Raw genomic sequence first — 144,179 nt, forward strand, 5'->3', positions numbered from 1 at the left:
CTAAATAATTCTCTAAACTTTCACCAATCTTAGTTTAAATGATTACAAGAGGAATTGATTCACGTGTAAAGTCTTCTGCCCAAGCCCTAACCCCGCACAAGCACACACCTTCAATGACATTCCCACTCTAACCTAATTGGTTTGTATTTATATTTGCTTTAACGTCTCCCACCTTCTGATTCGTCTCCTTTCGCTCCCTTTCTGTCGTTTAGCTGATTAGGAGGTTGGTTCCTCCTCCTTTGGTTCCTTCAATCTAAAATAGATGATTAGAATCATTCTGCAAGACAAATGTAACTTTTCCGTACTCTCTAAATCTGTTTAGGCACATTTAATAGTGTCAATTATTGTGGGGCCAGACGGGGGACTCGGGTCTTTCTGTAGTCAGGGCCCTTAATAACATTGCTTACAATGAGAAGCAGATGCTGACCCGCTCGGTCCCTTTGAAAAAAGACATTTGAGTAGCTCTGCTTCTAATTTATGAGCCCCCCCTCCACATCTGGAATTCTTTATAATTAAAACATAAACCCCAAAGTTCTGCTTCCACCTGTCAAATGTTGAGAAGATGAACATCGTAATGGGCTCCTCCTGCACTGGTGGAAGGATGGAAAGGCTGGTTTTGCGCATTCTTGTTTTAAAGAGGGTGAATATAAGAACACATATGGGTGTAAAAAGAGACTTTTTGTGTGTGTGACTGCTGTACGTCCAGGTTTTGTGCGCTTCGTGGTTCTTCGACACTGAGAGTGTAACCTGAAGCCGGTGTCTTATTGGGACATGACTGTTGGTGAGTACTGAGAGATGCAAAATAGCAACAAAAAAACAAAAAACAAACAAACATAGAATTTCATATGGAATCACCCTGAAACTAGACACTTTGAATGACACTTTGCAGCTTTTTGCATTTTTTTTTATTAGCCTTAAAATCTAGACAAACCATAGCAGAAGCAAAAGATTTTGCTCTGAAGGTCAGTCGAGCCACGCTCCATTGTAGCCTCAGCAGATCTAACGTTGGCTTGGCCAATCACAGCGTTCTGTTTGTAGAGAGACATTGGACAGGCTTAGCACCAGCTCCACGATGGAGAAAAACTACAAAGATGGTGTCAGCTCAGGATTGACACTCATTTGAAACAGCTTTGGCATCAACTTTGGTCTATTTAGACTTTTCTTTGAGACATGAGCAGAAGGAGGTAAGTTATTTGTTTCAAAGATGCACATTTGCTTCTTCTTCTTTGACGGTATATGGTTGACTGCACCATTGACTGATAGTAGTAGCAATGAATATGTTACGTTGTCTTTTGTTCTGATTGGTCCTATTGCTGTCTAATTGCGTACAAAGACAGTTTGAAAGACAACCAGATTCTGCCTCACAACTGATTTCTTTCTATGAGTTGTGGCCAGACATTTACATATATGTAGGATGGCTTGCTAGGGTACCAGCATACAGTTATGGAAGTGGAATGCAGCCTTCGTTTACATGCTTACAATTAAATATGAAAGTGTATTAACTATGTCTAAATCTGTTTGCACCACAGAGTGTCTGGGCTCTCCCTTAGAGATAGGGCAAGAAGCTCTGTTTTCCGGGTGGGGCTCGGAGTAGATCCGCTGCTCCTCATCGAGAGGAGTCAGGTGAGGTGGCTTGGGCATCTGGTTAGGATGCCTCCTGGATGCCTCCCTGGAGACCTAAAGGAAGACCCAGGACATTCTGGGGAGGACTATGTGTCTCTCGGCTGGTCTGGCAGCACCTCGGGATTCCCCTGGAGGAGTTGGCCCAAGTGGCTAGGACGAGGGAAGTCTGGGCCTCCCTGCTTAGGCTACTGCGTCCGTGACCTGACTCCTGATAAGCGGCCGAATATGGATGGATACATTTGTTTGCAGTTCACTTTTGTTTGATTTGTAGTTTGGTTTCTGACAAGTTTTGTTCACAATTTTGGCACTTTCTGACAGCATCTAAACAGAAGTAGGTTTGAGAATATTTCTAAACACTCATGATGGCCCTGTGACAAGTCTGAGGAGAAATTTGCCCCTTGTGCCCAATCATGAGGCAATTATACTCTTGCAAAATTTTTGAGACAATTTGTGAATGCCCATCATGAATACTGGTCGCAGTTTGTCGCCAACAGTCACAGCCCAGTGAGCGATTGGCTTAATGGGGCCCACTATAAACAAGAATAAACTACAATAAATGTCAAGACATTTTTTCCTCGAGCATTTGGATCAAAGGGAAGTGAGCCAAAAGCGTTTTGGCAAAATGGAAACACCGATTTCTGATCTTACACCAAACAGGAACAGGAAGCATCACGTTCCAGCTTAATAGATTTCCTTTCCACATATTAGCAAGAAATGAAAGCAAAGGAACGGATTTGGCATGGCTAGTGAATAACATAATTACCTTTAATAGGGTTGATTCCAACAGATCAATAAGGGTTACATGAGCGAGCCTTGAGTGTGTGTGAATGTGGAGGTGTGTGAGCTTAAAGCCTCTCAGACTTCCAGCTCCCTTCATTAAATCGAATTAAGATCCTGCACTGCGCAGATTAATTTTCCTTTGTCTTTTTTCTTCTCTTTTCTTCCTCTCCTCCCTCCTCCTCCACTTCTTGCCTTCTTTCTCTGGAGAGCAAAACAAAGGCAGCTGCGAGAGGGGGCCATCAAGCCCGCAGAGCTTGGAAGGAGCAGCTCGTGCAGCTAATCCTGCTGTGAGTGCGGCCATGAGGACAGCATTCCTTCCATTTTCTACGCCACTGCCAGATCACCATAATTAAGTCTTCAGTGTTGCAGGGGCAACCGGGCCCAAACAGGGAGCTGATCCACACTAGCTGCATGTGGCTACTGCAAGAATAGTGAAAAAGGGGGGGGGGGGGGGGGGGGTGCATAGATCAACAAGGCCGTTTGAAATGGACGAGCATAGGTTTTTATTTCCAAAGGTCAGTATCTATGCTTCACACTCCTAAAGGGATCTCTACAAATCTTCCCCTCCCTCCTGAAGGCTCGGTTGCTATACTATTAACTCATACTGTCAGCTGTGATGAAGAGTCAACAACGTTTGCAGGTGTGAGGCAGTTAAAACCAGACCAAAGCACTTCCCAACAACAGCATAAAACACACAACCTCAAAGGAGAGGGAGATGGTGGGTGTTTTTAAAAGGAAGGAGGCTACACTGCTGTCCCAAGGAAATGAAACGGGCACAGTGGGTGACAGGTTTGGGAAAAGAGCAGAGCAGTGGGGAGGCGAAAATGAGCTAAGCAGGGCAAAAGGAGAAAAAAAAACGATGAGTTGCGGACATGAAAAAAAGGGGGGGAGGCAGAAAAATGGGGTGAGAGCAAGAGAGGGCGAGTGGCTACACAGGAGAAAAAGAGGGAGCGAGTGAGAGGGGGGCCTCTTTGTGGATCATTGGCAGATAATGGGCTCATTAGGCCAAATGTAGCTTTAAAAGGCTCTGGCTCTCTAAACAAACAAAACAGGCGCTGAGGAGATGGACTTAAGGGCCCGACATGGAGAGAGATATAATGAGGCTCTCTGCCCCAATCCTGCAGGGAAAATGAAAGGCTACCAACAGGCTGCCCACTCAAACTCCCCAATGATCAGTCAGCCTGCTTCAACCTCAGTTGCCCTCACCTCCCTAACAACTAAGCCGCTTTCAGACCGCTAACACACTGTTTTTTTCCTTGTCTTTCCCTGCATCCTGGTGGAGTTAAGGTCTTTAATGAAAGTACGGTTCATGACTCAATAACCGGTCAGGGTTGAGTATTTGCCGTGGTGTGCGTGCGTCAGCTGAGTGTGATGGGTGTGGTTGATTATGAACCAGTTTCCGGAAACTGCTGGATGTTGGTCCGAAGCAACGCCAGGAGTTCTGATAAATATTCTCTATTATCGTCGTCTTTTCCGATTAACCAAAAATCAACTCCAGTGGATTTGAACAAACCGTGGAACATGGGTAGAACTCTGTAATAAATAAATCAAAGGTAATATTTTACAATAAAGGTCCCTTTATTAACATCGCTGATATTGTAAACTATTAAGTGTCCTTAGGGTTAGGGCAAAGGGCTGGGGGGGGGGGGGGGGGGATCTGGGTCTGGTTGTCTGCTTAATAATGCATTACATAATATTAACATTAATATAAGCAGTTGGTAATACTTTATTTAATCATTCACTAAGCTTAATAATGCACTAAGCAACTTTAGTAAGGGACCTGATAGTGTTACCAAATAAATTAATAACAATGATAACAACAATTAATAATTATTATTATTATTATCATTATTATAAATGTTGTAGTTGTAGTGACAAAATTGTGTATTCGTGTTGTCATCTTCTGAGTTAAAAGTGTCAGTTTTAAAAAAGTTTGATGGATCAGTTTTATGGTCGTGTTCAGCACCGTGGTCTGCTGATAAGGTCGTTGAAGGTGCTTTATAAATAAACGAAATGAAAACACAGTCATGCATTTCTCACCTTTTACTCAGTTTGTTGTATTGTTTTTTTATTTTGCTTGGATTTTTTTAATGCAAGTAAAAAAGAAAGTGAATCTTTAAATGTGCTCAGCATTGATGTGGTTTTGACTTTAGACGGGGGGGTGGGGGGGTGGAACGACAACCGGCATGACGACTGGGGGGCGCACAAAAACTACGTTTAAAACTATAGCCCAGAGGCTCTTTTATGCAGTATCAGGAATGCAGAGCTGTCAAGTACACAGGTGGCAGGAACGGCCAATCACACATCAGCAAGTATCAGCAGAGCTAATAGATGAGCTTACGGACGGTTCTGATGGGAAACAGGCTTAAACACAAGCGGTTGTTTTCTGCTTGGTCCCAGTGTCTATTATTTATAGTGTAATGTTGTTTTGGATGCTAAAAAGTGCAGGGGACAATAATTGACTGTGGAAAAGTGGGGGACCCCCCCATCCCCTTAAATGTATATATATATATATATATATATATATATATATATATATATATATATATATATATATATATGTCCATGGTACTCAGCATTTTCTTGCAGTTTGGGCCCTGTCCACACGTAGCCGGGTAAATCCCAAAATGGAGATATTTTTCTATGATTTGGCCTGTAATCCACACAGATTTATGCAACAAAGGCAAATCTTTGTAAAAAAAAAAAAACTCCGGCCAAATTGAAGATTTGCGTTTTCTCCATTTTGAGCATTTCTGTGTGGACAGAAATAACCTGAGTTTTAGGTTTCACAACATCACTGCCAATGACGAAATTGCTGATGGCCCAATGTGCGACCTGTGTTTGCACTACAGCACGGATGCCCTCAGGGCTGTGCTCGTGTTATCAAACTTCATTTACGAGCAATTCCACCTCCTTATCGGTCCACATAAATGAGCTCGGTGCCATGTTTCATGTTTTGTTGAAGTTTAGCAGGACAACAAAATGGATAGGATTCGGGGGAACTACCGCCCTCTACAGGTCAGACGTGCCTCTGAATGTGCTTAACAATGCGCTTGTGTAGTTTCGTGTGGATGGAGTTTTTTCTTAAAACAAGGTGATGTGGACGCTATTTTTTGGGAGGGCAGATATTCGTTTAAAAAGAAAATGGCTATGTGTGGACAAGGCCTGAGTTTCATTTGCTTCTCCCGACCCTAACCCTAACCGTTGCTCTCAACAACTAACATGTATAGCTGAACTATTGAATATATCCTAATTTATGTTTATGTTTATGTATTTAGCAGACGCTTTTGTCCAAAGCGACTTACAAGTGATGATCGGCATATTGCCCTTGAGGCTAACAACAACAACTTGACATGAATCATGGAGAGGAGGGAACAAGGAGTGGACGGTAGAGAGAGGGGGACGGGTGCAGGGAGGGTGCTAGTTTAGAAGATGCTCTCTGAAGAGCAGGGTCTTCAGGAGTTTCTTGAAAATTGAAAAGGAAGCCCCTGTTCTGGTAGTGCTTGGTAGGTCATTCCACATTTGTGGAACGATGCATGAGAAGAGTCTGGATTGTCCTGAGCGTGGTGTAGGCACTGCTAGCCGACGATCCTGTGATGAGCGGAGCGGCCGGGCCGAGACGTAAGCCACTGTTTACGACAGAGTAATTGAGTAAATGTGGTCCGTCTATAAATAACAAATGTAGCAAATCTGTAGAATTAACTTGAGATGAATGAGAAATAAAAGACATGAATAAACTGTAATAACACTTAAAAGCACACAAGACACTTTGACTCACCAGTCAACAACCAGTCATGCTGTTGATGAGCAGGAAACACATATTGACTACGTTTACATGCAGCCATCATCCGGGTTATGATCGGGTTAAGGTCGGTATTCGGGTTTCTGAGTTGATCAGAATAACCCGTTTACAAGCATAAATAGAAAGAGTTACCCCTAACTTGCATAACCCGATTTAAATGCGGACGTTGGGGTAGTGTCAGGACGTATGGACTACGTCAAGACGCAATATGCGGTTACCTTCTTGTATATTTCGCTGTCTCTGTACTTTCTTTGGCCGTCAACAAAAGACATAATGTTCATACTTTTCACCAGACCGATGAAGACAGCGGTTTCCTCGTCACTCCAAAAGTGTGGTGCTGTGTCGCGACTCGCCGTGTTGCTCCCAACTTGTTGTTTACTTCCGGTGTTCTGGCGCATACAAGACGTCTCGCTACTCAAAAGACCAAGATTCCTTGCGAACAGAGCATGCACAGAACACACGCATTGATGGGAATATCCCGATATGCGTTTACACGACCAAACATTTGGGTTAGAAAAGGGTTACCCCAGGTGTAGTAACCGGGTTTTTAAAAACCCGGTTATGAGCATATCCGGGTTTTTGGCAGTGTTTACATGGCCATGTGGAACCGGGTTATTGTGAATATTCGGGTTTTAAAAGGGTTACTGGCTGCATGTAAACGCACTCATAGACTCATGCATCAGATTGCTTCTCTCCTACAAAACACCTGGGATCGGTCACCTACTAAAGCACTGCTAACCCTTCACTGTATGCAATTACTCTGCATTATTCACTCTTTAGGCTGAATAACCCAGCTCTGTCCTCATCCCAGAGGAGCAATGGTACAACATAAAACCCTCAAGTGTTTCAAATTAAAAGTTACTGAGACCTCGGTGGAAATGTGAGCCTGAGTGTTTAATGCTTGTGGTAAAAGGATGCTGTTCCAACAAAGACGTTTGTGGGGGAAACTCAAATTCCTATTAGGCAAGTGGGATGGTTGTTGCTGGAAGAGTAGTGTTCTCTCAGATGTCAGAACCATCTGTTGTTTAGCAAGTGCTTCGGTGAATGTTTTTTTTTATTATTCAGAAAAAGAAACTTTTAATGTATGAAAACACGTGGGATTGGAAAAAAAAAACGACCATAAGCAATAACATCCTCAAACATTACTCCTCTGTAATCAACTCAGAGAAACTTTTGACAGAGTTCAGCGATTGAAGCTGCCGCGAGATTTATTGTGAGGCGAAGCAAAGAGGCTGCTGTTCTCAGGGAAACCAAAAGATCTTCCTCTCCTATTAAAGAATGCTGGCCTTTGTTTGCCTTTATTAATATCAATATATTACACTGGGAAAAACAGGAAAGCAGGAACAGAAGTGGGGATAAAAAATGGAGTTATTGTACGGGGGCCATGGCAGTTTCTGTTCATCCCCAGCTGCTACACTGCTCATCATGCTGAGAACTAACATGAAACACACTCACGCTACGACCTCCTCTCACATACATCTGACATCCATTAAGGACGCTCATGGAGGACCGAACCTCTGCGGGGACTTGTAGTCCCATCTCTCACTTCTCGCTCAGACAAGAAAGGAAAGAAGTAAAGGGAAGGGAGTCATCTGATCACAAAAAAATTAGTCTAAACTTGGACTACAAGGTGTGCTTTGTTCTGCTGCAGACGAAAACCCAACAACTTCAACATATGTGCATGGTTTTGAGCACACCAGTGCCAGAAAACCAGAACGTTCTGTGTTTGATCGCATTTTCCCAATTTTTAATGTAGAAATGCCGATGACTGATGCGTTTCAACATCACGGGATGAAGTGTAAGCAAGAATAGATGGGTCACAAGTCTCACCCATAGTACCACAGTGGCTGTTCTGCTCATTGTGTGGAGCACAGACCTATTTGAGGGTTCCCAAGCCAGACTGTGAAAACATTCCAAAGCTGTCTGTGGGATAAGTCTATTCCCTGGGTATGTTTTCCCACTCAGATAAGTCAACCTTGACAGTGTGAAACATCATCCCATAACAGTGAGAACTGGCCAAACACATGTAGGTCTCTGTGTAGGCCTGCAGAGGTCTGAAGGCCAGAGCACTCATCTTAATAAGTGACAGCAAGAGAAATCGCACATATGGACTAATTATTATTATTAGGCATTCCTCTATACATATATATATATATATATATATATATATATATATATATATATATATATATATATATATATATATATATATATATATATATATACATATATATATATATATATATATGTATGTATATATACAGCCAGAAGTCCCCTCAATGTGAAAATGTCCACATGTTACAGATTAAAAATCATAATGTGTCCACTTAAACATATAAAGACAAGTGCACACACACACACACACACACACACACGCACACACACACACAAGTTCATATTTATACCCATATTGGGATCTTGTGTTGACTTCCATTAATTTTAGTAACTGCATTTATGCCTAACCCTGACCAGTGTAGTCATAAACAAATGTAACGAAAACTTAATTCCCATCTTACCTCTAAACCTAGATACCAAGCCTAAAAAAGAAGTCCACTGTATTACGACCGGGTTTTGAACCCCTTAAGGCCCATCGGTCTTCAGTAGGTTAGTGAATATGCCAGAAAAGGTCCAACATAGAATAGTTAAACAAGTACACACACACACACACACACACATGCAGGGATAAAGAGGACAGAAAGACAGAAGAAAGTCACACCTCATTAATCTTCCTGGCACTTCTCTCTCTTTGGCTGTCTGTTTTCACCACCAGGTTCACTTTCACGTGGAGGTGAAAGTGACAGCCACTCAATCGGATGCCTTTCAAACATTCCGTTTCACCAGCATGTAATAGGCTACAAATTGTAATTCATTATCTAGTTTGTTACTGTGAATACTTCCATGCAAATGGACAACAGACTCTTTACTGCTGAGTCCAAGCTTGGCCTTTGTGTGGAGCTGACTCAATCACATTGATACCATCGAGCCATATGATGATCTGCAAACCAAAACACCCTGGATGGTATCTTGTAAGGTAAAGAGCATGGTGCGTTTGCTTGCATTTAAACATGTCATTTAATTTTCAGAATGAACTTTTAATTTTGAATTTTATTAAAGGGGACAAAGAATCTAAACCAACATATTGTTTGTGAATAAAGAAAGCTTGGGTGGTCAAAAGTATCATGTCAGAAAGTCTAGCCGTGTGTGACCTACTTTTTGTGTAAATTAGAATGTTTAAAAATGCAAAAAATGAACTTCTTTTCAGAGAAACCTCTCATAAAAACGTCACAATGTGGAGCCCTTCCTCCTCCAATCTGCAGTCGCCAGTGTCTGAGGCTTTCTGGTTTAAACCAACCAATCAGCAAGCAGCTCATCAGCATATTCATGTCCTGGCCAAGTGGGAGGGGTAAAAAGGCAGATTTAGGGGGTTTAAGCCTGCCGCACACGAGAGCAAACTGCCGAGCAAACTGCCTAAAAGGACCGTTTGCTCGGCAGATACCTCGCTGTGTGCGCCTGATTTTCACCGAGTTTTTCGCCTCACAGAACGCTGAGGCGAATACCTGACTGGTTTGATATTTTTCGCCTCAAAGGGGGTAAAAACTCGTCCTGTGCTCACTACATGAGCTGCTGGCTGAGCTGAAACATTCTAGTGGCCAATCAAAGCGTGTTCTCTGCTCACATGATTCCAATATGTATTCAGATGCAGTCCCCTGCCCTGTCTGCATGTCAGAAAAATAAACAAAACAGTACCTTGTGGATCAATGGACCCACTGTTTCTACTACCCTCTCTAAGGATTCAGGATCCAGGCGGCGGTACTGTTGGAGGTATTCTGGGTTTCCATGGCGCATCTCTTGGAGTAGATTGGTATAAACTCCTTGCCTGGCCCTTCTTTCCAGCCACCGTACCCATACTGCCCTAACTTTGAAATGATGGTGGCGGCGACGCTTCATCAACAGAAAAAGTAGATGCATTTCCTCCGTTTCCAGCTCTGTCAGTTTTGTTTATTTTCTGACATGCAGACATGGGGGCTGCCATCTTGGGGTCATGTGAGTGGAGAACGAGCTTTGATTGGCCACTAGAATGTTTCAGCTCAGCCAGCAGCTCACGTAGTGCACACACGGCGAGTTTTTACCCCCCGTGAGGCGGAAAATATCAAACCAGTCAGATGTTCGCCTCAGCTGTGAAAATCAGGCACACACAGCGAGGTATCCGCTAGCACTTTGCTCTCGTGTGCTGCAGGCATTAAGCTTGGTTTATGCTTGACGCATTCACTTTCCGCTTGGTGATGCAGCTCGCGGATGGAACGAGCTTCACAACTCGTAGCGTTTATGGTTCATGCGGCTTGTCTCTGCAGTGAGCCAATATTCTCCCAAACTGAACGGGGCAGCATGGAGCTCTACAGCATGCATCCAGCACTACACCATAGTAGAAGTAAAAATTACTGTTGTTTACAACATGGCATTCCAGCATTTTTAACAGCGTCCTCGTCTTTTCCGACAGTGCGAGTTATTTCTCACCAAGAATTATTAACAACATGTTGATCACGGTGATCTTTGAGAGCTGAATCGTACAAATGCCTGTATTTATGAACCTCTGCCATACTAGTTCTTGCCAGTCCGCCATGTTTTTCTGCGTCCGACCGTCCGCGTGGTTAGCAAACTTCCTAGGTGTGCTGTGCGGAAATTTTGGGCAGTGTTAAAATGACGCAACTTCGCCGCGCGGAGCCGTGCCGACCTCGCGGACGCGTCAAGCATAAACCAACCTTTAGAATGGCCTGTATCAGGGCTCCTGGGACAGATGAAAGCCAAAAGAAAATTTCTTATGCTCCTCAGAGATTCAAAGCTCTGTTTTAGATTGCTGATAAACTGCATTTTTGTCTGTTTTTTCGTAAACATATGTCAACTTTGACACCATTGACTTTCTGAGTTGCAATTTTCTACCCAAGGCTAAAGCTAAACTGGTGGAATGTTATTAGATAGATTATAAAGCAAGAAGATTTAGAGCTGAAACCATTGGTTGTACTGGATTTAAAGACACACTGAAACCAATCTCTCTTATTATGTTATGTTCTTTATTACAGTGGTTTTTATCATTGCTTGTTTTTGTCTTTTTTTCAAAGTAAAGACATTATCCAAACAAGAGTATAATAATAATAATATAATAATAATAATAATAATAATTATTATTATTATTATTATTATTATTATTGTTATTATTATTATTATTATTATTATTATTATTATTATTATTGTAGTTATTATCTTTATTAATATTATTATTGTTGTTGTTGTTGTTATTATCTTTATTATTATTATTATTATTGTAGTTATTATCTTTATTAATATTATTATTGTTGTTGTTGTTGTTGTTGTTATTATTATTATTATTATTATTATCATCATCATTATTAAGAATTAATTTTCCTGGCAAGCATACTTATGTTTATGCATACTAACAGCAATAGCATGTAAAACCCCAGACTCTGAACGACTGTGTCCGTTAGCCCTGGAGATCGTAAGCAGGGCAAAGGAGCGACCGCCATGGGGTGGAGTCTCCCACCTGAAACCCGGATCCCAGCTGGAAGAGGTGGAGCCACAGCAGGGATGGTGGAGTTTCAATCCAGACTCGTCAACTATTCTCTCTGCTTGAAGAGAGGTGACCCACATCCCTCCTGTTTGCTCAAACTCAGCCCGACTTGGTTCCTTGTCTAGTTCAGGCTCCTCCTCTTCAGGACCCTGTTGACTACCCCACCCTGAAACTCCTGGTCTCCAGTTGAAATCACCTCGTGTGCACGGAGGAGGGTGGGAGTTGGATGCAAAAACCACACATTGCATCATGTATTTACTTATCCAGGCTAGCCGGTGAGTGACATGGAGAGTGGAGCTGGGGGTGAAAGGTGAAGGATTCAGGAGTAAATGAGTCATGACCAAAACCAAAGGGGTGGATTCTGGAGACAAGGTTGCTTAAACACCAAAAGGTGCACAATGCTAAGAAGACATCGAACCAGAAAAGCCTTCAAACTGTTCACCTGAGGTGCACGTGATTGCTCGAGACAAAGTCTAAACTAATCCTCAGAGTCTTCCCAGATGTCATGAACAGCACACCATAATGTTACCCAGACTACAGAGTAAGTACTTTGAGATTAGTCGCTATTAATGACAACAATTAGGGGATCAGGCTTTTGGTGGCCTGCCAACTTCTGTTTCAAACATTTTCCTTCCTTGCTAGTGGAATTTGAGCTTTCGAAATTGCTTCCCGTTGGTAAAAATGCCGTAAACACCGTCCAACCCGCTCCCAATCACCTGTGCATGGTCAATATCACCCCGGTAACTGCTCGTGACAAGTGCCACAGATTGGCCTTGTAGAGCGTCCGTGCAGCACCCCACCTTGGTGAGGGAGGTGGTGCTGCTCACGGAGACCAAACAGACTCCGAGGGGGAAATGTGGAGAAGGTTCCATTTACTGGGGTGGTCATCTTGCTAAGGGAGGGTGAATCAGAGGTAAGAAAAAAAAAAGCAAAGAAGTGGAAAAAGATAAACAGCAGAAGAAGTGGAAGGGCGGGTGGGTTTCCTCTCAATTCATCCACCATGTTCCTGCATGGAGACATCAAGCACATTCCAAGAGCCAGCCCAATTACGGTAGATGAAGGGGCAGCTCTCTTTGTTTAAGAACAAAGCAAGAAGTGACACAGAACTGGTCTTAAAAGGGGAAGCTCTCTCGCAGCCGTGGTTTGGGAGACGTGGGGGAGGCCCAGTGGGTGGGGAGGTGACCAGCTGGTTAAAAATATCTACTTGGTCAGTTACTGGAAGGAAAAATGTGCAGTTCGTTTGTCATCCACTCGTCCAGGTGGCGGGCCCGGCGGTTGCAAAACATCAGAGCACAGGGAGCGAAGAGAGTGCCAGGAAAAAGGGAATTCTTACATAAAAACCACATGTTGTCCTGTGGTGTAAATGTGTGATAAGGAAAGCACAATCAACTCCACATTTAACACAGTAATGATGTCGCTGTTGTAACAACTAAAAATGCAGCAGTAAACTTGTGTCAGCTCGTTGGTTCCAAATAACAAAGAGGCTGTGAATTAAAACTCCTCTCAATTGGCAGAAAACGTGCTTCTGTGTGGTTTCCTTGTTGACAGTAATAACTTTTGACCTTGTAGAACACATTTGTTTGTGATGAAAGACTTTCTGGGTAAACAATATTAGATTTTTGCCATCTTTAAATGCAGCTTTGAGTGCTCTTTCTGCGTGATTCCCTCTGAAAATCCAAAGCTCCGGTAGAAACTGCGTCTTTGAGAAAAATGGCCTTTTTTTTTACAACCCCCATTGCAAAGCCTACAGGGGGTGTGAATTTGATACTAAAAAGACAGAGTTTGGGTGGAGTAGCACTTTAATAACGCACATTGTGCAAGTAGTTGTTGATGGCCAGAAGCATAGAAGCGTTGGACTGCAGAGGGGTGGGACGGGCTTAAAGTTTAATTCCCACTCTGCAGTAAATTAGAGCACAGCAGGGTAATGTCTGTTTATTCCAAATACAGCTGCCTGGGCCTCTCTGCTATTCCTCTCTGTCTCTCTCCCCCGACCCCACCACGGCTCCAGAATCACCTGGACCTGCAGTGTATACACAAAGACTGCTACACTAAATGTGTTTTGGGCAAATACACGCACTTGCATAAATAGGCACATGTGCACAGATTTAGAGACGCAAACACAAACTTATACTGGGCTGCAGGCCCCTTATAAGCAAAGATGTAAACAGGCCGGTTTGCACCATTACAAGTATAAATAGATGTTGTTTCTTCTGTTCTTTCTGTAATAAGATCTGAAAATTAAAACATCAAAATAAAATGATGCTTGCTGAAATTTACTTTGCTTTGCTGAATCAATTTTTCTCCATTTTTTAAACATATCAGTTACATAAGTCTGGTTTTCATTCAGTAGGGAAGTTGTCTGTTTTAAATGTTATGACGTTTTGTGTCAAAAGAAGTGGTTTAAAGGAAGTTTGGTTTTAGCCTCTCTTCCTAAAGCAACAAGCCAGCTGTAGTTCTCACTTGTTTAAAACTGGCACTTGCTGCCCTCTTGTGGGAGAGTAACTCGTTGCACTTTGCAAAAGATCAAGGTCAGGAACAAGCCCCCACAATGCCGCTCAGAAAATGGTCCCAACCCGGAAGTAAGAAAAATTGCAGTTCCACCCTCATCCGCTGGGGGCTGGTACCAGAAGCGAGCAAATCCTCATTGACTCCCATGTTAAAAATGCCATTTTCACAGCAGAAATAAACATGTTTACAGCCTGGTTCAAAAAATGGTTTTTTGTCTAAATTATCTAGTTTATACTCATGACAACTCTGAGGGGGGTGAATTTTTTTCTCACTCTTCTGTTTAAGTGTATTGAAAGCCTAAAATTCTGTATAATTAATGAGCATCCAACACACGTGACCGCCGCCTCAGACCCACGTGACCACAGAGCTAGCTCCGTGGAAAGGCCTCAGTACAGCCTCGGTCTCTCCTGGAAACTGTGTCGGGATTTTGAGTCTCTGTGCTTGTGAATTCTGTTTTGGATAATATTGGTGCAATTGTTGGACAAAATGACTTGCAGTGGTATTAATTGCACTAATAGAGCGTCCAAGGAGTCTCCACTTCATTTTTTTCGGTAAGTTAAAATCTATATTTGTATTTTATGTCACTGCTGCCTTTAAACTAGCTGAGTTTACCGAAGTAGCTAGCTAACTATCAGTTTAACATGTAGCATGTACTGTTTAACCATGAAATTTAAATGTAAAATACGGTAAAATAATTAATAGGGCATATTTAAATGGGTAATAGGGTAAAACCCAGTGCATTTAAGATAAAAATGGGTTGAAATATGACGGGGCGCGCCGCTTGGGGGGACACTTCTGTGCTCTATTCTTTCATCCGGTAATCCCCAGCGGTCAGGCCGGGCAGGCTGATCGATGCGGCGCCTCGCTGCTGCGGGCTGACCGCTCGTGGAACTCGGAGACAGATCTGACCGGAGAAATACTGCAGCTCGTTGAGAAGTCTATAGGGCATACAGCGTTTCCCTTAAATCCCACTGCCACGCCGACAAGATCCCAAGTTTCTTTGTTTTTGTTGGCGCTGTTTACCGAAGAAGCAGCGGGAATACCAGCAACTTTCATCAGACTCATAAAGTTAGTTTTTGCAGGGGACCCCCTGTATTTTACTGCTCCCTCCTGCAGTCTTCCCCTATTAAAATTTAAAATGTGTAACTTCATGTATTGGGATGAATGACTAATATTCATGTTAACTAAAACGTTAGGTATTTAGGGGGAAAAAACAAAATAATAAACATTATACAGATGTCAAATAAATCAAACTGTAATTAAACTATATATTTTCAAAGTCTAGATTCTGGATAAAATCCAACAACATATGCTTTATAAATAAACACTACGCATGGCTTTTACACACACACACACACGTTACATTGTGATTTCTTAGTAAATATTCTATTTGGCGAGAGATAAACTTTATTGTATTTATCCTAGTGAATCTATAATTAAACGGGTAAACTAGCAGTAGTACATCCAACATCAAAGAAAGTAAAATGTTATTATCAGGAGAGGGAGAATGATTAAGTGGTTAGCAGCAGTGTGCTAGACGATGGCCCCCTCCATGAGGCCACCACAGCTCAGCAAAGCATCATTGTTGCTTCTTCTGGGGAGAAAAACACTTACAGAAAAAATAAAGTTAACAGCTGAAATAGCAGGAAATAATACAGTTAAAGAGCAGATTGTAGAAGAAAGAAACCCCTAGGTTAAACTGGTCTGTCTACTGCATAATGCTGAACTCTAACATGTGTCCTCAGGGAAGGACCTGATTGGTGTCCAGAACCTGCTGAAGAAGCACGAGGCTCTGCAGGCTGAGATCACAGGTCATGAACCTCGCATCAAGGCTGTCACCCAGAAAGGAGAGACCATAATGGAGGAAGGTAGAGCAGGTCTGGTCCTGACATGTTTCTGAGGTGTCTGCAGGTTCTGGCTCACTTTGTTTGGGTCCAGGTCACTTCGCTGGTTCAGAACCCTCGGCCCGTCAGAACATTCTTATCCACCACGTTCTAACACCAGACCTGTTAACCCGACAGCAACAAGTGGCTCCAACTGACGATGAGACCGGGAAGGAGCTGGTTCTGGCTCTGTACGACTACCAGGAGAAGAGTCCTGGAGAGGTCACCATGAAGAAGGGCGACATCCTCACGCTGCTCAACAGCACCAACAAGGTTCGTGTGCCCTTCACAGCCGAGGAACGACCTCCAGCTCAGAGCGAACATCTCCACACCTGCTTTGTGTTTGTGTGACTTTAGGTTGTTTTACTTGAACTCGCGTCTTTAGCTGAATGAGGATGGAGAGACGGGTCGGACCTGGAGCAGGTCGAGGTCTTGCAGAAGAAGTTTGACGACTTCCAGAAGGTCGGACTTTTCCTCCTCTCTGTCTTCCAGCAGCAGCTGTCAGATCAGCTCAGGTGATAATCAGCAGGTGCTTTTGTCCTGCAGGACCTGAAGGCCAACGAGTCCCGCCTGAGGGACATCAACAAGGTGGCATCTGAACTGGAGTCAGAAGGTCTGATGGCTGAGGAGGCTCCTATGGTTCAGGCTCAGGTGAGCGTCACCTGTCTGCAGCAGCTGGTCCCTCTCACTTCCTGGTTTGTTAACTCTGCTCGTCTCTGTTTGTAGCAACAAGAACATCTGGGTTCTGCTCCTGGAAAGGTGCGTGTTGTCCTCCGCCTCCACCAGAACCAGACGTGGTGTTTTTGTTACCACTCATTTGTTTGTTTACAGGATGAAGCCGACTCTAACCCCGGCTTTCCACAGGAGTCGTCAGCAGCACGTTTACTGCAGCAGCACGTCATAGCTGCTGATAGGAACCGCTGTGGTCAACAGAACCTTTTCCACCGGAGCCGTCAGCAGCGCGAGTCGGCCGCGTCTCAGGAGCAGCATGTCGCGGCCTTTACGCGCCGGTTCTATTTTCTACGCGCGACGCCTCTGAAACGGGTCAAGTTCGACATTTTTGGGGAAGGAAAGACAGGAAATCGGACGCGGAAATTGAGAGAAGCTACCGAGATTTTCAGAATAAAGAACGTACTGCCTTCCGGTTGCTTTACTTTTAAAAAAGGTTACTAACTGAGCTGCCCCGTGAGAAGTTATCACCTAGCTAGCGGTCTCCTTTGTTTTTCAGGTCCGTATTGGCGATTATAAAACGGACAGAACATAAAACACAAACCATGTTGTAGTTTTCTCCTGCTTGTTGTTGTGTTTACTGACGAAGTCACTCGAGTGACTTCGTGCTCGGTCGGTGACAGCTGCTCCCCTGCTGCTTCGCGTCTCGTGGGAAGGGCCAAGCAGCAGCTTACGCGAGCAAGACGTGCTGCTGCAGTAACGTGCTGCTGACGGCTCCCGTGGAAACCCGGGGTAACACGGCGTCACCCTAGAAGGTGAGTTCATTCAGCTGATCAGAGGTCACCTCTGATGGCCGCAGTCACGGCCGACCGTGCTGACATCACATAGGAATTCAGGTGACCCGGCAGGCACCAGGTGCTGGTGAAAGTGGGGACATGTCAGCTGGTTGCCATGGCTACAGTTATCTTTATGCATCTGTATGACTGCTGACTGGTGTGTGTTTCCTGTGACCTTTGACCTCAGACCGTACGGTTGGGCGTTCAGACGACGGCTAACTTTTAATTCCATCAAGGTAAGAGGAAGCTCTTCCCTTCCTGTCTGAGCGATCCGTCTCCAGGTTTCCTCGTCCGGCGTCCAGCCCGCTGGCGTCCACCTTCATCTCACTGGGTTTGGTTTCTCTCCAGGAGCTGAACAACCGCTGGCGCTCGCTGCAACATGCTGGGCAGCGCCCATGAGGTGCAGCGCTTCCACAGGTACCCCACACACTTATGCGCCGCTTACGGGTCAGTAGAGTTTGGACCCACACTCAGACGGAGTTCTGATGTCTTCTCAGAGACGCTGATGAGACCAAAGAGTGGATCGAGGAGAAGAACCAGGCCCTGAACACAGACAACTACGGCCACCACCTGGCCAGCGTTCAGGCTCTGCAGCGTGAACATGAAGGCTTTGAGCGTGACCTGGCAGCTCTGGGTGATAAGGTCCGCATTCCTGATCGGTACCAGGACCCGAGTTGTCTCTGGAGACACGTTCTTCATGGTTCTGGTGACTCCACCCCAGCCGTTCCTGATCAGCGGGGTGCTTTCCTATTTAAGGTGGATGGAGGACACAATTTGACGCCAGAAGATTGCCTCAGTTTTGGTAGTAACCAGCCACTCGTGTTACCTCTAGTGTTCCTAGGATTAATGTTATTTCGTAGTGTTTTTGCTCTTATATTGGATTTACCATTCTTCAGGATTCCTGTCGACCTCATTGGATACTGACCTCTACTCCAGGATTTGGATATTCAACACACGGACCTTATCACCACCCTCCATAACCCACCTCTCATCTCACCCAGTGCCCCATCCACCAGGACGCCCCGCTTCTCTCCACCTCTGCTCCCTCTCCTGCGCTTCCCCCGGCTCTCTACCTCTCTCTCCTCCAGCCAACACGTACACCCACCACAGTAAGTCTGCTGAACACCTCTGCCTGCCTACAATGGATTTTGAAACCAGAACCTAAGCTCACCTGTGTTCTCCCTCCTCCAGATGCTGAGCTGTTGTTGCAGTTCCAACCACAGACTTATCTGTGCACCTTAAGTTCCTCCTTATAAATAAATCATTTTTTTCCATCAGTTTTTGGTCAGTGTTGTATTCTGCATGTCTTGGGTTAAGTACCTTCCTCCAAACATGACACTCCTCCTCAAAGAGCAAATCTGTTCAGCACATTCTGACAGACAGACCACCATTCTTCTGTCATGATGCTGTACAGGACATTTTTAGAGTTTTCCTTTTTAAAGATAAATAGGATTACATTTAAATAGCAATACTTTCACATTATCATTTTCCCACACTTCTGTATAACTGTATTTTGTTGTTTTTCAATAAAGAATGACAAACTATTTAAGTTTGGTTTTTGTTGCACACAAATATATATCTGTAAAAAATATCTACAAAGCTAATGTTTACATAACAAGTATGATTGGGTTTTGCAATACGGCACTCAAGTTTATTTTAGTAAGATTTTTAAACCAAGTAAAGTTAGTAAAGAACACATTTCTATTGTCTGCTAAGAAACTGTTGGGATTTAAAATGGGCCTGTTGTACAAATAACTTGTAAATGATTATTCCTCACTTTTGTCTTAACCAAAGAAATTCCAGTAATTGAGCAAAAACATTTATTTTTAACACTACATTTTATAAAACAGGGCGCAAAGTGTCGGCACATGTATGTATGTCGATGGTCCACCCCAACCGAACCAGGAGACACAGACGTCAGGGAGGCCAAGGTTGTCTCTGCAGCTCTCTGGGCACCACGCCTCACTCAGCTGTCTCCAATGATCCAAATGGCTATGGAGAAAAAATAACAGGTTTGTCATAATTGTTTAAAGTACAAAACCATACATGAAGTGGTGAGACAGGTATGTGGAACTTACACTTGCTTTGTGTAGCTGATGTTGGAGACACACAGGCTGCCATGGTGACATTTAAACAGATCTAACAAAAAAATAAAAATGAAAATTAAAAACTCCCAGACCTCATGTCATATTTACTAATCAGCTATGGCTGATTAATTGTTTGGATCACAGTGAGTTACACTAATTCTAATATGTTTTTATTTCTATTATACATACATACTTTTTAACTGTTATTTTCACGACTGTTATCAGGCTCTCTTGTTCTGGTTCTGATGATAATTCCGTGTCTTCCAGTAAGTTATCTTGTGCTTACTTCATCTGTATAATGTCTCTTTACTTTTGGTAAATTGTACTGAGTCCAGAATAAAGACTAGTTGGCTGTACAAGATACAAACAAGTATCACATTTTGGAAATATATGAAATGTATTTAGGCTGCTAATTTAGCTCGAATACTAATAACTGCAATATTTTCCGGACTATAACTCGCACTTTTTTACATATTCTGGCTGGTCCTGCTACTTATACTCCAGAGCAACTTATATAACAAAATATGTAGGCTACACCGCGCTGCTGCGGGCCGACTCCGACCCACACAAGAATGAGTTCCCCTGTCCCGCTGGGAGGGTTTCAAACACCGCCAGCATCTGTTAGAGCCTGTGGCGGGGTGCTGAGGGCCGGCTCCAGCCCAGGAATGAGCTGTCCTCGCCGGCCGGGAGGGTTTGAAACACCGCCATCCTCTCCTCTGCTGGCTGTTGTTCATTCGGTTATGGTTACCGGTGCTTGTGTTGCTATGTGAAACGCTTGGTCTCAGATTTTGTAAGAAAGATAATAAAATGTCCCCCCAAAATACGACTTAAATATATTTTCTCTTATTCATGATACATTTAATGGCTGGTGCGACTCAGGAGTGATAGCGCCGAAAAAAACTGTACTGAAAACTTGCTCAAAGCAAAATGTTTTCATTACGGAAATAAATTATAAACTTACCGATTTAAAACTTTTTTAATACTGGTACTTCTCACGAACAGGCGCAGAAAACCTCCACCTAAACTCCGTGTAAGGTTCAGGTCGATGGGTGTTCCAGTTAGCTCCGGTTGGGTTGAAGCTAGGTGGCTACATCCGTTAGCTCGGCTCCCACCTCCGCTTTAGCTTTGGGTTAGCCAGGGTTAGCTTCAGGTTAGCTCGTAGCTAGTTCGCCTGGGTGTCGTCACTCGAGCCCAGCCTTACAGCCACACCCTCAGCGCCTCCTCTCTTCCCTTTTATGGAATTGTCTGGGCTGGACGGAATCTGTGACACGGTCAAAATGGCGGTGGTGGCCACCTCCCATTATAGACAACAAACGTGTTATTGAAGCCAATGGAAACCGTTTGTCCAGTATTTACAGTCTATGGTCAGGAATCAGAAATGAACATTGTGAAGTAATTCACGTTTAAGTACATTTTTTGTTCAGGAAATGCATGAAAATAACATTTCGATCAATAAAATAAGAGTTAGGGATCCAATCTGTCGTACAGAACATGGTTACCGAAGATAGTTTTGTCTTCATGACCTACTCACCTGGAATGCTTAATTACGGTGAAGGAATAGAAATGCAAGTATAGCTTTTTGTCGCCATCTAGTGTCAAAAAATAAAACGTCAGGGCTTCTTTATTTGGCAAGCCATTATAAAATATAAGAAGCAACCTTCAACATTTCATGACTTGTTTTGAGTGTAGCATCCCTCCTTGAAAACATTACTGATCATCTAATAACTATTAATTTTCAGTTTCCCACAGTGTTAAGAGAGAGAGAGAGAGAGAGAGAGAGAGAGAGAGAGAGAGAGAGAGAGAGAGAGAGAGAGAGAGAGAGAGAGAGATAGATAGATAGATAGATAGATAGATAGATAGATAGATAGATAGATAGATAGATAGATAGATAGATAGATAGATAGATGGATGGATGATAGACTTATCTTGAGAGGCACCATAGAAATTATATTTTCTGCTTTAGATAGATGGATAGATGGATTGATACATATACATGGAAGGAATTTTATTTGCGGAATTAGTCATGGTAAAGGTCTGTTCCTTAAATAAAAAATGGAATTTGTCATTTTTATGTAAAGAAAATACTTTCGTTTTTTATATGATAAATGGGCTTGCCATATTTATTCTTCTGATTTGTGCGTAAACTGTTACGCCGAACATACATACGTACACTACTCTGTCTCTATGCGAGATTTGTTTGTCAACGAATGAGTCTGGGATTCAGTAGGGGCCATTAGCAAACTACAGAAACGTGAGTCCCATCCAGCCGGACTGAAGCGACTCGGTAACACAAGACTGGACTGAATTTGACTGTTTTTTGCCACATAAAATGAGAAGTAGTGTCCGTGTTTGACGTTAATCTGGCGTCCAGCCGGCTTCGTTAGCTTAGCAAGCTAACGAGCGAGCGAGCCAACAGCGGCGGTACGTAAACGCAGTAATGCGGTGGGAGCTCGTGAGGAGGTCTTTCGCTTATCCGTTTTTAAAACGTATGTATTGTGCTACTAACTGATATATGGACCAAATGAATTGTTACAGAGCAGTTATAGCTTCCTGAAACTAAAGTGACAGCAAAAGAGGTAGTTGTGGCGATGCTGCTGCTGTCATAATGACTAAAACATCCACACCTATCTTTTTTTACCGATAGTAATAGTTTTGGCTCCGCTGGTCCGCGTTGACACACTGGCAACAACAGGAAGTAGGGTGGGCTCTGGCAGGCGATGTGTATTTTTGTTATCACGAGATGAGTCTCGTGAACGAATCGATGGAGGCAGGGATGTCCTCCGTCCAGCCGGGACTGGACGGACACCTGCCGCTTTTACACGCCCGACACCACGGCTCACAGGACGGGCTAGTGCTGGACCTGGACTCCCCGGAAGCCTACCTGGACAGCAGCCCACTGGAGTACCGAGACAGTGATGGGAACAACGCTAGTCCGTTTTACGAAAAGAGAAAGAGGTCTCGGTCCAACAGCTCGAGGCACAGATTCAACGAGGTTGTCACGGAGCTAGTTCCGGAGGAGGTTCGGTGGTTTTACAAAGAGGACAAGAAAACATGGAAGCCTTTTCTCGGACACGATTCGCTCAAAATTGAGTTGATGTTTCGGAAATACTGCGAGCTAAACCCTGGTGCAGTACGCACCCGGGTTAGCTGCGGAGAGGAGGAGAGCCCCGGGCTGAACGGCTCGGTGCCCGGAGACTCTGGGACCGGCGAAGGCCGCGGATTTATGGACACGTCCAGCGTGTCCTTTGATGAGAGGGACTCTGATGGCATTGAAATCAACTTGGAGCCTGTATGTGTACGAGGAGGACTCTATGAGGTTGATTTGAAGGAGAGGAAATGCTGTCCTGTCTACTGGAAGCGTAAGTTATTTTCCCTCAGCATCATAGCCCATGCCTTCAGAACCTCTCGTTGTTTTTATAGCCCTTATATGTGTACTGACAGCATACAAATGTCTATCCATCGATGCAATATTATTCTGGTGGGATGTCTTGCAGTTTAATTGCCTGTTCTGTTGGCTTACAACATCGGATGTTAATTTATTGAACACAGCCTGATCTACATTTACTAATTCATGGCAGCTTCCTGGAAAAGCCAGAGAACAAAATAAGGGATCCATCATAAAAAAAACATGAGCTCTATGAAAAGGTTCGTGATAGCTGGTTCTTGTAAAGGTGAATGCAGACTGACATTTAGATCAGCTGGTGTTTTTCTTTTTGTTTTGGTTCAGATTAATGACGTCCTCTTTCTGCTTGGCGTGAGCCAGCATTCCCAGTAATGTCTTGTTTCTACCTTACATGTGTGCTTTTGAGAGTTGTTGACTTTGTGTCATGATAGATGAACGTTTGTTTCTTCACTGATCTAAGAACAAACTATTACAATTTTATTAACCAGAGAATAATTCTTGTATATTTCTGATATCATTAGTGTTATTTTACCAACAATGTGATAAAATGGCCTTTTTTCACAACAAGTTTATCTTCTCTGGCCAGCTGCAAACTGCTTCAGTGCATTAGCCAATTGCATTCCGAGTCTTTATCAGTAAGTCGAACCTTTTGGTAAAGTATGATGTATAATTTTAAATACCCTGCCTGATTCATTACAGAGAGACCATGTCTTTTAAACGTGTTTAATTTAAAATCTGCCATTACCCTCTTGCTCATCTCCAGAGAATCAAGGCAGAGTTGTGTTATCAACGCTTCTTTTGACTGTAATAAAACCCGGCCTCGCTCTGTTAAACACAGACTTGTTCCTCATGGATTTGATAGACCTAATTAGTCAAATGAAAACCAGTTCACTCTACATCATCCACAGTACGATGCTCTGTTTGTACAATGAGTCTAATATAAATGCTGGATTAATTTCTGTCCAAGCAGCATTAAAAAAACTATTATCTTTTAAAAACAAAAAAAAAATAAAAATTTCCACCTGTGCAGGTAAACACTTGTTTTTCCAACGTTGACTGCATCAGAGCTGCATCTCTTCCAGAACAAGACCATATTCCTGTGATGAGGGGCCAGTGGTTCATCGATGGTACCTGGCTCCCGTTAGAAGAAGAGGAGAGTGACCAAATAGAGCTGGAGCACCTGAACCATTTTCGAGGACAACAGATGCAGGACACCTTCGAGACAGATTTAGTGGTCAAGACCGTTGACAGCAAAGATGGTGAGCAGGGGGGGGGGGGGGGGGTTCTTGTTTAAGATGTAATGGGAAAATAACCTCAGTAGCAGAAGCAGCAAACACTACTGACACATCTAGTGTTCTAACAAAGTTCTCAATAAATTAACACAACTAATAATGCCTGGGTCGTAAAACATGACTGACACTTTGTTTACAACTGAAGCAACGGGGCGTTTCTTACTGGGTACGGTTAATACAAAATTAGTATCATTATGCTTGTTAAAATATTTAATGGCCGCTTAAAGATGAGAGGCGACCTGATCCTGGTGTTTGCCTGGTTGCATAATTGTCACGCATCATCTGCAAAGTGTGTACACAGCTAATAGCTGCCAAAATAGTGGGTTTGTTTCCTGCGGGAACAGAGCGATGCATCTGTAGTTTTGTCATGGCACTCCACAAAATGTATGCTTCGAGTCATTTAAAAAAAATTATTCTACACTTCCAACACGTCAAGCTCAGCAGTTCATATTAGGAATCAAACACAGTAGTAGTGTAAAGCATTCGGCTCATTTAGAAGGAAGACGCATGCAGATTTCTTATCTCTTAACTAAATTAAAAAATGTGTTTTTACATGTGGCACCTCCGTGTAGAAAGTAAAAAGGACCTAGATGCATACGGCCATCTTTCTCCTTGTGTGATGTCACGTGAACTGGCCAAATTGCGAGTGATCTCATAATTTTCCTGTGATCTTGTGGGACCTGCTGCATGAAGCACATCTTAAACCCTCCTGGTAAGAAGGAACATGCTGCTGAGGTCACAGGGATAATGTTACGCATCAAGCAGAAAGCCCGGGTTAGATTTAATATCATAAACATAAATTTTATTTAAAATGTCTAAACATCATATTCTTAATTAGAAAGAAGCCCTGTGAGTGATGAGGACTGCTGAATGAGTCGTGCCGTTAAAGTGTTACTGCAGAGTCTTAAAAAACGTGACAGGTGTGTAGGTTTTGTCCCATCATCCCGCCAGAGTAAAGCAGCGGCACCACTTTCTGGCAGGGCCCTCTTTGATGTGCTGGCTCAAGGAAAATGCAGCACGCTTGGCTGTGGATGAGAAAGAAAGAAGTTCTTTGTTTCAGCAGTCAGGCAGCCTCATCCACAGGGCACCTTATCGGTGATGGATAAGCGTGTGTCGGTGAATTTGGTAGATAAATAGAAGACAAAGTGGAAATATCTTTAGATGTGAGTAACTACTGCATGATCACTTTTAAATTGCAGTTAAACAATAAAAACAAAAAACATCAAGACTATAAACGTTCTGTTGAAATACATTTGTTTATAGTTCGCAGCCCTGGGCATTTGTTTGCAGCTGTGTAGCACGCTGAACAAAAGCTGACACACAAAGTAATGAAACTGTCCTGTTACTCCAGAAAGATCTGCACAGCCTATAAATAAAGTCTTCACCAGAATGAAGGAAAACTTTGGTCCTGTAGAACCATTGTTGGTGTTATACTCTTGTAGCTCCAACTTCTGGCTGCATCTGAACCTGTTTTTTTTACATTAGGTCACAGAGTCCTGCAGAAAAATAATCACTTGTCAGATTCTTAGAGGTGTGTGAAAAAGCGTATTAAATTATCTAAAGTACTGCTGACATCTAAAACCACTGAGGGATTGTAAATTCTGTGCAAGGTGTGTGAAATGTAATTGGTTTTGTGATATTTCACAGCCCTTTCCCTTTGCTGTCATCTATCACATGATTCTAGCTAATAAGGGAGCTGCAAGAGAAAAAAAAAACTGTAAAATCTACCCCCCACTGTGATGTGAGAAAGGTACGAATACCTCATTTGAAAACCATACCTGCTCCATTTTTATGTTCCTCTGTTATGGAGCAGCAAAACCAAGATCTGCACAACAACCCCTCCTTCTATGTTTTTGTGCAGTTTTTAACTTCTATATTTAGCATATCCTGAAAGCAAATGTGATGATAAATCTGACTAGTTCACAATCTGAGCTGATGTTCCTAGAAGCCGGTTACAGAAAAGTATTTTGCGTTTTAAACTAATAATTTGAAGCACTCAGAGCCTTACAGAAGCTATCCTAAACCGCATTAGAACAGCCAAATGGATCACTGTGCTATTATCTTATTAGTCTTTTCATTGCCTGCTATCCCACCGTCTCACCAACCTTCCATTACTCTCACTTTCCAAGTACTGGCCTTGTACTGCAGTAGCGACCTGAGGCCAAAGGTCAGTGAAACGGAAGACCCGATGCTTCACCCTGATTATACCGTGACATGAGGCTGATGCTAATAGTAGAGTTACACTGATGCTTTTAAAGTGATAAACATGCAAGAAGCCAGAATCTGAAGCATTATGAACAACTGGATGAAGAGAAATCTTCATTAGACAAAATCACCAGTATGTAATTGAGGCTTTCTGCTTTAGTCATTTTACAGAATCATCTGATGAAAGCATGAATGAATTAATTTCTGTCACTGTGCATTGTAATGCTGATTTGGTGCTCAACTCAACTTTATTTGTAAATCGCGCCTTACAGGCAAAAAGATGCCACCAAGGCGCTACACTGATCAAGTAAAAAACATAAAACATTAAGTCCAGAAAATAAAAACATTGTATCTCAAGATACAGATAAAAAACACAGTGAGTACACAGATTGCTATAAGTAAAACAATAAAATTAGTTAGAAAGGTTAAAAGACAGATCATAAAAGTAGGTTTTTCGCCTCGCATTAAAAACAGCAACAGAGGTGGAGGCCCTTATGCTGAGAGGAAGCTCAGGTTCCTAAAGATTTCCTAAAATGCCTTTCTTTGTCCTTTAAATGTTTAATGTGTGCTTTTTATAAATATTATTGGCATTGTTGAATAGAAAGTTGCAAGCAAATGCATAGATCTGAAGAGTTTTCATTTACCTGGGTGTGTACAAAATAGTCCTATTGTATTAGCTGGTAACTATGGGGTGTGGTCTCATCTGTGACGCACAAACTATGTGAAGAAAAAGGCTGCTATGTTGTTCCTGCTGATTTTAATATGTTCTCCATTTAGTCAACAGTTAACCCTTCCACTGTCCTATCAGGTGAGCCCTCCAGGACACGGGGGGGGGGGTTAAACATGGTTGATAGTTTATCCCTGGGCAAGGGTGAAGTGGTGCACTCCTAAAAATAATTAAAATTAAATATAAAAGCACCTGGGGCCCATGTGACCCCATTAACAATGAGGGAGGATTAAACGTGCATTTACGAGATCTAGAGAATAAATAGACATTTGCTCATGTATTCAATGTTTATTTTTAAGACTGTTTTCCATTATCAGCTTGTAAGATTATTTATATCTACTGAAAATTTGATGGTAAAATATGATTATATGGATCTTCAAAGAGACGTTTGAATCTAAACCTCATTGACAATCTTTCAGTAAGACATACCTCACAAACGCAACTTAGGTTCATTAGTCATTGCAATGCACTTGTTTTAAATGGATCCATCAGTGCTGTGTTGTCTAAATGGACTTTATCGATAGCTCTTACAATAAGCAGCGTACACTCAGCACTTCTCTCCTCCCCTGCAGGCCCTCGCCCCGCTGAGGAAACACGGCTGACATTTGCAAGTCTGATGGCTGTGTTTTCCTGCATTTAACGTTTTATTCAAATCTGTAGACTTCCACGTTTTTATTAACAAATTCTGAGCTGGTCTTCTCAGATACCTAAAATATGTGTGCAGATTCATTGCTTATCAGTTGTAAAACATGCTATTGAATTTGTAGGGAATTTGATTAGAAAACAGAAATTCCAAATATCGATAATTGGTTTTATAATCTAATTTAAATGCACTAGCTGCAATGTTAGTCTGATTGATTTTTGTTTGATGAATGGTGGCTCACAAATTTTTGAAGAGCCACTTGTTTGGCTTTTTTTTTTTTTTTTACTTATTGGAATGTAAAGTTTAAGTAGATTTGATATCCAGTCATGTATGATGATAACTGTTATGCTTTCCTTTTAGCAGCTATAAGCAGTTTAGAATTAAATGTCTTTAATCAGCAAGTTTTTTAAGCTTCAGAATAATAATTACTAAAAAAAAAAAAAACAGGGTTGTGGGCTGTAGATTACCATTTATCTGATCTAATTTTTTACTTCCAGCCAGCATGTTATTGCAGTAACAAAGACAAACCTGTTTGTCTGTCTTGTTTTAACTAATGACCCGACTGCTGGGATTTTAGATGGATTGGCAGCTTTAAAATAATTGACAGGAGGTCTTGACTTGACTGAAATTGGACATGACTCACCATTTTGTTGGTTGTTAGTTCTCTCCCACCTGCCGCCTTTCTACCTCCCTTTTCTGTTCAAATGGAGTGGATATCAGACGAGCGCTAAAACTACATGTCACAAGCGCAAACGCTGCCAAGGTATTGTAAAGTACTCCGTATTCTGTTTGTTGTGTTAGCTCTTTTAGCCTCACCCCCTCTTAGTAGATCCTGGGCCTCTGTTGGACTGGATTTTCTTTGCTTTTGTGTCCTAAACAGTTTGAAATGTTATCTTTAGAACTAGCCCTGGGCTCAGTTAGATGGTATAAATGCTTAAACTGTTAGCTGCTAAATCAGTTTGTCTTTACTGCTTTAACTGAGTCTAGTTGCTAGAATCCTCCTTGTGTGCTGTGATCCAGACTTGTGTCTGTACTACTGTTGCTGCTTTTTGGTGAATCTTGGGTATCTTTTTGCTGGAATCGTAAATGGACATCTTGGCTGGGGAAAAAAATTAAGACATTGGTTACGGTCCTCAAAAAAATCTCTCAATGCTTTTTATTCACTCTTTCATTCCTTCTGGCAATAAACTGTAGCTTTAATGAACCACTGGCTCAATAGAGAGCTCTCTGAACAAAGCTCTCTATTGAGAAACAAGCACAATGGATGAGACGCAGAGAGTAGCCATTGTAGTCCTTCAGTGTTATGGCTCCTGTGCAGTGTACAGTCGCTCTGTTAGAAGGCCATCGCTGTCTTATTTTCAGCCGTGCTGAATAGAGAAGTACGAGTGTGTACATCCTCCCCTCAAGGCAAGTCCAAGTGGTCATTGACCCAAAGATGTTGCTTGAAATGATGCAAAAAGGCTCCACCTTAATTTTTTGTTAGATTACACGTGTCAGTCTGTTCCCGCCATCAGCATCTTTCTTGTTCTAAAACAGGAATAATTTATGTATGAAGTTGTTTTTTTAATCTCACCTTTTCTCATTTTTCTTTGTTCACTCTATAACTTTAAACTCAAAATCTTGTATTTTTCATTACACCCCATCGTGTCATCGCTCACCATCTATACTTTACTTCTGTCCCTCAGTACTTTACTCATCTGTTCTACAGAACTAGGTCACTAAATGTTAGACTCCTTCAGACACTCGATCCCTTTATTTTCCTGTCTTCTCATTGTTCACTGTTTAAACCGAAAATACGGTGTACTTTCTAACATCGTAAAGAAATCTGAAGGGGAAAAGAAGTTCCAGGCACAATAAATCCCACTGAGAAAGTAGTTCAATAATTAATGTTTTATCAGAAAACAAGTTATTTAACCCTGACTGATGGGGTGAGTGGTTTTCTAAACATCTGTGTTCGAAGTCACTTCCTGGGATTGTGGAAAATATCTTTGAGCTCTGTTGTAAAGAGGCCAAATTATTGGTTCACGCCGACCACAAAAGTGAAATAAAACATTGGAGGTTTCTAAAACTACTGACTTTAGGTCAACAGCAGCTTAACACTATATCAAAGCCTGTGAGGGCAGCAGTGAAATATTCTTTAGGGAACTAATGTGTCTGGAAAATCATCGTTAACTATAGTGATTAGAAATGACTTGAATGTTTTGTGAAATTAGCTAGCATCTAATAGTAGAAACAGAACTCTGATCAGATGAAAGACCGTTAACCCACTTGTCGTATTTCATTTAATCGTGCACTGAAAAAAAAAACCCTCTTCATTAAGAACTAAAAAAGTGAAAGATTATTCCGTTACATTGAATATTGTTATTTTGGCATTTTCTTTGCCTAAAACATGAAACGCTTATTGTTCCAAATTAATAGTAAAGGTACAAATATATTTTAAATAAATATATTCATTCATGTGGGAAAATAAAGGGTGGATGTGGTTAAGATTTCCCCCAAGTGAAACCCGCATAATGCTTGGTTTTGTAATACAAGCCCATGAAAGGAAAGGAGGTGTTTTAAGTTAAGGCTGCAGGCGTGTGGATATGTATTTGCTCCCTTTCAACTTTTTTTTCCACTTAAGATAACCCGAGTAAATTAAAATAACGGATTTTAGATTTTATTTATTAAGAGAAAGAAAGATATCCGAACCAAATGGGTATTGTCAAAATAGTAGTGGACCCACCTGTTAAATCATGAATAAACTTCCATGAACCAAATTATTTGGAACGCCAGATTCAGCTTTATTGACTACCTCCAGTGCTGCCCATAATTAGAAGATTTGAAATGACTTGAAGTTACTTTTATTCAACCAGCAAATAATTTTTGACGGAAAATGACGTGGGTGTCTCCCAGCAGATGAGACGATGTACAAGAGGCATTATTGTGCCCAAAAACATTTCTCAGCTTTTCTTTACATTTGAGCTAAATGTGTCATGTCTGCTGTTTTTCACCTGTTGCAGTGATTAAAGCAGCTGTTCCCAATTAATCTGGGTAATTAAGGTGCTTTAGAACAGCTTGGACTATTTGGGATGGTTTAGTACTTTGGATTTTCCCAGAGACTGAAAGTTTTTGAAGGGTATGAATAATCTTGGACATGACACCTTTTGCTCAAATGTAAATAAAAGCTGAACATGTTTTGAGGCACAGTAATGCCACTTGTACATCGTCATATTATCTTTTGGGAGACACCTATGCTGTTTTCCGTCAACAATTAATTTAATGGTTGAATAAAAGTAACTAAGTCAAAATTTGCCTGGCGTGTGAATAATTACGGGCAGCACTGTACACTTAAAAAATCACCAGGTGTTTCCATCTATAGATCTTTGATCTTACCTAATACTACGGCTGTAATTTAGCATGACGATCTTTGAATTTGTCGAGCTCAAAATAAGAGTGGTTCAGCTTAATGCTTAATTCTCAAACATGGATTGGCTACCACAAATCTTAACCCCAGTGTGGGTCATGAACAGCAGTTAAGAGCTCACCTGATCAGTATCATGGTTTTGGTGAAACATTATCGTAATCCTGGAGGAAAATCAGTGTTGCATGGCATAAAATAATCATAATGCTCTAATCAAAACAGAAGGTGGTCAGCCAAGCAATAAATAGCTGCTCAAGCTTGCCTATTTCATCCTCCTTTACCATAGAGTCCTCTAGAGATAAAATTATAGCGTAACAACTTCCTTATTATACAACAGTATGTCCTATGTTTTCTTTGCTGTTGAGTGATTTTATTTGATGATTTGCAAAGAGAAATGGAAACGTGTGACACGAGAACCTGTTTATCAAAATGACCTCGAGTAGGTGCGTGGTGTTTGATTTCTTTATCTCTCACACAGATTGCACCCAGAATAAACTAGGCTTATTTTTAGGATAATGCTGGTTGGTTTAGTATTTAATATCATAATAAGACATTATGTCTGTGAAGGTTCTCAGTCATCCAGGTCATTGTAGTCTAATGAGCTTTGAAAGAAAAGCGTCTGGACTTCTTTGAGTTGCTTGAAGACGTTTCACCTCTCATCCGAGAGGCTTCTTCAGTTCTAAGGTCAAAAGGTGGAGAGTCCCAGATTTAAACCCAGTGGGAGTTTCCCCCCAAAGAGGGAACAAAAGACCCCCTGATGATCTTCTACATAAACACATGAGCCAAGGTGTGAGGGTGGGTGTGGGTCCTATTCAGCCAGAGTTTCGGATGAGCTCATTGTGAAGCCTGGCCCACCTCAGATGAGAGGTGAAACGTCTTCAAGCAACTCAAAGAAGTCCAGACGCTTTTCTTTCAAAGCTCATTAGACATGATAATAAGACATTCTTCACATGTATCTAACTTGCACTGTAAACCTGGCAAGAGCTAAATATGTATTAAAAATTAAATGATAGAAGATTGCGTGAGAGGAAATACAGCTTTAAAAATGTGACATTGCTTGGCAAAAATTATATATATTTTTTAGTTTGATGACACGCGTAGATAATACAGTTTAAATTCTCAGCAGCATCTCAGGATCGCTAGCTATTTCACGTCTTTTATTCTTGCACTAGTTCAGGGTTTTCTTTTGTTTGATGTTGTCAGTTACTGAAACCTAATCTGGAACACATTTTTCCAAGAACTTTATCCTCTTAAAAGTTTTACTTCACTGTTTGGTTCAGAGAAGTACAAAGAGTCGAGACTATCCTGGAACATTCATCCAAATTAACTCTAATGAGCAGGACGTTCACAGGGTCTACAGCCGAGCTGGAACTCTCTTGGGTCAATCACCTCCATTTATTGCTCTTGGTTCCTCTACAGTCATACCTCTGCTCTTACTTGCCTTAATCTCTGCGTACACAGAACTACATGGAAAAAGAGAAGTGAACATTGAGCTAATTTTGTTTAACGGCTTGTGAGAGTATCGATTGGATGGCACGTGAGCAGGATGACAAGCAAGAGCTGAAATATGCAATCTGTGACGTGTTTTTCTTAATGCAGATCAATGCTTCAGCCTGCAGTTGATTGAGCTGTTTGAAGAGATGATTGTAGACCTTTTGTTTTTGTACTACTTTCAAATCTTATCTTGGTCTTATTACTTAATTTTCTCATTTTGAATGATGTTTAAAAATAGAAACATCAATCTCTGTGTTTTTGTTATCATCTTTTTGCCAGATTCCCAATACCCTGTGCCGATGCTTTTCTTCCCCCCTTTAATTAATTTAATCTCTCTTTTCTCTTTCCCCCCCAAGCCATCCACAGTCACAAGCTGAGTCGAACACATGTGGATTGGCACAGTGTGGAGGAGGTCTACCTTTACAGCGATGCCACCACTTCTAAAATAGCACGCACTGTTACCCAGAAACTGGGCTTTTCCAAAGGTCTGTAATCACTTTGACTTATATCTTTCCCAGACTCTGAAGTCAAGGCAAGGCAGTTTTATTAATGTAGCACATTTCATACTTAAGAAAGTAAGCAATAAAATAAAAATACAAAATAAAGGCTGAGCAGTTGCAGTGCAGAAAGTTCAGAATAAGAAACAATCATTCAAAGGCTGATGAATACATGAAAATATTCAATATTGATTTATAATGTAGTATAGTTGTGTCACATTTGAAATCCTGAGGAAACAGATTCCATCTGTGAGCAGCATAGTAACTAAAGCAGCTTCACCCTGTTTGGTTCTGACCCGGAGTTCTACCAGCTGACTGCTTCAGTTGTGAAGCGCGTTCCATGCGCGAGCCGCATCACCAAGCAGAAAGTAAATGCATCAAGCATAAACCAAGCTTTAAGGATCTCAGAGCCCTGCTGGGTGTATATTAGGGCTGGGCGATATGGTCTAAAATCAGTATCGATGTGTTGATGATTTCACCTTGATAACGATAAATGGATGATGACTACAGGTATTTGCAGAAAGAAACGTTGTCCACTAGATGGGGCTGTCACATGTATTACGTTGAGTCACATTTTTACGTGACTAGGTGGTTCAGCTTCTTAAAGGGACACAAATGTTGCCAGCCTACACACATCTTTTCATTTTTTTATTATCCAATTTATTGACATGGGAAAAATTATCTTGATAAATGTCAGAAATTTCGATAATGATAAATTTTGGATTTATTGCCCAGCCCTAGCCTCACTGTAACCAGTGAAGCTCCGCTCTGAATCAGTTATGACATCAATATTTCTAACTGGGATCTTTGTCTTTAATCCTCTGGAGCCAAACTGAGCAATAACCTCCATCCGTCTTATTTCCAGATACAGTAACTTCAGTTTTGTCTTTTTTTAACCGAAGTTTGATTGCATCCAGTTATAAACTTGCTCCAAACACTGACAGAGTGAGTCTGGGGGACCACAGTCACTAGGTGATAGAGCTAGGTAGATCTAGGTGTCATCTGTATACCTATGATGGGTAATGTTATTGTATGTGACTTGACCCAGGTGGAGCATGAAGAGATTGGATATCAGTGGTCCAAGAGTCAAACCTTGTGGTACCCCACATGTCATGGTGATTTGATTTATGATCACCAGTAGGAACAGCAAAACCCCTGTCTTCAAGATGAGAGTAGACCTCAGTATATCTGAGCTTGTTTGTTTATGTTCATTTCAAATCATTGAAACATTTAAATATCCACATCTTTACCCACACGTCCACCTCCTGAAGCTGAACGAGTTCTTTACGACTACGTTTACTGAGTTTGATCATGTTACATAATCGACCATTTGCAGTTTTTATCAACATGTTGGGGTAGAGTTAAAACCTTTAATCAGATTAGTTCTCAGAATGACATCATCCTTCTGCCATTTCCAGAGATTAGTTTTGACCACGTCCCCCTTATGTTTTTGAGAAGATGACACCAGGTTTGTCATTTGAGTATTTTGACTACAGTGAGTCATGCCTGTATTTTTATGGTAGCTCTTTATCTGATTTGCAGATCATAAGAGGAAGTAATAAAGTTCCTTTCATTTCTCATTACGTCCAAAAGCTCTGAAAAGTGGGTCTATTCAGTGTTTTCCTGTCCCCTTTCTGTTTAACACATGACTTGATTAGATTATAGGTTTAAAATAAAGACACTCACCCTGCAGGGCCACAGTCACAAGTACAGCCACGGTCTGGTCACAGGAGGACTCTGTGTCACCTACTGACCTGATTGGACTCAGCACAGCACGTTATTTAAACAAAGTTACTCTGCTATTATTAGTCTCCCAGTAAAAAAGGCTGTGTTACACACAGATGCCTAATTAGAATGACCTATTTTTATGGCCACTACTACAAAATGAGTAAGTCCTTGCACCTGTTGCAGCTTCGAGCAGCGGCACGCGGCTCCATCGGGGGTACGTGGAGGAGGCCTCACCAGAAGACCGACCGCCTCACACGACACATGTTGTCTTTGTGGTACACGGGATTGGGCAGAAGATGGACCAGGGACGCATCATTAAAAACACAGCAATGTGAGTTTGTGACAAAGTCACTTGATTTAGAACAAATTTAAAAGGCTTTGTTTGCTTTTTCCGTTTTTAATTCAGTAGATTCTAAAACTGAGCTAGTTCCTGTTGCATAAGAGCTTCCTTTTTAATTTTAGTCATTTTTTTTAAATATAGATCCAAGGTTTTTTTTATTTAGTTATTTTTTTTCTTGACATTCAGTTTCCCACACCCAATGTGTTCTTCCACAAAACTTCTGCCTTTCCACTTTAGAGTCACAAACACAAATCTTAATGTTCAACTTGTGTTTACATTGGGAGTGGTTTCAGTCATCAAACTGTTGAGCAGGCTGTCATTCCATAAAGCATTTTAATCAATTGCATGTGTGTGTTTATTGTTAATATTAATATATGGCTTATAAAGAAAGACACAGGTCCAGTAATATAGACAAAATAATAATAGGCATATTTAACTACTTTGACAGTAGAGGTGCTGAAAAAAATCGATTCAAGTCTGAATTGGGATTCTTATTTATAAAGATTCTGAATCGATTCCAAGAACTGAAATATTTGGCATGTTACAGGTTTGAGATGCACTTTTTGGATCTTTGTTAGGAGAGTCGGTACTCCGTTTACTTTTGTGGTCCCATAAATTGAGATGATTTATGTTTGAATCTGCTGATAAGAGGGCACTTGAATGTAATTCTTTCCATACTCAGAGATTTGAGATATTCTCATATTTATTTTCTAAGTTGATAAATGAGTACTCAGGATTACTCATGTAACTTGTTTCTGCACATATTTGAAAAGTATTTGACCGTATTACTTTCAAAGCTACTGTTAGGTAACTACAGATGTGTTATATTTTACAAGGTAAGCATAAATAAATGTTGCCTTTTGGTCAAAAGATTGTTTCTGTTTACAGTTTTAGAATCACTTTATTTTACATTGTAAATTTGCATTTTTGGAGCATGACCAGTTTAAAGTCGGATAAAAATGTCCCATAGATTTAACTAACTTGTACAACAAAGCAGTTAATCCTGAGCCGACACTCTTTGTTAATCCTGATTGTAAATCGATTTAAATTGAGAATCGAGAATCGATTCTGAATCGAATCGGCACCCCAAGAATCGGAATCGAATCAAATTGTGAGTTGCTCTAAGATTCACATCCCTACTTGACAGCTTATAATAATTATATTTTATGTTTCTGTTGGGTCAACAAAGGAATAAAACCATGAAAGTTTCCAAGCGTCAAATGAGGAAATTACAACAACTAGGTATTTTATATATTTTCTGATGGATTGCTGTGCAGTAAGTAGCAGCTCATCATGCAGGAGGTGTCTCTGTAACACACAGATCACTGACCCAGCTCAGGCTGAGTAGGCAGGTGAAGTAAACCAAGTCAGGCTGCAGAGTTCATTAAGCCCGTCTCAGATCTTCTGGTGTTACTACGTAGTGAAGAAATAGTTAGAAGTAGTTTTAACTTTGATTAACTCAGAAATATCATCATATCTTTGAGCTCAATCAGGAAGGGATGTCTGTAATGTGTTTACATCAACATTGGATGATGTTGGTGCAACACACAACCCGAATCACTCAACACTCCGAGAATCTCAGTGTGCATTTCTGTAAGTGAACAACCACCTCATCATCCTAACCTGTGTGTGTCTAGTCAAGCTGATCTGCTCAAGCTGAACCGTTTATAGCAGGCAGCAGCGTTGGTCAGTTGTTGCGTGCGTTCTGCATGAGCAGCTAATGAGCGTGGGAAGTGATGTCACTCTTCACGTCTCAGTAGTCGTTTATGTTTAAGAGTGAAAGTGTGCAAACGGACTCTAGTCAGTATGCCAATATTTACCACTTCCTCCCTTGTATGAAGCTTAAACAATGCCCTAATACACGCTCTGTTTATACAGCTTCTACTGTCCTGTCCTCTGTTTGTTTAGGCTGAGGGAGGGGGTCAGGAAGATGGAGGAGAGGCACTTTTCAGAGCACAACGATGAACATGTGGAATTCCTACCAGTGGAGTGGCGCTCTAAACTCACATTGGATGGAGGTTTGTTGGAGTTACAAATGTTTGCAGAACATGCATGGTGTTATCGCTGCTCATGCTGCTTATATAAACAGAAGCTTGCACCAAAGTCTATTCTGTTGATGCTGGTCCGTTTCCTTAGATACCGTCGAAACAATCACGCCAGACAAAGTGAGAGGACTGAGAGACCTTCTCAACAGCAGTGCCATGGACATCATGTACTACAACAGCCCGCTTTATCGAGATGAAGTGAGATTTTATAACTTTCTACAGCTTTAAGACCGTTCTTGTAGCTTCTAGTTCTCTTTAAAGCTGTTCTACTTCTTTTGCCAGATAACCAAGGGCCTTACAGAGGAGCTAAACAGACTCTACTCACTCTTCTGCTCACGGAACCCCGAGTTTGAGGAAAGGGGTGGCGAAGTGTCCATCGTGTCCCACTCCCTCGGCTGTGTCATCACCTATGACATCATGACGGGATGGGATCCCGTACGCTTCTGTCTGCAGGAGCTTTGCGCGGTGGAGGAGGAGCAGGATTTACACTGGACGTCTTACGAGGAAAGACAACTTGTAGACCAGCTGAAGCTCACAAGAAACAGGTGTCTCTTGGAGACTATGTGTAGTTGAGTATCTGAAGGTTTTTTGTTTCTTCTTGTTGAGTGTTTTTGTGTGTGGCAGGTTACGGGAGCTGGAAAATCAACTCGTTAAACTGGAAGCCTCTAAGCCCTCAGCACCCCCAGCTCTCAAATTCAAGGTATACTTGATGTATTTTATGTGAACCACTACAGTAAAACTCAAATAGGAAAATAAAAGGCAACACATATGTAGGATTGACCATGATTATCGTCTTTGTCCTACAGGTGGAAAACTTCTTCTGCATGGGTTCCCCTCTAGCCGTTTTCTTGGCTCTGAGAGGGATTCGGCCGGGTACCAGCTGCCATCAGGACCACATCTTGCCCACTTCCATCTGCAACCGGCTCTTCAATGTCTTCCATCCCACGGACCCTGTGGTCAGTTTATCCTAATCTATTCCATCTGTCACAAACTGAAATGTAAACTCTCTGTTCTGCACTTCCTCTGCTGTGTTTAGGCTTACAGGCTGGAGCCCCTAATTCTCAAACATTATAGCAACGTTGCACCGGTCCAGATACACTGGTGAGCTCTTTAGTCTGAGCACAGCCTTCATTAGAAGGGTATTATTTCAGTATGTACTGAACATGTTTCATTTATCAGGTGCAGTGCCACCAACCCCACACACTATGATGAAATCAGGCCCACGTTCCTCAACCCAGTCAAAGATCCAGCTTCGGACACTGAGAGCATCCCCAGTCCCAGTACGTCTCCAGTCCTCCCTCGCAAACACTACGGGGAGTCCATCACCAGTCTGGGCAAGGCCAGCATACTTGGTAAACTTGTGATGACTTTGTTGTCATTTGGTCAGTGCGCCATTTTCATGCTACAATACTGAGCCGGTGCTGCCATCATGTGGCAGATGGAGGTCTTGTTAACAAAATTAAAACTTTTGTGTTCTTTTTTATAATATTGTCCCACAGGAGCAGCGAGTATAGGAAAGGGGATTGGAGGCATCCTCTTTTCACGCTTTTCCCGATCAAACAGCCAGCCATCAGTGTCTTTGGGACTTGAGGGAGTGGTGAATGCTGAGGAAGAGGAGGAAAAGCGCTCAGAAAGCCAATCATCCTATGGCCTCTCCACCATGACTCGACCCACTTCTCCCACCATAGAGTCGTGTAAGTTTATTCAGCAGCAAGTAACCAAAGATTTAAAACCCAGTCTTAAATGTTGTCGGATCATGAGTGTTGTCCTTTTGCAGTGGAGCTGGAGAGGCGCATCGACTTTGAGCTCCGGGAAGGTCTGGTGGAGAGCCGCTACTGGTCAGCAGTGACTTCCCACACAAGCTACTGGTGCTCACACGACATAGCGCTTTTCTTGTTGACCTTTATTTATAAGCAGAAGTCGACCCCTTCCGCCCCAGCAGACGACACTCAAGAGCCAGACTGAGGCAGCACACGTGTTACAACACACTCCTGAGATGTGTCCTGTAGCGCTGGAGGTCTGTTCCGGACAAGACTCAAAGATAGCTGTGTTTAAAGAACTTCTCAAACACTCCAACAACGACTTCTCTTTTAGTTCTTGATGAACCAGCTATTTGAACGTTTTGAGAATTGTTACTTTAAAAGAAAAATGTAAACTCCTTTGCAAGTTGTCCTTTTTCGTCTCCTCATTTGTGCACATCCATCCACCCCGAGGGCCAGTATGACCACGTACTAAGCATCAACGTGGAAGCAACACCTTCAACCTGTTCATCATGTCTGCTGTTAATCGAGGTTAGCTTAAATCCAGCTGCTCTCATGCACGCACGCACGGGGCCCTGAGAAATGTTTGCCTCAATCAGCTGTAGAGGTTTCAAGCTCCACCTTTTCTCATTTAAGTGAAAAACAAATGCTAGCATAAAAATGCAATGCTGCTTGAAATCAGCTAAAATTTGTAACCAATCATGTTTTTCTCAATGTTTTTTCTCTCTCTCTCTCTCTCTCACACACACACACACACACACACACACACACACACACACACACACACACACACACACACACACACACAATCCCCTAAAGGGCAGAATCCCTTTAATGATGGAATGGCAATATGAGAGAATACTTCATTTTAGTTTCTCCCTTAGATTTGTTTCCAGGCGGATCAAAACCAAATGGCACCAGATGTAGGCATTTCTCATTCTTTATCATTAAATACTTGGCATTGGTTTTTTTCTTAAGTTAAGACCATTTTGGACAAGTGTCATATGCCAGTTACAGCGAAGCCCTCGGTCGAATTCACACCAACGTACGGCAGGATAATCCTGCTGTGGATTACATAGAAACAAACAGATCAGTGCACTTAAATGAGGGCCGGATTATTGTTGTTGTTTTGTATAACTTATTCAATCAAGTCAGTCAAAAGGTTTCACTTAAATCAACCAATCACTCATCCAGCTGAAACCAATGTTTCTTTTTGTTCTTGTACCTTTTTACTGAGGTCTAGATGAAAATAATGCTTCAATATGTATTTTTACTTAAAAAAATATTTTCATAGCAATTTTCAGACTTGGATACAAACCCGAGTCTCGTTGTGGGATTCAAACTTGTGGCCAAATAATGTTTATTTGTCTAGTTTGTGAGGTGCTTTAGTGATGCTGCTGCTTATGAATAGCCCCAGATATATTTAATTGACTGATAGTGATAAAAGTTGATATCTTATTTTTATTGGTTGGTAAAGCATTGCACACCATAATTAATTGTATATTCTTTACCTTTTATTGTGACAGCTTTGCACTTTCCCCCCTTTGATGGAATCGCTTTCTGAGTGTGAAAGATGGGTTTTCCATCCTGCTGTCATCTAGATCATCAGAGTAACACGATCGCTCAAGAGATACGACTCATTCGTTCCAAAAAAGATAGAAATAAGACAATGTGGAGATTATTTTCTTTAAAATTTCTCCAGCGTCTCAGAGCAAATTAATATATATATTAATGTATAAAGAACAAAAATAGCAGCTTTTATTAGTCCCAGTAAAGATTTAGCTGAAAATAGGATTGTTACACGCTTTGCATGGGTTAATGTTGGAACAGTAAAGGTAGTGCAATGTGCCAACACCTCTAGACATCATTACTACAAACCACTCTTTAAAAAAAACTTTGCAAAGAATGAAAACATGAATATGGGTGTCCTCATTATGAGTTACATGCAGCAGATCTGATTAAAACCAGTGTCAAATTAAATTTATCCAGTTAATGATGGGTTAGCTACTGAAGAGCTTAATGCAGTCTGTTGCGGTGTGTGCTGCAGCTCGTGTTTTTCCACCATCAGGTCCACCAGACTGGAATCTGTAGATGTTTACTGTCTATTGTTTGCAAAGGACAATTTACAGAAACCAGGCTGCCTTCAGTTCTGTAACCAGGAGGTGGAACCGAAGCTGGGACAAGCAAGGCTAAGAATTGCACAGAAACTATTTTGGGAAATTGGTTTATATGCATTATTTTGCTGCGCATGCGTTTACATTTGCAGCAACAAGAGGCAGAAAGTCATTTTATTTTAAAAAAAGTAACAACCCACAGTTGCCTCTTCATCACGCAGTTTGGGAAGAGGTGCAGCACTAGGACGAAGCATTGTTCCCATCATCGTGGTCTGCTCATGTTTCATAAACGTCTGTTAACGTTAGCACATTTTTCATCCTGGCAGTTTTTGGATTCAAGCACAGATTTCTGAATGTTTGCTCTGCTTGCTTAGGCAACTGGAAAGCATTCTCGAGAGTTTTGTGGAGCTGTTGTAACTTTGACTAAATGATCGTTTAATGTACAGCTTTTTTTGGACCAGTGACGGTATATTTTTCTTATTAAAGGCGCCATAAACATCAGGGAATCGTCTTCTGTTACGTGTTTGTAGATTTGAAGCTCTTTGTTTTACTCCAGATCGAAGCCATTGTTGACTACAGCTGAGCTCGGATGTTTTGTCACTTTGTAAAATATTCACAAAGTAATAAGGTTACATTTGGTCTGAATCCATCTGTAGCCAGACAAGTGGTTTATTTAAAAAAAAAGATGTGCATTAAATGAAACGTCTAAAATGAAATGATGTTTGTTAGTCCTTAGAGCTGTGCAATAACCCATGCCTGTAATGGCTTCTAACTGCCATCCAGAGCACTGTATTTATTTCCTTTTATTAAAGCATTTTCTTTTGGAATACACCATTATTTCTAAACCTGTCATGTTTTGTGCGACATATTGAATATTAGTTTGTCTGCCGTGTAGCGGGAGGTTTGAATCCCCAAAGGAACATGGCCTCATTGCTTCATTTCCAGACAGTTTGGAGGACAATGATGCATTTGTTCATCTCAGATCAGATTCTTTCCAGTTCGCCCCCTAAAGTCAGTAACAGGCTGAAGGTATCATCATGAATAGAACACTGTAGTCCTTCGCCAGTGATGGCTTCCACGTGAGCTTCTAGACTTTTAATGCAATGTAGCCACTTCTGCCGCAACAGAGTTTACAGATGAGGCGGGCTGGAAAAGCTGAATCATGTCTGATGAACAGGGCGATGCTGTTCTCATTGTGGCCAGAAGGGGCCAGTCAAGCATTGGAAACAAAGAAAAATGACCATCTGTAGACACACTGCCTTATTCTGATTCTAACATTAAATATTGTTCAAATAAATGAATTTGATTGATGTATTTCATCTTTGCCATAAAATCACAGTCTGAAATCCAGATGCAAAATTCACAGAGCCACATCCCCGGTCTCCAAGATGACCAACTCCCTCTCCTGTTTTGCATCTGACTCAAATGTTTACTCTGCAATTAAAACACAGCCTATAAAAGGCAATGGGTAGACCACCAGATACTGACATGGGGGTCTGAGCAGCAGGGAGGGGGTTATAAATCGCTTTGATGCAGACCGTGGTCTGAAGGCCCAGATTCCTTTAGCTGGAGGATTGGAGCTCAGCGAGTTCACTAGGAGACTGAGCCAGAAACTGATGATTCATGGGACGTTAGTGCTGATCACTTGGAGAGCGTGTTGTGGAGTGTGTATTGTGCTGTTGCTTTGGGGCAAGACAGAAGACCGCTGCATTTTTCTTCATTTTCTTCTCCCAGATGTACAATTTGAACACTTTATTGTTGCAAAAAAAAGCTCCATCTTTCATCTGCTGCAGTGATGAGAAAGAAGTAGCTTGCAGATAGCTTATCTTCACTTTCTTGTGATCCCCACAAATTCAGATCTTTTGGCGTGTTTCCAGACTGAATTTTTGTGCACATGAAAAGAAAATATAAAAGTATGTTGAAATGAGATCATTTGTAAGCTGCAATGCCAGAATACGAGGTTTACAGTTTGTTATTGGAAAAGCCTCCTTTAAAAAATGCAAGAATAATCCTTGTATTTGAAAAGTCAGAATGAGCTAAAATCAAAGATAAATGCATAAAAGACTTGGGCAAAACATGTGACTTTAATGGTAAATTGGGCAATTATGTAAAGTATTCTTTTGGAACCAGGCAAATATTATCAACGAATTTTTCTGCTTTTGTGCATACCTGATGTTTTCCTTTAAAGCATCAAGCATCAGTAAAAGAGTTAGCGGTAAAAAAAAAACTATGTGTTTTTTTTTATTTAATGCCCTGTGTTAAACCAATAGTTTTGCTTTTTCCAAAGGGGAAAATAATGATAAAATGTACATATTTTTTTCACTTCACAAAGTTTTGGGGAGTTTTTTTTAAAATAACTTTTAAAGAGCAACTCTGTTCAGTCATTAGCAGTGTTTCACAGTGAGGGAATCACAAGTCCCTGGGTGCTGGTGTGAGGCTCAGAAGCACTATTATTGCCATAAAAGGCAGCTTGAGGTCTTTTCTCCCTACTGCTACTAGCTGTTGAATCTTCTGCTTTAGGGCTACAATTTGTTGAGATTTATGTTTAAAAACATGAAAATCTCCTTTTATATAAACATCAGATAATTTTAATGTTGTGATTCCTGCTGTTAGGACTAAACCTAAATTTTTCATCGAGTAAAAATGTTAAAATTTCTTTTTTATTTAGAAACTGTGCCAAATGAAGGTAATGCAAACTAAACATGCCGTTGTGTTTTGGTATAATTTTGAGGAATTTTTTCGTAAAAGAAGCCTAACCTTTAATTTTTTAATCATTACTTCTCTTTCATTTTTAGATTTATAAATGTTTTTTCACAGGCGTTTTTTTTTTCACCATGAAAGACAAAAGATGATATGAGCATAAATAAATCAATGCTGACTCATTGAGATTTGTCTTCTCTTTTTTTTAACTACCATATCAATGAAAATATAATAAATTTAAAAACTGTTTGGCCAATGGGGGCCTGTGTTGGGAGGGGGCTACCATAGTGGGGGACCCGTGCCGCCTTCCCTCTTGTTGGCACCCCTGTGTAAATCGAAATATTTTTGGCAATATTATTACTTTTTGCGACACTATTTCTACTATTATTGGCTTGTTGAAACGAGGTCCATCTTTACATTTACTGCATATTCTATTGCAAGAATGATAAAAAAAAACTTCATTGTTATTATAGCTATTTATGATACATGACATAAAAAGGGAAAAGCTGCTAAAAGGACCAATGGTCTGTTGTGAAAGCAGCTGGAGTGTGTTGGAGGTGAGAAGGGACCAGTAAGCCGCCAGTGGGCGAGCAGAAACTCCCAGTAAGAAAGGAAAAGTGGGACTGGAAGCAGTGACGTTATCCACTGGAGGGAGGGCTGGACTCCATTAATCCGAAGCCTGCTGGAAAACTGTTTGGGATACTCCACTTCTCCGGCGACTTCTTCGGGATTTATTCCTATTTTTTCCCATATTCATGACTCTCTAGATGAACTGAAGAAGGAAGAGTGGTTCTCCACCGTGTTATTGGCTGCTTTGGTGTGTTTTATCCGTCTTTGTGAAGGTGAGTACCCGTCCTCAAAGCTTTTTTCCCCACTCGCCGCTTTGAAATATCACTCCTGTTTTTTCATTTTCCGACTGCTTTTGTTCCATTTAACTCAAAGTTTCAATCCTCGCGAGCTTTCCACGGATTCTTCTTTTGTTTCTCGACTCTTTCTAGTAAACTCAGGCTGGCAAACCGCTGCACGCAGCCGGGGAGACTTGTTGGAAGGGCTGTGCTTACATAATTAGTCCTCCAGCCTATTTGTAAGAGTGCCTTCACCGTTATTTTTAACAGGTGAAGCAGAGATAACAGCTGCTAAAGGTCCGTGCTGAACTCGTGGGCTGGCTGCCTTTGTTCCGCCGTGTTTATTGACTCCACGGCTGCTTTTAAAGCCAGGCCACTCCACCGTGGAGGCTGGGATGAGACGGTGACAGATTCGGCTACACTGTAACTTTTCACCGGCGGCGACTTGGCGCGTTTTATGTCCACGAAGAAGAACAAGGGACGCCTCCTTTTTTTAATGTTATTCTTTACAGTAAACTTTGCTTAAATTAGCTTTGTCACCTCAGCTGGGTGTTGGAGGAAGTGGGCCACACCAGATCTGTGTGTTTTATCAAAAGTAGTTCCTGAATAAAACCGCTTAGTCATAAATCAGATTTACGTTTACCAATTACATCATTCACATTTAAAGGGACAGTGTGTAAATGGGATCACATAATAGTAAAAATAATAATAAAAACAAGAATTTGTGATATTTTCTTTGTAAGTTTCTCTTTTGTTCCACTAAAGGAAATCTTCATGCTGTTTTCAACAGCTTTTCAATCAGTGATCTAATCAATACCCCACTGATCTATAAATCAGATGCACCTTATTAATATTTTGTCTTATTTCTTCATGTCATAAATTCAACAGGGAATTTAGTCCATATCTCCATAAATCTGCAGATTTGTCAGATGCACACCCTAAAGGTCTGGATTAGATTGAGATCTGGTGACTGTGGAGGCGTTTGGAGTCTATCCATTTTAATGACCTGAGCTTTGTAACATTGGTGCGTCGCCCTTTTGGAAGTAGTTATCAGAAAATGGACCCACTTGATCCTCAAAAGATGGACATGGTGAGCATACTGAGCAACCAGAGACTCTTAAAGTGTTAAAACAAAGTGTCCACCATGCCTTTACGCTACCAGCAGCCTGAGCCACTGATAATAACAAGGCAGAATGGATCCATGATTCATGTTGTTGATGCAAAATTCTGATCCAACCATCTAAACGTTGCAGCTGAAATCCTGACTCATCAGATCTGAAAAGGTTTTCTCGTCTCTTGTGATCTAGTTCTGGTGATCCTGTGAATTGTAGCTTCGGTTTCCTGTTCTTGGCTGACAGAAATGACGCATGATGTGGTCTTCTGCTGCTGAAATCCCATCAGTTTCAAGATTCAGCGTGTTGTGGTTCAGAGACGCTGTTCTGTAGACCTTGGTCAGAACCTGTGGTTATTTGAGCAACGGTCCTTTTTCTACCATCCAGAACCAGTCTGCCTATTCTCCTCTGATGTCAACAGTAAAGTTCATCCACACTGCTGCTCACTCGACTATTCTCTGTAAACAGAGTTGGGATCAGCAGCTTCTGAATTCCTTAGACCCACCCATCTGGTAACCAACAACATAGCCATGTTCAAAGTCAACTAAATCCAATTTCTCCTACATTTTTATACTCTGAAGTTCTGAACATCAAGTCACCTTCACCCTTTTTCAGACCATTCTTCGTAAACCCTAGAGATGGTTGTGACAATCCCAGAAGATCAGCAGTTTCTAAAATACTTAGACCAGCCTGTCTGGCACCAACGACCACCATTAAAATCACCTTTCTTCCATTCTGAAGCTCGGTTTTAACTGCAGCAGATGTCTTCTTGACCATGTCAACATGCCTAAATGCATTGCGTTTCCACCATGTGATTGGCTCATTAGTAATATGTGTTAATGAGCAGTTGGGCAGGTGCACTCAATAAAGTGGCCAGTGATTGTATAGCCTAAAGTAAATGTAATAACGTAGAAAACACATTTTAAACATTTCCTAAAATCTTTCTCCTCCATTCAGACTCATGGAAAGGGTCAGCGTTGTCAAAGGCTGACCATATCCTTTCTTCCCTTTTTGCAGGATGGCACTGGATGGAATCCGGATGCCTGATGGCTGCTATGCTGATGGGACATGGGAGCTGAAGATGCACGTCACCGACCTCAATAGGGACGTGTTTCTGAGAGTCACCGGGGAAATCCACATTGGTGGAGTTATGCTCAAACTTGTGGAGAAGCTAGGTATGCTATTGTTGTATCTTTGATTCGTCCTAATCAGCATGTTGGAACTGAAGCATGTTTGCTGCAAAAACTGACTCCTCTTCGTTAATCAGCCTCATACAAATATGGTGAAGTATAAAGCGACCGTACAGAACTTCCTTTTTGCCACATTCACATGCACAGCTCTGTGGCTGCAGTTGTGTTCCTGACCAATTTGGGCGCAAGTAAGCATAAGAGCGCTCTGTTCCAGCCACTTGAACGCTGCCTTGTCTCGCGGAGTCTGGAGGAAAGGTCATCGGTGGAGGCAGTGCGATTTAGGAGTGACGCTTGTTGTGCGTTGATGGCGCTTGGATGCTCAGAATTCCTGCATTGCTTCAAGGTTTTATTCTCTGCCCATGGTCCCATTTTTAGCTCTCCTGTTGGAGCTCTACATAAATGAGGTCTTTGTTCTCTGTGGTCATCTGCAGCATCTACGCTGGGCGAGTGCAGTGTTCCTTCCATGTGTGGGATGGCTGAACTCCACTCAAGACCTGCCATTATTCATTGTTTGAGTTGCACTTTTGTGTTTTGTAAGATTTCCTGATGAGAAACTGTCCCTATGGTTCAATGTGGGAAACTTTAGGAGTTAAAGGTTCAGCATTTTACCTTGCTTCAAGTCTTTCTGTCTTCCTGCATCAGGGTGCCTTAGGTCCGCCAGTGGTGGTAATGTGGCACGACTGTGTTTTTCCAGGGCAACGGTGACGCAGGGAAGTTCTCGCATTATAATCGGAAGGTTGCAGGTTCGAGCCCCGCTCAGTCTGTCACTGTTGTTGTGTCCTTGGGCAAACATAAGCCACCTTGCTTGCTGGTGGTGTTCGGAGGGACCGGTGGTGCCTGTGTGGTGCCAGGGCAGCTGTGGCTACAGTGTAGCTCATCACCACCAGAGTGTGAATGTGTGTGTAAATTACTGTGTTGTAAAGGGCCTTGGGGGGTTCCAGGGCTCTAGAAGCCTGGTCAGAAACTCTGCATCGCTCCAATTTGACTTCTCAGCTGGTTCTGCTTACAAAGCGAAAATGACTGCCCCTGTTTGGTTGTGGACATTCCACATGTGATGACATCACCATCTGTTGAACAAGGTCTGCAAACGTGCAATGTTCATTCAGAAGTCTGCATTTGAAGTAATCTTGCTATCGAGCTTGGCAGCACTAATGCCATAATATTCTCACCTTGCCCTGCCGCCGTGGCACTTTCAAAAGTAACAGTGGTGGCAGTATTACTCCGATTTGCCACCATGGTGTGTCTTAGTGACTTATGTTGCCACCGCTGGCTACCACTTTTGCCCAATGGCATTAGTTTGGTCCATGTTTGATCTTGTAAAACCAAACAACTTCTACACCACATGGCTCCAACCAAAACTTTCCTACTCACACGCTGTGGTGTTTGTTTCCAACAGTGAAATCGATCGCCGCTGAAACAACTTCTCACTGTGCACACAGTCAGGTTGTTTTCTGAGATATTCGCCGGTACAGCAGGATATGGAAACATTTAGAGTGAAAATAAACACCTGCAGGTACAACCCGGTAAATCACACAGACTCGGGCTGAACGATATTAGGAAAACCTGCGATATGCATTAACAGTGATTAATATTGCAAAGACGATATTACTTGCGGTAAATAAAAACTTAACTCGGGAACAAAAAAATCAAAAACAAAAACAAAAAGACAAAAAAATCATAAAAATTAGAAAAGCAAAAGATGTGAGGAAAAGAAAATGAACAAGAAAAGGTAATCAGTGGATCCTGGGAAAAGCAGAATCAGCAGAAAGAGCAGAACTAAGCTAACTCAGGTGTTTGCTAACCATCAAAATTAAGTGCCGTCCGCCTCGGGGGCGGGCATCTAACATATGAGACCCCACCCAATTGGCCAAATGAGTGAAGCGCTCTATTTGATTTGTTAAAAAAACATCATGCTTCCGTTTGACAGAATGCATTATGCGTAGCAAACATTTGAGCTGACCATTCATCTCAGTATTTATCTGTTCTTTGCAATATGCATGTTGTGCATGCTGATATCGCGACAATGATATATTAGTGATATATTGTGCAGCCCTAACACAGACCTACCCTATTTAGATGTTGTACTGTTACTCCTACTGCTGGTGATTTCTCAGTCAGGGACGCTTTCATTTTGCACAGACCTTAAATTACTCTGAACATTTTAGAGCTCATTTGTGCTTCTGAACTTGTTGAAGACTTGAGTGTCGGGACATTTCTGCTACCTTTGAATTAACGGGTTGCAGTGGATTGTAATCATTAACCTAAATGTTGCAGGGGAGGGAATGCTGATGTGCAGCCACATGTTTCAATTCAATTCAAGTTTATTTATATAGCGCCAAATCACGACAAGAGTCGTCTCAAGGCACTTCACATAATAAACATTCCAATTCACAGTTTATTAAGCCAATCAGAAATAATGTTTCCTATATAAGGAACCCAGCAAATTGCATCAAGTCACTGACAGGATGTTAAACTTCCTAAAACAGTCTCTGTTGGTAAAGTTTTTTTTTAAACAAAAATTAAAGCAAGAATGGAGGATTAGTGCTAGGGATGTGATTCTCAGAGCAACTCACGATTTTATTCAATTCCGATTCTCGGGGTGCCGATTCGATTCAGAATCGGTTCTCGATTCTCAATTTAAATCGATTCACAATCATTATTAACAAAGAGTGTCAGCTCCAGGATTAACTACTTTGTTGTGCAAGTTAGTTAAAGCAATGGGAATTTTTTTATTTTACTTTCAACTGGTTGTGCTAAAAAAATGCTAATTTATAAAGTAAAATAAAGGGATTCTAAAACAGTAAACAGAAACAATCTTTTGACCAAAAGGCAACATTTATTTTTGCTTACCTTGGAAAAAATAACAAATCTTTAGTTACCTAACAGTAGCTTTGAAAGTAATACAATCAAATACTTTTTAAGTATCTGTGGAAACAAGTTTAACATTTGAGTCCTCAACCTGTTTAAAAACAAGTGCCTCAGATTTCTTACAAAGGAAAATGTTTTCTCTCATTTATCAATAACTTCAAATAAACACGAGTAATCCTGAGTACTCACTAATCAACTTAGAAAATAAATATGAGAATATCTCAAGTTTCTGAGTATGGAAAAAAATTACAACTCATCAGCAGATTCAAACATAAATCATCCCAATTTATGGGACCACACAAGTAATCGGAGTACTAACTCTCCTAACAAAGACCAAAAAAACATACAAAAGTGCATCTCAAACCTGTAACATGCCAAACATTTGAGTTCCTGGAATCGATTCTGAACCTTTGTGAATCGATTCTGAATCTTTTTAAATAAGAATCCCGATTCAGACTTGAATTGATTTTTTTTTTCAGCACCTCTACTGAGTGCACCTTCCAAAATGATTAGCCACAAGCTTTTTTGCATAAAACCCTCAAAAAGACAGTGGCAAGGACTTGCAACCCCAAATCAATTTCCCTCTGGGATTAATAAAGTATTTTTGAATTTGAATTGAATTGAATTGAGGTATCACTGGTTTAACTTAAAGTTAAAGTCCCATTAGTTGTCACACACACTGATGTGTGTGAGAAACTTGTTCTCCGCATTTGACCCATCCCCTGGGGGAGCGGTGAGCTGCAGACACAGCCGCGCTCGGGAACCATTTGGTGGTTTAACCCCCCAATCCAACCCCGTAATGCTGAGTGTCAAGCAGGGAGGCATTGGGTCCCATTTTTTCAAAGTCTTTGGTCTGACCCGACCAGGAATCGAACCCTGATCTCCCAGTCTCAGGGCGGACACTCTACCACTAGGCCACTGAGCTGGTGTACACTCATTGCTAAAAAGCTAAATAAACATGGGTATAATCATGAAAATACAACTTCAGTTCACATTGTACTTATTACTTTTTAGCATTTGCATCAATTATAGCAAGGATATTTTTTAATCTTTATATCTGCAGAGAATCTCAAGCCCCAATTGTGGAGTTTAATGACCCACAGGGGTTCTCAACATGGGTACTACTGCTTAAAAATTAATCACAAAGTTCACTAAGGACTACACATGTACCTTCTAAACTAAGATTGAGACTAGCAAGAACAACTCTCCCTAAAGTGAACATGTTTGTACGCTGTCACAACATGATGACATGGCATCGCAGTTTATCTTACAAGTTCTGCAGGTCCACAGTTTCTGATAAGAGTGACTTTCTAAATGTTTCCACTGTTGTGTCATCGATAACTCCACTGCAGATGTCAGCCCGACCACAGTGGAACAATCTTAAACATCCGTAAATCAGATCTATTTCAGTTTAAATGTTGTATGTTTCATAAACCTTTTTTTTTTCTCAAAAGAAAAAGTGAAGTCTGTTTCTCTGCTCTAGGTTTGCCACTTATTGCAACCATTAAAGCTGAAACTCATCTATTGCTGGTCAGTTGCCAAGCAAACGTTGCATGATTGGTGACATTTCTTTGCAGAAGAGCTCTCCATGACGTTTGTTGTCCGTGACCAGTTTCTGTAGCTCCCAGCAATCGGTAACGAAAACCCGCACAGTTGGCTCTGAACATTTTAGTTCAAGTAAAAAATGTATTGTGATTCATTTTAATATAAATTTTAGTACAAGTGGATTTTTATTTACCATGTTTGAATTATATTTTAATCTGGTTCTCGTATGATGCACATAACTCACGACTGATGCACGTGCTAGCACGTGAGCGTGTGTCGTTGTGCTCCTCCCATGAGCTGCAGGCCTCCTGTCCTCACTGCAGGCTCAGATAGTATTTGATAATGGATTAAATAGATAAATGCCAGGAAGGCACTCAGGTATTGATCACACTTGCTTCCATTTTCTTGCAAAACCCCCAGGAGTGCAGTGTTTAACAGCAGCTGATCAAACACCCCATAGTTCCTTGTAATTCTTTCATCCATCCATTGCTTTCCATCACCGATGCATTTCTCGACTTTGTTGTTTACCCAAAGTGCTGCACTCCTCTTTAAAAGATCGCCCCACTTAGCAGGGGAAATGTTGTACGTGCAGCATCTAGCAGGGTTTTATTGGATTTAGAGGATTGGTTCCCAAGTTACATGACTTTTAGGTCTGATAATCTGTGGCGTGCGCTAGGTGTTTTAGCCATTTTGCAAACACTCTGTGGGTCCAAGCTAATGCATGACCACAAATAGCAGATAGCAGCTCAAACCACAGCAAATATCAACTTTCAGGCTGGTTAGGATTTAGCTGGGTCTTGTTGCTCTCTGGGTCAATGATTGATGGTCTCTTGATCTTTCTTGGTCCTACAAAAACAGGTGAAAGTAGAGAGACTAAATGGAGGGTGAAAAAGCAGATTAAGATGTGGAAGTTGAAAGAAGGGAGGTCTGACGTTCCTCTCTTCCTGCTGTCTCTCTATACTGTGACGTTAGCCACGCTGCTAGAATTCCATAAAAGTCTTCGATGAGGCAGGAAATGACTTCCAGAGATTGGCATGTTGCTCTCTGGTGGCTGCCGTCATAGCTGGAGTCTCTGCTTCATCCACCTCCCGCTCGCTCCGTAAACACTCCTTCCTTTCTTGTTTTTACCTTTCTGTTTTGGTTTCCACTTCTGTCTTTTATGGAAATATTTTCACAAGTGTGGAAATTCCAAATATTTAAAATCTCACACCATCAGTAGAAAACACTAAGCTGGAGTGTTTCTGACCTGGGTTCATGGACCAACCATGTCCAGTGTTCCAGAAATAGAACTTGAGCAAACTAATTGGTCTGGTGTGACTCTGCTAGTGCGTGTGATTTTTTTTTTTTTACTGGTGTACGATCGGCCAACGTCACACAACTTTCCTTGCCTGGCAAAAGAAAATTTGTTTAGCATTTTCTGTTTACATCAGAGGTGATATGGTGAATGTGATTCTTACATTTAGCTTTACTACAGCAAATTAAGACGTATTATCCTTGTTTCTTTAAGCATCAGAGACCATTAAAAGGTAAGATGAGAAGAACTGATCAGAACAACTTTTGAAAGTATCCTACTGTGCTCTCAGGCTGTGGGGACCTTTAGGACAGGGCTTAGACGACCAGTTTCATTAGGAAACGGTACCTTTGTAACACAGGATGCTGAACTTCCTCTCCATTAAAAAAAACTGCATTCAATCTTCTGTCTGCCTTGCATTCCCGCCTTCCTGCCTTTCCAGTCTCTCTGGCATTTCTGGTGTACTGAGGGAAAGATCGGTGTGAGAGATTGATCATCATATCTTTCCTCATTATGGAATAGCCATCCAGTTGTCTCCTATCTTTTCTTCCCAGTGCAGCACATGTGAACGGAGTTGATGAGTGGCTCTACAACACACCGTTTAGCTAAGACACAGTTTAGATATATACCTATGTGTAATGAGACGTATTGATCGTGACCGTGAAGCCGATTCAAAGATCTGGCAGTTTGAAGTGAGAAATGGACTGGCAGGCTGTGTGATCATCTTGCTGTTTAATCTCTCTGACAGGAAGTAGTTAGTCTAAGTGGAGGTCCTGCCCAGGCCAGAGCTTTCCTGTTTCGCTTGCAAGATGCTGCTGTGATTGTGCTACTCAGCATTTCAGAATCCTCTTGTAAGCGACGGTTTGTGTGACTGCACATGAATGTACTTATATGGACAGAAAAGTCAACCAATCAAATATTTTAAACTTTTGTTGCAGTAAAGCTAAAACCAGCATACCAGCCAGTCAGATGCCAACCTCAAAACCTTAATTGTAAGTTGACTCATTAATTAGTTATTTAACACAAGTATAATTGCTGGTGGGGGCTCTTTATTGCTTACTGCAGATGAAGCAAAAACTATCATGGACAAATTTGATTGAAACTCATAAATTAAGGATTGGATGTACAGCTAACGAACTTTCAATCATTCAGTTAAAGCAGCCTACCACAGCCAATCAACATTAGCAAAAACAAAAATGGCCGTAATTCCATACAGGGCTTGGCAAGATGCTCAATAATTTGGATAACAAAATATTAGATGAGATCAGATGTAAGCTGTAAGTCTAATTTACTTATTTGCAGTTGATATGATTATTGAGGTCACCAAGAAAATTAGGATTATTCAGTCATTTATATGACTTTTATTTATTTTTTCTAATTACAGAAAATGCTAGTTGTTACCATCCACTTACATTATTTATGCTAAGCTAAAGCTAACTGAATATTGCCAGATCAGAAGACTGGCTGGGCTGATTACGAAAGGCTTCTCACTTATTTAGGATACTTTTCATATTTTTAAATCATTTTCTTGAGCCAGTATTTTTAAAATGACTCTTTGCAGGGTTAATGAAATGCCACCCAGCCCCTATCATTCCCTGTGGCCAGAATATTGCACTTACAACTTCACAGTTGCCGGTCCAGATTGTTGGACTTAAACAAGTTGAGCTTACTTTCCTGGCGCTGCTGTCTCGCTCCGGCGTGATTCCTGCATGTTTTTGATCATGAACACAGTTGATTTGTTTAGAGGAGTGATTCATCACTAAATTAGACACTACGAAAGGCTGGGAGACATTTCTGCTGTTAGATGAAGGTGTTTAGAAGACCAATGCACAGCGAGGAGATACGTTTTGGTTTTGGTTCTACAAACGGACACTAGGGGGTGCTAAAAACAAACCAAAACTCCCCCTTAATCAAATCTCAACATAAGGTAAAATATTTAATTCTGTTACAATATTATTTTAAGCTTTAGCCAACACAGATTATTCTATCCATTAAATCTTGTAGGTGAGGTGAAAGCATGGAACAATTGTTAGCTTAGACCTGTTCTCGCTGTCGAGTTGGTGACTAAGGTTCTAAGCTTTGCCTCATAATAAAAGTCAAATGATTTTCCTTTAATACGTTCTCATTGATTATTTCTAGACCTTTTAGTTTCCTGCTCCTCTTTCGTCCAATAGCAGAGCTTGTTGAGGATGATTGAATTATGCTTGTCATCTAAAACATTCACTAAGACAAACTCTCCTTGAGGAATTTATAGCCAGTTGTTTTTTGTCCCTTTCACCTTCCTGTTGTGCAACCAGCACAGCGGAAGCAAATGTTCGACCTCCACTATTGTTGTTGTAGCACCACAAACCTTTGTGTCAATATGTAAAGTGATCTGGAGGTTTTTGTTTGGCCTCTCCGTTCACATTTCATTCATTTTAAAGCTTCACGCTCTGTATCTTCTCTTTACAAAGCAAGCAGGAGTTTGTTTGCTCAACCAAGGTATTGGTTAATATTGGTGAACAGAGATTGTATAAATAAGTTGTGGAACTTCATCCATCTTTGTCCTACATGGACCTCCTGAGCAGCTCCAAAGTTTTGAGATGTTTTTATTCAGATTTCAGCATCACCCTAGGGTTTCTTGAGCTGTTGCAACATTATCTTGTTACCCAGTTCAAAAGGCATCAGTGGAATGGCTCATCATAGCCCTGCAGGGACGTTTGGCAGGATGTACACAAGGAAAGATGAAATGGATAAATATTGTATATCTGAGTCATAGATCTTAGACCCAGAGTTCCTTTGTAACGTCATTACTCCAGCAGGACTCTGAACACTTGATTGTGTAAAGCTGCGTCAGGGCGGAGGGGAGAGTATCCCCAGGGCTTCGCTGTGTTGGGATTATGACACAAATGCATGTAAACTAGTTGTCTCAGAGGATGCGTCCTATAAAAGCCTGCTGGTCTTTTCTAATGCATCAAAACCAGCACTGATGGGCCCTTCTAACAGCCTAGCTGCTCCTAAATGTCCTGTTTAGATTTCAGATTTACCCAGCTTCAAAGATAAGTGCATACTGGCTTTCAGTGGCCTACAAGCCTGCTCCACTGTCTTTCCCTTTGTACCCAAATCCGCTCGTCTTTTTTCTGTTTACACAATTGTCATTGGATTGCCACCACATTATCTGGGTGTATCAGCCAGACTAACATGTTTACATAAAAAAAAAAAACTTGAGTCTTTTTAGAGCAATACTTCAGTTTTCTGATGTGCAAACACATTGATCTCTTCTTTAGGAACCGAGACTTGAATGTGCCAAAACATTTGCTGGAGTCAGATGGAAGCTTTCTGGATCTGTTTGGATATCAAAAACGATATCTGTGGTAATTTTTTAAACATGTCAATCCATCACTTAGAATTGCAGAGGTTATTTTGTTTAGAACTGATTATGTCATCGTAAAAAAAACTGAAGTTTTGGAAGGAATTTTTGGATGAAGCCTCATATCTTGATGAATTACTTCAGAACAGATCGAGTCTGACCTCAGAGATGCTTTCTAGATTCTGGCTGCCTGAAGCATGTAGCATGGAGCTTACATTGCAGATATTGGTAGCTGCAGTACTGTAATACCATCAATAACACACGAGAATGATCCATGGCTCCTTTTAAACGCTGCGTTTTGCATATTTATTGGCTGTGATTAATGGTGAGTTTGATGGACTGTTGGCTGTGATGTTTTACAACGACGGGCTGAAATCATCTCCTCTACCAATGTTTAAAAGACAGTTTTAATAATATTAGTTACCTGATTGGCAGAAATTCAATAGATCAACAGGTTTGTTGATTAAATGATCACATTTATTCCCATTTATCCAATGAAGGAAAATGAATTCAAAATGTAGTATTTTATTTTATTTTTTTGCAAACTTTAAAGAAAAGGGATTGCACTTAAGTGTACACCCATGTAGATGTAACACATTTCAATAATTCAAGCAGGCAAATTTTACACCTGGTTTACTTTTCAGTCAAATATTCTCAGAAAGGGGAGAAAATGCTCATCAGTTGCCAGATTAGATTTCTACTTCTGGAAAGTTTCTACTAAAGCCTTGAAGCTTTCTGTAGAACCGCTTCATAAAGTTTTCCACAGTGTCATCATCCGTTTTAAGAAAAGCACAAAACTGAAACCACATGTTGTGACCATCCTGCACATTTCTTACCAGCATGTTTTTCTGCATGCTATTTACTCAATATTTTCAGAATTGATTCATTTATTTTGTTCACATTCACTCCACGCATTTTTTAATTTTATCATGTCGAAATGTTTGTATTTGGTAAAAAAACGTTTTAATCCTTGTTTTGTCAAAATGTTTGTTTAGAATACACAAGTTATCATAATCATTTCCTATGAGAGTGTATGCTTGGCATTTTTACATGAGAGAGAGAGAGAGAGAGAGAGAGAGAGAGAGAGAGAGAGAGAGAGAGAGAGAGAGAGAGAGAGAGAGAGAGAGAGAGAGAGAGAGAGAGAGAGAGAGAGAGAGAGAGAGAGAGAGAGAGAGAGAGAGAGAGAGAGAGAGAGAGAGAGAGAGAGAGAGAGAGAGAGAGAGAGAGAGAGAGAGAGAGAGAGAGAGAGAGAGAGAGAGAGAGAGAGAGAGAGAGAGAGAGAGAGAGAGAGAGAGAGAGAGAGAGAGAGAGAGAGAGAGAGAGAGAGAGAGAGAGAGAGAGAGAGAGAGAGAGAGAGAGAGAGAGAGAGAGAGAGAGAGAGAGAGAGAGATTTGCCGATGCCGATATACTGACATGAATGCTTCTAAAATCAGCAATTTTGTATAAAATGAAAACTATTAAAGCTGAATTTACATTATAATGTACACACACCATTCACATTAACACTTCTGAGATGATTACCATCACTGTCACATGACTAAACAACACCCCCCCCTCTCTCTGAAACAGATAAACAAATGGAGACAAGATAGAAAATATATTGGTTGTTAATATCGGCCCGGTTTTATTTATCATACCGATATGTTTAAAAATGACATTCAATACTTTTCATGCTCGGCTGTGAATCTTGGGAACTAATTGTGAGGGAATTTACAAAATACATAGAAACATTTGCCAGAGTTGTTCTCAATTTACCCGCAGGAGTTGCAGAGTTTTGTCCCTCGTGTCACTGCATTTCCTAACATGATTGTAAAAAACATGTCAACATCAAGAGACAAATCTTTCTCAAGAGAGAGCCTAAGTGTCCTTTTCCAGTCGGCTCATGGGTCCCTGGAGGAACGGGGTCAACGGGGCTAAAAGAGCTACTTTGTAACCCGCTTTGCCTTAGGCCGTGATCGCTCATAAGTTGTACTTCAATTTAAACTAAAAGTAACGATGTATGTTTCGACCACGCCACTCATGTACTCTGAGATTTATCAGCTTGTAAAAGTTCTTAATTAATATCACTAGAAATTGGACGTCGACATGTCACAAAAATGACATCACAGAATCTCTTCCGCTCTAGCATAGCTGCTGCTTACCACATGGCGAGATTTATGGTGGTTCTTTCCTCTCGAAGGAGAGATTCAAAGTTTGCTAAATATACAGCCATTTTCCCCTCTGCTTTTCTCCGTGTCTAATTCAATTGCGTCAATTTGGTGATGTGTGTTTGTAGTCATGGACATATTTTCACACAAAACCTAAAATAATGTTTGCCATCCAGTCTCTTTTTTTTTTTTGCATGAAATTTTTTTAGATATCAGCCATGAAAATTGCCCATAAAAATTGTCAGTACATATCAACCATTGGCTGACCAGGTCTCCTACATATCGGCGTCGGTATTGTCAATAGAAAAACAAATATCGGTCGACCTTTAATAAATGTCACAAAATTACATATAAAACGGGAATTAAATGTGAAAAAGCCAGTTTTTACTAAATTGCAGCACAAATATTTTTACACTTGCACAAATAACATGCTATTAATGTAATTGTGTTTGCAGTTTTGACAAAGTGTCATAACTATCAATTCCAGGTTAATATTAGTCCCGGGTAAATTGTGATTCCAGCTAACAATTTAAAATGTACAGTTGTGTCACAATTACTGTCCAGCAGAGATCTAGTTTCTTTTGCCCTTTACTCCACAGGTTAGCCGCCCACATCACTAAGCTACCTAAACACATAATGTGTACTTCAGGTTGTGTGTCAACTAAACATTGGATTTTTCCTGAGTTACTTGTAAGATGATGGTCTTGGATGGATCCTAATTTTTTCCCTCTTGTGTAAGAAACCGGACAGCAGTAGCTCAGGAGGCAGAGCGGGTTGCCCAGTAATCAAGAGGTTGCAGTTTCGATCCCAGCTCTGACCAGAGAATGCTGCTGTTGTGTCCTTGGGCAAGACACTCAACCTGCCTTCCCTGCTGGTGGTGGTTGGAGGGACCGGTGATGCCAGTGTTCGGCAGCCTCGCCCCTGTCAGTGCGCCCCAGGGCAGCTGTAGCTAAATCGTAGCTCATCCCCACCATTGTGTGAATGTGTGTGTGAATGGGTGAATGACGGCGTTGTGAGGCACCTTGGGGGGTTGTAGAAACCTAAGAAGGCGCTATACAAATACAGGCTATTTACCATTATAGGAGCGAGTGATTTCAGATCCAGTCTCAACTAGGGGTGGTGACTATTTAGTGTATTTGACTCAAGGTCACACTACTGTTCTGTTCACTGAATAGCTTCAGCAGGAGCGGTGCCTCCCTGTCTTGTGTCGTGCCACACAGATACTGTCATCACATTTCTGCTGAACCTGTTGTAAACAAGTCGAGTGTATTCTTGATAAGACACAGCATCGGCTTCAAAGTGCCTAAATGTGATTTCCAGCATCTCTAATTAAAGGGCAGTGCTTGCTAAGTCTTTGCTTGTCAATACCAACCTTCACCCAGCCTCAGATGTGGATTATATTTAGAAACGGAAAGGCTTTTGTATAAAGCTGGTGTGTGTATGTGCACGCGCGTGTGTGTGCATGCACGTGTAAGAAACCTTATATCGTATATTCCAATCTTATATCTTTGTTGTGAGTCAAAACAAGCCATCACCTCACATCGCGCCCCCCATGGCGTCAGCCAGGAGTCGCTAAGGAAACGGCATGACCCGTCTCACCCAGCTGTAACATTATCAGCTGATGGCTGAAAATGACAAATCCTCACACTGCGTGAGCTTGGATTTACCATCAGTTAACAGATTGGCCATGATTGCTAATGAAAACAAAGCTAAATGATAATAAAGCAGAAGAAATGTGATGCTCAAGGATGGCAAAACCTCTTGATTCACGAGGCTGTATTTTGCTTTGCTCGTCATCTGGTGGTCACAGCTGTGCACGTTTCAAATAAAATAAATCACTGAGTGCATGATTTTTTTTCTTTATTTCTTTTTATTAATACAGCACACCACATCAGATGGGGAGTCGAACAGTCCATGCACTGATTTATTTCTTTATTAGCCTGGTTTATGAATCATTTTAATATCTTTTCAAAGGTTCTTGCATTTTGTGGTTTTAATCAGTAAATTGATCACAACTCATTCCGTTCTCATCCAGAACGTATTCAGTAGACCAGATAATTGTACTTTTAGAGTAAATATTCAGTTGGAATCCCCACATCTTTAGTTCTTGTAGCATAAACTAAACTATTCATGCTGTAAAATGGTGAGACCATTTCTCGGTTCTCATCTCACTCCCCTCATCTCTCCTTTACCTATCCTTTTTCTCATCCTCTAACCTGCCCCACCCCCCTCACAGACGGGGCTCCATGAATATGGCTGTCTCCTAATGTAAATACAGCAGATAGTCTGCACAGAAGGACAGGGATGTAGGGTGGAGGAGGAGGACGAGGAGGGGACACTTCAGTCTTCTGTATTATCTCAACAAAACCGTTTCAGACTCCGTTCTTTGGTAAACACACTGACATATATCATGTTATAAGTTATAGGAGTAAAAATCTTTTTCATAAAATTTCTGGGTTCTTAAGCTAAAAACAGAAGAAGAATTAGCGGGAGCGGTGGTGGTGAAGGAGGAGCCGTTGGTTTGGCAGAATTTCTGAATTAATTTTGCTCATTAAAGTTGAAACACACAGAGCTAATGTAGTTAATAGATGGACAGGAGGAACACCCAGCTCTCAACAGATGACCCCACCTCCACCACACACACACACTGCTGTATCATTTTGCCATGTTGAGGTCATGAAACGTGGTTTTCCAATTCTGTTTCCCCTTCTGCTTGTCTTTCAATCACCCAGCGCACACACAGAGAGACACACACACAAACCGTGGGCCCACTCTTAATGCACCCAATTACTTAAGCCCCCCATTCCTCTGGCTGCTGCATTACGTCAGGCTTGGCAGCTATATTTTTAGCTGGTTGATGCCATTGGCCCACTCTACCTCTCCGTGTGGATTGAGTTACCACGTTTTTCCTGCAAGAGTCCAATAGAAGCCTCCCTTAGCTGCCTTCATCCAATCACAACACATCGAACCACTGCATAATGACACGGGTAGGGCCCGGAGGGAGGGCCGTGGGCAGCAATAAGGATCCTGAGACTCAGAGACCGAAAGCAGTTTGTTGTTACCAAGACCCGCCAGGTTGTATATCCATATACTGCCACAGACTGTGTTGGGGTAATGTATGCTGAGTATGAAGATATCTCTATAGAACCTAATCTGTGGCGAAGACACGAATGCCAAATGTAAATGCTAACTGCTCCTCGTGGCTCCCAGACGCCAGAAATTACAAGGTTGTTGGAGGGGAAAAAACGAAGCAGAGTTATGAAAATACATTTAGGATTATTTTAAGTTTCCTCTCCTTACTCCCTCTCATTATTTCTTCCTTTAATAGCTGCAGGAGTTACGCTGATGGTAGCAATGAAGTTGTGTTGTGCACAGCTGAGGCATCAGAGGGGAGCAGTGACAGCTTGACCCCATGCTGCTAGAGAAACTTGCACAGGGACTCGGAAAAGCTTGGAATGTTTTCATTCAAGCTCCAAGTGTTTCGCTGTTGGTGTCAACAGGATTATACCCAACAACTGGACAAACAACCAGCAACCCTCGCCAGGATAAGTGGCAGCGCTTTCCCAGTGACATCAGTATTCAGATGCTGATGTCCTCCGGTCCTCTTAGACGTGTGCTCCCCATCTTAAGCATTATCATAATCTCTTCCTCATTGCGGTTTGCTTTGCTCACATCACGGCGGTTCTTGTTTCCTCGGTCTAAGCAGCCACTCTGGTGTTGTACTCAGTCACCCACTAATCCTATTCATTTAGTCCTCACACAAGGTCAGCAGGAGTGTCAATACTGCATATACGTGCCCCCATTCAGTGGAAAGGTCAGGAAAAACAACAGCAAGCACTTGAAAACCGGAGGCTGCTCAGGGTGTTTGGTATCATGGCAACAAGACGCTTAAATGATGAGGGAAACATTTTCTTTCATAAAAAAAGTGAGTGAAGCACATCACAATTGTTGATTTGTGGTGGAAAACCCAAACTAATACTGATGAGTCTGTGGTGCTTTCCTCTAATGTCCTACAGGAGTCGCACCATCTAATGGTCTTAGCTAAAGTAGAAGAGCTTTATGTCTAGTTTATACTTGTCCATCTGTGGAGGTGTGGAGACTCTCAGCACCATTCAAGGGCTGTCCTATTGGACAGACGTAGAGCCCAATTTTTAACAATCTGTCAAACGCACAGCAGAGAGCACATCTGTGATTGGTCGACCCAACAACAGCCCAAGATTATTTCCACCTTAACGACACTTCCTTTAAATTTGCCAAGAGCTCCGTCGCTCTCGATGATTTCTTTCCAACAAAAGGCTTTCTTCCTTGAGTTTAAGCTGATCCAGCTTAATGAAAACTGTCTTTTTGTCGGCCATTGCTCCTTGAGAGGGATTTGCATTTACAAGCTGAAGTGAATAAACTTTTGACGTCCAGAGACATCAGAGCAATGGTAGACAGACCCACTAGAAAACGTCTATGCCCCCAGCTCTGCCCCACAGAAAATTGCTTTGCAACACTGACATACCAACAGAGAAATATAGACGGAAAACATCTCCATCAGTCACTTGCTGACAGAGAAGTATTAAGTAGGCTTTAGCCTGGCAAGCCATCCTATACACGTAAATATATAGTCTGTTCACGACCCATAGATGGAGCTTGGTCATGGGGCGGAATCTATGGTTGTCTTTCAAACAGTCTCTGCATTCAGTTGGACAGTGCTAGGACCAATCAGAGCAGCAAACAAGTGACATATTCATTTCCATGGAAATCAGCCATACCCCATTGAATAAAAGGCAGTAAATTCATCCTTTTTCAAAATAAATGGCATTAGTACTTAAATCTGCTAATGTCTCAAAGAAAAAAACAAGTCTAAGTAGTCCACAGTTTAAGCCAAAAGGATTTCAAATGACCATTCTTGAACTGACGCCATCTTTGTAGATTTTTCTCAGTTTCAGCATTGGCGCTTTGGCCGCCTCTCATCTCTCTACAAACATAGAGCTAGGGATGTCCCGGTACATTTTCACTTCCGATACGATATCAATATTGCAGTCTTCAGTATTGACCGATACCGATGTCAGTCCAATACAATGTCAGCACAAATCATACATTCTTTTACCAATTTCGTGGCGTGTAATGTATGAAAGGCTTGATCAAGTGATTTTACTCGGAAACACAAGCCAGCAACAGTAGTTATGCGAAAAATGACCAATGTTTTGTTAACCATTGGTTGCGTACATGTGAACCTGAAGAATGACTAATACCTAAAAAGCCACAGAAAAATAATATAATTAAATTAATAAACTAAGATATTTCTTTTTAAAGTGCAAAATACAAATTCAAGGTCACTTACTTTTACTGTCATCAAATGGTAGGAACAGCTGAGGGCAGGGACATAAGAAAACAAACAATATTGTTTACTGACCAACTGCTACAAGTTGAGTGTCCATATGGTCGATATCAGACCTATTTTTGATATCAATATTAGAACAGGACATTAAGCACTGTGATTGGCCTGACCTAAAATTGATAGATCTGCTGAGGCTACGTGGCCCGACCGACCTGCAGAGCTAGTTCTTTAGCTACTGCTATGGTTTGTCTAGCTTCCTAGGCTAAAGGTGAGCATATTTAATAAAGGATGGATGACAAAACACTTGTCTGTCTGGAGAACCGAGACTCAGCAGAAGGACTCAATCCAGGAAGTTAGGTGGGCAGAGAAAATGAGACACCACCATGTAAAGTCCATTTTTAGACTTGAGTAATGAGGACGTCTCAGAACTAGTATTACTGAATAAGAGCTACAAGTATGTTTGCTCCATTCTTTCTCCATTTTTACAATGAATCTAAATCCAAGGTATGGTGACCTTTTTGAATTTGATTCTTTAGCTATTTCTATAAACATTTGACCAATATTAATTTGATACAGTCCATTTTAAATGATCTAGAACCTATACTGAAAGGTTAGTAAACAGCTGCTTAATTTTTACTTTCCACTTTGAAGTTCAGACCCAACAACAACCCACGAATGTGCTGCTTTAACAGAAACCAGGTGATCTGCAAAACAGATGCTTTGCTTTCCCTCAAATCCCTGCGGACTTCACCACGGCCTTGAAGTCAGACACATACACCATGAGGCCGCTGGTCTGTCTCCATTGTGTGTCAAGGTCCTACAGAGCTAAAGCCTGGAAGCTACATGGGGTTTTGGGTGCCTGGTGTTGCTTAAAAGGGTCACAGAGTGACTTTGAAACAAAGAGGGAGCTACGAACCTGATATTCCCTCTGTGTCACTCAAACAGCCACGTCTTTCACTCCGACTTCTCCCGTCCAGCTCAGTTTGACTTCACCACTCCTTTTCAAAATGTTATAGGGAATCCCTTGCTCTGTTTTCCCTCCAAATGTGATTACTGCCCCAGAAGGGACATGTTTAATGATTGTTGATCACTATAGTGTGAAGTAGTGATGCACGGGTTAGTTTTTTTTTTTTCAGATTTGATAACGTCTGACCCGCACCAAACCGCCCCGCATCACCAGGTCTATTTTTACAACCCGCTCCGCCCCGACCTGCCACATTAAAAACGCGTTATTGATTGATTGCGCTTTTATTCAGACAAAGGTGCGATAAACAGTCCCCCAAATTGGCACTGGAAAATGGTAGTAACGTTTACATTTTTAAAGGCTAAAATAAAATAAAAAATAGGCAGATAAAGAAAGTTTAAAATTAAATTAAATAAGGGTTATTTTTGTTTGTTACCCTACTATAAACCAATACAAAAACGGCACCTAGAGCCCCTGCTTGGGCAAACAAAGTAGTAAAACATTTTACAACTTTTATCAAACATTTTGAAAGCAAACAAACACATTACCTGTTATGTCCTTGTTTTGTCCAGCCAATGCTGCTGTTGTTGTCTGCGCTGATTACCTCGCTGAATCTTTCCCAAACACGCGATTTAGCAGTTTGTCCCTCCTTTCTTTTAAGAATGTAAACTCCCGAACAAATTTTATCCATATCGTCCTCCATCGTTGATGTGGCTGCCTGCCACCTGCTTGGAGCTTAGGCGCACTTCACTTGCGCTTTCTGTACGTCATGGGTTCAAAGGTTATCTGTGCGTAGTTATGTTTTAAAACGTGACCGTGTTTAAATAACTGTCTTAAATATTGTGTTTTACAAAATTAGACATTGATTAATGTCTTTATCATCAGTGTGCAATTTATATATAATATATATATTTCATGAACCCGCCCCAAACCGCACCACACTGAAGTAAAAATGTATTGACCCGATCCAGGGGTAACCCGCGGATACCGCGGGTTAGAAGTCGAGACGCGCATCACTAGTGTGAAGAATATTGACTTAATGTTTTCAGATTTGCAAGGACACAGTTTCTAACCTTAATATTTTGTTTTCTTCTATACATTAGATGTGAAGAAGGACTGGTCAGACCACGCGCTGTGGTGGGAAAAGAAGAAGACATGGCTGCTGAAAACCCACTGGACGTTGGACAAGTATGGCATCCAGGCTGATGCCAGGCTGCTCTTCACGCCGCAACACAAACTGCTGCGCCTCCAGCTGCCCAACATCAAACACATGATGGTCAAAGTGAACTTCTCAGACCGGGTCTTCAAGGCCGTGTCGGACATCTGCAAAACTTTCAGTGAGTAGATTTCACCGGGTAGTGGGGAGTGTGAGATGAGGCATTTATGACTGGGAGCTGTGTGAATTTGGGTTTTTAGACATACCAGGAGTAAACACACCCTGCTGTATTCAAAACTTTCCTCCTGTTTTTAGAAGATCTGCATGAAACTTTGACAATCACTAGTTTTTTATTCAGCCGTTTGTTTTTAATAAACACTCTCAGCTATGCACGCTTCAGCATGGTGGACTAGTCTGAAGTCACGTCCTTGGACTGTCTCCCTGATGTTTAGTAAACAGAGATTATTGATCTCTCTGAGGCTTAAAATGTGGTTTTATTTTGTTCACTGTCTTACCTGCTGCCTCCTTTTACGACACTCCCCACACACACACACCCACACACACACACACACACACACCAAGTGCCCCCCACATGTAGTTAAGAACTGGATCTAACAGTCTCGCCCACAGTGGGTGGGTGTCTCATATCACTGGCTCCACACTGTCCTGTAAAAGAGTCAGAGGTCACATTCTGGACCCCATCAGGCCAACTCCCACTCTCCTGCAGCAGACCTCACCCTATGTCACTGCTATATAGCCACACACACACACACACACACACACGCACGCACGCACACAAACCATGAGATGGGGTCGCAGCACACCTGTTGTGTCTTTGTCCCAGGACTGTTTTCCGTCCATCAGCTCTCGTCTGTTTGTTAGCATTTAAAAGTAGCTGTTCTGTGAAATGAAATAAAAATGAAATATTTCTGAGTGTTTTAATACACAAGGAGTTTGTTTTGGAAAGGCTGGAAAATTTGGGAGGAACTGGACAGGAGTGTTCCTCACAAATGGGTCGGCTTCTGTAATGAAATTCCTCCAGCTTCAGGCAAAAGGAGGAAAAAAATCAGGAAGAGTTGCTTTTAGCTGACTTGACGTGTCAGCGTGTTTGTTTTTACTTAACTTTATTGCTCATTAGTTGGAGACGGTTCTGTGCTGCAGCTTTATGACAGCTGACTTGGCTTAATTAATAACAGCGGGTCTGGAAGAGTTTGTTTTTTATCTGGGCAACTTTCGGTTTGACTATTTCCTGTGAATATTTTCAACCGGCTGCTTTTTCAGCTCTAGAGAATCAGAGAGGACAGGAAGAGATGAAGCCTGTCCAGACAGCAAAAAAGGGAGGGGCTTTATTTATTTATTTATTTATTTATTTATTTATTTATTTATTTATTGTCTTCTAATGTGAAAAGTTCTAGAAGAGAACTTTTATAGGATTTGTTTGTGTGTCATGCCTGGCCACACAGAAGCTATTTCCTGTAATAAATATGTCAGGCTTTTCTCTACAGTTCAGTTTTCTCATTTTTTTTTAATGTTGTCAAAATAAAGTCTTTGTTTTGTAAATCTGATCAAATATCTTTCCAGCTTCCTTTTTGTCAGGATTTTTTCTTATAATCAAATAATGACTTTGAGCATCATGAACTGTTCGGTGGTGAGCGTATAAATAAACGTAACACTCCTAAGTTGGACGTTTAATGTGAACGGCTGTTGAGGACAGCTGTTTTCTGACAGACATCTGGACGGACTGGAACTTGGTAAAAGTTGAAGTACACAAAAATACACAAAAATCACTCACATCCACTACCATTTGTGACCTCTAGCTCTGTTTGGCAGCTCTCACATCCTGTAGTGCACTTTTAACTTAATGGCAAATAAAGTGGATTTTCCAGTTTTAGTTTTAGGATAACTAGCATTTTTTTTAACTGAGTCAAATTAGCCCAAAACCTGTTTGATGTTATGGTGAAAGAAATACGTCGGAAGTGTCCAGATCATGCAGAAGCTTTTGACTTTTCACACGAAGCCAACGCATGGAGTCTGATCTGTTTCTGTCAACCACTTCAGGGTAGCAAGAGTCAGGTTTTACAGCTTGATTATAACAGATACAGTTGCGTTTTAAGGAACATACAGAAGGCAGAAAGTTTTAGATTACAGTAAATCGGTGAAACAGCAGAAAAAGAAAATAACCTGGAAGGAAAGCTAACTGAATTTTACAGCCTGTGCTGGAGTTGGGTATTGTAGTTTTTCTGGAGGAACTCTTTGATAAGCCAGTTAGTGTGAGCTGTAGGTTTATTGTTTTGGTTCGGCTGATTAATGGTCCATTAGCCTGTGGTCTGATTACTTGGTCTGACTGCTGGGGGTGTTGCCATAACAGAGGCACTGTGATTGTGTCTAAACACTAACTCTTAAATACAAGAGAATGAAATATTGCATAGTGGCATCTTTTTCTTTCTGGGTAATGAAACTAATCCATGATAATCCTGCTTTCTCGTCCTTATTTGACTCAGCTGGAGAAATTTAATCACTATTATTTTTATACCCTTTATGATAGTACCATTATACTTATTGTGTAAATCTTCAGAATGAATATTTGAATACATTTCAGTGAGCATAAAAGGGAAAAACCAGTGATGTCACTTTTGTCCATTTAGGGTCTCCAGCTGTGTGTACGGTAAATTTGAACATAGTAAAAAATAGTCTCTGATGGTGTTTGGGATTTCTTGTGGCTGGGATTACTCACTAAAGTGAATCATCTATTCCAAGGAGTAGATCTGTTAGCCCAGCTGGCTTCCAGTCACCGCTCCTCTGGCCACCAGCCTGGCTTCTGCCAGAGATGTCTGGAGGATGGGGGGTGATCTTACTATCCAGGTGTAGTTTCTGCTAAAGGAAACCCTCCAAGCTGTTCTTGGTACACTCTCCATCACTCTTCTGTAGAAGAAATAATTCCTCAAAGTTCATTCTTTCATAAACACAATAAAGTGAATTTAAACAGCGGACTGCATAAATGAAAATGATCCCTCTTTGCAAGTCTGGTTAAAGGCACAGTGTATGATATTTTTACCAGTTTACCATCAAATCCTGTGTTTCCAGTTCACAAACTTATACTTTTTCACTAATATTTCTCACCAACATCAATTCCAAACATTCCTCTCAATTTGAAATTATAATTTTTTTTATACATAAACTGTGGTCGATGCTCCATGGTCATCCACCATCTTAAAATACAGTAGCTGTTTAGGGACATGCGAGCTCCACGTTAGGCGTTTGGACTATGACTGTAACCTGAAAGAACCAGCAGAGGGCAGCAGTGCGCCCTGGAAGCATGAAGTCTGCTAATTCAACTAAGAAATAGAAAAGAATAGCTACGCCATAGCTGTACTTGTTAGTTTGAATAATAAACAATTAAATCAAAAGACATACAATGTGTCAGTTCGTCATCATGTCCAGCACACGAAAGCCGCATGTGTTCAGACCCCCGCCCTCTATTATCTGGACGCCAGCCTCCAATTAGTGTCTCTGACTCCCAAACTCACCTCAAGTTGTTCATTCGTCTTTTCCTAGTACCAGAACTCCCGACCCGTTCCCAACGTGTCCTTTTCAAAGTCGTGCTACTCAAGTCTCCTCTCTTCCCGCAGCCTGCCGTCTGGCCCAACACGCTACAGCACTCGTCTGCTAGCCAGTGGCTAAATCAGCGGTGTTTACTTTATCTCCACAACACTTTACTAACAGCGATTTAGTTCTCCACGTGTTAATGAAATGCTCTGACACAGAGGACTTCTCAAACGTTACCTTTAGACTTGGGTCTCCTTTTGCTGGTAATCTGTGGTAGTTTACACGCAGCACACACAGCGTCTCCCCCGGCCTTAGCCGTGACCAACTAGTAGCTCGTAACACCCATCTCCACCATGCCAGCCGTGAGCCACGATTAGCTGGTGGCTAAGCCAGCATTGTTTATTTGATCTTCCCAGCGTGTCCCCGGCTCACCCACCCTCCTTCACCAAATGTGGTTAACGATCAGCCAGTGATCGCTCCAAATCCATATAAGCCGGTAGCGGCAGCCAGTTTGTTTACATCGAGCGCACCATGAGCCACGTGAAACGGGTGTTGTGGGAAATTATGTTCCCCTGAAATATTCTTTTTCCCTTAGGCAGTCAAGAGCAAATATTTCCAAATTCACAGAACTTATTGTCTATTATGAGGACTAAACTACCCCAAATAAAAGATGGTTAAACTGAGTGAGATTACATCCTTTTACATACATTTCAAAAATGATAAATGAGCTTGCTGCAAAAGAGTGAACAAGAGTGTTTTTACTGTATCTTTTTTATTGTTTTTAGGAGGAAATACAGATAAAAAATCACAAGCATAACATTATTACTTAACATTACTTCATTTTCCCTTAAAAATTGATCACAAATGTTGTGAAAATAGCCAGAAGTGCGATCTCCCGACACGGGGGGCCAGAATATTTCGGGGGAACACAATTTCTCACATCTGACCTCCCGGCTGACCTCACCCCTCCTTCGTGTGTGAACTGTGACATCTTCAAGAACAGAACTAGCTTACTTCCTTCAGTCATAATTGTAAATGCTTTTTTAAAGAGGTCGAGGAGCTTGTTTTAAGCTTTGTGTGAGTTAGGCTACACAGGTTGGGAATTGATTATACAATCAAACTCATGAGTGAGCCACCGTAGCTGAAATACTTTCTCTGAACTGCATGGCGCTTTAGAGTCACATTTTTTTCATCATGATTTCAATGGATTTCACACACGGGGCTTTTAAAGGTTGGAGCGGTTCTCTACGAGGAATTAAAACTTATTTGAGCTAAAGGACTCCAAGTGGAAATTGTGATTTATGAGATTTGGAAAAACAAATAATTAGACAAAATTGTCTTTTCAGAGTGATAGTGTAAGATTTTTGTCTCAGACCTATTCTTATCATATGTTAGGGTTATTGATTATTATTTCTGACTTTTCTCTGATTCTGAACACGGGGTATTAAACCCTTCAGGCCCTAGGCCATTTTTCTTTGGGCTGTGGCGCCTCCCAATTGGGGGCCTTTGGAGTTTCATGTCCCAAGTGTCAGTGATTGTTTGCATTGCCCGAGCACAGCTACAGCTACAATCAAAACAGTTGGATTGTAAACAAAGCCATTTTTGGTTTTTGATACAATAAGATAAAATAATAATTGAACTTTATTTTAGAAGAGCTGCCCTGTGTGAAAGTGCTGACAGGATTGAGGTTGTGAGTTCAAATTCTATTTGTTTTATTTATTCCAGGGGTCCTCAACTAAATTTGTTCAAGGTTTTTTTTTCCCAGCAGACACCAGTGAAGCTCAGATGCTCTTCTAAATTAAAGTTCAAGTATCATTGTATCTTAATTTATTACAATTTAAAATGGCCTTGTTTCCCATCTGAGCTGTTTGATGGTGGTTTTAGTTGTGTTTGGAGAATGTGGACAGTTGTAGATGTTTGGGACATGAAACTGTAGAGGCCCCCAGTTGGGGGGTGTTAGGGTTAAACAGGTTAATAAACATTTAAAACAGTTTTAGGCAGTAGTAACGATACATATGTTTAAGAGCTGAGTATCTGATCTTTGCGATCTTTAAATACAACATGAATTCACTGAGAAACAGTTTTTTTACTTGTTACTTCTGAAATCAGATTAGTCACTCTGAGTTTCATATGCAAGCTAAACTTGAAAATAGTCTTCTACACCTGTTCCCTGCATTAGCCACTCAATCACACTGAAAATTAGCATTCATGGACTCACCCATTTTGGCTCGTGACATGGAATGCTGTTATCGATTTAGCATCCAGGAGAGCGCAAAGTACGTATCGACTACTAGAAGCTAACCTTTAGCATTAGCAACTCCACCACGCAGCAGAACTCCTTTAGGCCTGTGTTAATTTTGGAGATAAAACCCCAAAATTGCAAAGCAATTAGAGTCAGTGGTAGTTGCATTGCTGTTAGTCAATCAGAGGTGAACCCACGTTGCCTGCTGGTGGTGGTCGGAGAGACCAGTGGCGCCTGTGCTCTGCAGCCTCGCCTCTGTCAGTGCACCCAAGGGCAGCTGTGGCTACATCGTAGCTCATCACCATCAGTGTGTGAATGTGTGTGTGTGAATGGATGAATGATACACTGTAGTGTAAAGCGCTTTGGAGTCCTTACTCTGAGAGGCGCTATACAAGTGCGGGTCATTTATCATTTATCATTTATATCAGGAAGTAAGACTCCTGCTATCTGAAGCTCACCAGTGCTGTGGCTCACAAACAGAAGCGCCAGAGCTTTTTTTTTCCCACTAGAGACCACTGATATTTTTGAAAAAAAAAAAAAAAAAAAACGTAAACTTGGTTTTTAAAAATAGCCTCTGTTTTTGTTTTCCCTTTTTTGGATTGATAAAAATAAATCTGAGCATCTCCTGCAACACTTGAGACCTTAAACCTCTGCTGATTCACACCTTTTTGTGGCGAACACATTTGGATATAATCGGTTCAAACTGATACCTGTTGTATAAAATTAGTTTGTGTCATGCAGCAGATTTATTTTGTATAAATCCCCAAAGTTTCCATGCTGGAAGAGTTAATCAAAGTGACTTTACAGTGACGAGCGCCATGCTTCTGCGATGCCTCACCCAGACACACAGTCCTGTCCTAGTACTCAGTCTGATACGTACTTCGCCGTACGTGTTGGCCCCCTCTATAGCTCAGTGGGCTAAACCTCTGCAGCACGCCTTCAACTCCCATGGCTGTATAAGGGCACAGGCGCTGTGCTCCAGTGCTACAGCAGAGCGAGACCGAAGGAGGAGGGAGGCCGAGAGAGAGGGCTCGCTCCCATCTGGTAGTTCTTAAAACTCCTGGAATGCGTTTGCTTTAGTTACACAAACCAAACAAGCTCACCAAGTCGAGATGTCCTCTCAACCCTCCTCAACACCTTCAGCAGACCTCTTCAGTCAGTTTGTGAAACTCGTAGAAAAGTCAGAATGGTTTAAAATCCATGAAATGATGAAACGCACGGCTGTTTTCAGGAGGGAAGAAAAATGGAAATATTAGAAATGCTCTGTATCAGTATAATCTTTGATTTATTTGGAAGACGTAAGAATTTCAAAGTGTCCAGATGTGCTTGCTCCTACGTTCTATCCATCTACTCTAATCCTGACGCCTTCTAGCTGCTTTAACCCCCTCCGTCAGAGCTACTGCTGAGTGATGGCTCCCTGGCTCTTAAATTCAAGTGATGGAGAAGCTGGGGGAATACTGTTTTTCTCATTATGTCCACTGCCGTGTCTCACTGTCTGCTCTTTTTGCATTCAGCTGCTTTGTGTACAGAATCTGCTCTTTTTTAATGTTTAACCATCTCTCTTTGGTGATTCTGCCACAGATCACAGCTGAAGTGTGCTGTGCTGTGTGAGGGGAATAGTTGGGGGAGGAATGTTAGGGGATTGAAGTTGTTTCTGTCTTGCTTTAGTTGCAGATTAGTTAAAACAAGATTTTGGGGGTTCTAAGAAAAGGGATTTTCATTTTTCCACCCTCTGTGTGCACAGCTGTCTACAGCCTTTACCCAGAGACCACCTCTATTCATGTGGGTTGACATTGTTGCAAAATATGTTGACTTTGCATCCCAGTTCTTCTGTCTTATATATTTTCGCTCATTGTTTGGTTGCTCTGTGAGAGGTTGGGTGGTTATTTTTAGAACCTGTAGTTGAAACGGTCTGGCTTTCTGACTTTGTGTGCAGAATGTCCTCTAATGGTTAGCTTCTTTTTGGCCGCCTGTCCCACAGATATCCGCCATCCAGAGGAGCTATCTCTACTGCGCAAACCCCGCGATCCTAAGAAGAAAAAGAAAAAGTTGGAGGAGGCGGAAGAGGACGATCTGGAGCTGGAAGGTCCACTATTTACTCCTGGATCAGGTAGACCAAATGGGCATCTGTAAAAGTTTTCTGTAAACAGTTTTTAAATCTGCTCCAGGTTTTTAGGAATCGTGGAGAACACTTTATTTATTTTATTTTTTTTAAATAAAGCAGCAGGTTGATGGGCAGGTTCTGCTGGCTCCCATGGAGAAGCTTTCATCCCTTCCTTGTTTGTCTGCACTTGTGGTTGAGAAACCACTAAGATAACTCCAAATTGCTTCACCCTGCTGCCACTGACCAAATGGGAACGTGTGAGTTTGAGGCCTGCTTGGGAACAACAAACCGTGGCTCCCAATTCTTCTGCAGGGAGTACCAAGAATGGCTGAGATTCCACACATAGCTGGTCTCGCTGCCATTTTAAGCCCAAACCAGGCAACATGAGTGCAGTTATTATGGCTTTGGTCTTTTCTGCAGAGAGTGGAGCAGACACAACCATAAGAGCACTGGGTTAGCACATGCTAACGCTATGGGGCATGGTGAATGGGACTCTTTGTGTGGTTAGAAGCCCTTTTGCTCCTGCTTTATGTGCATCACTCGACAATTTCTACCCTCACATCTGGATGGAAGGTGACCTGTGAACTTGAACTGGAATGTCTGTCCATGTGAATAAAGACGTACCATCATTTATGTGCAGATTCATGGGTGTTTTCTCTAGTTTGGAAATGAAATGAGTGCTTGACAATGTTTTTGAAGAGCATAGCAACATCATGATGATCACACCCAGAGTTGCATCATTACAGAATGTGAGTGTGCTACAGTAGAGGCCCATGTTGTTCCCAGCTGATGAACGCAGAGAAGCAATGTCAGACGAGACGTGCAGAGTCTGCTTACTGTCACCAGGCTTTCTGTGTGTGTGTGTGTGTGTGTGTGTGTGTGTGTGTGTGTGTGTGTGTTTCCTCCCTTCCAGATCACATGCTTCAGTCGGATTGCTCGTGTTCATGTTGTTGGTTATATTTCCGTCCCTTAAGGGGGGACGATGGCCTTTTAGCCCAGGTTTCCTGACCTATCTCACAAGTTTTTCCCCTCCAAAGCATCAATCTCTTTCTAAATGTGGGAAGCTTTATGTCCCATCAGTTCTCATGCTCATGTTAATGGCTCACAGTACTGATGCTGCTAATCTTCAGCTGTTGTTTTTACTCAAACTGAGAGCCGATGTTGCCCGTAAAGCCACTCCAACCCGTCTAACATCTGAACCTCAAGCAGCCAGAACTTTTCATATTTGTGCTGACGTTTAGGGTTGCCAGCTCTTTGTCATTAATGTTGGATGGATGAAACCCTACTAATCATACCAGGGTGATCCCTCTCCACAAAGAGGGTAAACTGAGTCATCCTCTGAGGCTGAGAGCTGGCAGTGCCAGTGGAAAGGCTACAAAGCTTCTCATTTTTGTTCACAAACTTTTTCTCTTCTTCTGTCCTTGAAGAGTTTTTCAGCATCTTGAATCTGACCTACTGTTGTTTCCATTCCACTCCTTCTCTACTTTTTCCTGTCTTTCTCTTTCTTCCTCCTCCTCCTTTTCATCCTATAGCCTCTGAAATAATTTACATCGGACCTGTCAAAGGTAAGCTTCCCTCTTCCCCTGTCCCCTTTTCTTCAGCACTGCTTCCTTATCCTACTCTTTCCTCCCCCACTGCTGGTGTGTTATGGTCACATGACATCCATAACCTTTGGGACTAGCAGCAGAGTCACCTGATGTTGGTGGTCTTATGATAAACTCTTAGGAATTAGCTTAAAGCTCACTTTTCTCAAAGCCTGCTTACTGTGTGTGCTGACAATGGGCAGGATAGCAAATCCCTTTATGGTGTGTGAACTTGTTGCTTCAAGTGTTAAGTGTGCTTTTTTTTTCACAAGTACAAATTGTATTTTTGCTTTAACAGGACATAATAATCGGTATGGTTGAACAGCCTATACAGGAGTTTTGTGTAACAACCAGATCCATTAGAGATGCTTTAGTTTACTGACCGATTCCCCATTATTTACTAATGTTTTAGCATCCAATGGTGGGATAGTTTCCTCTAAAACGGGGATGTCCACACTTTTCAAATGCCAATTTTTTTAAGTAGTATTTATCAAAATGGGTCCAAAATAGACATGCAAGTAAAAATCTAAACATCAAAATGTTAGAGAGTGTCGATCTGTATCAACAACCTACTAGAGGGATAACATGTCCAGGTGCAGCCAAGGTGTTGAACGGATCCGCTTTGGTGGCCTCTGCTGTAATTGATGAAACCATAAATTAAGCTCACAGCAAAATTGTTTAGTTTTAGTGGTTTCTCTTCTCCAGCACACTTGATTCGGTGGTTGAATCACCTGTGCAGCAGCTCATCAGGCTCTGCAGAAGCCTGTTAATCACTTGCTGACTGACATCAGGTGTGTCTACACAGAGTTAAAACTAAAACGTGCTGGACTCCGGCCCTCCAGGCCTGGAATTGAATACCACAGCTAGATCTTTCACATTCCTCCAAAGACCCAGTGAGAGATGGGAGTTCTCTTCTTCACCCAATGACCTCTGCATTAGGAGGCAAGGAAGACCTTGAAGAACCCTACAGGATAACATCCTCCTCAGCATAGACTGGGTGGTCATGGCCGTCACCCTTTTTCTCATGACCTCAGCAAGCAAACACAAACAGATCCACTCGCAGGCACAAACCAAGCCCACTTCCTGACTTTTCAGAAGGGATTTAGAGGTTTAGCCAGTGTTGCTTCTTGACCCTGGCCCCACAGAGGGAGAGACGGGGAGGACGAAGCCGAAAATACTCCACAACCAACAGGAAGTGTAAACAGCCTCCCTTCAGTGGTAATTCTAGTGAAATACCAAAATTGAAAAGACAAAATTAACCCCGAGAAACTTGGGACCTTTTTATTTTACTGTGCGTGCTAGAGTTATAATGAAGATGTAAGTAATGCGTTTTTGCATATTTCTCCTTGTGGGTACATTTTAACGTTTGCTGTGTGTGTGTCTTCCTTCAGGTTTCTTGGCTTTGTAAAAGAGTGACCATGCTTTCATTGTGCACCATCTCCATGCTGATTTACATCCGTCCTGTTTTCAAAAAGGGACATTGATCATTGGCATGATTTTGGCTGGTAGTCACATGGAGTTGTTGACAACTGTCTGATCTGGCTTAAACTGCAACTTGGTGACGTTTTATGAAAGTCTGCTTGATTTGTGAGCTTCAGTGCTTTGTGAAGAATGTGAGAGCATAAATGTAAACGTCTGAATAATGTAGTGTCTGTCCTGTATACACGCAGAGACTAATCCATGGCTATGTTTTTGTTTCTAGGGAGCATCTACTCCAGTCCAGGCTTGTACAGTAAGACCATGACCCCCACTTATGACTCCAGAGACGGCAGCCCTCTGTCACCCACCTCAGCCTGGTTTGGAGACAGTCCTCTGTCTGAGGGCAACCCCAGCATCCTTGCTGTCAGCCAGCCAATTTCCTCCCCAGATGTCCTGGTCAAACTTTACAAGCCTCAGTCCCTTCTGGACAAAGCCAAAATAAATCAGGGGTGAGCTGAGGTTTGGTTAATGGTTTGACCAATAGTCTGTTGTCATAATTTCTTTAAACATATGCACCATCTTTACAGGTGGTTGGACTCATCCAGGTCCCTCATGGAGCAAGATGTAAAAGAGAATGAAGTTCTCCTGCTGAGGTTTAAGTACCACAGTTTCTTTGACCTTAACCCTAAGGTACACCCCCCATATAAAACATCAACATGTCTTTTTCACTAGACACTGTATGATGCTGTGCAACACAGATGTGGCGGAGTCTTTTCCGTTCAGTATGTGGTTTTGTTTATCCACAGTATGATGCCATCCGAGTAAACCAGCTGTATGAACAGGCCAAGTGGGCCATCCTGCTGGAGGAAATTGAGTGCACAGAGGAGGAAATGATGATGTTTGCGGCCCTGCAGGTAGGAATGTGTTCATGCAAGAGCTTTATCTTTTTTATCCATTCAGCATTGTTTGAATTTGAAGCCCTTGGATCTTTTTGCAGTGGACACCAGTTTTCTTAAATGCAGGCTAATGAATTAAATTGGAGCCCAAAGCGAAGCCATTTCGTTGCTAGTTCTGCCGTGACTTTATGCACTGTTATCGTGTGAGTTGATGCAAGGAAATTTCCGCTCTGGACTCCTCTGCATAATAAGAATTACTTCTTTTATTGTGGAATTACAGTCATTCCAAAATATACTAGAATTGTATCAGTTTTAAACAAAAATCTTAACATTTTAAATGATTTTCAAAACATTACAGAGGAAATTCAAAACATTTGAATATCATGCAAATTTCCATTTATTCCTCTAATTTAACGTAAACTGAGAGACCATCTTAAGGCTCGGGAACTCTTTCTAGGTGTTTTGAATTCATTAGTTGATTAGAGTGTGACACTTTGAGTCTAGAATATTGAACCTTTTACAATATTCTTATTGTCTGAGATTTTTAATTTGGGGTTTTTATAAGCTGTAAGCCACAATCATCACAATTATAACAAATAAAGGCATGAAATTTCTGGCTTTGCATGTATTGAGTCTCTCAAATACAGTGGGGCGCGAAAGTTTGGGCAGCGTTGTTAATCTTCATGATTTTCTTTTATGAGTAATTTGTTGAATAAAAAAATGTGTTAAATATATCATATAAAAGACACTTGGTGATATTTGAGAAGTGAAACAAAGTTTAAAGTATTTACAGAAAGTGTGCAATAATTGTTTAAACAAAATTAGGCAGGTGCATACCACAAAAGAGAAATGAACTCAATATTTATTAGATCCTCCTTTTGCAGAAACATCAGCCTCTAAACACATCCTAAAGCTTCCAGTGAGGGTCTGGATTCTGGTTGAAAGTATTCTGGACCATTCGTCTTTACAAAACATCTCTAGTTCATTCAGGTTTAATGGCTTCCTAGCATGAACAGCTCTTTTTAACTCACACCACAGATTTTCTCTGTTATTTAGATCTGGGGACTGAGATGGACATTTCTGAATGTTGTACTTGTTCCTCTGCATGAATGCGTTAGTAGATGTTGAGCTGTGTTTACAGTTGTTGTCTTGTTGAAAGATCCAGCCCTGGCACAGCTTCAGCTTTGTCGCTGATTCCTGGACATTGGTCTCCAGAATCTGCTGATATTGAGTGGAATCCAATGTGTCTCTTAACTTTAACAAGATTCCCAGTCCCTGCACTGGTCACATAGCTCCACATCATGATGGAACCACCACCATGTTTTACTGTAGGTAGCCGGTGTTTTTCTTGGAATGCTGTGTTCTTTTTCCTCCATGAATAACGCCCCTTGTTATGCTCAGATAACTCTGTTTTAGTTCCATCAGTCCACAGCACCTTATTCCAGTTTGAAGCAGACTTGTCCAGATGTACTTTAGCATACCTCAAGTGGCTCTGTGTGTGCTGAGAGAAAAGGCTTCCTCTGCATCACTCTCACATGCAGCATCTCCTTGTGTAAAGTGCAACGAATATTTGAACGTTGCACAGAGACTCCATCTGCAGCAAGATGATGTTGTAGGACTCGGACTGTTCTCACCATTCTTCTCTTCTGTTTATCTGAGATGTTTCTTGGTCTGACACTTTGAGCCTTAACTTGAACTGTGCCAGTGGTCTTCCATTTCCTCAATATGTTCCTAACTGTGGAAACAGACAGCTGAAATCTCTGAGACAGCTTTCTTTGTTCTTCCCCTAAACCATGATGGTGAACAATATTATGGAGGTCAAAGGTCACTGAGCTTGCCAAACCAACTTTGAGTTCCAATAATTAGTTCTAAAGATGCTGGAATCAATAAAATGACAACAATGCCCACATTTATTCACCTGCCTAAGTTTGTTTTAACAATTATTGAACACTTCATGTAAAAACTATACATTTTTTGCACTTCTCAAATATCACTGTGTGTGTCTCGTATGTGATTTATTACGGTTTAAACCGTAACAACTTATGATTTTTACAGGAAAATTATAAAGATTAACAGCGCTTCCTAAATGTTTTCACCCCTCTCTATTAGTTTCAGAATATTAGTTGAATTACTGACATAAATGTACTTTTTGCATGATATTGTAATTTTTTTTAATTTTAAGACATTATTTCAGGGTATTTTGATGCTGTTAATGTGAGATGAAACTTTGAGTAGCCCAAACTAGTTTCAAAGAGCGGATTCTCCTCTGCTGCTTTATTTGACCATGACATGAGGTTGGAACATTTCCCAGGTGCCACTGGGCCAGCAGTTCACCAGTGAAAGGGGAATAGTAGAAATGATTTACAGACATTTCACCTCTTTTCCTTCCTCAAGTTGCTAGTGGTAGACTCGGGTTGGTGCCCCAGCTATTTCTGACCATCATAAACTGGGGGGCCAAGACCTGAGGACGCCACACTGTCCTCACCCCAGGGGTAATTTTAGTGCATCTTGGGCCTCCGTGCTTTTGTCAACACCACCCGCCCCAACAAGAATCCATCTCCTAGACCTACTCACATTCTTCTAAAGCTCTCACACTCTTGAGTTATTACTTGTTTTATTGAAGGGCTTATAGTCAAACCAGATTTAATTATCTGATCGATGCGGATCTGTGGTGTTTTGGCTAGAAGCAGCTCTGTCACTACCCGTCTGTTGGCACGTTGGTAGCTGCTTTTATGTTTCGGCCATGCGGCATGAGTAGCTCTGGGATTTTGACCAAGATTTCACCATTAAGGGATACAACAGTCTAAATAAAGAGCAGTGATCATCTTAATCTGGCATGTGGCTTGTTGGGTGTTGGCTTCCAACCTGGATTTTTAGCTGTGACTGTTCAGATATTAGCTAATCAAGGGTCAAGAACAGCAAGGGACCTTGGAATCACCCACGGAAACGGGAAACAAGCCTCCTAAGGAGCCAGGTTTTAGATTGAAGCAGCAGACAGTTGGAGCGTCAGATGGAGCCCTTTGTCCCACTTCCTGCTAGCCGATGCCTGACATATTCCTCTCAAAGGCCATGGCTCACTCCGAGCAGCTGTTCATTCATCCATTGGTGAGGGGGTGTTGGTGATGAGTTGACATGATAAATACAGTTTGCCGACGAGCCGTATTTAGTTTCTGTGACTCACTGTTGGGTTTTCTGTGATGAATTCTGGTGAATTGATATTTCCATTGTTCCAGGAACGTGTTTCCTGGACCACACTCTTGCACATCCACATTTTATTTGGTGTTAGACTTCAAAGACGTGCAGTAAAAGCATTTCCCCGACCGCAGCGCTCATTACACAGTGGCTTAGCATCACTAATCATGTTGCTGCAACCAGTCATCTTTTTTTTTTCAGTTGGGCATCGTTTTGCCTTGTTGCACAACCTATCTCATCTTCTCCTGTTCTTTAAAGGATATGACTCTGTGCGTCCCGATAATACGTCGTTATGAATTGTCTTTTTGAAAAAAGTTGGAGCATTTTTTGTATTAGCGACACAAAATGTAGCAAACTTTACAAAAGTCTGTAAATGTGCAGAGTTCTCCAACTCAGTGGAGTTAGTTTTGCAACCTTTAGCTACAGATTGGATGTTTCAGTGTGTAATGAACTGCAGGTCCTGGTTTTAAGAAGATTCATTACTTGAAGTCATAAATGTACCAAACTGAACTTTTTTTCCCTTCTCAGTATCACATCAACAAGCTTTCAATCGTGTCTTCTGACAACCACATGAATAACAGCGAGAAGGAGGTGGATGAGGTGGACGCAGCCCTGTCTGACCTGGAGATTACTTTGGAGGGGGGGAAAACGTCCAATTCGCTGGTATGAGAATCCACTATCACTACCTTTTTCGTGCCAGCTGTGAAGGTTTTTTTGCACAGATCTTTTTTGTTAGTTTTCTCTAGAATTGCTTTTTTCTCCCCAGTAATTTAAAGGATCTAAATCTGACAAAGAACTGTGGTTGTAAGAAAGTTAACGTCCCACTTCCAGTAAAGGTTATAGCCAGGTGAGCTCATTGTTTTGGCCATAACTCAGGCTTATACTAACAGTATTTTATTTCCCTTTCCTACTAGGGTGACATCACATCTATTCCTGAGCTAGCAGACTATGTCAAAGTCTTCAAGTAAGTCCACTGTCTGAACTAGCTAATCCCTCTAGACCGTGTGCTTTGTCGCTATTAATCAAGTGAAAATAACTTCTAATGAGCTGATTTAGAGCCCTTATTATAATCTAAGATACCATGAGACTAACAAAGAACCATAAACGTTCTTTCTGCTCTAATGGGACGGTTCTTACCCATTTTGTATCAAATGTCTGCTAAGAATTGTTTTCTGGAAGTGAGGTCTAGCCTGTGACTGCAGTTGGACTAAGCAGATTTTGAATCCTATCCATATTTGGCTCGAAGACTTTCCTGACAGGCTTCTGGCCCCCTGAGTGGCTGTCTCATAAAATATACAGTATAAAGTTTGGGCTGGGGGGGTGATACCGTGGAGCACTTCCTCTTTAATGGCTTTCTACCAAAGTAGCTTCTGTCCAATCGACCTCGCTGACTTTGCAGTTCAGAAACTTTGTCTTCTTTTTAGTTTCTTATGACCCCTCACCCCTTCCTGTTCACCACTTATAAAGACAATGCATGCTTTTTTCCCTCTTCTGATGTCTGTCTTTGTCTGATTTGTATCTCTAGACCCAAGAAACTGACTCTGAAGGGTTACAAGCTGTACTGGTGCACGTTCAAGGACATCACAATTTCCTGTTACAAGAGTAAAGAGGAGGCACACGGAACACCTGCTCACCAAATGAATCTGAGAGGTGCTGACATACAAGCACACTAAATATATGATGTCACGGCCACCCTGGAATGTGATGCTCTAACGTTTGTTGATGTAGCTGGTGTGTCTAAAGACTGGTCATGACCTGTTGACCTCTGCTTCCTGTGCACTCTGACTATCCTGTAGGTTGCGAGGTAACGCCAGATGTTAATATCTCGGGTCAGAAATTCAACATCAAGTTGCTAATACCCGTGGCTGATGGCATGAATGAGATTTGGCTTCGGTGTGACACGGTGAGGCTGAACTTGATGCGCCCTTTTCTCCTAATTCCTTTATTTTTACTTTCCTCAAAGCCTTTTTTTAACATTTGATTTTACTTTTCCAGGAGAAACAGTATGCTCACTGGATGGCTGCATGCCGCTTGGCCTCCAAAGGGAAGACCATGGCCGACAGCTCGTACAATCTGGAGGTCCAGAACATTCTCTCCTTCCTCAAGATGCAGCACCTGAACCCCGACCCGCAGTTCATTGAACCAATCACCACTGACATCAACCCAGAGTGTCTGGTATCGCCACGCTACCTTAAGAAGTACAAGAACAAGCAGGTAAACACTTGGGCCGTGTTTTAGTAGAAGTGTTTAAGAAAACCGTTAATAAGAACCTAAGGGGTCTGTGTATTTTATGGGTTGTTTACTTTTCTGATTAGTTAGAGCTTGTGATGTTTCCCAGTCGAGCACCACCTGGCATCAGCAATCTTCCACTGGAATGCAGCCTCTACTCCTCTTTTTTATTCACTTTGTCTATCTTCTCTACCACGCTACTCCACAACAGCGGGGCGTTCTGGGTGAACCACCAACTGGGTGTAATATTTAATCACCACCAACATGGTTTAACACACTAGATTCACTTGCAAACAAGCAGGCTCCCGTGTGTACACAGGAGCAGCTGAGTACACGGCTGCCTTGGCCGTGTTGGTAGGGGACCGACCCGGCTCACTTAAACCAGGATTTGTTGAAATTGTAGTAAAAATGTGGAATGTTGGGCTGGAAGCGTGTCAAGAGACGAATGGTACAGTAAGTGATGACGCAGAAATCGTCTGGACCACAACATGAAGAGTCATCTAAAACATTCACGCAGGAAGGAAAAATTGGAGGCGAAATGGAGGATTTAATGTTTGAGAAGGGATTTACCACGGAAAACCTGGAAAATGGTGTTACTAGTGATGCGTGATGATGTCAGCACTACTGTTATTTGGGTTGTTTGAAGCTTTGACTAAACTATTTGATAAAACGGAAAAGGAACTTGTGATGTTCAGGAACGGGAATGTCGGTCTGGTCCAGCTGCACATGCAACTCAGTCTGATGGATGGTTTCTGCAGACGCAGCATTAATGGTTTACTGTTTGTACAGTGTGTGTCTTTACCCTCAGACTCACTCACACACACACACGTGTGTGTAGAGGGCGTGGTGCATCAGGAAACGAGCATTGCTTGGGAATGCTGCGCGGGAAAACTGTCTGGGAAAAGCCTGTTAATTCTCTCAAGTCTGCTGCAGCCCCTCCCCATCCCCTTGCTTAAACCAGGCTTCCTGTTGCAAGATTTATCCAAGGAGACTTCCGGGCTGTAGCTTCAAGCGGATTCACATCCAGAAATTTTCAGATTACACAAACCGGAATAGTTTCTGATCTAGTTTATGGATTCAGACAAAAGGAAATATTCAGAAGGCTTGAGAACCAACTGTTGAAGCTGTGAAAGGCTTTCCGATTCCATTGCTTGTGCTAGGTGTCGCCCCCATGTGGAGGAGAGGAGTTATAAACTGTTAAAATACTCAAACTCATATTTTGCTCTGAACCTGTTCATTTTTCATTTCTGTAAAGATAATGTCATTCATATCAGTTTGGTTTTCTTTTATGACTAAATGCACGTTACCTCTTAAGCCTGTCCCGTCTCTCTCCTGTATCACAGTTTAGCATCCTGCATTCTTTGATGAGCTCTTCTCCCTCCACAGTGATCTTATGTGTCTTTTCTCTTTGTCCTTGTCCATTTTTCCCCCTCTTTCTCTTTTTGTATGCACCCTACCCAGCCAGGCTATGTCAGAGACTTGGTAAGTGATGTGTCCACTGGGTGCCTTTAAAGTCTTGGTGCATGCTTGTTTCAAGTTGTGTGTGCGTCTGGGTGGTCTTACTGTTAAATAAATAGTGGCTGTTGGAAGTAGCGTAGATGGCAGTGTTAGGGATGCCTTCTGTTTGTCTTCAGCTGATTTTGTTTCCAGAGCGTTCTCGAAAACAAAATAACACCTTTGAGATGAAGTGTGTTTTGGGTGGAATCAATACTATTAAGTGGGTCATTTAACACACTTTACATGCATTTAACTTTAACATCCACTAACTATCAAATCTATTCATCAGTTTGTAGATTGAGTGCTGAATAACATGTTTAGGATTTGTTTTCTAATTTTGAAACTTATTTTAGTCAGTTTTTAAAATTAAAATTATCACACAAAATGTGTGGTTTATATATATATATATTTTTTTTTTGTAAAATTTCGTGTGATGCTTTTTGTTTCAGTGTCAACAGAAACTTCTCGGTAACTGGACTTGCTTTAATTTTAAAGCCATATTTTCAGAAATTTCCATTGAAATAAGCAATAATTAACCATTTTTAAGGTAGCTCTATCATTTGACATTTGATTTATGTATAAAACCAATAAAGGAGAATACTGTGATTTTAGTCAAGTCATTATTTTATAGGCTCATTTACAGATCAAATGTGTGATACTTGTTCATTTAGACATACAATCAGCCATTTTAAGTTTTACTTGCAGGCTCAACGTTAATTCAATTATACATATTTTTTTACAACTGCTTTTTTCTGCATTAGCTGCAGAAAAAAATTGAGGGGAAATACACCCATGTCTTGTTCCTTTATTGTGGTTTATGTCACAGGACAATATTTGCATTTATGGACTCATCCACCTTGGCTTTCCACTGGGGAAGACTGTTGTTGATATAGTGTCCAGGAGAGAACAGAGCACGTTTCTGCTAATAGAGGCTAACTGTTAGCATTAGCAACACCACAACATTTTGGAACTCCTTCAGGCTTGAGTTATTTGTGGGGATGAAATATCAAAATTACAAAGCACAGGGAAACAGTGGAAGAGTTGCATTGCTGTTAGCCAATCAGACGGAAGATATCTGCATATCATTCGTATTAATAAGACTTGTAAGCCTATTGTTTTTCACCCCTACCACTACTCTGGCCGACTTCTACTCCCTGCAACAGAAGCTCAAGAACCATACACCAATGCTAGTAACCAACATACACAGATGCTAGTAACCAACACACACATGCTAGTAACCAACACACACATGCTAGTAACCAACATACACACATGCTAGTAACCAACACACACATGCTAGTAACCAACATACACACATGCTAGTAACCAACATACACACAAATGCTAGTAACCAACATTCACACACATGCTAGTAACCAACATACACACACATGCTAGTAACCAACATACACACACATGCTAGAAACCAACATTCACACACATGCTAGTAACCAACATTCACACACATGCTAGTAACCAACATACACACACATGCTAGTAACCAACATACACACACATGCTAGTAACCAACATACACACACATGCTAGTAACCAACATACACACACATGCTAGTAACCAACATACACACACATGCTAGTAACCAACATACACACACATGCTAGAAACCAACATTCACACACATGCTAGTAACCAACATTCACACACATGCTAGTAACCAACATACACACACATGCTAGTAACCAACATACACACACATGCTAGTAACCAACACACACACACACACATGCTAGTAACCAACATTCACACACATGCTAGTAACCAACATTCACACACATGCTAGTAACCAACATTCACACACATGCTAGTAACCAACATACACACACATGCTAGTAACCAACATACACACACATGCTAGTAACCAACATGCACACAAACAAATACAAATGTTGGTAACTAACAAATACAAATGTTGGTAACTAACAAATACACATGCTAGTAACCAACATACACACATGCTAGTAACCAACATACACACATGCTAGTAACCAACATACACACATGCTAGTAACCAACATACACACATGCTAGTAACCAACATACACACATGCTAGTAACCAACATACACACGCATGCTAGTAACCAACATACACACACATGCTAGTAACCAACATACACACATGCTAGTAACCAACATACACACATGCTAGTAACCAACACACACACACACATGCTAGTAACCAACACACACACACATGCTAGTAACCAACACACACACACATGCTAGTAACCAACACACACACACATGCTAGTAACCAACATACACACATGCTAGTAACCAACATACACACATGCTAGTAACCAACATACACACACATGCTAGTAACCAACATACACACACATGCTAGTAACCAACATACACACACATGCTAGTAACCAACATACACACATGCTAGTAACCAACATACACACTTGTTGGTATCCAACAAATACACATGCTGCATGGTGGTGCAGTGGTTAGCACTGTTGCCTCGCAGCATGAAAGTTGCAGTTCGAAACTCGGCTGCAGCCTTTCTGCGTTGAGTTGCGTGTTTGCATGCGTGGGTTTCCTCCGGGTACTCCGGTTTTCCGCACAGATCACAACATGCCCTATATGTTATAAATTGTAAGTCGCTTTGGATAAAAGCATCTGCCAAATAAATAAACATAAACATGCTAGTAACCAACATACACACATGCTTTGAGAGTTTGCAGGTTGGGGAGTGCAGCTTTGGGTAAACTTGGGAGTACCGGTATTCCTTGTGTATCTTAAGTACTTGATGAATCAATGAATTATTTGATAGAGTACTTGATAACTTAAATATTCAATAGCTGAATTGCTGATATTTGTTGTGTTTAGCTGTGGAATGGGAACTCTAAAATGTCTGTGATTGGTAACTGGTGCTGTATGTCTCCTGATGAGCTGCAGCTTTTCTGAACATTTGGTGTGGGTGGATTTGGGTGTTGGTGATAAAAGACTCGGGGCCAGTGTTGGAAATGACCTAAGATTTGTGTGTGATTGTGTATTTGACAGATTTCCGCCAGGATTCTTGAAGCTCACCAGAACGTTGCCCAAATGAGTCTCATTGAGGCCAAGATGCGCTTCATCCAGGCATGGCAGTCTTTGCCAGAGTTTGGAATCACTCATTTCCTTGCAAAGTACGTTTAAATCCAAACTGACTGTTTCTGAAAATGTCTGCTGCCTTAACGGTGTTTAATTTAGGTTTTGTGGGTTCTGAAGGTTCCAGGGTGGGAAGAAAGAAGAGTTGATCGGAATCACCTACAATCGGTTGATCCGAATGGATGCCCACACTGGAGATGCCATCAAGACCTGGCGCTTCAGCAACATGAAACAGTGGAACGTCAACTGGGAGATCAAGATGGTAGGCGTCTCAAAGAAAGTTGATCGTTTGACACATTTTTATCAAAATATGTCTGACGCGTGGTGCTTCGTGTGGTCAGGTGACTGTGGAATTCGCAGACGAGCCCAGCCTGTCCTTCATCTGTGCAGAAGTGGACTGCAAGGTGGTCCACGAGTTCATTGGCGGTTACATCTTCCTGTCGACACGCGCCAAGGACCAGAACGAGTCGCTAGACGAGGAAATGTTCTATAAGCTGACCAGCGGCTGGGTCTGAGCCAAACTGGGTTGCATCGTTGTCAGGGATTCTGGGCCAGGGTTCTAGGAGGGGAGAAGGGTGGGGGGTGGGATTATTTTATTGTATTCTTTTTGTCTTTGTGTTTAACTGTGCTGAAGAAGCCAGAGCAGCTTGACTGTTGCCATGGCTGACACATTGTTATAGTTTATATATATATATATATTTGCATTAATGCTGATGAGAATATTTGTCACTACTCTTATTTTCTGGTTGGTACAGTGCAGGTGATGTCCTTGAATAACCTCTGCTCTACTTTTTTAAATGGTTGCCGTCAAACTTGCATCCATAACAATCCTGTAGTCAAATGGGCTCGACACACGGGAGGCGACAAACGACCGCGATCAGCGAAATTTGTCGCCGTCGCTTTTATTACCTGACACACGGGAGGCGATCCGCAGCAGCGGCCAGCGGATTTGCCGTCTACGCGTTCTGTTCCATGGCGAAATCGAAACTTCCGTTGTTTTGTTTGGCTGTGTCAGGTTGGAGGGAATTAAGGTTATTTAAGCGGTTCAGAGTTAATAAAGTGGTAGATATGATGTTTCACAAGGTGCTGCTAGAGTTATGTGAAATCTTACTTGTGATTTTACTATATAAAACATAATAATAATCAACTTCTCCTCCATGTTTGCTCGGAGATGTACGGAGCATCCTGTCCGCTCGTTGGTCAGTGAATGAAACCTCCGTTGATTGGTCCTCGTCTGAGCGACAGCGATGAAAAGTTGAAAATGTTTCAACTTTCTGGGATCGTGTCATTGGGTCGCCTGTGCACGACACGTGCACGAGCGCAAAATTTCACACGCACGTTTTTCGCGTTTCGCTTGGTAGGAGGGAGACCCTCGATTATCGCTTTGTCGCGCATGTCTCATTGAAAATGAATGGAGAGGCGATGTCGCCTCCCGTGTGTCGAGCCCAAAACACCAGAGTTAGTCCCAAAGAGTATTTGTCCTCCTCTTGCATCTTCAGTTGGATTCAAAGGTCCTTGGGTCACACATGCGTATCACCACCATCCAACTTTATTCCAGACACGATCAGGTCCATAGTAACAATAAAAGTCAGACAACTACATAAATATAATTTTTTTATGTAGTTGCTTTCATTTATATCTAGTAATTAACCTTAAGCTTAAACAAAGGGGATCTAAAATACCAGTAGTCTTTTGTCGCAGCTCTACGTGTCCATCCTGCCTTACTTATTAGGGTTTAAACTCTCATTTAAGCACTTCCTGTTTATTAATAAGCTCATTTTTGCTTGTTTGTCACAATTTGATTATGTAGCAACTGTTTTTGTATTGAACAGACTGCTGATGGAGAGCTTGTCAGACATTACAGATCAGTGTGCTGGGATAAGTAAGCATCCTGTGGGTTTGATGACCTGCTTCCGTAATCGTCCGCTGCATCTTTAGTCTGTTTATTGCTATTTTATTGACCACAGTTTTAAAGCAACCAGAGACTTGAAACCACAGATGTGCATGTCCACTACACAACAGGACTAAAAACCTTGAAGCACGTCCAACATAAATGCAAATAGTTTCTTGCACCAAATAGTATTATATGTTTATCAGTACACACCAGCGAAAGGTCACAGATTAAAAGAAATGAATATGCAAACTGTAATTTTTTTGTTTTGTCTTCAGTATGAAGGATTGGTAAATGAAGTATTATTTTTTTGTAACTAATGTAAAAAAAAAAAAAACAAGCAAAACAAACATTTTATAGAATTGTACAGTTTTTTTTCTGCTTTTGAGGATTTAGAAGATTTTTTTTTCCCCTTGCAGAAAAAAGGGGGTAAGCCATCTATCGTGTAGTGTTCAGATTATTGTGGTCCTTCTGTATTCTCAAATGAAGATATGTATGAATATATATGAAGGTGACACTCATACTCCAGCTTGGGTTAAGATAAGTTTTTTTTTTAATTGACAGGATTAAGTGCAAACTCGCCTTCATATCCAGTGTTCTCTGTTCTTAATCTTATGCCTAATTGTGTTGGTTTGTTTTTGTCTGGTTCTGATCTACCGTGTACAACTAATGTCCATTTAGCTGTTTTTTTTAAACTGACATTGATTTATGAAGTAATTCTGACTTGTTGAGGTCTTTTTAAAAGTCTTTCAACCAGAAAATTTTGAGTGAGCATTTATTACTTTTCACATGAAGAAGACCCTGGAGTTTGTGACAAAGCCACAAAAACATTAGTGAGAATAATAGTTATAAAATAAATAAGAGGTAAGAAAATAAAAACAACCACATTTTCGTCCTCTGGTTTTGTTTGCCTTCAGTGTCTGGAGCAGCTGTGCATGTCTTGCTGCTTTGTTTTTGACTAAAAATGCATTTATTTTAAAAAAGTAATAAAGTAATTTTTATTTAAATCTGTTGGCTCCGACTTTGATCTGTTTTGTTCAGATAATGGGTAAGTTCCCCATTTATGGATTATTTTTTCTCATCCAACTGAAGGGTTGTTAATGTATGTCCTTTCAAAAAAGCCAAAGAGGGGCATAGTTACTGTTTACAATCTGTGACCCCGCGGGGTTACGGAACCTTCAGCAGCTAACGCTGCAGCGTCGGTATGCTGGCCTGCTAAATGTGGCAGTGTTTTGTAAATCCTAAGCCAGGAAACCGTAGCAACCCAGAAGTTCTTCCTTGTACTCCGAAGCCACGGCAACCTTTTGTTTTACTCCAATATGGGGTGAAGGCTATAGGCTAACAATGAGCTAGCAATGCTAACTGTGAAATAGAAGCAAATATTGAGCTACTTTTTCAATCATCAACAACTCAGTATTACAGTGTAATGTATTTATCTACTTGTCAATTTACTGCAGGTGACTCATCACTTGCCATCTGCACTCTGGTGCTGATCCATAGCAACAGCCATGAAACTCGTGGAACAGTAATGAGAAAGTCATTTGTTTTGAAAATAGATGGCAGTACCCAACTTTGACCACAAGATGTCCGTCTTACTTTAGTCTTATGCTTCTGTCATCCTGGTATCAACGAGTTTGCTTATATGTAGAAATAACAATATGGGTATTTTATTGCACAAAACTTTGCATAATCATGAAAAACAGGTTACTATTCTATTCTTTTTCTAGAAACTCCTTCATTCTTTGCAGGTGTGATGGCCACATCCATGTTCACACAACGGTGAACGTTAGTACACTCTTGCACTTTTATGATTGCAGTTTGTATGTTTATATTTCTTCTTCAACAATGTTTTGCTCTGTATTTTTCTTCTTTTGCAGTTGATTAGTTTCTGGGCAACATGCTTTACTAGTTTGTTGCTTATTTTATACCAGAATATTGCCCTTTACCAAAATATTTTTAGGTTGTTGTGATACAATATTGCATCTGATCTCACCCTCTCACGTTGCACTAGTGCTGCTCCATACCACCACACTCCCACCACCGTGTTTCACTTTCAAATCAAAGCCTTCACTGCAGCGGTTTATACTTGGTCAAAGCAGATGTAAACAGATTTGACCTCAATCTCATTTACGAATAATCAATAGTTATTTTAATTTGCAAAAGAAAATGTATAGATTTGTGCTTTGTGTTTGTTTTTAGATGCATGGATGTCCTCACTCTGCAGACTAGATGTGCAAAACTAGATGTGCAACACTTGCAGTGTGTGGAGGCATCAAACGAAGCCCACTGGTTGGAGGGACTATAAGTAGTTTCATCGCTGCTGGACAGCAGCTGCTCATTTCTGAATTGTTCTCATACTTTCTGTAACTCATTTAATCTATTTTTAATTGCATTTTTCATGAGCTATTAATACTAATATAACCATTAAGTACTGAAGCTTAACTATTTGCTATTCATGTAAAACAAGCCATTATTAGTCCTTGTGTGTTTTAGCACTGCTTAACTCTGTCTGTTCTGCGTGGGTGGGTTGATTTCACCATTAGCGTGGAGTGGGTTTAATTGCCATCAATGTAGTGAGGGTAAATAAGCATCAGATGTGGAGAAAAATATATTTGTTATTTTGCATCAATCTACACCATTGTAAGTTTTTAATTACAAAATATATTAAAATACCATCTTTCAGTTCTTTTTAAAACACAGAAAAGGTTTAATTACCTGCCTGCCCGTAATTAAACCTTTTCTGTGTTTTAAAAAGAACTGAAAGATGGAATTTTACACAGCAAGAACACACCAAAGATATGTTAAAATAGTTTCATTATTTTTGCAGAGAAGGATGCTTTCTAAGTAAAAAAAAAAAAACAATGAGAAACCATAAAAGGTGTAACATTTGTTTGTAATCAAACTGTATACTAAAGGTATGATCAATCATTTTGTTCATGTGCACAAACTACATGTCCCCAGTAGAGGACAGTAGTCTACCATGTGTGTTTTCCTCCACCATGACACTGTGCTGCATTCTAAACTCGACAGAAATCAGAAGGATTCAAGTCCTAGCAGGAAATAAGTGTCACCTTGCAAGCAGCTGGGAGAAGAAGGTCTTAGACGCAGTGATGAACAGGCAACTTCTAAAACCACCTGGTGTCCACGGTGATGCTAGAAAAGGCAGCATTGGCAAAACGGAGAGATATTTTGTCAGTTGTCATTCTTAAAAGATGTTTTCTTTCTTTCTTTTTGACTACTTGGAAGTGTTTTTCTGTGTAAAGTGTGTGATGATTTTACCCTTTGTAGAAGCCTTTCTGAACTACCTTGGTTTGGAGAAACTGTCCTGCAGGATTGATGAGCTAACAGCTAGTACATGAAATGTAGAGGAATGTATTTGCCTAAAGACAGAAGCAAAATACTTGTGTTTGGACCACCTGTTAGGTCATTTATCTTCATTTCTCTCAAAGGACAATGATCAGGAAGCCACTAACTATGGAGAGAAAAAATCTACGCAGAAACATTAAAAAATTTCCCTTTCGTCCGTCTTTTTCTACAGTTCTTTGTATTCTGCAGTTAAGAGAAGATGAGAAGTGAGCAATGACAAAGAATAACAAGATCTCTTGCAGTTGGATCGTATTGCTCTCGCAGTTTAAAGGAAGACATCTCAACGATGAGTCCACCCACCAACCTGAAATCCCTGAGACCTCTGGGGAGGACGCTGGGTGGGTAAAAGCCTTGCTGTAGGAGAAGATAATGGGAGGGTGGGGTTTATAGCAGATCATGAACAACTCATTTGTGCAGCACCTGCATAGATCAGTTGGAAGAAAAGCGCTGCTGGGTTCTCATGAGGTTCACAGACTGTTAATGTCACTCTTAATGTCATGCAGCTCTCTGTCTGGGAAAGTGTTTCTGACATTTACCTCCTCTCCGGCTTGCTGTGAAACGGGAGATAGCATCAGCTTTCACAGAGGATCTTCTGATAAACTGTTCAAATCCTCTCTTGACTCATTCTAGAGCAGTTTGTCTCAATCCTCTGGATCTGTCACTGACTCTGAAGAAGTCAGAGATGAAAAGTTTTGAGGAAAAGACAGAAAATTGTCTTTTTTTTTTTACTGTGAGCTAAACCAGTGTTAAGTTATTAAGCATTAGGGATGGAGGTGGGGTGTTAGTTTAATAAAATCCAAATAAAGCCCTAATTTTAAATAAATATAGACAGAATTGGTGATGAGTTCAAGTCGGCCCACTATTAAAAAAAAGAGTTGGAGTGAGATTTTCTTTATTTTAATTGACATTTCTATGTGTGTGTGTGTGTGTGTGTGTGTGTGTGTGTGTGTGTGTTTGTGTGTGGTGGGGAGTAGTAGCTTCCTGACCCATGATAGGCAAAATCACACAGGAGAACACAGGTATTTTATTTAAAGTGGGAGTCAAGGCATGGGTGGAGACTTATCTCATCCACACTTCCTATTCAACACATTCTCACTCCCAGCGCGTCAAAAACAAACGCCAAAAGTGCCCTTTCATCACTTAAACCCTTTTCAGATAGACATTCTGGAATATGTGTGGACAATTCAGTCCGGTTTTTAACCAGAACTGTGTTTTCAGACACACCACTTTTATACCGGAACTTGTCCTTTCGGCTGCCTTCACACAGCAGGGAAAAGTTCCAGATGTCTGGGGGGGGGGGGATTGGACTTATGTTAAGCATAATTCTGCGTACACGAAGACGCACGAGAGACCTGGGTGATGAAGCTCAATGGTTAAAGGAATCACGGAAGCGGTGTGAAGCGCTCCGTCGTGCGTCTAGATGGTACCGTAGGAGGCGAGCTGCCATGGTTTGCCGCATGCTACAGCAGCGGGCTATCTAGGTGCGCACAGCGTCCCCCGGTCCCCTCCTCCCTGTCCGGAACTCGACCTCACCAGTCTGAGTTTCTGGCTACGCTAATGGTGACTTTTGACAGACTTCTCTGAGCTCCGCAGCCATTACATTTTTCACCTCGCGCACCCCCAGGGGTGCGCGCACCACACTTAGGGAATCCCTGCTCTAGATGGTATTCTTTGTTTTCCATCAAGATTTACAGACAAAACATGAAGGAGTAAAATATACATATACAAAAAAGAGGGAATGGAGAAGGGGAAGAAAGGATGAAGGGTAGTAAAGAAAGGAAGAAAAAACAGAAAGACAGTTAAAGGTTCATTACTGTTGTTTTCTGATGCACATTACTGCTAGCTTCACAAATGTATCCCTGTTGTTAACTAAATGTTTATTGTTAAATAGATAATTTGTTTTGAAATACACTCTAGTCAAGGTCGTGGTTCAGTTTATGGTGGTTTGGCGTCATCATGTGGACAATTAATGACATAGCGGTTATTTTATTATTATTTGTTGTTTTATTTTGCAGTTTACTTGCAAAATCTAAACAATTAAGAGGTAAGAAATTCTTTATTCACAGTTCACCTACTTTATAAGTCTTAATGCATTTTTCTGTGTGTGTGTGTGTGTTTTATTTAGAAATTAACCTTATATCTGACTCCTAAAACAAATTTATCCTTGCAAAAAACCCACAATTCCAGAAATCATCAACAGTAATAAAACAACCCAGTGTGACTTATCTGGAGAGTGTAGACGACAAAAATGAGACAATTCTGAAGAAATACAAACCATAAATGTGAGACAAAGGCCTCAACATAAAAAGAAGTCTGCATCCAAAGAGGTGCAACAATTTTTCATGATGAGACATAAAATAAATTAAAACGTTTGAAAATATAAGACAATTATGATGCATAGCCTACATTAGCAAATGCTGCATGCAGAATCGTTGGGAAACAATAAATAGTGATTATCTTTTTTAAAACAGATGAAAAATGACAAAACAGACTAAATATGGGACACAGGTGCACGCAGACATGCATAAATCAAAAAAGTTGTCACTAAATGAACCCAACTTAGTTCAAAATAAGCTGAAAAATGATCAAAATCACACAGAAACAATCGTTAAAGGACCAAAAACAAGCTCAAATTGTGGAGCAATTATGCCTAAAAGCCACACAATACCCAGCTGGAGGCTGAATGAAACAGTGGCCTTGAATCAGAGTCTTTTCAAAACTGTCAGAGGCCTTTCAAGGACTTCTCTGGTTCTCAAAGACGTCCCACGAATGTAATCTATTATAAAACACACGATTCACTAATTTTGTGTTTGCAAGGCTGAAACTCTGTGGATTTAAACTGAAGTTGAGGCATCATGTTTGCAGGTAATATCATTTTAAAACATTAACCCTGAACTAAATCCAGCATGTGGACTCGAGCTTACACGTCATTTTCAGCAGTAAGAGTCAGCTTTAAGAGCCTGCTTGCTGCAGGCTCAGATGATCTGAATCGTCTCTTAGCTATGGCTGCCAGGGGGAACTCCCCTAATGAAACTCAAGCCTGTTCAGATCTACTCTTTTTCATTGTTGGCAAATGTCACAGATTGCATATTTAGCTTCATCTGTTAGCCAGTAAGTTATTTCAAATGTCAGTAGAGCAAATGTGTTCAGTCAGAAGATCTGCAAATGTTATTTATGGAGGCCAGGTAAAAAAATATTATTTAGGATTTGATCATGGTTCATTTGAAAGTGATTTAACACCATCCTGTGGACCTTAAACCCCATTGCATTAAATTTGATACTGGAAGCCATGTGGGGTAATCTTAAACTGTGAGAACCGTTTTTACCTCTAAATGTTAATTTTTGAGAAATGAAATGAATATTTGACTCCAAAAATAAAGAAAATACTAATTTAAACAGAAAAATTGGGATTTGTTTATAAATAAAACAGAAGAGCTTTAGGTAATAATGACTGACTGGTAACAGTCTGATTATTATATGACCACCTGTAGATGTGTCTGATTTAATAACTTATTAAAACTTTGCTTTAGAAAAATATTCATCATATAATTATTATTTAATTCAATAACTGGAAAATAATCTCAAATGTCTGGCAGCCTGTTAGAGGTGTGCAGAAGAGCATCCAGCTGCAACACTGAGAAATAAAGTAAAAATAAAACCCTGACTTATATTCGGATGGAAACACTGTTTTATGAAAACACAACTTGTGAGTGACCACTTGTAATTTCACAAACACGAAAACTCATCAGTGAACATTTACTAAAGAAGTTCATCCTCATTTTCCATTTTCCTTCTCTGTAGATCTTTTTCTTTCACATTTGTCCAGATGATTCCTCGTGATCATTCATGTAAATGAAAATAAAGATAACTGATGTCAGGTTGAATTGCACCGTGGATCTGGTGGGAGAGTCTGCACCCCTAGCTTTACTGTGAGGTCCGGACCGAACCGGACAGATCCAACATCCGGACACATTCTCACTCCCAGCGCGTCAAAAACAAATGCTTGGTCAGCCACCCTCCACGTCAGACCCGACGCCAAAAGTGCCCTTTTTCGTCACTTATGTGCGAAAAGGGGTTTTTCCTTTTCTGACTGCAGATCCCAATGCAGCGTAAAACTGACGCGATAGGATGTCCGCAGCCAGGGCACCAAACAAGCACATTGTACCTCATCCTAACCTTATCCTCTTGTTATTTAACCTTCCCCTCACCCCTATCCTCCTAACCTCAACCATCTTGCTAGCGAACACGTTAGTGATGTGTCGGTCGCTCTAAAAGCCGGCTCTATGAAGTGAATGGAGGGAGCCGCCTCGTCATTGGTCAGGTTTGGACCGAGGTAACGCGAGGGGGAGGTTTCAGCTACCAAGGTGGAGGTTAAAAGTAGAGGGTTCCCCGTCGCCAGATGGTATGTTCTAACGTTCCCCTTGGGTGGCAAATATGAAAATTCACAGTCAGAATGCATGGGAAACAAATGCTTGATCACTGTGAGAGTAACGTTTTAGCTAGCAAGAGGGTTAAGGTTAGGATAGGGGTGAGGGGAAGGTTAAATAACAAGAGGATAAGGTTAGGGTGAGGTACAATGAGCTTGTTTGGTGCCCTGGCAGCGGACATCCCATCGCGTCAGTTTTATGCTGCATTTGGATCTGCAGTCAGAAAAAGGAAAAACCCCTTTCCGCACATAAGTGACAAAAAACGGCACTTTTGGCGTCAGGGGTCTGACGCGGAGAGTGGCTGACGTTTGTTTTTGACGCACTGGGATGTGTTGTCCTCTTAGGAAACCGCTTCTGATGAGGCGTCACCTGGCAGACCGAGAGAGCGGCACTGAGGCAGGGATAGGGAGCCCAAGTCTCCTCCCTTTCCAGTCGGCTCATGGGTCCCCGGAACAACAACAACAAAAAATGCAAGTTAACGGGGCTAAAAGAGCTTTTTTTCTAATCTGCTTTGCCTTACGCCCTGGATCACATTTACAGTTCAGGTCAGAAGTTTGAACACACCTTCACATTCAATGTGCTTTCTTTATTTTCACGACTATTTACATTGGGAGATTCTCACTGAAGGCATCAAAACTATAAATGAACACATGTGGAGTTTTGTACTTAACCAGAAAAGGTAAATGAATGAAAACATGTTTTATTTTCTTTTTTTTTTAAAGCCACCCTTTGCTCTGACTGCTGCTTTGCACACTCTCGGCGTTCTCTTGATGAGCTTCAAGAGGTAGTTACCTGAAATGGTTTTCCAACCGTCTTGAATGAGTTGACCCTGCGGAGAAAACTCATTTTCTTGTATTGGCAATCTCGTTCTTTTGGTCATCAAAGTTTGCGACCATAGGTGAGGGCAGGAACGTAGATCAAACGGTAAATCGAGAACTATGCCTTCTAGGTCAGCTCTCTCTTCACCATGACAGACCAATACAACGCCTGCATCACTGCAGATGCAGCACCAATCCACCTATCGATCTCGTGCTCCATCTTTCCCTCACTCGTGAACAAGACCCGAGATACTTAAACTCCTCTACTTGGGGCAGGACCTCATCCCTGACCCAGAGAAGGCATTCTACCCTTAGAGGACCACCCTGAGGGAATAGAGCTGGTCCAGTGTTCCACGACCAGGATGAAAACTACATTGCTCCTCCTGAATCTGAGGTTCGACAAGCCCGATGGGCCCTCCTCTCCAGAACCCCTGAATGGACCTTACCAGGGAGGCTCAGGAGTGTGATCCTCTAGTTCAGTAGTTCCCAACCTTTTTCAAAAGGGACCCCGTTTTTTACCAGTCAAATTTTTGACGACCCCCTCCCATTCTCTCTTCCAGTACAAACATTATTAAGAAATGATAAAATTGTTCAAGCACATTTTAATATGCTTTGATTCAATAGATAACAGTAATAGTAGGCTCCAGTACAGAACAAAGTCATTAACAAAACCAAACAGAGCATAATGTGCTTGACAGTTTGTATTACTTTTCTGAACACATTGTTTCTTGTAAACACTGATAAATCAATCATTCCTTTCAATAAACGTTTGACACATAAAAAATACACTGAGCAAAATGTACTTAAATGTGTATCTTACTGTTTATACTAGATTATTTACTGTAAAGGCTGTGATTAATCAACCAGTCCTATCTTTAGTGAACTTTTGACATTTGAAAATAAAACAGTGAGCTGAGCAAAATGTTCTTAAAAGTGTGTTACTTTTTCTGTACTAATTATTTCCTGTCTTAATATCAGTAAACTTTTCACTCATGAAAAAAATGTGAGCAAAATGTAGGCTATTAACAAGTAATAAATGAAGTTTTAACCCCTTAAAGTGGAGAGGTCCTGGCGACCCACTGAGAGGCTTTGGCGCCGTCTTGTGGGGGACTCGGGACCCCCAGGTTAGGAACCACTGCTCTAGTTGGAACATGCCCTGCGGTCCCCTTTACAGGAAAATCATGAAGATTAAAAAAGCTATCCAAACGTTCGCATCCCACTGTATTCTGAGGGATATACTGACAAACATGGAGAGAGGGGAAATTCAAGGCAAGAAATAAAAAGACTTGTTTCAAAACCGTCTCGTCTGGAGTCATAAATAATCTAATGTAGCATTAAGTTTTAAAAACAAATTGATCAAAGCACACTTTTTTATTTGTGTGACGTATTATAACTTTTTAAAGATGTTTATTGCACTTTTGTTGTATGTCCTGTTTTATGAACTTTAAAATATGACAAACACGTTTTTTACGTTATAACTTTTATGATCCTGCAGCGCAATCATAAAATCAGCTGTGCCACATAAACAAACATTACCTACTAAAACTGGCCCAAAATGAAACAGATTTATTATGTTTGCTTTATGTATGCATATTTTTTATGACTGGGGAAGACCATGACACAGAGGATGCAGGTGGGGAAACTGGAACTGAGACTGTGTGTGCAGGAAGGGAAGAATGCAGGACTGTGGCTTAGACTTTGTGCTTTCAGATAAAAACAGCAAAAATCAGAGCAAAAGGATGACACACATTAAAAGAAAGGCCAGGAAAATAAGAAATCAACACTAAAACATGCAGATCTTCATTAAACCCGAGTTGCAAGCCAGAAATACAACGCTCAAATATAGAACATGTAAATAGAAAACAGACCTTTCACATCTGCATGCCATTCTTATTAAGTCTGACAGATCATGGTGGATGAAAACAGATCCAAACACTAACCAGAGTCTTTATTCAAGTCACTGGAGACAATCTGGAGCAGCTAAGCTCATTCAGATTTCTTTTAAAGATGTTTGTCAGTAGTTTCTTGAAGGAGTCATGCACCAGAAGACATCTTTCTAGATACATGTGTTTATGGTAACCTGAAAAACATCTGGCACAGCTGCATCTCTTCCCAGACGTCCATCGCCCTGTCCTTTCGGCTGCGAGTCTCCATCGGGACGTGCCATTAACCGTCTCCTGGCAGACCCTAGCGTTGTCTTCTGAGCTGCTGAGGTCATGCCACATGGTGTTTAATTAAATGAGACAAAACTGAGCCAAGGCTTCATCTCTTTCTGCGGGACTGCACACGAGGAAGTGGAATCAGAGGGAAGTTTGGTTTATCACACGGTACACATTCCAGCTGAATCCCAAGCCGTGTGCTGGGAGAGTCATTTCTACAGTAATTCACTTATTCCCCCAGGGACCTTTTGGCTTTAAGTGCTGTAGCACAAAATTGGGTAATTTGCATCGCCCCACACCCTGAAACCTGTTTTGTTTGACTAAATCTTGTTTTGCAGCAGAGTTAATGCAATTTCAAAGGGCTGTCTGTGTCAACGGATGCATCGGGAGCAAATCGGTGTCAGATTACTTTATTTATTTATTTTTCCATCCACGATGGCACAAGAAGTTGTTTTTGCCTGCGGCTTAAGGTGTTTGCTCACTTATTCAGTTGACAGGGAGATCCTTTAAATGTTATGAGGAAAAGATTCCAAGAATCAACAGTAATGGTGGAGGTGTGTGAGGGTGAGGGGGACTTTATGGGCAGAATAAAGTGAGCTGAAAGAATTAATTAGCAAAAATAGCCAGGTTTATGATTTTACTGTTGATACAAGGGGAAATTGAGCAGTTAGAAAATCAGTCCTCTCGCAGAAAAACTACAAAATGTTTTACAGTCATCTACTTTTAGTAGCTCCCTTGCGACTTCTACTTTAATGTCTATTTCTGTAGCTCGGAGATGCTCCTTGTCCTTCAAACAAAGCACCAGAACCTGCAGTGTTTGTTCTTTCTTACCCAGAGGGGCTCTGATAATCATTTGTCTGAAATTAGCTGCTTTTGATTGTCAGCCTGCAATGACATTAGAATGGATCGCTGGCAATTACATGCAGAGGTCAAAGCAAATTCAGGGCAAAAGGAGGAAAATGGACCCAAAGCTGCAGCAATCAAGGAAAATGTAAACAAAATAATAGAATTGTTCATTTGACTCATGCGTTTGAGATTAGTGGCGGCATTTCTAATCAACTTTTAAAGTGTGACAAAGAAATAAATGAAAAACTGTAAACTCAGAAACTCCTACATGGCGCTCGAGTGCACCAGCTCATGATCGTGACTGATGTGTGCTTAACTTTATTTCATGAATGTCACACACACACACGCACGCGCATGCACGCGCACGCACGATCACTCGCTCGCTCGCACGCACACATGCACTCACACACACACACACGCACGCGCATGCACGCGCACGCACGATCGCTCGCACGCACGCATGCACTCACACACACACACACACACACACACACACACACACACACACACACACACACACACACACACACACACCTGTCATCAAGTTGAGCTGATTAAGATGGATCTAGGTTATGATGTTCACCTGTGTGTGGCTCCATTACTTCTTTTTTCCTGAATGAAGCTCTGAAATATAAACTTGTGGGCAACCCAGAAGACAAGTTTTGATTCACGATGAGTCATAAAATCAGCTGTGCCACATAAACAAAGATTACATAATAAAACTGGCCAATGCTTGCTCATAAAGCCAGTTTCAGCAGTGAATGATCAGACTACCAAGGCTTCCACTTCTGAGTGTTACCCAATCCACAAAGCACCTTCCCTTAAGGCATGGCCTGCAGGTCCCGTGTAGCTATGCCTGCTGGATGCTGTGGATAAGAGCAGAGCAAGTGGTGCAGCGAAGCTGGTGGTGTCCGGCTCAGACTAGAAAACATGTTGCAGTTTCTCTATTCGAGTGAGAGGGTGGGGGGTGCAGATGAGGAAACGTGCAACAGATCAGTCAGGAGGAAGCGGGGGGGGGGGGGGGTCCCATGTCCATGAGACGGCCTAGTGGCCCCAAGCAATTGCCTGCCCTGCCTGCCATCACGAGGGGCTTCTGAGCACAGCTACCAGTAGCTCTCTGGCAAACATCTACACTGCAAAACATCATTTTCATGAAAGTTGATTTAAGACATTTTATCTTATTTTGCTTAAAGCTACTATCCGGGTTGACGACCTTACTCGTGGCCAAGTAAATCTTTGAAATATAAATATATGAATACACAACATAACATGAGCATAATACCTGTAAAACAATGCGTTTTAGCTCTGGTTTTTCAGCTAGAGGAGCGAGAGGGGTTGCTTTTGACCTTAAATACGGAAATGAAAGCAGATCATGATGTGAAACGCTTGTCAGCCACTAGATGGTGCCATTGGATAAAAGAAAATTACTTTAAAACTAACAAATAAATCAAACGTTAGATTATTGTGCTAGATTTAAGAAATCTAAGCTACTTTTGCATACCTTATTAACAGATTTTCATTTACTCAAAGCAAGAAAGTTTCATCATATTTAAGATTTTCTGTACCTTATTTCAAGTTGTTCTGTTTTGCATAATTTTTAAATGTTTGCACTAAAAACTAAATAAGAAAAATCTAAAAAAGACCTTTTTTTTTCTTTTTGCAGTGGACCCCAGGCCTGGCTCCAGGGTGAGGCTCGTTTTCTCTTGGCCAGGTGAGGTAGTGGCTAGATTCACCCTCTAGGACGGGGTGAGGAGCTCAGAGTGAAGTTGCTGGCCCTCCATATCAAAATGAACCATTTCAGGTGGTTTGGGCATCTGGTTTGGATGACTTCTGAATATTTTAAATGGAAGTAAAGGATGTCCCAGGAATGTCCCACAAGGGCACTCCAACACAGACTTGGGACTTGCTGGAGAGTCTTTTCTAGGAAAGCCTTCAGATTAGCTGGAGGAGGAAGAGGGAGATTTTAGGAAGTCTGCTTAAGCTCTTGCCCCCGTGACCTAGTTTCAGATAAGCAGCAGAAAATGAATGAAGATAAATGGAACATAATGGGTTTTCCTTCCAGAAATCCCTCTTTTTTACTATTACATGAAGTAACATTTGGGCTAAATTAGTTTCTAAAATACATCATGTTGGCAAGTAAAGAAAATGAGAAGATGTTTATAAAAATCTCAGTGACTTAAGATTTTGACAGTCTTAAAAAAAGCTGCACAATCTAACATAATTTAACTGTTTCCACTTTTAATAGCATTCAAACGTTGAATGATGCAATAAAAACTGTGGATACTGTTTTTTAAAAAATTATGATGCGAATTTGAAAGGCAAAAGAGATGTTTCCATCCCCTGATCTATATTCAAGCCTCATTATCATATTAACTACAGTTATGCTTGATTTTAACTGAGCTTCAAGGATTTAATGATTTTTGTCAGCCTAATCTGTCAATTAGCTTTCAAACAGAACGGAATAAAATAATTTTAAAATTAGAAAAAAAAGATGAATAAATGTTCTTTGTTTACATGAAACAGAGACAATAATGTTATTTTCATGTTAATTCCCATGCTTGTTTCATCCATAATCCAAGATTTTAACAGTGATAAAATACTGATTAGTTATTTTAGAATGAGCTTTGTGTTAGGAATAAAGATTTCTACACAGAAGAAAAGGCAAAGCTGCTGTAAATGATCTAAATATGAACTTGCATTCAGATAATTGATGGTATTATTTGTTTTCAGCTCTAATCAAGTTTGCCGTCCTTGGCAAAAGAAAAATGCTGTTGACTCTTGATAGCTCTTGGCTTGATTTAGAAGAACACACAAGTTCCTCTGGCGCCAGAAGTGCTTGACAAATCAAATGGATAATTATCACAGTTTAACAGCTCTTTTGAACAAAGGGGATGTAGCTGTTTTGGCAACCAAGGCACTCAATAGAGGTGTGAGAAAATAATCAAAACAAGGTTTTTCATAGTACATTGTTTGCACGGTGAAACTCGTCGGAATCTTCTATCAAATTCGAATTAAAACTGAAAACGTCCAATGTTTTGCACATGTCCAAGGTCTGGCTCTGGATGTGACAGGTCCAGGATGAATACCAGACACCCCCATCCCCAGAAACAAAGCATTCCCAGGCCAGACAAGACACTGAAGCTTTATGTGGATTCCATATTTGCCCTAAGGTCTCCTCCCAGTAGGAAATGTTTGGAATCTTTCAGGGGAAGCATCCTAAACAAATCCCAAAACCACTTCAGCAGACTCTTTTTGATTGTTGATAAGGCAAAGCTCTTCACAGCAACCCTAAATTTGAGCCTGGCCACCTTATGGAAGATACATTTCAAACTTGTATCCAGGATCAAATTATTTTGAATAAGATCCCAATCGGAAAAACAAAACAAAACCAGTAAATTGAAAAGTTGCTCTTTTGGTTTAGCTTCTTCTTTTTCAATGACAGACTAACACAAACCATCATCAATGCTTTGTGGAGCCACCTTTCACCACAATTACTGCTACAAGTCTTTTAGGGTAAGTTTCTACCAGCGTTGCACATCTAGAGACTAAGACTTTTGCCCATTCTTTGCTGCAAAATAGTAGCCATCCTATAACCACCTTTGCTTGAACACCAGTAAAACAAAGGAAATGGTGAATGACTTCCAGAGAAACACTCATCCTCACTCACCAGTAAACATCCAGGGAGCAGATATTGAGGTGGTGGATGGCTTTAAGTACCTGGGTGTTCCTCTCAACAATAAACTGAACTGGTCCAACAACACAGATGCTCTGTATTAGAAGGGCCAAAGCCGCTTCCACCTCCTGAGGAGACTGAGGTCCTTCGGAGATAATTCCCAGCTGCTAATATCCTTTGTTTCACTCTGTTGTTGGATCAGTTTTTCACTCTGCTGTATTCTGTTGGAGTGCAGGCAGCTCTGACCGAGAAAGGAAGAGACTGAAGAAGCTAGTTGCTAAAGCTAGCTTGGTTCCGGCCTGCCCACTGGATTCAGTTGAGAAGACGTGTGATAGAAGGATGGTGATGAAGATGACCTCCATCTAAAAAAAAAAAAAAACAACCTTCCCACGCGCTGCGTTCCACTGCAGAGACCATGGACAGCTCCTTCAGTGGCAGACTGGCATCCCAGCTGTAAAACAGAAGGCTATGTAGGTCATTCATCCCCTCTGCAGTGAGTGTACAACTCCACAATTTAAGCTGTACTGGCATTATCCTGTTACACAATAACACCAGTGCAATACTCAGTATGTGTTCAATACTTGTGCAATACCAGCTTTACATGGTATGTCTGTGTCTCTTACAGTATGCTGCAAAGTTCTGGAACCCATGTTTTTCATTTTAATTTGTGGTTTTCAGTGGTTGAAGTTCATAATAATATCTTAATGCCTATGTGTGTATTAATACTTTTGCTATTATTTTTCTTCAAATTATTGTGTTGGTGCTGCTGTAACAAGTGAATTTCCCCTTTGTGGGATCAATGAAGTCTATTCAGCTCCGTTCTACATATGTAAGTGTATAGTCTGGCCAAGAGCCATTGAAACCACCAAGTTGTGGGGTGGAATCAACGGTTGTCTTTCAAATTGTCTCTGCAACTGGACAGCGCTAGGACCAATCAGGGTAAGAAACAGCGTGATATATTCATCGCTATGGATATCTGTCAACAGGGTCCACCATAAACCACCAAAGAAGAAGAAGCAAATACATCCTTAAAAAAATAAGACTGAAGTACTTCTTTCTGCTCATGTCTAAATCATTCAAAGTTCATGAGCCTTTTCAAACAAGCACCGTTCATTAGTTGATGCCATTTTTTTGTTTTTCTGCATCACAGCTCTGGTGCAAGGCCCGTCCAACAAACGCAGAGGTGTGTGATTGGCAAGACACAAAACTGTTTTGGGTAATGGTAGACCTGCTGAGGCTGGAGCATGGCTAGACGGACTTGCTGGCACAAATGGTTTGCTGCTGCTCCGGTTGGTCAAGATTTCTAGACTAGTAAAATAGCTCAAGCTCACCCAGGTTGGACGGAGAGAGTCAACAGGACTTTTGAAGTCTATCAGAATCCAGGAGGCTAAATACAAATGCACATCACACTTTTCAGATAGTTGTTTTCCTAAAATTTTGAAAACCGTGAGTCAGTTTCGTTCCACTTCACGATTATGTGTTACTTTGTTTTGGATTATCACAGAAAATCTCAATACAAGGCTCCACTCCTCTGTGAAGAACTCAGTGCATAACAAGAAGATTCTTGATGTGTTTTCTGGCAATATCCACAGTCTAGGTCAACAAAAACAAACAAACAAAACCTCCCACCAGAACCCGGAACTGCTGTTCTGCTTTCCACCCCAAATCATCAGAAGGTCTTAGAACTGAGGTCAGCTGAAAGTCCTTCTCTATGGCTTTGGCAAATTTCTTCAATAAGTAATTAACAATACTAAAGTGGAAACTAAAATATAACGTGTATTCTTGCTATGAGAACTGAACATGGACATGGACATGAACACGGGAATGAGAAGTAAACAGTTTAGGGATCAGCCAAATCCTTGAGTGTTTTCTTATTAGATAGTAGCCAAAACCAATTCCAAGTATGAGGTCTAAATATTTCCTTATTTCACACACCTCACACTTGACCTGACTCAACAATGTGAGACTTACGCAAGCCAAGAGTGCACACATGAAAAGATTTCATTGCTTGACAAGAGAAATCTAAACAAGAGATCTGAGGCGCACCCTATCATAAACACATAGTCCGTGTGTCTGGATGGGCCAAGATTAAAAGAACACACGCAGATCCCTTTCTATGTGAAGCAGAGGAATTTCAGCTGAATGGAATTTCTTCTGTTGAACTGTTTTTGAGATATTTTCATAATTAATCTTTTAGTCATCACATTTTGAAGATCAAGCTTCAAACCAAAAAGTTCAGGGTTTGATTAGTGAACCGGATACAGATGGAGTGGGGGGGCTGGAGAATATGGCAGCCACCTGGTTGTCTGATCAGATGAGAACCACCTGGAGTTAGGAGCAAAGGGCTTCCTCGCTCCGTTCCATTCCTCCATCGTCAGATCCATGTGTTTTCAACCCAGACAGAGGCACCCCACTTCTTCCTGATCCAGATCGCTCTACTCCCTCAGAAAAGCCAAAGGCTGGAATGATGTTTATAGTTTTCAAGACTCCCCAAGGTGTTTCTGAGATGTGTGCAGATTTGAGAAGAACAAGATGTGGTCCTGGGGAAAACAGTCCTATGGAGGAGGCAGGAATTATATAAGTATTTATGAAGAGTACGTAGTAAAGATTAGCCTCTCAGTCCCTTATGTCTAGAAAGAGGATCGTCGTTACAGATTTCTACAACCTATAAGGAAGAATAAGATTTATGTTTAATCAGTTTATAATTGCATGTTAAAGATCGCATGTGGCATCTTAAGTTTAGTATCTAAAACATTAGAATTGCCTGAACCAGCTCTGTTTTGTAATATAAAGTCACAAATATAGTTTACAAGTAATTTTAATGGGGACATATTATGAAAAAGCTAACTATTTGAATCGATTTTTGCAGCCACGTGCCTTGTCTCCGTAAGCACTCCAAACTTGAAAAATCTATGTCAAACTGTTTTCTGCCAGTGTGGTTATAGGATTTATGTGCCTAAAACAAGCTGTTTCAAAAAGTCCCTGTTTGTGATGTCACAAAAGGGAGAATTTGATTTGAACCGCCTCTCACATGCACGAGAAAACTGCTGCTGGAGGAGCAGCACCTCTACTCTGAGTCCCACCCGGATATCAGAGCTTTGAGCTTGTAGCTATATGAGCAGAGTATGGGTGGGCATTGCCACTCCTGCTTGTTTTTGTTAAAGTGACAGACCCCCTGAAACGGCTCATTCTGGAAAGTCCTGAAACTGTCAAGAATGAAAATCCCTTCATGTGAGTGAAATTTTGAGCAACATCAGCATGTTTTCATCAACTTGTTTTATATCTACCATAAGTTTCTTATAACTTATAACATGTGATTTAAGTAAATCTCCAGAAACATCTTCTATTTTGTTCCCATATTAATGATATACTTTAATGGTGACTGTTCACTTTTCTTCCATTGTTTTTGTTTTCATTATTACAGCAAAACTTAGAAACTCCAAAAGTGTTTCAGTCTCTGGGATGTGTCACACATCCAGAAGCTAACCTCAGCAGTGAATTGAGCAACAGCTTCTGACACATCTGTTTTGAAATCAGTCATGAATGATATTTTATACTGGTAGCACAGTTTGTTTGAATGTTTTGCTCATTTAGTCAGAGAAAACCACTGAACTGGACGGTCTCTGGAGATATTCATGAACTCACCAACAAGAAACAGCTCATGTCCTTTTTAACCCTCTCAGCTTGTGTCTAAATCCCTAACACACACACACACACACACACACACACACACACACACACACATACACACACACACACACACACACACACACACACACACACACACACACACACACACTTACACACACACACACACACACACACACACACACCACCATGTCATTTTCCATCCACCTGGAAAGTGTGAGTCACTACAGTGAATGCAGAGGTATGTTTCAGAAATCCTCCCGCTGCTGTCCCGCAGGTCTCATTGCAGAAGCACTTCCCTTCAAATATAATGATTCCTTTTCTGTTGAAGAGTCTTTGTAAATCAAATTGGATTGTCTGAAGCAAACCACCATTGCAGGTAGTCTCAGAAGATTGTCCAAATATTTTATTTTTCCCATTCCAAATTCCTGAAATGAAACATTTCCACATGCAGCACCAGATGCTTGAACAACTTGCTGTAGAGAGGAAAGGCAAAGTGTAATATGATTCCAACGAAAGATAAAAGAACAAAATGAAATCTGCCAATGGGAATTTATCTGTTATCCTAAGCTGCTGTTGCAGTAATGGTAAAAACATCGTGTTCATCAGTGGAGAACTGCCTTACATCATTATTTGTTTTTTTCTTTACTTGGTAATAAGAGGTTGGACGGTCCCTTAGGCAAAAAAAAAAAAAAAAACAGAAGCACATAAACACCAAACTCTCCTGGGTGAAGTAAGTTTCCAATTCTGTCCAAAAGAAAGATCGAGGTTATAAAACTGAGCCTAATCCATCAGCGGAGGAATTACAGCTCTGTGGGGGATTTGGTTGACTCACATCCAGAAAATGAAAACAATACATGGACAAAATCTCACTCACTCTCCAAGAAGTACGGAAGTAGGTTCCTGCTGTCAGTTGTTTAGAGTCAGGCTTGAATATAGTTACCTCCCACGCTTCCAAATGCTGGCAGAGCTCGGAAATGTTCTGTTCATATAGGCAAGTGTAAACATGTAAGCATTTTTTTTAGAGAAGGATCTATGGGAAAGTTTTAGTTTTACTTTGCAGGAAACAATCCGAGTTAGTCACACTGTTGAGCTATTTTTGGACCACTGAAGTAATATTGTGGAGAATGTGTTGGTATCATCGAGACTTAAAGGCTCTGTTGTTACGCCGATAGCCTCAGGCTCTGCTGATCTCCCAAAACTGGTCATTTAAAGAGGTCAGTGTCATGTTTCAACGATGTTTGTCAAGGCTCTAACTAGAGAGAAACTCTGTTCTGATTGTATAGGGAGCCCAAGTCTTCTCTTCCTGTCGGCTCATGTGTCCCCTGAATGAAAAAAAGTAAATGGGACCATAAAAGTTATTTTCTGGTCAGATTTGCCTAACGCCCTGAATGACCCATATGTTGTATTTCAATTTAAATGGAAAAAAATGTGTGTTTTGACTGTCTATCATGTAATTTAAGATTTATTAGCTCATGAAAATTCGTAATGAAAAAGACGACAAATCAGACATTGCATATATGACATAGCAGAATCTCTTCTGCCCCAGCGTAGCTGTGTAGCGCTAAAGATTGGCTACACATGTGTTAAATGATCAATAAGATGTGATGTTCCATATAAATATGAAATATCAGTTTGACTGGTCTTTGAATGTTTAATCAGAAGACTTTAGTTTATTTTACTTATTTAGGGAACATGTTCACACTTCATATTAATTCCGACAGAGTCGAGTATATAGTTTATCAAAATGAATTTATTTCTATTTACCTAAACTAATGATTATACAAGACAAGGTGTGAATGGAATTATTTAATGTGAGCTAGATGTTTTAGCAAAACCTTTCTTAAGTATCTGAGAGAGATTGTGGTGTCTGGGTTGTAAAATTTATTTGGCTGTATGGCTTGATAAGCTAGAGATATGTTTATAACACCATCTGACGCAATTTGCGCCGAGTCTACTCATCCTTGTGTGGAGATTCTGGTGCGATCCAGGGGGTCAAGAGGTCGGGATGGACACTGCCGGTGGAGTGAACCTCTAGGTACCAGGAACCCGTAGATTAACTCCGATACAACCCGTCCAGTCTGAGAAATGCTCCAGGTGATGACAGGATGGCCAGATTTATAGTGGTTTTCTCCAAGTTTAATGCTACTTTTTTCCTCTTGGAAGCAAGCAAAACTCACAGCCATTTATCTTATTTTCCGTGTTTGGTTTGATAACGTAAATTTGGTGTGAAGATCAGTTGGTGTCCTCTACGTGTTTTCACCAAGTCCCCACAATGCGGGTCAAAAATTGAAGCAAACCTGGAAGTGAAATAAAATACAGTTCCACCCTCATCGGCTGGGGGCTGGTGTCAGAAGCGAGCAAATCCTCATCGACTCCCATGCTAAAAATACCAATTTCACAGTAGAAATAAACATGTTTACAGCCTGGTACCATAACATGTTTTTTGTTTAAATTATCTAGTTTACACTCATGACAACTCTGAGCGGGGCGATTTTTTTTCTCACTCTTCTGTTTAAGTGTATTAAAAGCCTAAAATTCTGTATAATTAATGAGCATCCGACCCACGTGACCACAGAGCTAGCTCCGTGGAAAGGCCTCAGTAGAGCCTCGGCCTGGCCTGGAAACTGTTCGGTCATTTTCAGTCTCTCAACTTAGACCATTAGTTGTAGCGTTTGTGTATTCTTTTTTGGATATTTTTTGTGCAATTGTTGGACAAAATGACTTGCTGTGACATTAACTGCACTAATAGAGCATCCAAGGAGTCTCCACTTCATTTTTTTCGGTAAGTAAAATTATATTTATGTATTTTAGGTCACTGCCGAGCTGAGCTTAGATTTTAACATGTACTGTTTAACCATGAAATTTAAATGTAATAGGGTAAAACCCAGTGCATTTAACATATTGCTGCACTTTAGAAAATGGGTTGAAATATAACATGTTGGTGGAGCTGGGTTCCGACTATCGGCTTGTGGAGCTCTCGGGAGACCGATGTTTTCCACCCGTTTCTCCCCTCCCCGCAGCTCGGCGCATCTCTGTCTGATCGCGGCTTCTGTCTGTTGCGCGAGCTGCCGGCTTGTGGAGCTCTGGGATGGAAACCTTTCCACCTGGTTCTCCCCAGCGGCAGCTCTGCACATCTCAGATCGCAGCGGCGCTTGTCTGCTGTGCGGCTGCCGGCTTGTGGAGCTCTCGGAGACCTCTGTGTTCCACCCGGTTTTACCCAGCGGTCAGCCCAGCGTATCTCTGACTCAGAAGCTCTGGTGTTGTGCACAGTTAACTCCGGTTGTAGCTAGGTTGCTACCTCCGTTAGCTTAGCTCTCACCTCCGCGTTAGCTTTGGGTTAGCTTCAGGTTAGCTTGTAGCTAGTTCGACCAGGTGTCGTCAGTTGATCCCAGCCTTACAGCCCCACCCTCAGCTCCACCTCTCTTCCCTTTTATGGAATTATCTGGGCTTGACGGAACCTGTGACACGGTCAAAATGGCGGTGGTGGCCACCTCCCATTTTTCTTCAAAAACATGTTATTGGAGTCTATGGAAACCCATTGTCCAATATTTATATGTCAATGGTTTTCACGCAAAGCCCCGAGGATCTTTTTCCGCTTGTCGGAAATAAGCAGCAACAGCTGTCTTTAAAATTCCAACATCATATGTTTGCACATATCAAACAGGATCAGAAAATAACATTTATCAGTCCAGACTCCCTTTCCTTTTAAGGCAGCAAGGGACCCATGGACCAGAATTAGATGGGCGTAACTTTTAAGACTAGTCTACTTTTGCATGGAGACACACAACAACAATATCCGTCCTCGCAAGAGCTCTCCAACAGGCTCGCAAAGACGAATAGAGTTGAGCCCACATTTCTAACTGTCTGTCGAACGCAACAGAGACTGCAAGCCTGTGACTGGTCAGGACGCTGCTTCCTTTAACTTCTTCAACAGCACCGCCATTCTGGCTCAAAAAAATTAAACGAGAACTGAGCATATCTAGTGACGGACACGTAGCAGATTGAAGAATGTCTCATGGAAAAAAGTCCAACGTAAATACACCCGTGACTGACGGAGTACAAAGATATGTATCAAACTTCTTATTCGCATCAGGATATAATGGGAAACATGAGTTTGTAGGTGGTGGCTGGATGGAGAGGAGATATTTGTCTGTGTTAAAACATCTCTGAAAGACATAAACACAATATAAACACACTAGAGACATGACTCCATTGATATCCCAGAAAAGCACTACTCCCTCTGCTGTTTTGGTGGAGAATTGCTTTACAACACTGACACACCAAAGAAGAACAAAAGGATAAAAGGAAAACATCTCCATCAAAGCGTGTGCTGACGCAGAAGTTTAAACTTGCCTTTAGGCTCCTCATAGTCTCATGATGCACTCTTGGGGTGGGCAGTTGACCCCTTTGCCCTTACCACTGTAGATCCACCCCTGCACCTTGTATGAGGAACATCATTCTAGAGCCTTTATGCATAATAAACTTGGAATTTTCTTCCTCCTTTACTAACTTTATAGGGATACTAAGGAAAGTAGGAGGTGGAGGTGGCACTTGTACATGATTGGCTCGCGCATTTGTGTGCTACTGGGTCCCCATTCACACACAATTTCTCTCTCTCTCTCTCTCTCTCTCTCTCTCTCTCTCTCTCTCTCTCTCTCTCTCTCTCACACACACACACACACACGCGCGCGCGCGCTTATACGAGCAGACAGGCAGGCTGATTTAAGGGAAAAAGCAGCAACAGCAGCAGGGGGGAACAAACTCTTCCCCCGCCGCTTAGGAACCAAAAGCGACCACAGACGTAAAGACGACGCGATGTCAGGCACGTAATGCTACTGTTTAGTCCGAGGAGACAGCTACCAGTTAGGAAGAGGCTGCGGAGAGGCGCGGGTGAGGACTGACAGCTGGAGAAATAAGGATTTAAGGACCGCACGTGGAAAAAGGCTCGCGCCAAACAAATCGGTGAGTGTGGGAGATCCCTAGTGTGGGAGTGTTAAAGAACGGAACGGACAAACACTTTGATCAAGAAAACTTTATGAGGTGTTTTAAACCTCCACACAGCTCTTTCAGAGTTTGTGACAGACGAACAGAATGCGTCAACAACATTTTTTGGCCACTTTGCGGCGGAATCTGCGGCCGCTTAATCCTTGATGAAAGCGCGCATGACTGCGCTGTTGTCATGAAGGAGCCAGGCGTTTTAATGAGTGTTTAATAAATCCTATTATTTTCAAACATCTGATGCTCCCCATTTAAGAAAAACGTGATCAGAATCACTGAATTTATAAAGGTGAGCAGCACATCTTTTTTGTTTTGGTGCTAAAATAAAAGTTCAAATAATCCGATGTTAGAGAGGAAAGAGTTGGAGCCTGTCAGAATAAATGACTAGAGTACAAAGATTCCTATGAAATTCCTGTGAGCAAAGAGAAATCTGGGTGTTGTCCAACTGGAATATCTGTGGTGCACCTCTGTCATCAGTCCAAATGGACTAAAATCAAATTATTAAAATACTATCGATAAATAAGATCTTAAATGTTCTTAATTGGAAGCTACTGGATAGAATGTTATATTACTGCACCTAATTTAAATGTATTTTGGTAGAAAATGACATATATTCCATCATAAATGTTGGGATGTGAAACAGAAATCCGTGTGCCGCTTAATCTTTTCTTACAAAGAAACTAAGATCTGTTTTATAAGATGTTGCAACCCACATATGTTCTTGTGACTGGTGCAGAACGGCCCAATCACACATTCAAACATTATAATTTCTGTCTAAAATAAAAAGATTTTTTGAAAAAAATGTGAAATAAGGCATTTTTAATGTATCTACCTCACACCTTTTAATCACCAGTGAAAATTTGTCACAAAAATCCCAGCACGTCTCCCTGATTGTGACACACTGGTAACAGGAGGCTCTCCAAAGGTGTCCCATCTTACCCACTCAAATTAAAATATTGCATATTTTTATCCTGAAGTTGAGATTTTAATTTGCTCTGGCAATCGGTGACAGATAAGCTACAGCCTCCCATCGTCCACCTATGGTCAGCATGAAGTTGAGCTGGCTCCCTCCCTGTGTGTCCATGACCTCGCTTACTAAGACAAAACATTTCCTTGAGGGCAGACATAAAGAAATGTTTTGTTTTAGGTCACATGCAGTGAAAAAAGCTCCCTGTTGGTGTTCCTGACAAATTGACACTAATATTCCTTGAGTAAGCTAAATCTCTGAGGCTGGAATCACTTCACAGAAATGATGCTATGTAATACCTTTTTGTGATTTGCTTCAAATCAGAAACATGAATACAAATGGCTGATTTATCTTCTGGTTTATCGCAATGTTTTGATCTCTTTTTGCTCTAAATACATAATCCATACAAAGTATTTTGGTTGTGTACACTGGCATAGATTTGTTGCATTTGCTTAATGCACACCCAGAGTTGTATCATTAATGCATCATGCTGTGGCCTCGGCGTAGTACAGAATCATTGTGGTAATGATCCCTACACTAGTGGAGAAATTGGATGGTGAGTGCATTTTCAATTGCTTTTCTGCCTAGTTCCTTTTGGATGCTTTACTGCTATAAGGGGGTGGCCTATAAAGTAAGAACTCATTTGGAGGCTTGACATGTCATTCATTGATTTACAGCTGGTCCATGCCTTCATGGCACTTTATAACCTTCATCGTCAGCTACGTTACCCTGAGAAATGAAGCTTTTACTTTTCAAGAATAAAGACCAAGTGGTCTTTTTATTGGCACACCTTTTAAATGCTTGTGAGCACAAATTGCTAATAAGCCAATTGCACGGCGGTAACTCAATGATTTAGACGTAGTGAGGACGACTTGCTGAGACTCAAACTGGGTATCAAGATGTAGATAAAAGTGACATTGTTGTTGGGACCGGATTGGGTGCTTCAGAAACTGCTGATCTACTGGGATATTCACCCACAACCATCTCCAGGGTTTACAGAGAAAGGGCTGAAAAAGAGAAAATATCTAGTAAGTAGCAGCTGAGTGGATGAAAATCTCTTTTTGATGTCAGAGGAGAATGAGCAGACAAGCAGTTTGGGATGATGGAAAGGCAACACCACCCATTACTACCAAAGTCTACAGAATACCATCCCTGAGCTCACAGTATGCTGAACATTGAAGCATAAGAGCTGCAGAAGACTAGCCTAGTGAGCTAGACTAAGTTCTTGCTTTGGTCTAGGAACGCTTCATTGGAACCTCTGCAGCCCCTAACAGCATTCTGGCTGGCCAATCACAGCTCTCAATAGGGGTTTCAAACTGATAGAGCGCTTTGAGTGGACCAATCACAGTGCTCTATCGGGCCAATCAGGGCTCTCTATTTGTGTGGTGGGCGGCAGGGCTGGACTGGGACAAAAATTCAGCCCGGGCATTTTGACTGGAGACCGGCCCATCACCTGTTTTTTTTGGAAAAGACATTAAGCCTTACGCTGTTTCTGACACACACCAACGTACACTTTCTTATTGGTAGTATTTATGTATCAATCTAATAAACATAAACCTACACCATCCTTCCTATCCTGGTATTCTAAAAAGTAGGGTTGGGGGTAACTGATTATTTTTAAAATGATTATTCTGACGATTATTTTATCGAATAGTCGACTATTCTAATGACTATTTAGATGATTAATCTAGCGATTACTTTTCTATTGCACAATTAATAAAAACCAAAAAATTCTCAAATAAATTCCTCCAAAAAATTGATAAGTTGTTACTGTAAGAGAATAAACACTACAGGCCTTCCATTTTGTATAACACTGCTTTTATTGTGTTGCGGTTGTTTATGTTCTGGTGACGTGTAGAACTTGGGAGTGCAGGCTGCTGCCTGAGAGGTGGTTGGAGACGGAGTGTCTCCATGCTGCTTTGATTTGTTCACTTATGTGCATGAGGCAAGTGGTGTCACGACCCATCCTGGGGAGTCACGTGTTTCTCCTATTTTAACTGTAAATCCTTCTAGCTGTTATATTTATAACAAGAAACAGATATTCGGACAGAATATTTTCACGTTTATTCGAATATGATTGTGGAACACACCCAGCATCATAATAAATGAAGTAATATTTATGCCAATTTAAGCCTTTATGGGTGACCAGGACTCTGTGTTTATGAATGTGGAAGACACCCAGCATCCTGTGATGGCACTAATAACATCAAGAGATAATAAATAAGGTAATATTTAGGTCAATTTAACCCTTTACACGTGACCAGGACACTGTAATCAATTTTTGGCAAGGGAAATGATCATTTGTTGCCATTTTTGAGGTGTTTATGAATGTGAAAGACACCGGCATCCTGTGATGGCACTAATAACATCAAGAGATAATAAATAAGGTAATATTTAGGTCAATTTAACCCTTTACAGGTGGCCAGGACACTGTAATCAATTTTTGGCAAGGGAAATTATCATTTGTGGCCATTTTTGAGGTGTTTATGAATGTGAAAGACACCGGCATCCTGTGATGGCACTAATAACATCAAGAGATAATAAATAAGGTAATATTTAGGTCAATTTAACCCTTTACAGGTGGCCAGGACACTGTAATCAATTTTTGGCAAGGGAAATTATCTTCTTTTTTTTTTCTTTTTTTTTTGTTGCCATTTTTGGGGTGTTTTTGATGACACAGTAGGCAGTATGAGTACAGTAACGTCAACAGATAATACATAAAACCCTTATTTGGTCAATTTTAGCCTCCATGAAAATCTTAGCGATCACTTTTTGGCAAGTAAAATGCCATTTTAGTTGTCTACAATTAAATTATCGATAAAGAATTTAAAGATATTTTGAGGCATTTCTTATAGGTAAACGGGAGGGTGTAGTCTATTTGGCAAGTGACAATCTTAATTTTATGTGCTGAAGTGCTTTTATCTTGTTACTTTTAAATAGAGCAACGTAATGAATAGCAACCTACACAGTGTCATTGTAAAGCCAAAGCTTGATCATTTTAAATACTTTTTTTCAAGTAAAAATGTGCCCCAAACTAGTTAACTGTGGCTCCATGTCAAGTGGACTAAAGAAAGGAAGGGGAAAAAATTAAATCGCTGGAGAATTGTTTATTTCCATTTATACAACGTTTACATTCAATACAGGGTGCCATTTTACATTGTTTATTTATTTTTTTAGTATCAAGGCTGTAACATAAAGAAAGCCAGTTCTTACCACAAAGTTTGTGGCACAAACCATCTTTCAATCGCAAATATTGCAAAAAGGATTAATATATCCTCATTGTGAACGTTTAAGACAAATAGCAACACTTAAAACAACTTCCGAACTGGAAAAACTAATGTGGCAAGGTGCAGAAAGGAGTGCCCGGGCGGGATTCGATCCCCAGACTCCCGGGTGAAAGTCATACGCTCTAACCAGTCAGCCAAAGAGATCTCCCTGGCCAAGTAGCCAGGGCGCACAATCTATCGGGACATTGTGGATTCTCACACTGCCACATCTTCCTCCCTCTTTCCACAAGCACGTCCTCGTGCTCCCGCGCAGGGTGCCACAAACACTGCCACACTAATATCCGCGATAAACATCTGTTTAAGTACCGGAAGAGGTTATCTTTGCTTTCTGAATGTCCATATTGCTAGATATGCTGAGTTTTAGGGCGAAATCCTGGGGAATTTTGTCTAGAAATGCAATTGCCTAACCGTGCGCGATCCCGCGGTGGCTAATCATTTTTTGGCAGCGAGTCAATTTATGGCACAACACTGGCTCGGGTTTCTCCTCCTCCTCCCTCTTTTCTTCTCCAACCTGTCGCTGGGCTGAGGCTCCATCACTTCCTAAATTGATTTTACTTGAACCTTCACTACCAAAGAACTGTCAGATTTTAACACATGTGCCAGCATCAGCCTGAAGGGCCAGTTTCTTTTTTAGTCGAATTTTCTCCGCTCCTCCTTTCCGTTTTTTGTTCTCCATTTTGTTAAGCTCGTCTGTCTGTTTACTGAGATTCACAAACAACTGGCGGGTGCATCAGACCTCTGGCTATTGGTCCAGCCCAGAGTGTATTATTACCAATTGGCCAATCCACCAACTTTTACGAGGCGTCGCGTGGGGCGGCGCGGGCAACTTGTCCGCAACAACTAGAGGCCAGGGAAAAAAAAAATAAATAAAAAAAAAACCAGACACCGGCCCATAAAAGATGAAAGGGTCGGCCCAGCGGGCAGTTGCCCGCTATGCCCTATGGCCAGTCCAGCACTGGTGGGCGGGATGATGTGACTGAGTGGAACAAGATGGCGACAGCTCATTTGAAACAACTTTGACATGAATTTTGGACTATTTGGACTTGGTCTTTATTAGAATCAGCAGCAGATAGATGTATTTAAGTCCTTTATTTAGAAAAAGGATGTATTTTCACCTTCTTCAACAGCAGACTGACTTGTTTACCGACATCCATTGCGGTGAGTGCGTCACGTTACTCATTGTCCAGTAACATGCAGTGATCATTTGAAAGACAACGGTAGAACCCGCCCCATGACGAGAACCCTCAATGGAGCATTGCCAGGCTAACAGAAGACCACATTGTGTGTGTCAGTCTTGTCAGCAAAGAAGAGAAAACAGAAGCTACAGGATCAGCAGAAATTCACAATAAGACACCCGTAAAGTTTCCTGGTGAAGATTCAAGCTGCACCCTTCAGATGGGTCAGAATTTGGTGTCAACAATATGAAAGCATGAATCCATTCCACAGCCTACCTGAGTATTGTTACTGATGTTCATCCCTTTATGACCACATTGGACACATCTTCTGATGGCGACTTCCTGCAGGATACTACGGAAAAGCTCAAATCATAACTAGTTTCTTGAACATAACTTCTGATGTATGTTTCTAACATCTTGATGAATGTTTGACTTGAAAAATGTAGTTACCGTAATAGATAAGCTGACCAGTGAGTGTGTCACTTCATTGGAACACAATTTTCTCTTAAAGGAGTCATATTATGACATTTTTGAAAAGTTATAGCCCAATGGTTGATAGAAAATGTGAGCAGAATCCATCTCACATAAAGTCTGTGAAGGTTCTCAGTCATCCAGGTCATTGTAGTCTAATGAGCTTTGAAAGAAAAGCGTCTGGACTTCTTCGAGTTGCTTGAAGATGTTTCTACCCTCTCCAATCTTAGAAGAGGTTTACAAGTTTGTGGAGAAGGCTCAGCGGGCCCAACACTCCAAAGAAAAAGAAAGACAACGCAGGAAATTCCACACCCTGCTTTCAAAAACACTCACTCCTCAGTCTGAATCTACACAACGCAGAGAAGAACTTACACCAGAGGACAGTCGAAGAAAATGGGTGAAGAACTTTTCAGACCGGAACCTCACTGAACCTGAAATGAACGTATTAGCCAAAGGACTCAATTTTGCCATTGCTCCGCAACAGTTACCCATAGTGGACCTCATCACAGCCACTGAAACTGCCATATGGATCAACAGATTATCTCAGACAGAAGCAGAACAGATCAGGATGAAAGTCTCAGCCACCCTCTCCAGTGCCAAAGTCCCTCCGTCTAACCTCACGTTAAAAGAAAAGAAGGCAGACGCATCACTGAGCAAAGACCACACCATCACTATATTGCCAGCTGATAAGGGAAGGTGCACCGTGGTCCTAAAGACAACGGATTACCACGCAAAGATCACTACTCTCCTCAGCGACAACAACACCCATGAAGCCTTAAAGCGAGACCTCACAAGCAGCTACAAAAAGAAAGTTATAGCTTGCCTTCAAGGCCTTGAAAGGGACAAAACCATCAACCGCCTGACATATCACCGCCTTTATCCAGGAGATGCCATACCCTGCATCTACGGACTTCCCAAGATCCACAAGGAAGGTATCCCTCTCAGACCCATTGTCAGTAGCATAAATTCAGTCACCTACAACATCACGAAACACCTTGCTACTACCCCACCTTCCCCACCAGAGGTGGCTACCTTGCCACCTCTGGTGGGGAACACCCCACACCACATCAAGAACTCCACCGACTTCACTTACAAGGTCCAGAAACTTACCCTGGATCCAGATGAATCCATGGTGTCCTTTGACGTAGTCTCCCTCTTCACTTGCATACCCACTACGGAGGCAGTGGAGACTGTCAGAAAACGACTACAAAGAAGACAGAACCTTGGAGGACAGGACCAACTTCACACCCGATCAGATTTGCACACTGTTAGACCTCTGCCTCACCACTACATATTTCAAATACAACGAAGGTTTCTACAGACAAAAACATGGCTGCGCCATGGGCTCCCCCGTGTCACCTATTGTAGCCAACCTTTACATGGAGGAAGTGGAAAGAAAGGCTCTTGGCTCTTTTAAAGGGAGATCACCCAGCCACTGGTACAGATATGTGGATGACACCTGGGTCAAAATCAAAACACAAGAAGTGGAATCCTTCACTACGCACATCAATGCCGTGGACAAAAACATCAAGTTCACCAGGGAAAACATAAAGGACAACTGCTTGCCTTTCCTGGACTGCGCTGTGCACCTTGAAGAAAATGGCAACCTCAACATTGAAGTGTACCGGAAGCCCACACACATGGACCAGTACCTCCTCTTCGACTCACATCACCCTCTGGAACACAAACTTGGAGTAATCAAGACCTTACACCACCGGCAGAACGTTCCCTCTAAGCCGGAAGGGAAAAAGAAGGAACACACACATATAAAGGAATCACTTAAAACATGTGGCTATCCTAATTGGGCGTTTATAAAGTCAGCAAAGATGCACAGAAAAGAAGACCAGACACCAGTGAGGGAGGATAAGAAAGACAGACGCAACAACCTTGTCATCCCCTATGTAGCCGGTGTATCAGAGAAACTCAGGAGGGTTTTCTCCAAACACAACATACTGTACCAGTGTACTTCAGGCCCAGCAACACACAGACAGAAACTGTTTCACCCGAAAGACAAAACCCCTAAACACAAACTGAACAATGTGGTGCATGCTGTACAGTACATCGAGGAATGCCCAGACCTCTACATCGGAGAAACCAAACAGCCACTTCACAAGCGCATGACACAACATAGAAGAGCCACCTCCACGGGACAGGACTCAGCAGTTCATTTGCATCTAAAGGACAACGGTCACTCTTTCGAGGATGCCAACGTTCACATTTTGGACAGAGAGGACAGATGGTTTGAAAGAGGAGTAAAGGAAGCCATTTATGTCCACTGTGAGCAACCATCTTTGAACAGAGGCGGTGGTTTACGACACCAACTGTCTGCCATCTATAATCCAGTTTTGAGATCCCTTCCCAGATGCCTCAACGCCCACGCATATCCTGGGCCATCTGACCTTAGGAATTCACATGATAGGGTGGGGGCAGGTTTCACAATGAGCTCACCCGAAACTCTGGCTGAATAGAGCTCCGGTAGTTGACGTCACTTCTCCCGGCATGCAACAGTTCAAATCGAAACGGCGCCATATTGGCATGCAGAAGCCGGCAGCTGGACTATTTGTTATTGTCAGAAAACTCAATCAAACGGGAAATATGGTAGATGTTGTGCCCCAGGATGTAGAACAGGCGCGGACGACATAAGGAATGAGCCATCTACAGGATTCCCCAAGATCCGGAGCGCCGCAAACGTTGGATCATTGCAGTAAAACACACTAGTGACCGGGCTTAAATGAAGCTGTGGGACCCCGAGAGTAAAGGTTTTCGCTTATGCAGCGACCACTTCATATCAGGTACTTAAACCAACGTTTCCTCAAGTTTGTGTGGTATTTATTTTAAATGCTTTTATTATGATTCTTAGTGGGCTTCCTAAACTTATTTTGGCGTGGCTTTTTCTGTCTTATTACTCATAGCAGCAAGTAAACATCACGTAAAACGTTGCCTCGTGAGTTCTGCGTGCTGCCGTTTCCGTGTTTTATGATGACAGCAATTAACCGGCTAAGCTGTATTTAATTTTTAAGCAATGGTTGATCAATTGTCAGATCACACATAAAAAGCACTTTGGATTGCTATTATCTGTCTCACCGAGACTACTTACGTGTAAATCTGTTATTTGTCCGTCCATCCATCCATTTTCATCCGCGTATCCGGAGTCGGGTTGCGGGGGCAGTAGCGTGACTTCCCTCTCCCCAGCCGCCGGAGCCAGCTCCTCCGGGTAAATCCCAAGGGGTTCCCCGGTCAGGTCCGGTGTTGTGCCGGTAAGAAGCCCGCTCCGACAGCTTCTGGCGTCGGAGCGGGCAGTAGAGTCGAGAGTCCCAGACCTTCTCCCCAGCTCCTCCGGCCAGGGGAATCCCAAGGGGTTCCCCCGGCCAGGTCCGGTGTTGTGCCGGTAAGAAGTCCGCTCCGACAGCTTCTGGCGTTTTTAAAAAGTATCCCAGGGGCACGGTAAGGGTCGGAGATGTTTAGTCTATTTAATTTCTGACTATATAAAACGATTTCTTCTGTTTTAAAGTGTGAAGTAAACTCCGACGAAGTAAAATCTAAGCGGATCCCGTTCATGTTCATGGTTACATCCGTGTTTGTTTACCTTTTTTGCATGCCAAAATGGCGTCCACTAACTGAGAGTCACGTGGGGTCCGGAGCTCTATAGGACCCACACCCACCCTCACACCTTGGCTCATGTGTTTATGTAGAAGATCATCGGGGGTCTTTTGTTCCCTCTTCGGGGGGAAACTCCCACTGGGTTTAAATCTGGGACTCTCCACCATTTGACCTTAGAACTGAAGAAGCCTCTCGGATGAGAGGTGAAACGTCTTCAAACAACTCGAAGAAGTCCAGACGCTTTTCTTTCAAAGCTCATTAGATCTCACATAAAGCATTTCAGCTGTTTTAAACTAGACGTTGTTTCAAGACTTTAAGAAAACAAGCTGGACCTGGCCACAACTACCCCTGCCCCGTTTGGGCTGCTATAAGCTGAGAAGCTCCGATATCTGGTAGGGGATCAGAGTAGAGCCTTTACTCCACCACCAGCAGCTCTTTCTTGCACTTGAGGTGGTTCTAGGCACATAATTCCTAAAACCAAACACAAACCGAAAATGAAAGGACGGGTTTCCTTCAAGTCTGGAGTGTTTGTAGTGGACATAGAGAGTTTAGCATAATATGTCCTTTTTAAATTTGCTATTTCATCCCTAAAGTCAAACATCAGTGAGTAAAAAGTAATCTATTTTTTTTACCTTGACCTTTTATTCCTTAAGTCATTTTTTTAGCTTGATACATAAAGGTCCTGCTAGTTTGCATGTCCCTGAAGGGACTACATTGAGGCTCTTTTGAAAGGTGTAAGTGAGCGAGGCATGCAGAGAAAGTATCTCATCCCAAAAGTTAAAACGGTCTGATCAGAAAATTTCAGCCATCAAAAATAAAGTGCCTACAAATAACAGAATCTGACAGAATGGCCAATTATAAGTTAGAGACACAGACACTTCTTGAAGTGCAAATAGTTACCAGGTAAACTGCAGGAAATCACAGTCTTGTTCCTAAACGACTTTAATATTGTCAAACTTGTGAAATACCTGCATGTTTTTCACCAAATAAACAGCAATATTTACTTTTAATGGCTGTTTTTGACAAATATAATTCATGTAGTAAGTAAAACACTTTTTTGTGTGTCATTCAAGATGACCCATAAAATGTGAGATTCCATGGGAAATATGAAATCAATCTTATGGATCTTTGGATAATTTAAACCAGAAGATTGGAACTTTTTTTGCAGGGGTTATGTAACCACTTCGTATTAACTCAGAGACAAAAGAAAGAGAGTCAAGTTTAAAAAGTTTAAATATTTATTACAAAACAAATCAAAACTAGACTAACTTCAACACCAAACGTATGATAGGTGAAGTAAGACTGATGATGGTGTATGTGTGAAATGTTCAGAACCAGCACGTCTGGAGAAACGATTAGTTCTGATGGGAGTGAAGATGATGTTTCGCGCTAAGATTTTGGTTTGGAGATTTATAACACACACTGAGACGCCATTCTGCCGGTCTGCGTACCCTTGGCTGAAGTCCCCGTCTAGATCAGGAGGTGTAGAGGTCCAGCTTGGACCTTTCTGGAGCCGAAGCCTGTAGCCCAGCCGCGGCCACCGACCAGTCCAGTCTTGAGATATTCCCTGGTCACAACAGTTTTATTGGCATCTAGCAAGACCCAAAAAGGGGTCGATGGTTCAGCTTTTATTCAGAAAAGAACCGTTGCAGCAGGTGGAACAGCAACAGATTTTATCCAGCTTGTCGTTGGGTTTTTTCGGCTGAAGAGGAAAGTTACGGATTGGCCACTCCGACACTTCTCTAGAAAGCTTTGAACTGGAGTTAAAGATGACGTGGGCATAGTTTTATAATTTGGATGTTCTGATTTACGGTCGAATAAAAAAAGAACAGCTTTACCAAGCACGAACAAAACACGCCTCGTGTCAGATCTGGAAGGCGCTGATTGGATCAGAAAAAGGAAATGTGTCATACGATTTTTAACATTACGTGTGATCTGTCTCTAGTGGAACATTGTCATTTCACAGATTGGTTCACATTTCATTATTGGACTAACACTTTGTTTGATTAGCTTTATTAAAAATAGAGTTCTTCACCTTTCTCAGTGGCCTAGTGGTAGAGTGTCCGCCCTGAGACTGGGAGATCAGGGGGTTGATTCCTGGTCGGGTCATACCAAAGACTTTGAAAAAATGGGACCCAATGCCTCCCTGCTTGACACTCAGCATTAAGGGGTTGGATTGGGGGGTTAAACCACCAAATAGTTCCCGAGCGCGGCTGTGTCTGCAGCTCACCGCTCCCCCAGGGGATGGGTCAAATGCGGAGAACAAATTTCGCACACACACCTGTGTGTGTGACAACTAATGGGACTTTGACTTTATTAAAAGAAAGAGTCCTTTGTCTTCATTTTTCTCTTGAGATGGAAAGGAAGACACAGTTTAGGAGCAGAGCATGAGACCTTGAGCACTATCTCATGCAGATTAGGTTTGTGTCAGAGACTTCTGGTTTGCTTTGAGCAGAGCAAAACTGAGCAGGGCCTTTTACGTCAGAAATGGACAATTCACCACGCTACAAGTTTGTTTTCAACAGTGTTGCCCCACTGTTAGATCAAATTTATCACTGGGTGTGTTTGACACCTCAAATACAACAGGACAGACTGCACAGTTTTATGAGAAGTAACATTCACCATCTGTTCTTGTGATGTTTCAAAACATTATTGAATGATGTAACTTTCCAAAGATTCAACTGACGAAGACTGGTGCATTGTGGGCGTTATATATTAACTCCGTTTCTCTTTCAAGGTCTTGTTCAGAGCTTTAAGTCAACAGAAAAAGACACAGATGAGAAGCTGCAGATGAAGCAAAGTGTTTTATGCCTTTCATGCATATTTGAACGAGCAGCGAGGAAGGAGAGAAAAGAATCCAACGCCAGTCAAACATGAGTAGGAGGAATGAATTTGAAGATACAATATAATCATCTAATTGGTTATCTTGCCAGATCATTCTGTTCTGTTCTTTCTTATTAAGCTGCTTTGTAAATCAGATGAACTTGACTCGAGTCGACACCCGTGCTTTCAGTTCAGGTTCTACGGTTTTTCCACGGTTCACTGCTGCTGGTCAGCACAGAGTAAATCTTTTTATTATAGTTACTGGGGGGAAGTCTGTTGACCCACCAGTTCAGCACATCAGTATGTTTACTGAACAAACTCCTTTCAAGAGAAAAAATTCTCTGAATTTCAAATCATGCGTCCAAGGCTCACTAAATATGCTGTACTATAAATATATATACTTGCTCTCAACTTTCAGGGTCAACGCTGTCTTTCAGCAACCTACCTCACAAATAAGTGGACAGATTTGGATGGTTTCTTTCCTGAAAGCAATCGTTACATCTACATTTACAGCTGATTAATTGTTGTAGGGTTGCTTAAACTGGGTACTTTAGCTCAGTATATATATTAACTCTACCGTAAACCCTCTAATACAGGCCCGGGCCTGTATTTGACTCAAGCTCATCAAGCTCCAGGCCTTTATTGGAAGGAGGACCAGAATTAGAAGCAGGCCTCAATTTCTATTTGAGCAAAATGAACTAATGGTTCGCTGAAGTTTTTGACAATTGAAATTGCACCCACATTTTCAAAGTTAAACACATTTCTTTTAACAACAGTAGTTTCTGCTTCAGCCCTCTCCCCCCTCCCCCTGCGCAGCGGCTGCAAACTCACTGATGCGCCTGCAGCCTCTTGGAGTTGCTGCTGCTCTAAACATTAAAATAATTATTTCATTTTCTGTTCCTCACTTCTGATTACCTTCAATGGTGTCTGTTTGTTGCAACCACCAGGTACAAAAACTAACTTGTTTTTATTTGACTATTTTTCTGTCCTGCCTGTTTATTATCTTCCTGCATCTCCTCTCAATCCTAAAGAAAAACTGCTACCTGGGTTCAAATATATTCACCTTATGAGTTACCTTTGAACTGCAGTTCTAAAAGATCTACCGACCGCAAAAACAGCGGAGTGCTCGCCGGCCACACCAGTTAGGTGTGTCACCGAGGACAAAACAGGTGATGCGCCCCGATCCACAGCAGCGAAACGCATCAGGCACAAATAAAAGAATAAAAGACAGAAAACATAAAAGGAAATGAGCCGACATGAACGATCGCGTGTTAAATTAGTTTTTGAGGGGAAGGTTAATTTGCAAAAGGGTAAACGTCACAATTTGGATAAATGTCCGTTTTACGGTGGGTGTCAGTACCGACGCTCTGGCACAGCGCGTCACCTCCCGACGCGCAGGAGCTTGTCACCTGCTGACAGCAGGCTGCTTTCTTTTCCGAGGGCTGCATCTTGCTGGTCATTATCACGTGACAGCGACTAGTCGATGACAGGCATAAAAAGTCACTATAGAGCGGTGAAGTCGACTAGTGACTAGTTCATACAACCCCTACTGCTCCCCAGAGTGTTCTGCAGCATAATCAGCACGTTCTCTTTGAACTTTATATCAAATTTTCGCCTCCTCTTCGTCTCCGCACCGTTAAAGTTACCCTTGCGGTCTATCACTGGCAAATCAAAAGTGAGACAGATGACACAACCACCCCCCGTACTTGCTTGTTACCACATTCCACCCGGCCACAATAAGAGACCGGCCATTATTCACCTCCGCCGACTCCGACACTGGCCAAAATATGATACCCGGCAGTTAATTAAATGCAGGCTAATATTAGAGGATTTACGGTACTTGTGACCAATAAGCTGTGATACTCTTATTTAAATATAGAATATCACCCTGCCTGATCTTTATTGTGTTTAATCAGAAGATTCTAGGATTCTTTATTCATAAGGGGATTGTCCACAGTTTAGATTCAGAAAACTGTCAGGTTTACAAAGTAACAATTTATTTTACAAACAATTAAAACTTGACAAATCAATTGTCAATTGTCCAAGCGCTTTATGCTTGTTTGTTTTTGCAAGCGGAATTACTGCTCCATGCGGAAGACCACAGGAAGACGAAAAGTTACGCTGATTGGATACAATTCGGGGGAAGTACTGCCACCTAAAGGTCTGGCATGTCCTTAACAACGTATTTATCCGGGTACGTGTGGACAGAGTTTTTTTTTTAAACGAGGTGGTGTGGATGCAAGTTTTTGGAGGGGCGGATATTCGTTTAAAAAAAAAACCCGGCTACATGTGGACTAGGCCTCAGAAACACATACCTTCTTTGATCTGGAGGCTCTGATCTGGGTAAAAGGTTAATTATGTGTCATGGACTTAACTTTACCTTACTTTGCTCTTGTGTGAGTGCAAATAGTATGACCTTGACCTTGCAAACATGCTAAAACAATCATTGAGCACAGATTAATGAAACATTTCATTATTTTATAATTATTATAAGTAGCAATAAACAAATGTTTGTTTAATGATTATCTAGCTTGTAAATTTCAGAAGTTCATATTTAATTTTAAAAATCTTCTTTGTTTGAAGCGAGGAGTTTAGATAAAACGGTGCTCTGTGAGGGACCTTGGAAAGAACGGGATGTCAATGTTATGATTCCAGGATGTCAACATGCACTTCAAGATCTTGTGGCTTGTTGGCAGCTAGAATATAAAATCCACCTCATAGGATTGAATTAGGTCTGTAGATGACCGATGACCTGTAGGTCATCTGTAGGTGAAAACTGACCATTTGTGGACATTACACTGTTGGAGTTGACCCCATTCAGGATTGCTGCCACTGCTAGTTCATCTTATTGAATGAAAAATGACCCTACTGTCAGTTTTACAGACACTGAGCTAAAATGTGGTTTCATAGTAGCTGGGAGAATTCTGCAGTTTTGTCCTTGGGCTGAACACTTAACCCACCTTGCCTGCTGGTGGTGGTCGAGGGACTGATGACGTCAGTGCTTGTCAGCCTTTCCATCTGTCAGTGTGCCCCAGGGCAGCTGTGGCTACAATGTAGCTCATCACCATCAGTGTGTGAATGTGTGTGTGAATGGAAGAATAATACGTTGTAGTTAAAAGCGCTTTGGGGTTCTTTGACTCTGGAAGGCGGTATAGAGAGCCTAAGTCACTTCCGCATCATGGGTCCCCGGAAGAACGCAAAAATGAATGCAAGTCAACGGGGCTAAAAATGCTATTTTCTAATGTGCTTAGCCTTACGCCCTGGATCGCACTTATGTTGTACTGCAATTTAAATGAAAAGTAATGATGGGTTTTTGTACCACACCAGTCACGTACTTATAGATTTTTTAGCTTGCAAAAGTTCGTAATTAGCATGACTACAAACTAGAAGTCGGTACATCGCACATGATCTCCTCTCCCCTAACGTAACTGCTACTTACCAAATGACCAGATTTATGGTGGTTCTTTCCTCCTGTGGGAAGTTTGCTGAACTTACAGCCATTTTCCCTCAGTTTTCTCCGTGTCTGGTTCGATGACATCACTTTCGTGAAGTGCATTTGTAGTCCTGGACTTATTTTCACACAAAACCTAAAATATTCCTGTCCGTTCGAAAATAAGCACGTTTTTGGTATCAAAATGCGTCTTTAAAATTCACGGACATCATTTGTGAAATCCATGGCAGAAAACAAGCAGAATTAGAAAATAGCGTTTTTAGCCCCATTGACTTGCATTCATTTTTTCGTTCTTCCAGGGACCCATGATGCGGAAGTGACTTAGGCTCACCATACATGCGGGTCATTTATCATAGTCATGTGACTACTACACAAAATCATGTGACTGCACTCCATTTGTAGCACAGTATCTTAAAGGAACATGAACATTTGTAACCTAAACCCATCTTTTCATTTTTTCCCAAATACCTAATTATCGACTTGGGCAAACTGATGTTGGTAATGGATATACATTTTGGTATCAATACATTTTCAGTATAAAACACATCTCTACCTAATGCTGGTTTCACACTAAAAGCATCAACGGTGCAAAACGGCGTACTTGCTGTGCTCTTCGCTGGACTCGCAAGATCATAAGATTCCTCGAGACTTCATGTCATGGCTCGTTTATGCAATTCGCCATTAAACCAAAAAGGAAGAAATCTCATTTGATATCACTGTTTGATGCCGTATATGATGTTGTTCTCCACTGCCAGGATTGAAAACATACCGCTGCACTTGTGGAACGATTCTGTGAGTAAATACGTTGTTGGGTCACATGTAAGATTCATATATATGAAATTGCATCACAGCAGTACTTTTAGTTTGAAATTTTCCAGTGATTTTACACTGAAACCATGTGTGATTTCCTGTCTAGCCCTATGTTAACTGCGGAAATTGACGCATCCCAGAAGCGGCACGTGGCAAAAATAGAACCTGATCCTATGTTTAGCGGCGTGCCGCTTCTGGGACGTGCCTGGAAATTGCTGCGTGGCTGCTGGTTTGAAACCGTCCATAGACTATAATGGATTCTATTTGAAGCAGTGACGTTCCGCTGCTGTTCCACGCCGCCGATGCTTTCAGGGTGAAACCGGGGTTAGGATGTTATTGCTCTTTCAATATGGAAAATTGGTAAGAAAGAAAGATTTGACAAATCATGTCTAACTTGGCAACAAATTCCTCTTGAGATGTGGAAATATTCTTAAGAAAAGCACAAAAAATGTGTTTATTTGTGCTTTTCAGGATTTATTTAATCTAGGCTTATTTTAGGTAAACTTTAACTTAAATTTAAACCTAAACCATGCTGTAAAAACTTGTTTTCATTTAGAAACATTGTCCTTTATAGTCTAGGACCAAATACTTTCAAGCTACTAGGTTTAGAACATGAGCAGTGGAGTAAACATATTTACTACATGTGGACTTGGATCCACATTTCCAGGGTGTACCAGCTGTTGGTTTGCCTTTGAGACTCTTTCTTATCTCTCTCCAAAGTAAATTAAAAACACACAATCAGTCCAGCACATCAGATTATCACCTATCCATCTTTTAGGTCCATTTCCTTTGCTTCTGCCCAGGCTCCAGAGCAGGAATGCGCTCATGCTCAAGGAGCACCTCCACAGGCTAACTCTCAAAGACCCCGCTTGTCCCAGGAGGGCAGTAAGCACCGACTGAGCTGATTTAACACCAGCCCGCTAAGTGAGAGTGGAGTAAAGGAATGCAGAGTAACAGCACAATACACAGCCTCGCTTAATGAAGTGTTCTGAAAAGGATTTGCGTGAAAATGGGGTGATAAGCTGCCGTTAGATATATGTGCTTTCACTTCCACGGTAGTTCCTTGGCTACGCATAAGTCGGTACAAAGTCAAACCATAAGCTGTGCACTGACTGGCTACATTTCACTGCCTAGAGGTTTCTGTAATTCTGCCTCCTCCTTTTCTTCCTCATGTCCCCATCTCCCTATCCCTTCCCCCTCACTATGCTTCACTGGGCCACCTGAGGCGGGATATGTGCTGGTGACAGCTTGAGGGGAGATGTACTCAGCCTTTCCCTCTTAGCTGCAGGATGGTGTAGAAAAGAGAAGGTTGTTACAGATTAGAGATTTCACAGAGAGGAATTCCACTGTGCTGATTTGCTACAAAGCCAGCTGCCTTTTCAGCAGTTAACCATAGATTTTCTTTGATTTTGTGTAACCAGATAGTTAAGATATCAACACTTGCAGTTGTCTTTGTCCTTTTGAAACACAAAAGGTGAATATTACAGTCAGATAAGTTAAGTCTTAAAAAATCTGAGATGACTTCAGAATATTGAAACGGTTTGAAACATTTGGAGGACATCACACTCCTGTTTTTTGCCTTCACTGTCTGTAGGTTAGGTTGTCCTGCCACAGAACAAATATGTCAGTCATAAACTGATGCCATTCAGTAAAGCTCTTAGTTTTCTGTCTTTTTACTTCAAAATAAAAGGCACTAAACTCCCCGAAATCTTAAAAATATAAGGAAAATCAAAAAGCCATCGATCATGTGAATATTTTGAAAGTTAATGTTATTTTTATAGATTGATTTTTACTAGAATGAAAAAGTTAAACTGACAATGCACCATTAAGTAGAACATTGCACATGTTTCTGTTTAACTGTTTCCTCTAGATTCAAGATGGGGTTCATAGCGTGACGTCGTCAACGGATGGAAGACATTTTGTAATTTTAACATCTAAAGCTACCGCCCCTGCTCCTCTTCCCCTTCAGCAAGGAACTGAACACCAAGTCTTGTATTGCACACATGCACACAAATAGCCTTGGAGCGCTAATGGACAAGTAATGTTTTGGATATGTTCTGGTTCAGACACACGTGATTCTAACTGCAGAATTATCTCCCAAGCCTTCATCGAGTTCTTCAGGAGAGTAATCAATCACTCATTTTAATCAAATCTGCGGTGTTCAAGCAGGGAAATGTCAGCAACAGTCAGGATTACGTCACTCATGATAGAAGCCCACCTCTGCTAATGCTACAACAGGATAAAGCAATAGTCTGATGTAGCATATGGGTAAAAACTACACTAATAACTTAGCTCCATATGCAAAAGATAAATCCCTATTAGGGCTCCTCCCTCCTCTTCTACTGTTAACTTGGTTTATAGACTGACATAAATTAATTGCTGGTTGACTTAGCATTTAAGCTAGTTTGATTGTGTTGACTGAGGCATCCATGTTACCCCGTGGTGCATGCTGGGAACCGGGGCACTTTCTTATTGGGTGTTTCTCAATGTCAAGGCGCCTGGCCTTGCGAGGCGATGTCTTGCGAGGCCAGGCATCTTGCTTACGAGGACACTGTCCTTCCTCTGTGAAAGAAAACTGTTAAATGGAACAGACTTGCATCACGTGACCGCGGTTTCCACGGCGATCACGTGACGTCATGTGTCACGGGAGATAACGTTATATTTTAAACATTTTTTTCCAATATAAATATATAACGAGTCTTTAACTTTTTAAACTGTGTATATGTTTATTAAATTAAAAATATAAGTGAGTTACAACCTGCTAGCCACCAAAGCTGCAACCACTAAGCAACTAATTAACCATAGATAACTTCTTTGGATCTAAAAAAAATTTTTACATTAGCTGACTTACTTTTAAACTTGAAAATTGTCCCTGAAGTAGCTGCCGGCTTCTGATCCGCCATCCTTTTGAAAATACTGCAGTGCATTCTGGGTAATTTTTGACCAAGGCTAGGCTACAAGACAAACCCCGTGTATCCTAGCTCAGTTAGCTAAACGGCTAACAAACAGAGAACACACGCCTCGGTAGAACATGAACATTGGAATACGTCTTGGTGGCCCCCGATGAGATATCTCCTAGGCAACCGGGGCGGGGCCAAGACATCAAGGCAAGGTTCCTTGGCATTGAGAAATACCCATTGATTCACAACTCCTGCTTGTGCATACATAACTCTATTGGTCAATGCTCTAGGCTCACATAAACTGTTTGTTTTCTGTAGGGGCCAAGGGAGTGACTATAGGGGAAATATTACCTACTTTCTATTAGAACATGGGCAGATAGTTAAACGTAAGCACTTTTAAGTTACTAAAAAATTGAACTACTTACTCCAGCTTTAACATTCACTTTTGGCGTGAACAAAGATTCATCCCCCTAGTGGCTGGTTCCAGTACAAGTATTACGTCTTGCCTCATAAATAACTGAGTTGGGTGTTGACTTTTGTTGATTCTCACAATTTGTACCTTGCTGCTTCATGTTCATAATTCATTCATCTAATATGTTTAGTTGTAATTACTTATGTTTGGTATGCAATTACATTAAATACACTAATGTATTCTACAATCAACAATAGTTTTATATCCCTTTTCAAATGGGTCTTGGGTGGGGACATGGTGAGGGTTAGTGAATGAACCAGCAACCCTCTGGTTGGAAGTCATCTGCTCTTTGCCTAAAACCACAAACTAGCCCCAACCCTATCACTGCTACAGTCAAACATTTAGGATCAGATTAGATGCTCATTTGGCTCAGCATCTATAGAAATGGTGTCGCTGCAGAAAGACAAGCACATAGCCCCTCCCTATAGCAGCTCAGCACATGAACAATGGCTGCTATTCACAACGCCGGGGCTTTTGGTGTCACCAGCACAAAGCTAACTTGCATTGTTTGTATCCTTTTAATCATTATCTGGGATCTAAAGTGCACCAGTCCCAGTTTTTACAACCATTTTCTAATTTTTACATCTTCCTGCTGTTTAAGTGTTCTTCCTGATGCTCTCCTGCTTTAACAAACATCATCTGTCATAAGTGGCAGAATCTTGGCAACTTTTTAGGGAGTTTTTGCTTTCATATTCACACAGAGGTTCTGCTTTTTTAATACAAAATATTTTTTTTACACAACAACTTGACATTTATGAGTAGTAATCTACATGAAAGACATTTTTGCTCTAAATTCATCTTTGGGTAGAGTTGACCATTGGTTTATCAGCAGTAAGATGGCCATTGTGGGATGTGGTTGTGGGTTCGTATATGTCTCAGATAAATGTGCGGCTGAGATGGTGAGAGTCTATAGGCCTCAGGAGGGCATTTGGGCCTAAATAACACACTTCTTTATTGCTATCCTGTGTCTGCAGTTAGTTAGACCAAGTAAGTGCAGCGTTCCCTTTTATGAGATGTATTGTTGAGTCTCTTATATGTGTCCCCAGTCTCTAAAAGAAAAACTGACTAGTAGATGTTGGCTGGTAATATTAGAAACACGCTTGCTGTTCCGTGTCAGTGAGACGAACCAGCACTGTAAATGACTTCATTTATTTCATCTCTGAGAGGGAGAGCTTCCAACCAGAACATTGGCAAAACAATACAGTGATGTGGAACGAGATGGCTGCAAAACAAAGCAAAACAAAAAATTATGCTGGAAGTTGTTGAAGGAACTTTTTGTTTGTGCTACTTTAAAAAAATGTATCTTTATTAAAAACTTTCAAACAAATATTTGACTGTTTTAAAGTCATTGCTATCCACATTAAATATTAGTCTAAAACATTCAGGGCATGATTACGTTTAATTAATAGTGTCACGTTGAGGTGTGGGTGGTGGCGGACCATGTGTGGTGCTGACCAGGAGGCAGGAATGCAGGCTCAGGTAACGTAAACATGGATTTAATGACAGAGGATACAGCAGGAATCAACAAGACACAACAATGATCCGACCAGGGACACATGAAGACGGGAGGTATAAATACACGGGGAACAATCAGGAACACATGGGCAGGTTAACAAGGGGCAGGTGAGACCAATAAACAACTTAATCAGGGGCAGGAGAGAGTAGGAGTCAGAGGGAGGTAGGAGCAGATCCTGACAAATAGTCTTAAAATGAATATCTTTCATTTGAAAATACATATTTTTCAGAAAAGGCACGTTGTAGGAAAAACCCTTTGCCTGAAGTCCGCATCGATGCAGACTTAGGCGAAGTGCGGATCAAGTGTGCGAAAGGGGCATGGTCACTTGAGAATTGGGACACTCTACACACTCAAGTCCCTGGCCTGGAACGCACATTTGAAGGGCAATCAGATCAATCAGATTTTATTTAGAAAGTGTTTTTCAAACAAAAGGGCGACTCAAGAAGCTTTACAGAAATAAAACGACCCCAAATTCGTATAACAGTTTTAACACACACACACACACACACACACACACACACACACACACACACACACACACACACACACACACACACACACACACACACACACACACACACACACACACACACACACACACACTAACATCAGTAAAAATTACATTGTTATATTTTGCTGAGTTCAGATGAGCCGTGAGTATAGGGACTGGGCCTATGGTTTCCTACTGATCTTGCTCACCAGTACTTCCTGAAACAGGAGCGCCAGAGCTTTTCCCCACAGAGCTCGACTCTCGAGGCATTCAGTCATACTAGAGACCACTTCAGTTTGTGTTGAAAAACGAGTGAACTTGGTCTTTAATAATATTAGATTTTTCTTGAATTAAACTAAAAAACCTTGAGTTCATGCACAAAATGAGTGGATATAAATACATTTAATCCCATAGATTGATTTTGTTTTAATCTGCACAGGTTTGAGTTATTTTCTTTCCCAGGGCCGTTTTTGAAACAGTTATCACACATTTATTAACTTTCTCCCACTATTGCTTACATTTTGCTGCCGGTAACAGTCTGTCGGATTTCCTGAGTCTGCTGAATAGTAACAAGTATGCTGGTACATGACGGCTGTTTGTGTTTAGCATCTATAGAGGAATTTATTTACTTTATTATTTTTGACACAAACATTTATTTTTATGACCAGATTAGATTCTGATAGTCAGAGATAAAGCTCACTTTGACCTGGCGTTTATCCCATCAGTACAATTTCTGATATAAAAGCTTATTTATCAAAAGTTTAGCATTGAAAAGCATGGTTGTGTAACAGTTAAAAAAAGAAAAGAAAATGCATGGTTGTGTGTAGCAAAAAGCATAAAACCGAGTTTCTACTTTTAATTTGCTGCTTTTGTTTCCTTACTTCTCTTCAGTGAAACTTGGACTCCTTCACTTTGACTTGTTTGCAAGCTCTTCCCTCCCTGCCTGATTTAAGAGATGAGCGCCAAGTCGATCATCAACAAGGAGCTCTTCACGCCTCACGATGAGAAGATGCTTGCTGCGGTGCAGGTGAAGCGGAGGACAAAGAAGAAAATCCCTTTTTTGGCCACTGGTGGTCAGGGAGATTACATGACTTTCATCTGCCTCTCAGGTGTGAGCTAATAAGCACCTCTTTGTTTCTCTGCTGTTTGTGTTTAAATTAGTTTATTCATCTGTCTCTGTGTGCGATCTGGTAAAAAACACCCCTATTAATTCTCCTTCTGATGTTTACATACTTTCATGTCTTCTAAGGTAATTTTAGATTCAGTAGATTTAAGCTGGCCATCAGATTGGTTGTTTTATTAGATAAGATTTAAGCTGGAATTGCATTGTTTTCCTTTGAGCAGGAAAATGGTCCCAACAGTCTTGATGGCTTCAACACAGAACAAACATCTGGTTCAGCAGCATGACATCTGTGTGTTTTCACACAAAACAAACCATAAATAGCAGAGTGATTTCAGCAATGATGAACGAAGTTTGCTGATTGTGCTTGTAATTACTTGTAATTATCATTTAATAAGGCTATTGATTTCTGTTTCAGTGTTGCTGCTCAGAAAGTTCATTTAATTTTCAAAATTATGTCTGATTTCATGCAAATCTAAGGTTTGGCCAGCATTTAATTTGAATTAGGGGTGCACCATTTGCAGTTTTTCGCCAATCACAGATCTTGATCTTGAGAATAAGCTGACTTGCTGATAAAGATTTTTGCCGATACCGATTTTGTCTGAACTAAAAGCAGATTATGTTGATGTTTCATTTTCCTTATATTGAGAAAACCAACATGAATACTCATGAAACGAAATAAGTTTCAACTGGACATGAAGTAATGTTCTCAAATATAAATGAACATCTTTAGAATTGCTATTTGAACTAAAAACTCCTATTTGTTCTTTTAGACTTTCATTTTTCCGATTTTGAAAACAAAACTTTTGTACCTGTTTCAACACACAAAAATTATTCTACAGCATTGATTTGCTTTAACATTAACTAGGGGTGCACTGATTGCAGTCTTTGGCCGATCACAGTCACAGATCACAGTTATTCCACTCTGGGCTTCTGTGTTTACACGCTGATGCTCTCATAATAAACTATTTGTGTTCAAAACGTCACTAATGAACCTAAAGTTACAGAGAAAGGTCACCGTTTGTCCAAAGGGCTTATGATGAGTCATTTCTCCTTTTCATGTGTAAATTGTTGATATTCACTTTTCAAAATGTCAGTCCTCTCAACTGCAGTGTTCCCCCCCCCCCCCCCCCCCCCCCGTGTTTCATTTCAGCATGAATCTCACCACCCCGACTCAACCAGAATGATCTGTTGAATTATAACTTTTAACAACTCCTTGGATGTGTTTTGTTTCTCTTCCTGATTTATTTATTTATTTATTTAACTTATGTTTTTCAGGAGGATAAACTGCTTGAGATGTAACATCTCGTTTTCGAGCAGGTCCTCCTACAACACAACCAATAACAAATAAGGTGGCAGAGTTAGAAAGTTATAACAGACTTAAAAAAAAAGGGAAAGTAAATAATAGTAAAATCAACGATATGTATAAATATATATATATACACACGTAAATATAAACACATAAGCATGGATACATAGATACCCACACGTGTACATACGTACATACATACCTATATACCAATTTAAATTAAATAAATCTGCTGTGAGGCACTCAAAGAGAAATAAGGGCAAAAAATTACATTGTAAATAAACCTAAAGTGAAGTAGTATCCCAATTGAATACAAAGTTTGGCAACGAAATACAGCATGTTAGCCATTGAATGCACAAAATCATCATAGTAAAGATTAAACAAAGCAACTACAGCTTGGCTTTACATAAGCATAAACAGTGCGGGAAAATTTACGAATAGTTGAGATGGATCTTAATTCAGTGGGTAATTTATTCCAGTCCTGAGGAGCTTTAACACAAAAGGCGAGTCTACCCACCTCCTTTTTAAAACGAGGAACAACAAATGATGGAAGAGTAGTTAAGCGGGTGGAATACAAGGAATCAATGGGAACCAAAAGTGTTTTTAGATAAAGTGGAAAATCAAAATAAATGCACTTAAACATAATCTCCTAACCCTGTCTTTGCCTGCTCTTGTCCTGTGATTTAATCCAGAGCGTCTCTTTGCATTTTCCTCTGGATTTTTATTTTTATTTTTCTTCTTTTTGTCAACAATGGATCTGGTCAGCTGGTCTCTAAATGCAGTTGATCAAATTTTCTCCACCCAAAGAATGGCTGAGGGAGAGCCTTCCTGCCCTGACGGAACACACTCGACTGGATACGTGATGGATTCCTGTGGCGAGTGGAAGACGATGTGTCTGTCGCTGCTGTCCATAGGGACGTAGAAGATATTTACATAATTGAACTCATGATAATCCAGTTTGTGCTGTTTGAAGGGGGCGGGTTCTTGGTGTGTCGCCCCTGGACCTCTACAAAGGGATGTGTTGTGTTGTTAACACTCACTCATAAGTTGCACAAGCAAAATAGTGAGCTGGATGCTCTGACCAGCAACTGGCTGCAGTTTCTGAACTTGTCTACAAAGTGGATAACAACTTAATGAAGTTCTCATCAAGGCTTGGTAGAAATTGACCCATCCATCCATGTTCATTCGCGTATCCGGAGTCGGGTCGTGGTGGCAGTAGCCTAAGTCGAGAGGCCCAGACTTCCCACTTGGGCCAGTTCCTCCGGGGGAATCTCAAGGCATTCCCTGGCCAGGTGAGAGACATAGTCCCTCCATCGTGTCCGGGGTCTCCCTTTAGGCCTCCTCCCGGTTGGACGTGCCCGTAAAACCTCACCAGGAAGGCGTCCAGGAGGCATCCTGACCAGATGCCCGAGCCACCTCAACTGGCTCCTCTCGATGTGGAGGAGCAGCGGATCTACGCCGAGCTTCTCACCCTATCTCTAAGGGAAAGCCCAGCCACTCTGCAGAGAAAACTCATTTCGGTCGCTTGTATCTGCGATCTCGTTCTTTCGGTCACTACCCAAAGCTCATGACCATAGGTGAGGGTAGGAATGTAGATCGACCGGTAAATCGAGAGCTTCGCCTTCTGACTCAGCTCTCTCTTCACCACGACAGACCGGTACAAAACCCGCATCACTGCAGATGCAGCACCAATCCACCTATCGATCTCACTCTCCAGTTTTCCCTCACTTGTGAACAAGACCCTGAGATTCTTAAACTCCTCCACTTGGGGCAGGACCTCATCCCTGACCCGAAGAAGGCATTATACCTTTTTCCGAATCAAGACCATGGTCTCAGATTTAGAGGAGCTGATTCCCATCCCAGCTGCTTCACACTCGGCTGCGAAGCGCTCCAGCGAAAGCTGAAGATCACGTTCTGATGAAGCCAACAGGACCACATCATCTACAAAAAGCAGAGACCTGATCCTCAGCCCACCAAAACGGATGCCCTCCACACCTTGGCTGCACCTAGAAATCCTGTCCATAAAGGTTATGAACAGAATCGGTGACAACGGGCAGCCTTGGCGGAGTCCAACTCTCACTGGGAACAAAATTGACCCAGATTATAAAATTCTGTTCTCTTAATCTGGCTCCCCATGTTGGCCTTGGAAGGCCAATCATCTTAAACTCCCCTGGATATTTATGTAGACCGAGACTTTGTCCCACCCTCCCTTGATCCTCACATGGGCCCATGACCTTCTTGGATCAATTCTTCCCGAGGTTCTGTTACATCTTAGATGGGGAGTGGGACAGAACTGACAAAAAGCTGCTCTTTCTTCTACATCTTCATCATCATCTTCTTCTTCATCTCCTATACATTGGGAAATTAGCTTCCAATTTACTTGTACAATTTTTCGGTTGACTTTACAGTTTATAGAATGTACATTTGAAATGTAAACTAATTAGAAAATGTTCATTAATTTTACATATGAATGTGGGTCGAGGGAATTTGTGCCGTTTAATGTAAATTTTGACACCTCAATAGAAAAAAGGTTTAACAGTGGCCAAATAAAGAAAGATCACTCAATGTGTTTGCACCAAAGAGCAAACTCAAAAGTGTATCCTATGCGGAGATGACAATTCCCCCTTAGTCCACTAGAGGCTGGCTTCAGAATAGAGGTCGTGATCATGTCGTCAGCAAATAAAACCTTTATCTCTCATCTGGACGTTTACATCTGCCCACAGCGCAAACAAGATAGCCGAAAACGTCCGCTATGCAGAGCTGCAGCTGCAACAAGTTGTCGTCGGTGCTCCAGTCTTAGGTCTTTCACATGGATCCAAACCATTTATAACATTGATTCTGTCCATGTACTGGTCCCTGATGCCTTTATTGAACGTATCCCAGTATATTCTGCATCCCTTTTGGGATTTTAACATGTTTAACACTTACTTTCTCTCAAACCTGCTTCTTTTCTGCAACATATTGTTAGTTTACATGGTTTGTAAGGCCATCAACATGTCTGTGCACATCCTATTGAGCAAGTTCCCGTTGACTCCCATGTTTAAAAAATTCCAACTTCACAGCAGAAATAAATGTTTACAAAGATGGCAGTGGTGGGAGCCGCCCACCGGGCTTCAGTTCAGCTCTTCAGAAACCTACGGGTGATGGCGTGGAGGGTCCGTTCATTGTTTCTACAGTCGATAGTTTGTTTTCTTAGATTTTTTTTTCCAACAGTTTTTTTTGTGTAACAAAAGGTTGTTGCCTCTCTTTGATCACACCTAACAACCTAATTTATTTGATGGAAAGAGGAAAACCCCCATTCCAGGATATTAAAAGTTCAGCTCTCAATAATCTGTTTTCACTTCCAAAGAACCCCCCACACTCCTTTTCTATTTAATGTGCAGACACAGCTGGTTTGTTTGTCTTCTTCCTTAAGACACTATCTGGTTAGCAACCATTACTTCTTTTTATCACAACCACATGCAACCAGAGCTGTTTCTGTTGACACATCAAAGCTTTATTCTTTCAGAATAAAATAAACTCCAGAATCTGACATTCACACCAGCATAACTGAATGCGTGTTAGGATATAGGACTTTTCGAACATGTCTCCTAAAGACGTGGCGGTGGGAGTCAATTCCAACTGCCTCAGAAGTTACCATTAGAGGCGTATTTATAGAGATCTATTTGTTCTTTGTCATGGACTGCAAGGATGGAAGGGTTTAATGTTTGACTAAATGGACTCTGAGCTTTTACGTTCTCACTTCATGGATCATTTTTACAGCTTAAACGACTAGATGCCATCTCGGCATTGTTTCTTTGAGGATTTATTGAGCCTTTATGTTTCTTTTTCTTTGTTTCCTTTTTTAACAAAATAATAGATGTGCCCAATCTTTATTTCAACCATTCATAAAGACAAACCTTTGTTTTTCTGGCGGGGGGGGGGGGGGGGGGGGGGGGGGGTTATCCTATATGTACAGTTAGATGCAAAGCAGTGATGCCAAAATAAAAACGAGGAAGCTCCAAACTGCCCCAACATATTGATCTTTTTGCCTCTTCCTCTTTTCATTTGAGAATCTCCTGACTCAGCGGATGTTTTGCAACGCGTGTGAGATTTCACCATTATGCCATTCAGTTGGGCTTTCCCCCCCCCAGCAACTAATCCATTGTTCTGGCTTTTATGCATGCATTTCTTTATATTAAAACAATACGTGTGAAACCAGCTTGCAAAAGCCTCCCAGAGTGAGGAACAATGCGACTTGGTGTGAGTTTAAAACATGCACCGTTTGATGGTGAGGGGGGATGGGGGTCTCTTGACAGCCTCGTGGATACAGTAGCACATAGCGGAGGCCTGAGGGCCATGCAGTGGCTGAGTTATGTAATCTGTGGGCTGTCATTACTAAATGAAGCCTACAGTGTGAGGAGCCGTACTGTAGAGACAACTCTTCACTCTTAAGCTGAGCGGGATGCTGAGATGAAACATCAGGCCTTCTCTAAACCCTGGATCACATGTAACGGGCCCTCTTAGATCCAGTAAGAATATTTTCAACCAATTTAGAAGTTTTACATTTGCAGTTTTTAAGGTTACATGCTATTTGGAGTTAAATTCTCCGTCCCCGTGCATATAATACAAGGATGTTGTGCAACTGCTTGTTTGACTACAATATTCAGTAGAAGCTCCTCTCTGTGTGGGTGACTGAGTCTTTGAATTGTCTGTTTGCTGAATGCAGGGCTGTTTGTCCACAGTGAGAGCTGCATTTATCAGTAAAACAAAACAAAAGCCTGGACAGCTGCCACTTGGAGAGCAGCACGTCTTGTGTCAGAATAGCATGTGGCTCTAAAAAAACAAGGCTGATTCGGCTGACTTAGCAAACCGTTGTTTGCCTTGGGGGTGAAAGCTTGGAAATCAGTCCTACATTAGCGAAGGAGACAATTATGTCCTCGAATCCTTGCTGTAATAAACACTGATACCAGGAGGACTCGAGGTCCAATTCAGAAGTGTACAAGTTTAATTAAAATGGCCATTTTTCATGCTTGTTTAGGTTTTAATAGCTTTTGTGTGTTTTAACTAAACTTGTATTTAGTAGCTTTAAGGGCTTGCTTATCAGTGATTATTTGTGCTACGACCTTCATGAGAACAAAACTAAGATCATTTGAAATTCATAATATATTGAGTACAAAGTAAAGCCTGACTAAACATATATTTTTCTGCTCCTCTCTGCTGATGATGCCAAACATTAATCATCTTCATGTTGCTGGGAGTCTGGCTGCATAATTTCCTTCCTCTGTCATTGTTTCATTCCTAGCTCTTCATGACCACCAACAGAGATAAAGACTGCTTGCACAGAATCTGGAAGCACATCATGTTTGAGTTGTAAAAAGCCAGCGGATATTAGTAAACCTGCAGAAAAGTGGAACAACTGCAGTCATTCTTCTCTTTAACAATACCAATCGGTGTTGCACCTTATTTTGTTTGGAAAGCTTGATCAGCTTTACCTTTTATGGTGAAGTATTTTCCCTTGCAATGGGGGCAGTACATACCTAAATAACTGCAATCAAGTGATATTTTTGTGTCTGAGTAAGAACTTACCAACGGATGGCCATTAGGGTCAAAAATTTCGAATGAGTACCTCAGATTGTTTAACCTCCAGCAAAATGACGAGCACATCATACTCCCTTTCATCACTGGCAACGAGCGAAGAGGTAAATCTGTAAAATAAGGTTTATGAATGGTGAAAGTTTTTTTAACCACTTGTTACAAATCAGTAAATGCTTTTTGTCCTTTCAGGCTCATGTAGAAGGAAACATTACTTCTAATATGGCGTCGCCTGGAGACATTGACCCAATCCCAATACTTGCACTGTACCCTGCGGTCTTCAGCAAAGTGCACCTGGAGAAAGTGCACAGTAGGGTTCGAGTGCGTAGTACACAAGTGTGCAAATAATAGCCAGATTGAGACAGGGAGCATTATGTCTTTGATCGCAACGCATGCTGGGATGCTAGTCACTGTGAAACTTTTTTTTTTCCAGAAACCTTTATTAACAACTTTCAAACAAACAACAAAGCAATTGCTGCTTTGTCTAAAACATTCAGAGCATCAACTAATTGTCCTAAAATGAACTAATTTTATTAGAAAACACATATTTTCAGAAAAGGAACTTGAGCCATTTCTCCCGCAGCAATGACTTGTGGGTAATACCCTTGCCTGAGGTCCGTGTCGCTGCGGGCTTGGGTGAAG

The 144,179-nt window shown here is 41.4% G+C and overlaps 4 protein-coding genes, 1 long non-coding RNA gene and 1 pseudogene across 14 annotated transcripts in view; 5 read left to right on the forward strand and 1 right to left on the reverse strand.

Annotated features, from left to right (window-relative positions):
• The first annotated feature begins 14,701 nt into the window (after positions 1–14,701).
• Positions 14,702–18,962, forward strand: LOC139063891 (uncharacterized). 3 transcript variants are annotated; one of them, XM_070546862.1, is made up of 11 exons: positions 14,702–14,848; positions 16,043–16,165; positions 16,236–16,453; positions 16,538–16,642; positions 16,727–16,831; positions 16,907–16,939; positions 17,873–17,921; positions 18,034–18,102; positions 18,183–18,487; positions 18,582–18,794; positions 18,877–18,962. In XM_070546862.1, exons 8-11 carry the CDS (start codon positions 18,065–18,067, stop codon positions 18,939–18,941), a joined length of 621 nt encoding a protein of 206 aa, XP_070402963.1. In that variant the 5' UTR covers positions 14,702–14,848; positions 16,043–16,165; positions 16,236–16,453; positions 16,538–16,642; positions 16,727–16,831; positions 16,907–16,939; positions 17,873–17,921; positions 18,034–18,064; the 3' UTR covers positions 18,942–18,962. The 3 variants fall into 3 exon arrangements, with proteins under 3 accessions (XP_070402963.1, XP_070402964.1, XP_070402965.1); XM_070546863.1 differs by lacking the exon at positions 14,702–14,848 and having other exon boundaries at positions 16,037–16,165; positions 16,319–16,453; XM_070546864.1 differs by lacking the exons at positions 14,702–14,848; positions 16,043–16,165; positions 16,236–16,453; ... (1 more) ...; positions 16,727–16,831; positions 16,907–16,939 and adding an exon at positions 17,521–17,664.
• A 529-nt stretch (positions 18,963–19,491) lies between these two features.
• Positions 19,492–20,953, reverse strand: LOC139063892 (uncharacterized). Its single transcript, XR_011517198.1, has 3 exons — positions 20,734–20,953; positions 19,764–19,824; positions 19,492–19,677 (listed from the first exon to the last, which is right to left on the reverse strand). It is a non-coding gene; the product is annotated as an uncharacterized lncRNA (long non-coding RNA).
• Positions 20,954–22,283: 1,330 nt separating this feature from the next.
• Positions 22,284–39,718, forward strand: ddhd1a (DDHD domain containing 1a). 2 transcript variants are annotated; one of them, XM_015969792.3, is made up of 14 exons: positions 22,284–23,131; positions 24,258–24,434; positions 28,704–28,805; positions 33,296–33,424; positions 35,348–35,495; positions 37,413–37,522; positions 37,641–37,747; positions 37,832–38,094; positions 38,174–38,249; positions 38,356–38,505; positions 38,586–38,650; positions 38,729–38,901; positions 39,049–39,243; positions 39,327–39,718. In XM_015969792.3, exons 1-14 carry the CDS (start codon positions 22,513–22,515, stop codon positions 39,512–39,514), a joined length of 2,502 nt encoding a protein of 833 aa, XP_015825278.1. In that variant the 5' UTR covers positions 22,284–22,512; the 3' UTR covers positions 39,515–39,718. The 2 variants fall into 2 exon arrangements, with proteins under 2 accessions (XP_015825278.1, XP_015825279.1); XM_015969793.3 differs by lacking the exon at positions 28,704–28,805.
• A 4,949-nt stretch (positions 39,719–44,667) lies between these two features.
• Positions 44,668–88,420, forward strand: fermt2 (FERM domain containing kindlin 2). Of its 4 annotated transcripts, XM_015969794.3 has the most exons (17): positions 44,668–44,965; positions 47,098–47,255; positions 65,864–66,097; positions 73,686–73,814; positions 75,341–75,373; positions 77,094–77,319; positions 77,398–77,500; positions 77,617–77,724; positions 81,427–81,561; positions 81,813–81,862; positions 82,424–82,548; positions 82,695–82,801; positions 82,894–83,112; positions 84,589–84,609; positions 87,657–87,781; positions 87,864–88,005; positions 88,085–88,420. In XM_015969794.3, exons 2-17 carry the CDS (start codon positions 47,099–47,101, stop codon positions 88,256–88,258), a joined length of 2,088 nt encoding a protein of 695 aa, XP_015825280.1. In that variant the 5' UTR covers positions 44,668–44,965; position 47,098; the 3' UTR covers positions 88,259–88,420. The 4 variants fall into 4 exon arrangements, with proteins under 4 accessions (XP_015825280.1, XP_015825281.1, XP_015825282.1 ...); XM_015969795.3 differs by lacking the exon at positions 84,589–84,609; XM_015969796.3 differs by lacking the exon at positions 75,341–75,373.
• Positions 88,421–113,256: 24,836 nt separating this feature from the next.
• The window catches only part of stxbp6 (syntaxin binding protein 6 (amisyn)), a 102,391-nt gene continuing 71,468 nt past the window's right edge, over positions 113,257–144,179 (forward strand). The window contains exons 1-2 of one of the 4 annotated variants that reach the window (XM_054741695.2): positions 113,257–113,536; positions 136,426–136,643. In XM_054741695.2, coding sequence (XP_054597670.1) covers positions 136,490–136,643 — 154 coding nt within the window. In that variant the 5' untranslated portion in view covers positions 113,257–113,536; positions 136,426–136,489. The remainder of the gene's footprint in view (positions 113,537–136,425; positions 136,644–144,179) is intronic. The other 3 variants (XM_015969799.3, XM_015969801.3, XM_015969798.3) reach the window with 3 other exon arrangements.
• Positions 113,545–136,412, forward strand: LOC107392035 (uncharacterized; annotated as a pseudogene).

This window comes from Nothobranchius furzeri, chromosome 18 (assembly GCF_043380555.1).
Source record: "Nothobranchius furzeri strain GRZ-AD chromosome 18, NfurGRZ-RIMD1, whole genome shotgun sequence".
NCBI lineage: Eukaryota > Metazoa > Chordata > Actinopteri > Cyprinodontiformes > Nothobranchiidae > Nothobranchius > Nothobranchius furzeri.

Coding starts and splice junctions, on each gene's coding strand:
- LOC139063891 (XM_070546862.1), top strand. CDS start 18,065: ATGCTGGGCAGCGCCCATGAGGTGCAGCGCTTCCACAG. Junction 18,103..18,182: donor GAGGTGCAGCGCTTCCACAG/GTACCCCACACA, acceptor ATGTCTTCTCAG/AGACGCTGATGAGACCAAAG. Junction 18,795..18,876: donor CAACACGTACACCCACCACA/GTAAGTCTGCTG, acceptor TCCCTCCTCCAG/ATGCTGAGCTGTTGTTGCAG.
- ddhd1a (XM_015969792.3), top strand. CDS start 22,513: ATGAGTCTCGTGAACGAATCGATGGAGGCAGGGATGTCCTCCGTCCAG. Junction 38,095..38,173: donor CTGAAGCTCACAAGAAACAG/GTGTCTCTTGGA, acceptor TGTGTGTGGCAG/GTTACGGGAGCTGGAAAATC. Junction 38,651..38,728: donor GCACCGGTCCAGATACACTG/GTGAGCTCTTTA, acceptor TTCATTTATCAG/GTGCAGTGCCACCAACCCCA.
- fermt2 (XM_015969794.3), top strand. CDS start 47,099: ATGGCACTGGATGGAATCCGGATGCCTGATGGCTGCTATGCTGATGGG. Junction 77,320..77,397: donor AAAGCCAAAATAAATCAGGG/GTGAGCTGAGGT, acceptor CCATCTTTACAG/GTGGTTGGACTCATCCAGGT. Junction 82,549..82,694: donor TCACCAAATGAATCTGAGAG/GTGCTGACATAC, acceptor ACTATCCTGTAG/GTTGCGAGGTAACGCCAGAT.